At 38.4% G+C, this 121979-nt stretch overlaps 2 long non-coding RNA genes across 4 annotated transcripts in view; one reads left to right on the top strand and one right to left on the bottom strand.

Moving 5' to 3' along the window:
* The first annotated feature begins 16612 nt into the window (after nucleotides 1–16612).
* Nucleotides 16613–77776, top strand: LOC311604535. Of its 3 annotated transcripts, none has more exons than XR_014781548.1 (5): nucleotides 16613–16710; nucleotides 64779–64879; nucleotides 67451–67670; nucleotides 69182–69299; nucleotides 77666–77776. It is a non-coding gene; the product is annotated as an uncharacterized lncRNA (long non-coding RNA). The 3 variants fall into 3 exon arrangements; XR_014781549.1 differs by having other exon boundaries at nucleotides 77663–77776; XR_014781547.1 differs by lacking the exon at nucleotides 67451–67670.
* A 43580-nt stretch (nucleotides 77777–121356) lies between these two features.
* The window catches only part of LOC311604651, a 3944-nt gene continuing 3321 nt past the window's right edge, over nucleotides 121357–121979 (bottom strand). The window contains exon 3 of the long non-coding RNA XR_014781603.1: nucleotides 121357–121495. This is a non-coding gene — a long non-coding RNA (uncharacterized lncRNA). The remainder of the gene's footprint in view (nucleotides 121496–121979) is intronic.

Genomic DNA, 121979 nt, shown 5'->3' with positions numbered 1-121979 from the left:
ATCTCAACCCCACCCATACCCCAGGATCTTCTAATCTGTACTCACCCATAGCCAATCCTCTCAGGGAGAACCATGCATCCCCCTAAACCCTTCTTTTTACTTAATCATTCTGGGTTTTAGGACTGTAGTTTGGTTATCATTTAGTTAACGGGCAGTATCCACTTATAAGTGAATATATACCATACTTATCTTTATGGATCGAGTTACTTCACTCTGGTTGATAATTTTCTATTTCCATCAATTTGCTTGCAAAATCCATATCATTTTTTAAGCAGCTGAGTAATATGCCACTGTATAAATGCACCACAATTTATTAAGATTTGTTTTTTGGTTGAGGGACATCTAAGTTATTTGCAGTAGCTGGCTGTAATGAATAAAGACTCAGTGAACATGGTTGAAAGTGTCCTTGTGGTAGAATGAAGCATCCTTTGGGAATATATATGCCCATGAGTGGAATGTAGGTGCTACTTTTTAAACTATTTTATTTGGGGTTCCTTAAACTTCTATCTCCTTTCTAATGCCCCAACTCTAGGTAGAAGAGAAAAAAATGTTAGAAAGGAAAGGGATCTTAGGTCTCTTTAGACTTAGTTCTGGCTGTTGAGGGTCATCGGGGTCTTTGGGGGAAATACCAATCTCAGTCAATAGGATATCCAGAACCAACAACCTCCTCCTTTCTCAATCCGTCTCCTTGAAGCCTCTCTCTGGCCTCTAATATTGATACCTTCTCATAGTCCTCAGAATTAAACTAACTGCAGGAGCTGCAGGAGGCTATTATCACCTGTGAATAAACTAAAGGTGTCCCATAGCCGATACTTGGGATTAAAACAAAACATTTACATAACATTAACAATTTTTAAAGAAACCAAAACTTCCACTACAGTGGTATGACTGGGTCTTGAGGTAGATCAATCCCCACTTTTCTGAAGAATCATCATATTAATTTTCACATACTCACCAGCATGAGCTGTCACTTGTGTTATTGATCTTAGCCATTCTGACAGGTATAAGATGGGATCTCAAAGTGCTTTTGATTTGCATTTTCCTTATTGTTAAGGATTTTGAATATATCTTTAAGTGTTTCTACGCTATTTGAGTTTTCTCTATTGAGAATTCTCTGTTTAGCTCTCTATACCATTTTAATTGGATTATTTGGCTTTTTGGTATCTATATATTTTATATAGATTTTATAAAATGTATATCTTTATGCATTTTACATATTAGTCCTTTATTGGATGTGGAGTTGGGAAAAATAATATCCTATTATGTAGGCTGCCACTTATTCTACATTCTATTGACAGTGTCCTTTGCATTACAGAAGCTTTCAGTTTCATGAGGTTCCATTTATTAACCCTTGATCTTAATGCCTGTACTAGGGGTGTTCTGTCTAGTAAAATATCTCCTATGCCAACATATTCAAAGATATTCCCCGCTTCTATCAGGTTCTGTGCATCTGGCTTTATGGTTATTTCTTTAATCTACTTGGACTTGAGTTTTGTGAAAAGTGATAAATACAGATCTACTTACATTCTTCCACATGCAAACATCCAGTTTGACCAGCACTGCCTATTGATAAAACCCCAGGGTTTTTGTTTGTTTGTTTGTTTGCTTGTTTGGTTTTTGTTTTTGGTTTTTGGTTTAATTTTATTTTTTGTTTTTTTGTTTTTTCTACATAGGGTTCCTTTGTGTAGCCCTGGCTATCCTGGACTCACTTTGTAGACCAAGCAGGCCTTGAACTCACAGCGACCCACCTGCCTTTGCCTCCCAAGTGCTGGGATTAAAGATACGTGCTTTTCTGGATTCTTTAAAAATAAAATATCAGGTGTTCATAAGTATGTGGATTTAGCCTGGGTCTTCAGTTTTATTCCATTGACCAATGCATCTGTTTTTCTGCCAATACCATGATATTTTTATTACTGTCGCTATGCACGTAATACAACTTGAAATCGAAAATAGGGAGACCTCCAGTAGTTTTTAATTTCTCAGGATTGTTTTAGCTATCCTGGAAATTTTCTTTTTCCAATATCTGTAAAAGACACTGTAGAAATTTTGATAGCATTGCATTGAATCTGTAGATTTATTTTGGGAGGATGGGCATTTTTATATGTTAACCCTATGTTAATCCTATGTTAATTCTGTGAGAAAGGGAGATCTTTCCATCTTCTGATACCATCAATTTCTGCTGTCAATGTCTCAATGATTTTATCATACAGATCTTATACTTCCTTGGTTATATTTACCCCCATGACATTTTACATTATTTGAGCTTATTGTGAAAAGTGTGTTTTTCCTGATTTCTTTCTGAGGCTACTTGTCATTCATAGATAGGAAGCTACTGATTTTTTTTTTTTTTTTTTAGTTAATCTTGCATCTAGCTGCTTTGCTGAAAGTGTTTCTCCATTGTAGGAGTTCCCTAGTAGAAGTATTAGAATCACTTATGTATACTACCATATCATCAGCTCGTAATGATATTTTTGCTTCTTCCTTTTTCATTTGTTTCCCCTTGGTCTCCTTCAGTTGTCTTATTGCTCTAGCTAATACTTCAAGCATTATATTAAATAGACATAGAGAGAATGGATAACCATAGCTTGTCATGTCCCTTTGGTGAAACTGATTACTGTTTCTCTCTATTCAATTTGATATTGGCTACAGGCTGTACATTGCCCTTAATATGTTTAGGTATGCCCTATGTATGCCCACTTTTTCTGGGTCTTTTATCATGAATGAGGTATTGAATTTTGTCAAAAGACTTTTCTGCATTTAGTGAGATAATCACTAGGTTGTTTTCTTTCATTTTGTTTATATGGTAGATTACATTTATTGATTTTCTTATATTGAACCATCCCTGCATCTGTGGGATGAAGCCTACTTGATCATGGCAAATGATCCTTTGATGAGCTCTGGGATTATGTTCACAAGTATTTTGTTGAATATTTTTGCATCAATGTTCATAAGGGAAAATGGTCTGTAATTCTCTTTCATTGTTGAATTGTTTGTGATTTGGGTGTCAGGTTAACTGTGATCTTATAAAATGAATTGATCATCATTTTTCTTTTCTTATTTTGTGGAACAATGTGAGGAATATGGGTGTTCACTCTTCTTGGTAAGTCTTCTGTGTTAATACCATCTACGTTTGTTTGTTTGTTTGTTTTGGGTTGCGAGACTTTTAATGACTGCTTTTGTTTTTACTAGGGTTTATAAATCTATTTAAGTAAGTAGTACCTATTGATAAAATTATCTATTTCATATGGATTTTCTAAATTGCTAGAGTAGAGGTTTATAAAGTATGACCTAATGATTCTTGGTGTCTGTTGTTATGACCCCCCCCCTTTTTTCTGTTTTTTGTTTGTTTGTTTGTTTTTTCTCAATTTGGATCTTCTCTTTCCTCCTTTTAGTTAGTTTGGATAAGGGTTTGCCTATTTTATTGATTTTTCTCAAAGAATCAACTCTTTGAATCATTGACTCTTTGTATTTTTTTTCTTTTATTGATTTCTGCCCTCAGTTTGATTATTTATTGCCATCTACTCTTCCTGAGTGTGATTACTTCTTTTTGTTCTAGAGTTTTCCGGTCTGCTGTTAAATTGCTAATATGAGAGCTTTCTGTTTTTGTTTTTGTTTTTTTTTTTTTGATGCTTAGTGCTACGAATTTTCCTCTTAGCACTGCTTTTATTGTGTCCTCTAAGTTTGATTATATTCTGTATTCATTTTCATTGAATTCTAGAAAGTCTTTAATTTCTTTATTTCTTTATTGAGTCATTTTTCATTCAGTCCAGATCTGTTCAGTTTCCATGAACCTGTAGGCTTTCTGTTGTTGTTAACATCTACCTTTAATCTGTGGAAGTCTGGTAGGATTCAGGGAATTTCAGTTTTCTTCTTGTTGAGACCTGCTTTGTTTCCAAGTATGTGGTTAATTTGGAAGAAAGTTCCATGAAGCCTTGAGAAGTTATATTCTTTTGTGTTTGGAGGAGATGTTCTGTAAATATCAGTTAGCTCCAATAGCTCTCAGTTTAGTTTCTGTTCTGGATGACCTGTTCATTGGTGAAAATTGGGTACTGAAGTCTCCTACTATCAGTGTATGAGGGTCAATATGCTGTAGTAGTGTTTCTTTTACAAACTTTGGTGCCCTTGTACTTGAGGCATAGGTGAACTGAAATGTCATCTTGGTGGAATTTTTCCTTTGAATATATAGTATCCTTCCTGCTCTCTATTGATTAAAATTGGTTTAAAGTCTATTTTGTTAGCTGTTAAAATGCCTATGTGACCCTGCTTCTTAGATCTATTTTCTTGGAATATCATTTTATAACCATTTACCCTGGGGTAATATCTGTCTTTGAGATTGAGGTGTGTTTCTTTGATGCAGCAAATGGATGGATCCTGTTTTTACATCCTTTCTGTTAATCTGTCTTTTTATTGGGGAATTGAGACCATTGATACTGAGACATATTATTGACCAGTGATTGTTGATTCCTGTATTTTATTGTTATTCTTTTCATTGTTGTTGTTGTTAGTGGTGGTGGTGGGGTGTGTGTGTGTGTGTGTGTGTGTGTGTGTGTGTGTGTGTGTGTGTGTGTGTGTGTGTGCACGTGCGGTTTTCTTGATTTTCCTGGTGTGAGATTATTTCTTGTATTTTCATGCATGATTTCCATCTTTAGGTTGGAGCTTTCCATCTAGCACTTTTGTAGGGCTGAATTTGTAGATAGATATTGCCTTAAAGTTGACTTCATCATGGTATATTTTATTTTCTCCATCTATGGTAATTGAAAGTTTTGCTGGGTATAATCATATGGGTTGACTTCTGTGGTCTCTTGGGGTCTAAAACGCACCTATCCAGGTCCTTCTGGCATTTTGAGTCTCCATTGAGAAATCAGGTGTAATTCTAATGGTCTGCCTTTCTATGTTACTTGCTCTCCCCCCCACCCCCCCATAGCTCTTAATATTCTTTCGTTGTTCAGCATGCAAGTTCAGTGTGTTGATTATTATGCGGTGAGGGGACTTTAATTTCTGGTTCATTCTATTTAGTGCTCCATATGCTTCTTGTATTTATAGTCATCTCCTTCTTTAAGTTAGGAAATTTTCTTCTCTGTGTTGAAAATGTTTTCTGGGCTTTGGATTCTGAGTTTGGATTCTTCTCTTTCTATTCCTAGTGTTTTAGGTTTGGTCTTCTCATAGTTTCCAAGATTTTCTGAATGTTTTGGGTCAGGGTTTTTTTTAAAGTAACATTTTCTTTGATTGATGCATCCATTTCTTCCACTATATCTTCATTGCCTGAGATTCTTTCTTCCCTTTTTTGTGTTCTGTTAGTGAAGGTTGTCTCTGTAAGTCCTGTTCAAATTCCTAAATTTTTATTTCCAGGATTCCCTTGGGCTTTTTTGTTGTTTGTTTGTGTTTTCCTAGCTTTATTTAAGGGATCTCCCCCCCATTCCTCTTTGAGAACCCTGCCTCCTATCATCTTTATACAGTTGGTTTCAAGGTCTTTGTCTTATTCTTCAGCTATGTTAAAATATCCAGGGCCCACTGTGATAGGCGAGCTGGGTTCTAGTGGGTACACGTTGCCTTGCCTGTTGTTCATTGTGTTTTTATACTAGTGTCTATACATCTGGGTTATAGAGGATTGTAGTTCTAGGTGCTGATTTCTTGGTTTGTATTTGTTGGTTGGGTGTTTTCTTCGTTGGTTTCTTTTCCTTGTCTGGATTTTTAGATATTGTAATGGCTGGCTGCTGCCTGTTTCCCTGGTCTGCTCAGGTGGTGTATTCTCAGTAAATGCTTGCTGGTTGGAGGCTGGGATACTGGGATGAGTTGGAGGAAGGAAGATTGGGGGGCGGGGCATCTTTGTGATCTGCTGGGAGTGGGATTAGAGAGGAAAGGAGACTGTAGCAAGTTTCCTGCTACAGAGCTGGGGACGAGACTGGGAGGACTTGAATCTCAAGAGCAGTAGCAGAGGCGTGGGTCCACCTTCACCGTACCTGTTGCCTAAACGAAATACTTTAACATCCAACAATACGCACCTGTTGTTCGCCCGGTCAAACTGTCCAAAGCTGTAAATTTTTCAGATAACTGATATAGACACTGTCAGAGATGCAGCTTTGAGCCAAATAATTTTTCTACTATATTATCTTTCTTTTGAGCTAACAACCCCTGTTCCTTTGTTGTTGTTGTTGTTGTTTTGAGAAGGCCTCCCTTCTTAGCTCAGACAGTTAGCCATAGCTGGATTTTAACGCACCATACTCTTCCTGATTCAGTCTTCGGGAATGCTTGCTTTATAAATAGGATCCGCCATATCGAGGTCTTCTGTCCATTTATTTGATAGTTTGGATAGTTTGGATTCTAATTTTAGTCTTCAGCATCATCCTAAAGGAGAATGTTGATCATGAGACCCAAGTTCCAACTCCATAAAATCTTGGATTGATTTTTTTTTGATTGATTTTTTTTCTTACCCCCTCCTGCCCTTTTGTAGTAGGGTCTCTGGTTGTTTAGGCTGGTCTAGAACTAGCCTAGAGGAGAGGATGATCTTGAACCTTGAACTTCTGATCTTCTGGTCTCTACTGCCTGAATGCCGGGGTTACATATTTGTGTCACCACATTTGGGGCTTAGTGGATGCTAGGCTGTCACTCTAATGAATGGGCTATATTCCCAATCACTTTTCCTCTGTTTTTGTTTTTATTTATTTATTTTATTTTAGGATTTTTCTAGATATTATTCACTAGTCTTCACTTTTGAGAATCTTTGTTCTCTAGGTAGTTACAGTAAGTCCCTGTAAACACTTGTCCTGCCACATGTCCTTCAAATGCTATAGTGGTTTAGACAAACTCACTGAATCTATAAATTGTTTTATTATTTTTCTCCTAAAATGTAAATTCCACATTACTTGAGATCTGCACAATGACACATATTTGCATTTGGGTTTAAGCATTATCTCTGTGAATGCAAGTGTTTTCTCAGATGAGTAACTGGTACCACCCACAATGTTTATCTTCCTTGGACACCACATCTACTGTTTTCCATAGTAAATTGATTTACATGTTTATCAGGATGCTCTCTCCTTCCTCTTCACATTTAGTTTCAATTTCTCTTGATTAGTTTAGCTAGCCTCCAGGCAAATGCACTCTCCAAAGGGAAAATAGTACTTGAATTTGACAGAGCTTAGAAAATAAGATGAAAATAGGGAAGGCATTCCAGCAAAATGAAAGCTGCAGAGAAAGAATCATCACTATGGGGGTAGGGAATATTATACAAACAATTATGAGATTTAAAAAGAAAAAAAAAAACAAAGTTAGGTAGAAATGGTAGGTGTGGACCACAAATATAGCCTTGAATTTTAAGCTGAAAAATTGGGTGATTATAGATGCAGAGACACACAGTTTCACATAAAGAGGAATCCCACAAAGCTGGATGCTGTAGTGTATATGTAAAAGGTCAAAAGGAAAAAAAAGTGCCCTGACTAAACAACACAAGACAAAGAACCGATGCTACTGACTTTCTTTTGTGTTGACCCTCTGCAGCTAGGCAGGGCTCTACCCTTTTGAATGGTTTATTTCCCTAGTGGGACTCCCTTGAAGAAGAAAAAAAAATTTCCTATTGGTTTTCATTTAGAGATAGCTTCTGGGCTAGGGATGAGGACTTGTGTTCTTCTTTCAGTACTTGGACCCCATCTGGTTCAGACCCACGTAGGGACCTGTGCATGTTGCCATAGTCTCTGAAGTCCATATGTGTCTTATAGATGCTGCTGTGCTTAAAGGGCCTTATTTCCTTGGTCTCTTCCATCCCCTCAGGCTCTTACATGTTTTCCACTTCCTCTTGTGCAGAGTTTCCTGATGCCTGAAGGAAGGGATTTGATGGAGATATCCCATTTAGGACTGAATGTTCCAAGGTCTCTCATTTTCTGAAAAATTTCCAGCTAGATCTCTGTATTTGTTGCCATCTATGGCAGGAGGATGCTTCTCTGATGATGGCTGAGCAAGGCATTGATCTATGAGCATAGCAGAATGTCACCAGGAGTCAATGTATTGCTATTTAAAACAAAACAAAACAAAACAAAACAAAACACCTCATCTGAAGTTGTTCAGGATGGCATTTTAAGTAGAATGTTGTAAAAGTGGGATTTTGGAGACAGTGAGTGACAGAAAAGTCCTTGAATAAAAAACTACGTTGCATAAAAGTCTGAATTGAAATTTAGGAGAAAGAAGTGAACATTTTAAGGGGTAACAAGGAGAAAAGATGAAAGAGAAATACTATGAGGAGATCCTGTGCCTCTTAGTTCTGAGGTTATAGTATCCCTCACACTGAGGGTGAGAGTGCTGGGAGGACAAGGATGGACCTGTGTTGCCTGGTGTAAAGCGAGGGAGCTCTGCTGTTAACCTTGCCTGAGAACTCAGTTAATAAAATGAAACCCATTAGGAAAGGACCATCAGGATCAGGAAGCCCACTGCTTCCGAGACTAAGGATGCTCTGTTGTTACTTTTTAGTTGACAAGTGATGGGAAACTAACTTGAACTAGTGTAAACTGTCAAGGAGGCTTTTGTCTTGCTTTGTCTTTTCCTTTTAAGAATACTGGTGTAGCTCAGGTTTTGTCAGTTCTTGGAGCTTAAGGATGAACTGTGATTTGGTTGAAACCAGAACTTTCTCTCCACCCTCTTCCTCCCTCTTCCCATCTCTGATTGGCTCTGTTCATTGGCATGGCAGACAGCATCCTCATTCTAGAAATGGTGGTTTCTGAATACTTTGGAATCACATCACTTGGAATTTTCTAAAGAGGAGCTGAGAGCCTTCAGTTAAATGTAATCTGGCGAAGAACTCTTAAGAGCTCTGGTTTGTATCACAAATATTCCCCTGTGGCCATGGAAAGAGACCAGGATAGTTAGAGATCCCTGTGAATGGGAAGGTAGGCACATTATTAAAAGTAAAGGGAAAGAACGGTAGCCTGGATACAAAGGAAAGACATCACGGTTCTGATAGTTCAGCTTACACTTCCCAGCTTAAAACAAATTACTTTTGTTTTTATTTATGTACAAGTCTCTGTCTCTCTGTCTGTCTCCTGATCTCTCTATCTCTGTCTCTTTGTCTTTCTGTGTGTGCATGTGTGTGACTTCTGAAATAGTCTTCTGACTTCGATATATCTGCTTTGTCATATACCCTTCCAAACTAAGGAACTAAAATCCAATAGAAATGTCTCATGTATTTACAACCAGGTAGATATTTTGTGTGTTAACACCAATAACTGCTATACCAAGCAGCAGGCCATATCATTACTAATCATTAAAAAAAAAAATAAAACACACAATGAACTAAAACACCAGCAGTATTTTACAATGGTGGGTACCAACTGTGTCTTACACAGCTGTGTTTCTAAACCAAGTAAAGGTATCACCAAAGATTATGTTGATATTTCAAAGTAGAAGCTTCAGCATGAGTGAAGGAATAGCTTCATGAAGTGAACCCGTTAGTAGCATACCACAGAGGAGCAGGATAGGATCCAAGTCACAGAAACAAGACACTGAGCCTGCAGCCATACTCTGCTCAAGTAAAAAAAAAGGGGGGGAGGGGTAATGATATTGTAAGTCAGGCTCATCTATAACAAAGTTATATATATATAAAAAAAGCATGAACTGAATAGACAAAGCAAGAGTCATGGAGAAGAGGTGAAGCAGCCAGGAATAGACCAGTAAGAGAAGAGACAGAGAAGTGCCCGTGGCATTGTTGCATTCCTGTGCTGCCTGCTGTATCGCAAGAAAAGTACTGCCAAAATGGCAATAGGTAAAATGGTAACTCTACAGATTGTTTAGAGCCAGAGAGACTGTTCACGTTATTGGAGGGCTCGGATCCAAACCTCATGGAGAAGCAAGGTGTTATTCATTGTATGAGAACAACTCTAAAGGAATGTGGTGCTCAGGAACTATTAGCTAGGAACTGACTAGTATGTGAGCTAGTATTTCCTTGAGTTAACTTAGTGTTAACTTAGTTAACTAGGATATAAAAGAGATTATCTTTTGCAAATATCAATGTCTTGTCATACAAAAACATGAACATGGAACATAATAGGCTACTCTATACTACCCACATAGGAAAAAAATGTATTTTCTATATCTCTCAATTTTTTCAAAAATAGTATTGATTTATGGATTATCCAGTCTCTTAATAGGTGAAATAAATTAAATATAATTTATTCAGACATGGTTGAATCTAGAGAACACAGATCATCAGAGTTCTGAACAAGTGAAACCAAAGTCAAATGTATAAAATATGTAGAAGAGAATAAAACAGTCACCTTTATCAGTAATTGTGCTGCTATAGGTGGTAGCTTATACCTATGGGAAGATGCTAGCTCATATCTAGGGAGAGGTGGTATGTTTAGCATGGGGCCAGAGAATTCAATAGACCCCTCTATGCACAGCCTGGCTTTGAGCTTGGCCTTTGTGCTTTCACTCATAGTACACATGAGCAAAGCTGAATATAATGTTTTTATTTATTATTTGTGGATGTGTGTTCACTGAATGTGTGTTCATATATATACACACACATATATATGTATGTGTGTATAGTATATATATGTATGCATATATATGTTCTATAGTGTATATATGTATTTATGTATATATGTATGTATGTATAGTGTATGTATGTGTGTGTGTGTGTATCTGTGCATTTAGATAGTGTAGGTTGACTCTTTAAGATGTATTTATTATTTATACAGTAGTCTGCCTGCATGTGTGCCTGCAGGCAGAAGAGGGCACCAGATCTCATTGTAGATGATTATGAGCTACCGTGTGGTTGCTGAGAATTCAACTCAGGCCCTTTGAAAGAGCACCCAGTGCTCTTAACCTCTGAGCTATCTCTCCAGCCCTGTAGGTTGACTTTTAATGTCATAATAAATTATTTTTCACCTTTTGTGTGTGTTTGACATAGCCTTAGACGGAACCTGAAACCCATGGATTCTCTTGCCCACCTAGACAATAAGCTTCAGAGATCTAGTACCTGCCTTCCTCATTTTTATGTGGGTTTGGGGGATGTTAAACCTAGATCTCATGCTGTGTCACAAGTTCTTTACCTACCGAGCTATTACTCCAATCCCTGAAAATGCATCTTTATTGTAATGACTCAATCCCAAGGCAACAGAAAACACGTGGCCAGATGTCCCGGTTGTAGTCATTATTTGCTGATTAGGGTAAGTAAAATGTCAACAGACTTGCTTGTTGCCACACTTTAGTCTCTATCATATGAAAAGCAAATGAACAAAACAAAACAACAGAACAACAGCTCCCCCAACCTCCTTTCAAATGAATTTCCTTTATTTACTTGTTTTTAGTCCTACATTGATAAATAGTTTGGTCTGTCTTGTATCTAGACATGCACAGTTGATGGACTATTTCATACCATTGTCATCCTAAGGTTCCTTCAAGCCAATCTGAAGGACAAAGCTCAACAACAACAACAACAACAACAACAGCAACAAAAGAGGAGCAATTTCCCCAGCTTCTCAGATACACATACTTCCCTGTAGGCAGTGAGCAGTCAAGTAGATTATGGGTCTACAAAAAGGACAAACGTGGAGAGACTAATGGAGATGGTTGAGTGAAGTGATGGCAGCGAGGCTTTAGAAAGATGTCCAACGCATCATGTTTGGGACTGAAATGCCTCAGTGCTGAGGGAGGTATTAGTATTAGATTCTACTAAGTTCCTGCATGAAGGAATTGGTGTATAATGCCTAACCAAGATCACCTTGAACATAGACTATGCAGATGTTTTGAAGATAAGGTTTCAGTCCTCGAATTCTGCTTTGGCAAATCTCATTTACATAACAGATCACATTTTCAGCCAGCTTTTTTTTTTTCCTTCTCAGAAACATCCAACCCTCAGACACCAGGACTCCTGACTCTGAATGCAACTGGGGATTAACCTGCACCCAAGCAGAGATAATATTTCAGGACAATCTGCTGTTCATGCAGTCGTACATGGCTAGCAACTAGATTGTCTCTCCTCTAAGACAATTTTAAATTCAGAAAGCCTTAGTGATTCTTCCATATAACAGGCCTTGTCCTTTTTATAACTTGTGAAAATGTGATTAGATAGTGAGAACACAGCAGAAGGAGATCCGACATTGAGGGAATAATCCGTAAAGTGGCGGGTTCCCTTGCAGACATTGTTGGGGGTCGCTAATAAGCGAACCTGTCTACTGGCGTCGCTCTGGCCCCTACAGCTTCAGTTTTAGTTCCCCTCCAGTGAATGCAAATATAAATGTCAAGTTCACGGAATGGAAAAAATGGAAATGTTCTAAGTTGTAGCATACGTGAATTAAAATCTAAATTAAAACTCTGCACAAATAAGAGTTGCGTGTAGAGAAAAAAATTCTCAGTAATGATTAAACTGTGTAAGTAATTACTACATTCCAGAAGAAGAATGTAGGTATAATCTTCTTCCCAGATTGTCTGCTATTTATTATAGAGGGAAACTACAACATGAATTTAAACTTTTAAAAAGAACCAGTGAGGAAGGATTGAAAGTCGTTTTATAAAAGACAATATGATTCTCACTTGCATTTTGTTTTGCTGATGAATTCTGGCTCCTAGTCCTTTGGTATGACTCACTGTCTTTACTTTAGAAACATGCCTTTTTGGTTTTAGAATACAAAATTTTTTCCTGAGCTAGTTCTCATTGATAGCTGCCTTGAAACTGAGAATGAACATGTTTGCAGAGAACCTCCTTCTTCAGTGTTTCTATGCTTTCAGATGTGTACAACCCAAGGCAAGGGAATGCTTGTGGCTAGGCATGCAGCCAGACACAAAATCATAATAGTTTCTAAAACATTATGAGGGCTTTCCTTCCTTCCTTCCTTCATTCCTTGCTTCTTTCCTTCCTTTGTAACTTGATGGCACAGTTCTGAGTTTGCTCTCTGTAGATGACTTTGTGTTACAATGGCAGATGGTGAAGATGGTTAACACTCAGATTTCAGTCTTTCAGGATTTAGTTTCAGAAAAAAAATAAAATAGAAATTTGCCACATTTATGAAGTTTTTAAATTGCCAGGTGAGGCAATAGAATGAAAGAATACTGATTGCTTTTCATTCTTGTATCATTTTATTTTAATTAATTTAATTGTCTAATGGTAGAGGCTCTTAGTAAGGTGTAAGATAGAAGCCTGAAGTAATCAAGTGAGTTATAAGCCCTTCTTTGAGGTTTATTCATCCATCAAACATTTAACAATGGATTTTTAATTATTTTTCTTTTTAAAAATTAATATGATAGTTTTATTCTTTGTGAATCTCATACCTATAAGATGGATTTTAGTCATATCCAATGCTCCTACCAGTTCCTCCAGTTCTTTTCATGCATTCTTCTATATCTCTTCTCAACTTCACCTCCCTCCCCCTTTAATGCATCACAGAGTTCTATTAATGCTGTTCAATGAACATGGATATAAGACTATCCGCTGGAGCATGAACAGCCTACCACGGGTCACACTCCTCATGGGAAACTCTCCCTCATTCCGAAGCCATCAGTACTCAATAGCTTTTCCTTGGGACCTAGAGAGCCCCTCCGATTCCTGGTGGACTGTTTTATTGTCTTGATCTCGTGCAGGTTTTATATAGGTAATCATTGCTGCTGTGAGGTCATGAACATACTGGTTTTGTCAGACCAGAAGGCACTTTTTAGAAGCAGTCTTCTGCAGTCTTAGAATCTTTCCACACTGTGTTCTGTGGAGATAAAGTGTTATTTGGGTGGGGGGTGTCCTGCTCTGTGTCCCAAATAACAACACAGAGACCTATTAGATTTATCCAACAAACTTTAAAGCATTAGGACCCTCTGTGTTAGTCTGGTTACTTGCTATAGCTATATTGATTCTGCCTGAGCTGCTTCTGCTCCAGCAGGCCAGTCCTCATGGCTAGTCCCTCATGGCTACATCCTTTCCCTCCCTTTCTTCCTGGTTCCTGCCTAAGACCCCCAAGTCTGGGAACGGAAGTCCCACCTTCCTATCTCCTCTGCCCAGTCATAGGCTGATCAGCCTCTTTATTAACCTATCAGAGACAGTTGGAAAGCAGTGTTTACACAACCTTGATAGAGGAGATTCTTCATAGATAAGACAATGCTGGTGCCCAGATTGTACCCAGATCTGAGGTCAGAGAAATCAGCATTTGAATACACAGTGCACCAGACCAACTCCAGACTCTCCTCTGTTATATTCTCCTCACCTTGACAAAGGGGGTTATTTAGAACTGAGCGTGCCACAGTCTCTTACTCTACTTGACCAGTTTTGAATGTTTGTGTTATCTAGCACCCAGCACTCAAAGGTGTTTCTCTGAGAAGTGCTGGGAGCTGTAATAATCCCTTGTCTAGAGAATGTTCTTAGCATGATAATAGTAGTAGATTATTTGTGAGGGCCGCACGATGTCAGTGCCAGACATGAATTCTTTTCTGTGGAATGAGGCTTACGTCCAATTATAAAGTGGTTGCTTACACTATAACAACCATGCCTCCGTTGCGCCTTTAGTCATATCTTACCAAGCTAATTATTATAAATTTTTAAAAGACAGAAAAAAAGAGTTGCAGAACTAAAGGTAATAAACAATAAACAAGTATCAACACACTGGATTAGAAATATATTTCAGATATATAGCTATAGTTGAGGTTTTCTGAGAATTTTCAGAATAAAATTCTGAGAATCAAAAATGCACACATTTCTATTTATCAAATATTGCCATTAATCTCTATATCATCTACCTATCTTTCTGAAAGAACATCTTGCTTGTAGCCCCAGGCAGTCTTTAAGTTCTTTATACATGAAGATGGCTTCAAACCCCTGGTCATCCTGTCTGAGGCTATGATGCAATGCTTGCGTCAGAGGCATATGATACAACATACTATACAAAGCCTGTTTTCAGAATCAGAGTTCTTATCATTACACTATTAAGATGCACACACAGCTTGCTTTCATAGTCAGAAGCAGTATATTTCTTGAGACATAGATATTTGAAAGAGATTCAGGGTGGTGTTTTCAGACTAACACCATTTCCATTAATTCATAACTCCTATTTGCTATTCCTTGCTTTCCTTTCCTAGGATTGTACATATTTCGTACCTCAATATGAAGCATATGGCATAAAGAACATATTTTCCCTTCCCCTATTCTTGCTTTCCCTTCTACCAGATAAGCACAGGTCCAAAACTAAAAAGCTCTGCTCGAAAAGCAATGCTAAAAACAATGGAATTAATACAATGCTTAGTGCCTGGAGACAAAATATGTCTTTCCTTCCATCCATAACTGAGGAATAACACAGAGAAAAGGCTTGAGTTTTTAAAGCTAAATAGGATTTTGTTAGGACGATACATGGGAAGGCATTAGCACAGGAAAGAAAATGATCAATAGAAAAAAGTCAGAAAATAATGATAGTTGAAATAAAGAAAAAAAGATAGAATAGAGACTTTGGGAGACAGATAGCAACAAAAGTACATAATAAGTAGATGATAAAAATAGATAATACAGGGGGAGGAGGTCCCCCTCAGTCACAGTCATAGGGGAAGGGATTAAGGGGAAAATAGGAGGGAGGGAGGAATGGGAAGATACAAGGGATGGGATAACAATTGAGATGTAATATGAATAAATTAATAAAATATATTTTTAAAAAATTAAATAATACAACGAAAGTATAGAAAAATAAAACGTTTTGAACATAAGCCTGAATTTAAATACTAAAGAATTCCTTCCAAAATTTTATGACAAATTTTACGATGGAGTTAACCTTATAAATTTATTTTTGGGGTTCTACACATGCTTATCCATATGGAACTCCTAGGATATAGTCACTGTTTGAGCATTGGTTCAGGCCACTTAAAAAATGAAGTGTAAGATTTACTCCCAAAATAACAGTTGATATGAAAGTAAGGATATTCAAAACCTTGGTATGTATTAGTTTTAAAATACTAAAAAAAAAAAAAAATCTTAGACATGGTGATAAATGTCTATTCCTAGCGCTTTGACAGTAAAGGAAAGAGGGTCAAGAGTCAAGGCCAGTCTATAGATATATACAGATATATTTATATAGATATATATCTGTAGATACATAATGGTTTCTAGGCCATTCTGAGCCACACAGCAAGAAACTGTCTCTAGTAAACAACAACAAGAAACCCGAAATGAACAAAACAAAACAGGTTGACACAACAACAATAAAATACAACTATCCTTAAATAAGGAAGATAGTGTCTTAAAAGCTCCAGGAACATTAAACTCTTTATAAATTTTAAATTATGGCTGGTGAAAATGAAAGGAAAAGGAGGAAAGACACTCTCTTAATTTCCTTCAGTGTCTTATTAACCATTTCAGTTTGGTTTCCATTGCCCTAACCTACTGCATCGTGATCCCTGACTTTAGCATTTGCCCTATATGCTACTCCCTACACTTTGGGCCATAAATCAAATAACCTATTGTTTTTGAAGATCTCTTCTATGTACCTTAAATAAAATAATTTGTCTTCCTTGTTATATATGGAATAACGCTCCGCACTGAGACTGATGAAACTGTTCTCTTGATTTGCCCATATATGTATGTTTTGGTTCTTACTCTGGAGAGTTGCTCTTTAGTGCTAGGCGTCACTACTGTCTTACACTGTTTTACTTTTAGCATGCAAGAGAATGCCTACATATCAATACATAATCAACAGGCAAGTGATGCTGCGGTTACTGAATGAATATACAAATTGACAACTCTATTTGAAGAAATCACAGGTATATAATACTTTGGGCCTCCTGGTTCATTCATATTCATATTCCCTCTCTCCCTCTCCCCCTCCCTCCCTCCCTCCCTCTCTCTCTCTCTCTCTCTCTCTCTCTCTCTCTCTCTCTCTGTCTCTCTCTCCCTCTCTCCCTCTCCCCTGACTCTCTGTCTCTCTCTGATGAAGGCACCACTGCCACTCTCTGTATTTTCAAAGGAGATCCTCTTTTTTTTTTTTTAAATCAAGATAGTGGTTAAAAAGTAGATAAAAATAAAGGAAAATAACAATGCCACAGGAAAAAAAGAACCCCTGAGCTTTCAAAGACTTGATCCTCGTATCCCATTTCTCAAAATAACTGCGGGAATAACCTAATACCTCTTTGATGCATTTAAGCTCGTGTTATGTGCCTTAAAGCCCTCTACTTTCATGGTGTTAATGCCGTGACCATGAGAAGAACACACAGATTTGAAAACACTGACTCACCCGGCATTTTCAGCTCTGTTTTTGCCAATCTGGATTGTACAACAGGCATTTGTTTGGGAAAGCCCAAATACCCAGAATGTCTCTAAGTGGGTCAAGCAGCGTTACTGCCAGCCTCATGGTGCTGTTACCACAAAAATGAGAGATTGAAGTCACTCATGGTGGGTGTATGACTGTGGGACAAAAGCTCAGATGTTATCAGGAAATATTTATTCATGGTCCAAGCTTGCAAGGATTAATCTGGATTAACACCTTCTGCTTTTAGGAAATATGTATTGTACTAACTGTAAAACAATATTACTCAGTCCTTGTAGAGTACAGAACTTTATTTATAGCTCTTGGGATAACTATTTGTTTTAAGACCTTTGACTGAAGATCTTTGAACAGTTAATGCTTATCCCAAATTCCCATAAATTATATCCAAACGGTGGACTGTTGTGATGTTGCATGCTATAAATCCACATGTCCCAGAAAACATTATTGTATGTCTGTGTGTGATGGGTGCTGAAGGAGGGATAAATTACAAAGGAGGAAAAAGACATGTTGACATTAGGATAGGAATCAAATTTTGAATGTGAAAACATTTGTTCTTGAAACATAAATTAGGATAAGGCATGTGACCTGAAATGTTTCAAAAGTCATCAAAGGCAATACAAAAGAAAAGATGTAAGATATGTTGCTGGATTTTGTGACATTGTGATGTACTTATAGAAAGCCTAAGAGTTTATAATTGGACAGTTAAGTGTAATTTCATTTTTTGGTAATTTTTTAGCTCGAAAGGGAGAATATGGAAAGCATCTGTTCAAAAGGAAAGGAACTTCTGACTCACCGAAGAACTAAGCTACAATTTTTGTGCAACTTCAGCTTACTGAAAACTAGGGTCCGCTTTCAGTTTTTCGTATTTGATATCCGTGATAATCTTTAGAAGCATTTGGCATTGTAAATTTGTAAGCAATGAGGGTTTTCTGAAAATGTAATTTAAAGGAAAAGTGTAGAAATCAATATGCTAGCATTAAACTAGGTCTCATCACTCTCACTCAGATTTTCTACTTTTCCTGGACTTTTTAGCTTCCAAATCCATTTATGGTCTTGCTTTCCTCTTCTGTGTTTGCATAAAAGAACAATTGTGTTATTATAAAATGCATCTCTTTGCATATAGAGTGTTCCTGGTTCACTTATACAGGCTGTAGGATGTCAGCTTGATCTCAGTTCTCAAATGGTACACATCCATGGGATCGTTTCTATTCTACAAGGCTCTTGGTGCTAAAATATAGCTCTAATATGCAGGGTCTGGTAGAGCTTTTCATGAATCATAATGTTTGCAATAATCCAAAAGGAATTGATGAAAATTGTCTCAGAACTTTGTAATAATACAGAAAAAAAAAAGATTATGATGGGATCAAAATGTATAATAATATTCCCTCTTAATTATCAGTAAACAATTCCAAGAACACAGGGAGCTTGGCAGAATAATTGTTATTCAGCTTTGTATGCCCTCACAGTCACAGTGGGATCCTATGGCTTTTAAAGTTGCCCTAGACTTCCTCCCCTCTCTCTTACTCCTCTCTGAACTCAGTCTGCCATAAAGAAATATGATTTGTCTTGCAGACTGCTTACTGCTGCCAACCTGCCGGCAAACACAGGGCAGAATTCTGTGGTAATACGATCCACGTAACAGTTGAACATTTCTTAGCAAAACAATTTTTAGAACCTTTTCTCTTTCTTAAAAAACCTTATGAGAAACACATGGTTTCTTTTAGATGGAAATTATTCTAAATACCAGGAAATTGTCGCGAATGGAATGCCTTTCACATAATAACAGGTATTTTCAGATATTTGACAATCTTATTTGAAGGCTTGGCTGATGGTTTCTTACATCTCTTAGTGGGCGGCTCTCTTGTTATTTTCTGTCTTTGAAGAGAGGGTCTTAGGTGTCCCCTGTATTGACTATGTATCCAAAAATGACCTTAGCTTCTGATCTTCCTACCTCCATTTCCCCAGGGCTGAGATCACAGGAGTGTCACACTCTCAGTATTGTGCAATGCTGGTGATGGCACTCAGGGTTCTGGGCATGCCCAGCAGGCACTCCATCCACTGGTTAAATCCCCAGCCCCTTCCTTCCAATTATTTCTGTTGTCTTTATATAAAACCAGAAGAACATACTGATAGGGAATTTAGGGCTAGACACATTTGGAATTTTCTTGATTTAGAATTTCTTTTTATGGTGTCTGCTGTGATACTTCCTTATGAATTCCACAATTAAATGCCATGCTATACAAAATGAATTATGTAACATGTATTGGCATAGAATATTCTAAAAGAATTAAATATAGTAAAAGATGTTTTCAGATTCAGTTATAAAATTTGAAAGCATCCATTTGCTTGTGAATAATTAACTTCCTAATTATAAGATCCTTCTCGGCTCTTGTAAGTACTTCTCATCGCTTATAATAGCTTATAATAGAGAAAATTGCCCTTTTCTGTTCTTCACTATGCCTGAAAGATAGATTTTTGATATATGCTAAAACTTTAATATTTTCTTTCTCTAGATTAATCTTCGTCAATGGATATTTCATCAGAACGTGCATTTAAAACCATGTTGAATAGTTGTTTTGAAGTTTTGTCAGGACAGGAAGCTTCAGATGAAAGCACCAAACTAAAGCTGTCAGTGGAGGCTTCTCCTGGTTTCCCCTCAGGGAGCTCCTCTCTCTGTAGCTGTGATGGCTATGTTGTCTACTCTTTGCTCTCTCACATTCTCATTAGGCAATAACTCTGCTCATCCAGGGAGTCTGTGCCATGAATCAGAACTTCCGGTTTCTGGAGCTATGCTCCTGTGCGAGTCCACAAGGAAGGAGGGAGCTGACAAAAGGGAACTACCGGCTTCAAAATTCCACACTTCCCAGGTAGAGTGAGGATGCTAAGGATGCAGGAGAGGCATGAGTGGGTTTCCTGGTAGGGAAGCATTATTTAATCCCCAGGTCACCTTGGAACGACTGAGGGTAAAGCTGGGCTGTAACAGCAAATTGCTTCCTGATAAAAATCTCTTTTACTGGAATACTTGACTACAAGAGTTTTGGCTTTTTTTTTTCCCCTCAGAGCCACCCTTTGTCTCTCCTCCAGTTTCCATGACAACTATTCAAATTGTTATCTGAAATCCTGGATGAAACTTATGTAACTCACTAGTGAGAGTGCTAGTACCTTTCAGATTCTGCCCAGAGCAACAGGAAACTCAGCAGATAAATTATGAGTGAATAAAGGAAGATTTACTGAACATGTAAAAGTCTTCACCACTGCTTTCTTTAAACATTTTTACCTCTCTAATGCAATTGAAATTATTCAATTAACTTACAAAAGACTTTCAGAAAAATATCCCTATTTAGTTTTAATTAATTCTTGTCATGTAGTTATTAGCACAGTGGTAATGTTTTGAAATGCTGTTAAAATTGAACGAGACCTATCCAAGTTCTTTCAATGTTTATTATCTTTTCAGAGTGAGAAATTCTAAGGAAATGCTCCAAAATGAACATTCTACAAAGTGAAAGAATTGACAATGAGAGAAATATACTAAAATTGTTAGTATCTGTGTAGCATTTCACAATTAAATGGCATCTTTAGATGCAATGATTTTGCTTGTTGCTATAGAGAGAGACACCAAGGCCAATGTTCAGAGTAACTAGAAGGCAAATAATATTGAACATAAAAAGATATCTCTAGAAATTAGAAAGATGAACATAGTTAACAGTCACTCACTTTTATATGACATTAAAAACAAGCCCATGAAAATGCAACCAAAGGTAAGCAAATATAGAAAAAAAAAAGTATTCATCTTAGGCCAAGTCCTAGTTCGGGGAGATGACGATTCCATTGGAAGAGTGTGTGCCGCACAAGTGTGAGGACATAATGCCAACCCTAGAGCCAGAGGAAGCACAGCAAAGCATGCCTCTAATCCCAGAGCTGCGGTTGTGGTGGTGAGTGCTTGTGGGTAGAGATAGGCAGACCCCTTGCTCTCTCTGACCGAGTCATCTAGCTAAATCAGTAAGCTCCGGTTCAGTGAGACACTCTGTCTTAAATAAGCCAGCAAGGAATTGAGAAAGAAGCTTGATGCCAGCTTCTGACCTCCCCTTGCATACTCACATGCATGTGCACTCCTATAACCCTAAACACATCTTTTCACATATCACACACTTAGACCTCTGTTTCCTAACACACACACACACACATACACACACACACACATACACACACACACACATACACACACACACACACACACACACACACACACACACACAGAGACAGACAGACAGACAAACAGACAGACAGACAGAGACAGAAAGAGAGAGGGAGAGAGGGAGAGGGGGGCTACAGGTGAGATTTTACATTTATTTAGAAGCTATAAATTAGAACTAGGTATGTAACCTAGTTGGAAGAGTGCTTGCCTAGTGTGAGGCTCTGATTGGATATGCTTGCACTTCATAAAACACGGCATTCGGACGTGTGCCTGTAATCCTAGAACCCAGGAGGAGAAGCTAGAAGAATAAGTTCAGAAGAAGAGCTAGAAGAAGTGCATGGTCCTCCTCTGCTGTGTAACAAGAAAGAAAAGGAAAAAATGACTGTTGATCTTTGGAAAGTACTTAGATTAAATTACCGACCATGTCATTCCAACAGGTTGAGAAGACTATAAAGAAAAAAAAATCTGACTATTAGGGTTGGAGAGATGGTTCAGAAGTTAATAGCACTTTTTTTTTTCAGTACCCAGTTCCAGGGGATCCTATAAATCGTATGTTTAAGTTTGTTTTTATTAGATACGGGAGTCTTTGCTGTGGAAGACAGGAGATTGGAGAGACTTGATCATGGATGTTGAATAGGCAAATGGATTATGTGGCAAGCTTGTAAGCAGCTAGTTGGGGTTAAGGAAAAGCTGGCCTAACTACTTTCATACATTGTTATGTTATGAAAATCCTTTCGTTATTGGAAAGACGCTTGACCCAGATGATGTGAAGGCTCATACAACACTCCGAGGCAGCTTTCAGACAGAATTTGTATCCCATTTTAATCATTTGAGAAGATAATTTAGAGACAAAGAAACTCAAATTGGACTTTAATCATCTAGATTCTTCATAATTGAATGAATGTGATAAATACTTAATCAGGAACATAGTTAGGATTCATAGTTCATTGTCATGCTGTGTGTGGGTTCTAGGTTTAGCTAGAAAATCTTTCCCAAGTTTCAGTGTATTTAAAAAATATTTATTTATTTACTTTACATTAGTCTCAGCCCCCTCCCTCCTCTCTTCCTAGTCCTACCCTCCCACCCTCTCCCCCCTTTCCCCTCTCCCCTTCTCCTCAGAAACGGGGAGTCCTACTGTCCAGCAACTCACCCCAGCAGATCAAGTCACATCAGAACTAAGCACATCCTCTTCCCCTGAGGCTAGCCAGGGCAGCCCAGCTAGGGGAAAGGGATCCAATGCAGGCAACAGAGTCCATGTCAGAGACAGCCCCTGCTCCACTTGTTAGTGGACCCATATGAAGACCAAGCTGCCCATCAGTTACATATGTGCAGGAAGTCTAAGTCCAGTCCATTTGTGCTCTTTGGTTGGTGATTCAGCCTCTGTAAGCCCCCATGGGCCTAAGTTAGTTGACTCTGTTGGTCTACTTGTGGAATTCTTGTCCCCTCTGTGCCCTTCTATCTTTAATGCCACTCTTCCACATGTCTCCCTGCACTTGGTCCCCTGCTGAGTGGAGCTTATCCTGTCTGCAAGGATAGCAGAGCATCATTACTACTGTCAGGGGTTGGCTCCCTGCTATGGGTGGGTCTCTGCTTGGGCCCGTCATTAGTTGGCATTACCTCAGTCTATGCTCCATCTTTATACCTGCACAACTTGTAGGCAGGGTACATTTGGGGTCGAAGGTCTTCTGGGTGGTTCAGTGTCCCCTTCCCTCCTCTGGAAGTCTTGCCTGGCTAGGAGGTGGTCACTTCAGTCTCTATGTCCCCGCTGCTAGAAGTCTCAGCTCAAGTCACCCCTCACAGGAGCCTACCCTGTCACAAGTCTCCAGCGTGTCGCAGGAGACAGACAAGCCCTATTGCTTGCCCTTTTCCCTCCCTGCCCTCTCATTTCTCACCCCCACTTTGCCCACATTTGATCCCCACCCTCATTCCCCTCCTCACACCCCATTCCCTCTCTTCATCCACTTCCGGTGTCTTCTCAAGAGAGGAATCTCAAATGGCTGAGAAACACTTGAAGAAATGTCCAATGTCCTTAGTCAGCAAGGAAACGGAAAATCAAAATGACTCTGAGATCTCATCTTACACTCGTCAGAATGGCTAAGATGAAAAACTCAGATGACAGACAGCACAGGCCGGTGAGGATGTGGAGAAAGTGGAAATCTCCTCCATAGCTGGTGGGAGTGAGAACATGTACAACCACTTTGGAAATCAATCTGGAGCTTTCTCAGAAAGTTGGGAATAGGTCTACCTTAAGACCCAGCTGTACCACACCTGGGCATATGCCCAAAAGATGTCCCCCAAGCTTCCACTGTGATAAGGAGAAACACCAAGTCAAGTGCTGCTTGCTGGTTGATGCATCCTTCAGTTTGAAAAAAAAAAAACTTATTATTGTTTTCATGTTAGTTTAGCACAACCTTGGTATTAACACAAAAATTAATATGTAATTTTCTCTTGATTCAAGGAGGCCATAAAAAACTACCGCAAGTTCAACCAACGTAATTTAAGTCATCTAAAATTGTTCTTATATCTAGCAGTATTTGGATGAGAAAGAAGTCCCTTAGTGATTTTGGAAAAAAAGCAATCCAACTTTTTGGATAATCTAAGTGGTGCCAATACTGTCTTGAGACAGAAAATACAGGTGATATGAATAAATAAATAAACACATAAATAATGGCGTGCAAGAACAGAATAGAAAAGGTTAAGTGGCTATGTTGAAAAATCCAAAACTAAATCTTGTCCCATACTCTTCATGCCTCAGACTCTTTCATCACGTTGGCTTTTAGCTCCACAAAGTTGCTTCGTTGAGTACATAGAGAAAGTTCCTCATCATAATTTGAACACAAAAATCTTGACATAGATAAATACATGTAATCATGTCAGGGAAAGGGAGAAAGAAAGTTATCTTGATAGTTTTTGTGTATCCTGTGCAGTTTAGATTTTATTCCTAGGAAGGTTTTCCTACTTACTTTAAAATCCATTTTTGGTTTACCGCCTGTATTGTCCTTGGCTGGTGCCTTAGTTTGAGTGGGACCCCTGAGCCCAAATCTGCCTATCATAATGTTCTACTTGTAGATTTCTAGGACCCTCTGGATCCTTCTACTTTGCCATTCTCCCATGCTTCTCTCATCTAGAGTCCCACTAGAATGTCCTCCCCTCTGTCTCAGTTTCCCTACCCAGATCTAGCCAATGGACAGAACACTCTCCACAGTAGAGTGGAGAGTGGGATATGACTTTCTCACATACTCTGGTGCCTCACCTTTGACCATGTCCCCTGGAGGGGGAGACCTGGTGGCACTCAGAGGAAGGACAGCAGGTTACCAAGAAGAGACTTGATACCCTATGATCATATAGAGGGGGAGGTAATCCCCCTTAGGAACAGTCATAGGGGAGGGGAGTAAGGGGAAAATGGGAGGGAGGGAAGAATGGGAGGATACAAGGGATGGGATAACGATTGAGATGTAACAAGAATAAATTAATAAAGGAAAAAATCCATTTTTGCTGTTTTCTGATCTCAAGCTGAAAATACTTTTAAGTTGACATGCTACTTCTATGAAAAACTTGTGTACAAAAAAATTAAAGGTTTGTGAGAAACTTTTGCTGTGACATAACCTTAGTGGAAAATTAGTTTCATTGATTCACAATCAGACATGTTTCTTTTTGTAGAAACACACTTTAAAATTTATTGGTCTTTGTGTTTAAAAAGTTAAAATATGGGAGAAGAGAGATGGGATGGGATCAGGCTATAAAATGAATAAATTAAAAAAATGAAAAGAAAAGAAGAAAAATACAGCCTGGTATAGTAAATAATTTATCAAATTTCACTGTATTGAATTGGCCAATATCAGTAAGCTAAAAAAAAAAAAAAAAAAAAAAACATGATTCTATTATAATTTATCCTTTTAAAAAATGTGTACAGTCTGGTATCATCTGATAAAATTTTGAAAATCTTACAGAATATTGCATTTATTGAAACTTTCAATAGTTGAATGATATGTAAGGACTTGTTTCACTTTTATAGTATAGAGAATGACCATATATTTTACTATAAGAGGTAATTTCCTGTAGTGTTGACTGCGCCAAGACGGGCAAATTATCACTAATTTCTATGAACTATTTTGATAGTCTGTTTCCCAAATGATTATCTTGTTCTATATTTAGTGTATAATCTTTTAGTTTAATAGATCAACAGTTTATATTGAGTAGATAACTCAAAATGTATTATTTAACCTTATTTTTTGATATTTCTCAGGACAGATCAATTCAAACAGAACTGCCTGGCACATGCTATATATTCTATCAGGGAAAGGAAAGCAGCAGGCCAGTCGAGGTTCAGGATACACTGACCAGATTGGGTTCTATAGCTATGTATCCAACAAGGATAAACATGTTTATAAATCAAATGTAAATGTTTGTCACAGAAGGCATGAGATGACATCTAAAAACAATCTAGGGGACAAATGCACCTGAGGTAAAAGGCCTTTTGCTTTTGTTGTTGTTGTTGTTTTGTTTTGTTTTGCTTTTTCTGGAGTCTCTTCACCATGCATCACTCTTACCATCCTTTTGACCTTGTTCAGACACACCTCTTGACGCTACAAGCTTGCCAAGTACCACCTACCACGAGAAACACTGTTGCCATCATATTCCCCACAGAGTGTGGTCGTCATCCCACAGATTTCAGTCCCAGGATTCTAGACTGCCCTGTCTCCCTTCTGTTACATCATCTGTAGCCCTACCGGTTGTTGTAAAAACGAACATTTCTATCTAGACATTTTCTGCTAAAATATTTACAGCCTGAGTTGTTGGGAGAATTTATTGTAAGGAGGAGAAACCTACTCTGGCAGACTTAAGCAGAATTGTAATTTACTGGGAGAGCGGATTCAGTCCACACTAAGAAAATAAGCAGAGCGAAAGGAAGACGCTGCGCGGCTAAGTCTGCCTGACTTAGTCCTGCCGCTTGTAAGAGCCTAGCTTCAGCATTCGGAGAGGGGCCATTTTGCTACTTGTCATAAAAGACATTGTCAAAATGGGAAATTAATATCTGCAGGAGGTCTCAATTTTCCCCATCTAAATTGCTCAGATTGCTGACTTTTAGAATAGACTTTGAAATGCCCGTGATTTTCTTTCTGTTACAACGTTTTTCTATCTAAATCTCACTCACATCCCAATTTTCAGCTTAGAGCTCACTTATCTTGGAGACTTCCTCTCTATCTCATATCCAGATTAGATATTCTTCTATGTCCTAGTACAAAAAAGGGCACGTAAATTGTTAGTATTTTACTTGTAACTACAAAATTTCTTTGATTGGACAAATCCTCCCATATCTCTACATTAGTTTATTCTTTGCATTTAAATGATACATGCCACAAAGTAGATGCTCAATAAACATGTACTGATGAAGAAAATAATTAGTGAATATTTACTGATATTTCTTTAAAAAATAAACTTGCAGTTAATTGCCATCTTTTCTTTTTACCTCCTTTGCTAAAGGAGGTTTGTTTTTGTTGTTGTTGTTGTTGTTGTTTTTGCAATTAGTTGGCAAGGAATTATTTGTGAAGTACAGAAAATGGATGTAGGGCAAGGACCCTGAGCTGTATTCTTTGATATAGACCACACTTTTTCTACAATAACTGTTTCCTTTCTGTAATGACTCAGCTTTTCATTTCCCTTGCAGTAACAGTGATGTGGGCCTCAGGGTTCTACTTGTATTTCTGGTGCTGTAATGAAATCCCTGGATAAAAGGCAACGTAGGGCAGATACAGACCATCCTAGTGAAGAAGTGTAAGTCGTGTCAGGAGCTTGGAGCAGCTGGTTACATTGTATCCATAGTTAAGAGCAGAGGGCATTGAATGTATACAGGCCTGCTTGCTTTCTCTTTCTTATAAAATTCAGGACCTCCTGCCTAGGAAATGGTGCCACCCATGGTGAGCATAGTCTTTCTGTATCAATTAACAACAACAACAACATCAAAAATCCCCATAGACACACTTACAGAACAAGTCAGTTTATTAAGGCTCTCTTCTCAGGTGTTTCAAGATCTTATACAGCTGACAGAAACTAACCATGACATCTGGGGTACTTGATATATTTCTATTGTATAATCCTCATTCTTGGGGATCAGTGTTTTTTGCCTGCATACTACTTAAGGGGGTACTATATTAATTGTGTACCATTTCCCTTTAATTGGCTATTTTGACATTCAAATGTCCTCTCTAATAAATGTATGAATAAGGAATTCTTTTTTATTGTTTGAAATTCAAGTTGTAAATTCTCTAGAAAATGGATTGAGAGAGGCTTTTAACTTTAAAAAGTTATTTATTATAATTTATTCACATTACATCCTGATTGCTATCACCTCACTCGCATCTTCCAGCGGATCAAGAGATTTTAAAACTAAACATCTGCTATCGTTAAATATAATTTTGAATGAAAGGCTCTAAGCCACTGGTTCTCAACCTTTCGAATGCTTTGACGCTTTAAATCCAGTGTCTCATGTTGTATAAAATTATCCATTGCATCTCCATAAGTGAAATTTTGTTACTGTTTAAACAATTATAATGTAAATACCTGATAATGCAGAATATTTGTTGGGCTATCCTAAAGACGTCATGACCCACAGATTGAGAACCACTGTTCTAAGCAAAAATTCCTGTCATCATTCATCATATTCTCATTATTTCAGGTAGGATAATTATATTAGGTTTTTAGAATCTAGAGTGACAACAGAAACAACAAAATCCAATCCCTGCTTTGAAAGTAACTCGTTACTGTCTTAGTTAGTGTTCTTACTGCTGTGAAGAGACATGGCGATCACAACAACTCTTATCAAAGGAAATCATTTAATTGGGGCTGGCTTATAGTTCTAGAGGCTTAGTACTTTATTGTCATGGTGGCAAGCAGTCAGACATGGTGCTGGAGAAGGAGCTGAGAGTTCTACATCTTGATCTGCAGGCTGCAAAAGTGACTATAAGCCACAATGGGGGTAGTTTGGGGACATGAGACCTCTCAGCCTCCCTCCAGATGGACAGACTTCCTCCAACGAGGCCATATCTACTCCCAAACGGCTACGCCTTCTAATAGTGCCACTCCCTTTGGGCCAAGTAATCAATCACTGGTGTCTATGATGGCCATTCCTATTCAAAACCCCACACATGCATACGTCATTCACTCTAAACAAAACTACAAATTAAATAGAAACATGAACGGAGAGTTTCCCAAGAAGAGGAAGAACGTCTGGAAAGATGGGACAATTCAAACACACACACACAGATTCCCACGTGATAAAATTCCCATGTGATAGAATTCCCTAGTGATAGAAATATCTTATGAAGCATTGGTGAAAAATGATGACCATTTTTCTCTTCCTGCAGAAATCAGACCACCACTGTAAAGGTATTTACTCATGGGTACCTATAATATGCCCTATAACACTATCCTAAAATAATTCAATAATTACAGATACAGCTTTCAAACCATCATCAGGCATCTCATTGAAATTTATGAGTCTCCTAAAAAACTCAGCGATCTTTCTCCCAGGATTCGGGAGCTTTCCGGGTCTTTGGAAGGAAAATTACCTCGGTTCAGGTCGCAGTATAGTATGTGTTTCTCTGTCCTTTGTTGACCAAAGAGCCTCCGTATTTTCTTGCCATGTGGTTCTTTCCATAGGGATTTTCTGGATGTAGGGACGGCTTCCTTCTGTATAAATGAGACTCCAGGGCAGAGATTGAAGGTCTTTTCAAAGTCTGATATCAGAAACATTCTCTCTAATTTTTGCTGCTCTACTTGTTAGGAGTGATTCTCCAAGTCTTTCCCACACTCAAGGAAAGGAACATAAGAATGTGCATACCAGGAAGCAGGAAGTTGGCAGCTATCTTGCAGGCTGCCTCCCACAGGTTAGAAATAACTTTAACGAAGAGGTTATCTTAAGATGCTAGCAGTGAATAGAGGAAGTAGGCAAGAGGCTTTTCTGACTTACATAACAACTGTGTGACGGGCATGTGGCATCAGGGCCCTAGCCTGGATAGGTAATTGTATTTAAACAGTTCTTTTAAAAGCACCCAAATCAGTGCTTTTCAATAGCAAGTACATAAAACAATATGCGATATTAAAATCTTTTGGAGTTCCTAGCTTTTAGAAAGATGAGGATATCACAACTGAGAAATTGGATCATGTAATACTAAAAAATAGGGGGGGGGGGAAGCTCATGGATAAAATTTAATCATTTATAGTATTTCAAATAATTGAATTAAAATGTTTAGACATTGAATGGATGGAAATACATCTTGCTCATTTGTCTTTTAGATGTGTATGCATATATTATGTAGGAATTTTATGTTTGACATTGGTTATCTGAGGGAAGGATACTCTTTGAAAAAAGAACCAATTCAGTTTAATACATGATTTTATATGCTTTATTAAATATTCCATTGACTGGGCTTTCTTATGATTGATTACCTCTGTATTTTAAAAATATTTTTGGGCTCAATAGATAATTTTCTATTTGTATTCCTGTAAATTGTTTTCAAGTTTATCATGACATTCTGGTAGCATTTGAATGACATGAAAATTCTCTATGAATTGCAGATGAATACGTTTATGTCTAGGTATCCAGGCCTCAATGCATAGAAATAGTTATATTTTTCAAATGATGACATTGTGAAGTTAGATTTTCCTTGGAAGTATAAAATCAATTTTTAAACTAGAATAATCTATGGTTATAATGAGTTGAGGGGATCTTTTCTGGCTTCACACTGAGATTCCATTAGCTGCATTTTAGGATTGTTGCACACACAGATGTGCAGACCCCATGGAATGCTGTTTTTAGCTGCCCTGGACCATTCAAGTGACATAAAGTTTGAATGGGTGGCCTAAAGCCAAAGCCTTTGGAGAGCCTTAAAAGTCTGAGAATAAATGTTATGGTGTCAATTAATGGTGATGTCTTCAAATCCGTGAGCTTATTTCTCCAGAGTAAATGTTTTGCTGGGGGAACTTCCAGAAACAATGGGCTTTTCAGAGCCAGTGAGCTCTCCAAGTGAAAAAGCCTCTGTGCTGTCTGTGCTGAGAATGAGCAAGCCAGAGCTGTGCTTTTAGAAATCCTCACCATCCTTGAATCAAAACACAGCTAGCCCATTTCACAAGGTAAAAGAAATCAGTATCACATTTTTATTCATTTAATTGTATCTGCAGGAGTAATTTGAATCACTTTACAGTGTTCCTTAGTATGAAGTGGCTTATTTTATAATTTCTGAACCTCAGTCAGTAAGGGATGTTGTAGTAGAAGAAAAAAGTCTTTGTCATTCTTAGGAATGAAAATCCAGAGTTAAAAAAAAATATCTCCAATCTCCAATCATTTGAATAATATCCATTTACTCTTTTATTGTCACTTGATATTTAAACATATTAAGATTAAAAAAAATAACACGGTTGGTCAGCTAATCCATCTGTTAATTTATTAGTAATTCCACTGGTATTTTTAAAAATATGGTCTTATAATCACCTGTAGTGTGCATCCCATGTTTAGACAGGGAGTGGTTACAAAACTGCAGTGAAGGTGACAAAAAGGGAAGTCAATATAGTACCTCCTAGGAAAAAAATAAATCCAGTGCAAAGCATGCAAGATGAAGGGAAACTTGTGAAGAAATGATGTTAAAATATCCAGAGGTGAAAACAGAGAGGGAATTGTAAGAGACCTTGCATTATCCATCCAGCTGTAGCTGAACCACATAAAATACCGCTGAGATTTCCCACTGGCTACAGCTCTACCATTTTGCCTATTACGGAGGTGACAGACTCTCTACTTACATCGCCCTTGTGAGAAGACCTCTAGAGTATTAAATCCAGTCCTGTACGAGTCAATGGCAAAGAATGAGAAAGTCTGAAGGGGGTTTCATGAAAAAAAAACAAACAAAAACAAAACACAGCACTCTGTAGGAAATAATATAGGATCACAGGGCAGAAAGTGATCTGGAAAGGTCATTTAATCTCCCAACCTGCCTCTGGATGTGATTGCTTTAAACCACTGAATCTGAGGAAAGGAATTGTACAGCATTTCTTGACTGTGTTACTGGTTGTGTGTGTGTGTGTGTGTGTGTGTGTGTGTGTGTGTGTGTGTGTGTGTGTGTGCAGAGTCTCTTTTGCCCAGGCTTTCCTTGAACTAGCCACGTAGCTGGGGGTAGCATCTTTCTCCAGAATGCTGTGAGATCCAGCATGTACCACCATGCCCAGTTTCAGGCCATGCTGGGGACTGAACCCAGGCCTCAGTGTTTGCTAGGCAATAATTTACCAATCGAGCTACAATGCTTATAAGAAGACACACATTTGGATGTTTAACCCAAAGCTCAAAATGCTCATGAAACTATGGTGCTTTTTGTAAACACAAACAAATTGTTGTATTTTAATTATAATGTGAATGAAAGTATATGCCGTTCCCAGCATTCTGGGAAGCTTTCCTCACTTCTCCGTAAGTAACAGTCTTACTCTGCACTGCCCCATGGGGCAACACTAAAGATGTTCTTTTTCTACACTTGTTTGCTTTCTGTGCTTTTGAGAAATACATTAATGGAATCATTTTGTGGTCTTTCAGGAAGGTTCTTTTTTCAATATTGTATAATTTGACCAGTTACTGTTCATTGTGACTCTACCATGGAATTTGTGGTACATTCATCTTACTCCATGGAGACTTGTTTTCACTTTATTTATTAACGATAAAGTTTTTTTTTTTTATTCCTGCCCAAGCACCCGGAAACAAGAAGATGGTTCTTGTTTGGGGAAATATCGCCAGGGAAGTTGCTAAGCCATAGACAATGTACATGATTATTTCTACAGAATCAACTCTCTCATACCATCAGCTCTCTCAAGTCACAGTTAGTGTCCGAGTATAAGAATTTTTGTTGATTCTCAGTCTTACAATACTTAGCAGTGTGATTTCAAAGCTGCATTCCTTCTCAAGGCACTGAATGGTCTTTCATTAAAGTCTTATCTTGCATTCTCTTGAGTAATGAAGCTGAATATCTGTTCACATATTCTTGTTGGATGTTTTGACATCCTTTTTCTTCTGAAATGCTCATTCTGACTTTGATTATTTAAAAATGCCCATTAAGAAAATTGTAGCCATTTGTGTGTAACTATTTGAAATGAGTTCATCTTTGATATGAAGCACTGGAGATGGCTTGAGGTCACTTCTTTATATGTCTTCTCCCAGGTAAAGAAATAAAACGGAGAATTTCTTGAGGATGAGTTTATGGGGAAGGTCTGAAATTGATGTATATGACTTCTAATCACAGTCTGCTGGTTAAAAGTTAATTTAGCTGTAGGAGTGTCTGTCATTAGCTATAGGAAAATGCTATGATGCTGATTAATGAGGGAGTTCAGAAGGGAGCTCTTTCACACCTAATCACATCATAAAATTCCTCTTTAGAGAGGGGTTTTAGAAAACAAATCATCTTGGTGCCCTAATCAAATCTGCCTACCATGGTATGTAGACCTTGTCTCTAGTAAAATCTACAATTGTAACATTCCTTTTAAAAGTTTGAATATATATATATATATTTCAGTAAATATCTTCCACCTAGCTTTTTGTTAAACTAAATGCATTTCATATAAGTTCTTGTTGTATTGATTTTTCAGTGTTTCATACAATTTCAGAGTTCAGAAAGATCACAGAGGTCATCTGTTCCAATACTTATCCAATGCATAAATCCCCTCCAGCTGGTTAAACTCATTTTTAATTCCAAAGCTATTCTCCAAGCTTCTAGTCATTTCATCAGCAAACTTAATTAACAGAAACTCTATTCAATCTATTGACTCATGAGGCCAGCTTAACAAAATTAATAAATACATAATTTGGCTGACTGCACATGAGGTGAAAGACGTAGGGGTAATGTACATTACCTCTATGTCAGTAATTTCTACCATAATATTAACAAGCTATATTAGATAATCCTAAATTCACTTTTCTGTGGACAGAAAAAACCAAAGAGGTTTTACAACCACATCTCTTGAGGGATGAAAACTAAAATATTGTACTTGTAAGTTAAAATGTGCTAGGTGAATGAATTAACACCTCAGGTGAACTACAGGAAAAGAGACAGTTAATTCAATAACTGAGGCTTTTCTGAAATGTGTATGAGCTCTCCAAAAGGCTGGGGTAACTGCAGTCAGCACATCTTCTGTGGTATGGTTCATATGAACTGCACACGAAAAGCAGTCTCTCTGCTCGAGCAGTCTGAGCACTCCGATTCTTACATCCTTGCCTCATGTTCAAGTCTCAGTGAGGAGAAAAAGACAAAGCTACGTGTTATGCAAAATCTGGAATTTAAATATAATAAGAAAGATACAGTTGAAAATCTCTGGTCTACATTCATTAGTAAAATGGGCAAATTCCTCTTGTTGAGTGTGTTCTTTTATCTTTACCATTATGACAGTTCAAAAGGTTGTGCCATATCTACTGAAGATTAGCTGGTGATCAATTGTACATGAAAACTTATTTCTCAAGAGAGGAAACAGTAAGAAGCTCATCATAATTAATTACTTTTGTTGCAAGCCTATCGCCCTGTAGTGTGAATTGTAATTATGATTAAAACCTCATCAGCTTCTAAATTTTATATTATTTAAGTGGGTTTTCTTCGACCTCTAGACTGGCATTTGCAGAAGCACAAGAACATTTAACTTTAATAAGCCAAGTAAAAATTTGGCAAGGTCAACTTTCATTTCTAAAACTAATAGTTGATCTAAAAATATTAGTTTGACTCTCAATATTGTAAGCTTAGCTTATAAATATTATCTGATTATATATTAACAAAAACATTCATTTGGATGCAAATTTTGTTTAGCGTTTGATCCCTGTCACAGACCTGATGAATTAAATGCCTTTAAGTATATTAAACTAAAGTCAAGTTCCTTCTTTGTGTATTTAACTTATCTAAGTGACAAACCAAATACATTTTAGTGAGTTCTGAAGACTCTGCATAGAAACAGTATTCCATTTACAAAGACATGGTTCATTTTGATGTTTACTTTTTCCTTTTTTTGTTTCTTGTTTTTGGGTTTTGTTGGTGTGAATCAATCTCTTGACCAGGCTGGTTTGTAGCTCATTTGATGGCCAGAGACGACCTTGGATTCCTAATTTTCCTGCTGGGGTTGTAGGCAGGGCCTGCCATGTCTGGTTTATGCAGTGCTGGAGGTTAATCCAAGGACTTCGCCAGGGTTTTGTGCCTCAGGGTTTAAGAGGCAGAAGCTGATGAATCTGTGTCAGTAGGAGGCCACTCTGGTCTATCGGAGAGTGAGTTCCAAGCCATCAAAGGCTATGTAGAGGAGAGACCCTGACTCAAAAAACCAAACCCAATAAACAAACACATAAATAAATCAAAACTAAGTGTTGTACAAATGGATACTTTCAGGCATAGAGAGATAGCTCAGCAATGAGGAGCACTAACATATCTTCTTGAGGATCCAAGATTCCCAGCACCTAGCTGGCACCATCCCCCTCACCAGAGCCCCTGATTCACCCCACCACTTTGTATTTTCCTGGTTTCTGTAATCACTGTATAGTATACGGTCATGTCTATAGAATCATGGCTAAGAAACACGAGAGGGAGAGGGAGAGGGAGGGGGGGAGATGTTTGTCTTTCTGGGTCTGTATTACCTCACTCAGCATGGAGTACGTCCTACTTCCGTCCTTTACCTCCAGTCTCCTCATTTCATTTTCACGTCACATGAGTAGAATTACACTATGTATATGTACCACATTTTCATTATCCACTCATCAGTTGAATGCCATTCAAGTTGTTTCCATATTCTAGCTATCGAGACTTCAGCAGCAATGAGCGAGCATCCCTGTTGATTTTTCTAAGTTCTATAACATAAGTATATGGATAATGATGTCACTAATAAGGTTTTACTGATGAGTTCTGGAGGATAACCAAGAGAACCTGTCTTTTGGGCAGGTGCTAGTCTATGGGTCATAAGATAGATTTAGTTTTAGTTTTTTTTTTTTTTTCATAATCCCCCACACTGATATCCAGAGTGGCTTCCCCAGTGAATGAGGAGGGCTCACCTTTCCCTGCATCCTCCCCAGGGAGTTGTCATCAACTGTTCTCTTGACCTTAGGCGTTCTGACCGGGATGAGATGAAGTCTCGAAGCTGTTTTGGTTTTCATTTTCCTCCTTGCTAAGGTTGTTGAAAACTGTCTCAGATGTTCATTAGTCATTTTTATTTCTTCTTTTGAGAACAGGCTGTTAACATCCATAGTCCATTTTTTTAAATTGGCTATTACTTTTTGTGGAACTATTTTTCTTTAGAGTTATATATATATTCTGGATACTAATCGTCTAGCAGATATATAACTGTCAAAGATTTTCTTCCACTCTGTTGGATTCCTGATAAAAGTTGAGAGTTGAATTAATCTATGTTTATAAAATAAGTCATTTGGGTCATTTCCAAGTACTATGTCCATTGAACAAAATAATAAGTTTTTACCTAGGGCCTGTGACCGATCTAGCCAGAGCTTCTTGGCTCTTTAGTGGTACCAATATAGCTTCCATCTTAGGCCTTAGATCCAATCAGAAAATAGTTGATTACTCCAATTATAATTGTTCCATTATTGTAGAAGTGGGCATATCTTGTTAGGCCAGTCAATGCTCTATCGCTCAGAGTTCACATCTAGATAAGATTGATGATTACTTTTCTCCTCTGGTAGCATGCATAGCACCTACCATTACTAAGAAAGCTAGCCAGTGGGCATGAAGCCTCCATGTAAGTTCCAGGTTGATTTTTTCCAAGTTCTATAACATAAGTGTATGGATAATGATGTCACTAATAAGGTTTTGCTGATGAATTCTGGAGGATAACCAAGAGCACTGACAATAGCCTTTCATATTTGAGGTCTATGGAATAATATTTGTCCAACAGCTAACATTCTGGTCCTGAGTTTTTTTATTTGCTAGCATGTAATTCCAAGTTGATGTATTGCCCCCCCCCCATTATAAGGAAACTCCATTTTAACTATTTTCATATATACATAAGGAAATTTCTATAGCAGTAAGTTTCTCTATGCTTTTTCTTAAAAGACTTTTAATGCCAGTCTTCATTATGTTCCCTCTTTTTCCCCTGAGCTTCTCTACTCCAACCAATTTAATTCTTCCTGCTTGTTTTTTTCCCCCTTCCAGTGTGTCAAGTAATTTTTGAATGAATGCTAAATACTCCCAGGTTATTAGATATGCAATTTGAGTCTATTGAAGATGCTATCATTGTGCAGTGGGGGTTTTATCTTGCCCCTTAGAAGAGTTAGAACCAATGATTTTTACCTACAATAAGTTGACTCTTTTTGTTTATGTGTTAGCTGTATGACTTCTTGGTCTGCTTGTAGGCCTGCACATCAGAAGAGGACGGCAAATTCATTATAGATGATTTTACCCACCATGTAGTTGCTGAGAATTGAACTCGGAACCTCTAGAGAATCAGAGTAGCCAGTGCTCTTGAGTGCCGAGCCATCTCTGCAGTATCCATAGGTTGACATTTTGAGGTTGAGTTTCTGTTACAGTAAATACTGTTTTTAGTTCCCATAGATTTTTTTTTTGGTATGGCCTTTCAAGCATCTCAGTTGAAAGTTTGGAGCTCTTGCCGTGCTCCCTTTCCTTGCATAGGCTCTAGCAATATTTATCGCTCACTGATGCTCCTCGAAACTGCTAAAATGTATTCATTGGTTCATCTATCGTTAATGAGCTAGCAAATACTGCAAGGACAAAAAGTGTGCCAATTTTCACACTGCCCTTCTATGTCATACTTCCTGTGTATGTCTTAGAGATCTTAGCTATAAGTTTGCCTGTCAACAAAGTGACTGTGTGTGTGTGTGTGTGTGTGTGTGTGTGTGTGTGTGTGTGCGCGTATGTGTGTGTGTATGTGTGTACAAACTATCTTGTTAAGTTGTTATTTGGTGTTAAAATTGGTTCCATACCAACTAGCTCATTATAGCCAGAATTAAAAGGAACACTTTTATTCTTGGAAGTTTTTAAGGAATATTTCTATAAAGTAGTCAACACGAGTAACCGATAGATATTAGACATTTTTAGCAGTTTTATGTCTTGAGAAAACACTTTTAAAAATTGAAACTGTTTATATGCCTTACAGCAATTTCTCTGACAGAATTCTGGGCATATCTCCTCTGTCGGTATTTTAACCTGCTCATCAAATGGTAAAAAGGGCTTGCATTCTCAATATAATATAATCATGTAAAAGATAATACTGAGTTTAAGACACAGAATGTTATGTAATTCCATATAAAATGTTCTCAGTTACAATTTAAGATAAATTCTTATTTTAAAAGTGACAATATTTATGGGCATAAGTATAGCTCACTATTAGAATGTTTATGTAGCATGAGTAAGGCCCTTAACAACATACACACAAAATGCCAATATTATTATAAAGTACATGAAATATGAAACTATGTAGAGTAAAATTTCATATTGTTTTTATCAATTAAATTAAAAATCTCAAGTCTTTTGTACATACTTCTGGAATAAACATGGCTATTGATCTTTTGAGGTAAAACAGTCCTGTGTGATCACCCCCCTAAAGCCCTCAGGAGATGGGGTGGTAGGGATCATGAGCAGTCCTCTGGCGTGAGGGGGAAGAATCTGAAGATGTCATAAGGCTACTTGTGGGAGTCTCATGAACCCCTTTTCTCTGAACATCCAGTTGCCAGTAGAAAATACATTAATGTCCATTTGGAACAAGCCTTGTGGTGTGGCCAGGAAGTGGGCTCTTTTTCACTGTGTGGCTGCTTGGGAGACACCAGAGAATTCCTAAGTGTTGCGATAACCTGTGAGATGTCCATGCTCTTGCACTTAACCCAAAATAAGCCCATATGTTTACCAACTGGCCTGGGACAGAATATTTTATTTGGTTTCTTGGTACCCTCCCTATCAAGAGCACGTAGATGTTTCTTTATGCATCCCCAGGAAAAGTCCTGTACATCAAAATATTAGAGAAGAAAATATTTGATCATCTGATAAATGAGCCTTTCTCAATTACTCATATTTATGTAGCTATTAGACATACTGACATACATACCAGCTCAGAAGCTAAAGTTGTAAGGTAATAGGAAACCTTTGTGTTTTGAAGCACAGTCAGACATGCAAATTGTATAGTGAAACACACAAGGAAGAAGACACACCAAAAGTTCCTTTTTAACATGCTTATGAATAACTAATTATAAGCAATGGCTAAATATGACATGTTACATAAATTCTTCAGAGTAGTGGCCATTCAGTGTACACTGTGTGCTGACCAGTTCAATGTTATTTTTACAACAAGGGGAAATTTATGTGAATAATGAGAGGGCAAGATTTCAAGTTTCATCAATTCAACGAGTGTTTGATGTCACCATGCCAGTCACCATAGTGAACACTGATGGTAAATAAAGTCATGAGTCTTGCCTTTTGGAGACTTCCACATGCTAATGAGGGAAGCACGAGAGCAAATGTGCTGCTGGAAAGCAGATGACGATGTAAAAAGCATGGCAAGAAGAGTATTATGGTGAAGGTATAGCGACTTCTCTCTTGGAGATAAATGCTTCTTGATGGAACTTAGCCTATTTCTTAGAAGTTTTACATAATCAGATGTAATTGTGCAAATAATTTCCAACCATCTCCAACTCCACCAAGATGCTAGGTGGTTTCCAGTGTTTTATGTGTATTTAACTAACTCTTGTGTTCTCTGTCACAATGCCCTAAATCACCTCCCTCCTCCTTATACTGCTTAACAGATAAGGAAATAGGGTTTGAGATCTTTAAGAATTGGTCTACATTCATATAACTAGGAAATGGGGCAGATGGGGTTAAATGGGTAGGTCCAGAGACACGGTTGCAGGTGCCAAGACACTGAGTGAGCACTTGTTACGTGAGAGAAGGCCACAAACTAGAGGCATCAACATCATCTGCAAGCCTGGGAAATTTCAGGATCTTTTATCCAACCAGACCTGAATTTTAACACACTCTGGTGACGGGTAGGCACAGGTAAATTTAAGAATTCTTGCACACAGCTGGTGCATCCAAAGTTTGGGAGGAGACTCATTCTGAGTTAAAAGTCCAGACAGACTGTTTTCGGTTCTCTCAACTTGGTGGTGGCGTTTCAGTGGTGGGCAGATTATATATATATATTTACCCTGATGAAAATGAGACAATTTACTTTGTTGGAGTTTTGTTTTGTCTTGTTTTTGTTTTGTCTTGTTTTTATTTTTGTCTGCATGGCACAGTGATTATTATGCATTATCCTTTCAAGTAGACGCATGGAAACCGGAAGCTAACCGTGCCCCATGGAGGCACAATACAGGTGTATTTTCTTATGGGTATGTCGCTGGCTATAATACATTCTGATGACTGCTACCCTCTCCTTTCATTTCCCACCTTTCCTACAAGCATGTCTTCTTGTTTTGTTTTCCAACTTACTGAGTTTAGCAGGACTGTCTGTTTACGCATGGGTTAGGAGCTCTCCATTACAGCCTGGTGGGCTCACTAGTGGCTACATAACTAGACACAGCGATTGACAACCCTTTAGAGTATAATGTATCGTCTGTAGCTAATAGTTTGGAGTGGAGCAGTAAGATGCCCCCCGCACCTCCCCTGTGCATGTTTCACAGTCCACAGACTTAGTCTTGTGGCGACAGTGTCACCACCTTCGCTGCTGTGAGATTGTGATTGCTGTACCTGTGCTGTGCCCAGAGGTAGACTTTTTACAGTCCTTTCCCACATTCGGACACTCACCGTTCTTTCTGTTTCCTCTTCTGTGATTGTCTTCCGGCCTTAGTGGGGGCGGTGTAACTATATCTAGTTCAGGTCTGAGTACTTCACTGTCACCTTCTTACCACCGTATAATTTAAATTAAGGAATGCGTTGTAATAGAGGAACCAAGAAAATAATAGCATAAGCCATGCACAGGCATTGAAAACTCTGCGGCGGCTATATGCTGATGCTGAGGCGTGACGCCTCTGAGTCACCAAATAATTAGTTTAAAAAATATAGAAAGCCGAGTGCATAAAGTTCACTACAGAATTGTGCAAAGATTTAAACATGTTTAAGAAACGTTTTACAATTCACAGTGTCCTTCGGTCTACTGTTTACAAGAAGCTGTTAGCCGAGCTGAATGCCCTTCCAGGAGTGCACAAGGTCTGGGTCATCCTGTGACTCACCGTTCTTCCCCTCCCTCCCCCCAGCCACCAAGACACCTGGCAGGAAGGGGAGCGCGTTGCAGTATCTAGAGATGTCGACATATATTTTCTTCTGACAGGAGCAGGACTTTTTTTTTCCCCTCTCTGGGATATCAAAAGACAGCCGCTTCTGCCTGCTCAGGATCACCTCCAACAGCTCTGTGACCTTGCTCCTGTTTTTCAAGAGAGGCCTAAGACATGGCAGATGGATACAGAACTCTAGGGCAGGGTAGCTGAGGAGCTTCAGAATAGAAAAGGCGTGGTGGTGCAATTACACGCAACATAAACTGACATCAACATTTTAGACAAAACATACTATGTCTATGTAAGTATCAAGTAAAGTAAAGGAGGGGGCTCATTTATAATTCTTTTATTTATTCTTTAATGCAAAGCACATTTAAGCAACCAGGAAATCCTTCTTAGTGCCAAGGAGATCTATAAATCACTATAGTTTTTAAATATCGAAGAAAAGAAAAGATTGCCTCTAAGTGCTTCAAATCCCAGCAGGGTTTTTAATGAACCAAGTTTGGTTTTGATCAATACTGAAGCTACTGAGGTTTTTATTTATTTATTTATTTTTTAACACTGCTGCCTTTAAATTTCTGAGCTTTCAAGGAAATAATAGCACATGCCATGCTTGAGAAAATGAACCGGCCTTGATGCCACAAATCAATAGGAAGTATTGTTCAGCTAAGTATGCCAGATAAAAGTGAAAACACACGCCATCTTTCCATCTTACAAAAATCGCCACTCTGACGCACCCTCTACAGGTGGACACTAGACACTTAGCCTCCAAGCCTGCAGCCTGTAGTTGTCCGCAGAAATCTTTTCAAGTTAATGCGAGTTGTAGAGAATGTATTTCAGAACATTAAACCTGCCTACCTGCCTTTAATGTTGACCCTTTTTATTTGTAGACCATCTTACTATGCACAAAGAGCCTTGGCCTCCTATTATTTAAATCCACAGTCCTAACAGGTGCACAAAGTATTTTTTTAAAAAATATTACTCAGCCTACAGATAAATCCTTGGTGACTCAAAAACCCTGACCAGTGAGCCCACGGTCCAGCAGAATGTTGGCCAGTAGAGCTGGGGCTACAAGTGACTTGACCGCCTGGCATAGGTGCTGGGGACTTAGTTTTCGTCCTCTGCAAGAGCAGTTCATGTTTTTAACTGCTGTGCTACCCCTTTAGCCCTGAAGTTGATTTTAAATATGCAATTAATTACATGCAAATTAAGTCCTTTAAGTTCTTTGTAACCAATATTAATTTCTTCAACTAATATTTATAGTGTGCTGACTGCACAGCAGTTGTAGCTGTGCGTTTGAGAATACGGAAGAAATGACGAGAGCGGGAGTCTCTGAGTTTGAGAAATTTGCAACCTAATGGGTTGACTTGGAACATTTGTAGCCTGGCTTCCAGTCATTGATTTGGTATAGGATGTCCGTAGTTAAAATATATACATTTGATATATGAATTCTACCTTTAACAATGTATTATGAAGTCATCAGCCATATAAAGCAGGGCATACACTGAATATTTTGAAAATTGTATACTAACAAACATAGGAAATACCATATGTTTGTAAGTATAAAATTAAGTACGTTGTATATAATTACACAAGAGAAAATGATTGACCTATAAATATTATTAATGTTCATTATTGATGTGTAAAAATGCTGGCATGGATGAGGTGAAGGTCAGAGATCACTGTGGAACATTTTCCTTAGCTGCCCTCCACCTTGCTTTGTGAGACTCGGTCTTAGTAAATCTGTAGCTCTGATTGGCTAGAATAGATGGCCAGAGACTTCAGGTGTTTTTCTCCTCTTGCTCCCACAGCATTGAGATAATAGGGGACTGGTTTTTATGTGCATAGCGGGGATTCCAGCTCAGACCCTCATGCTCTTCTGGGTAACTGAGACATTTCTCAAGTTCCAAGAAGTTGCATTTTGTTACCCTTTAGTGTGTCTCTGTGTGCGGTGGGTGTACACATGTGCATGTAGGTGTGCACACCCATGTGCACACAGGTAGAGGGCAGAGGAAGGCATCTGGAGTCTTCTTCTCTCATTTCTACCTCTATATTTTTATTCCTCTATCATTTTTTCTCTGTTGTTTCTTCTTCTTTGGGACAAGTTTTCTCACTGAATCTAAAAGCTTTTTGTTTTGGCTGAACTGGTTCCTCTGGTGTCCAGCCTCCGGTACTGGTGTTAGGCGCATCCAATGTGTATGTAATTTGTGTATATACTTACAGTGTGGATGCAGGCCCTTCCTTCTGCTTTCACAGTAAATGCTCAGACCCGATAAGCCATCCCCTGGCCCAGGAACCTGTCTTATGATCAGGTGCACCTCATATCACATTAGTGTGTAAGTAATATTGATAGTTATTTAGAAACAAAAGAGTAAATATTGGCTATCTTGTCTGAAGACTAGATTTTTGCCTTTTGCTTTTCTACATTTTTTTTGAACAACTTTGTGGTGATCATTTTGTATTTTGTGCCTAAAGAGACCAGTCTGCATCAGCTTTGCTCATTAGAAATCAGTTGTTTACATGCATTCACAATGGTGATGTGTTAGGGAAAGTCGGGGATCGATCACTGTGGCTTGAACACGCAGGGCCTCTAATTTCTTTTCTTGAATTTGGTTATCTCATGGACCAAATTCTATTTTCTTCTGACATTTGGCTTATGATGACTACAATTTTATAGAGGAGAAAAGAAGGCAGCGCCCCCTTTCCTCTGATAGACACACACTAAGGCTCCTGTGAAATCTTTTGATTTTTGGGTTGAAGGTAGGTAGTTTGTATGTATGTATGTATGTATGTATGTATGTATGTATGTATGTATGTATTTATTTATTTATTTATTTTTGTACCTAGAACCTTTCAGAAGTCAGGAAACTATTTTTTTTTTTAATTTCTGTGAGCTGCAGCTCTTTTTTCTAATTTCTGAGACCCTATCTTAACTTAGACAACAGCAGCAGGTTATAGCTTTTGCCTTGTCCAAGGAACCTGTAAAGGAGAAGAATGTGTGTTTATGCAGTGCCTTGGCTTATGGCCCCCATATCGCCATGAAATCTTATTCTCTTCTTGAGAATCTAGTTCAGGAAAGAAACACTAGACTGTTTTGTGGAAACCTCAACAGATTCTCAGGTGCAGTCTTTTGGTTGTCAAAGGTGAAGGCTGCCCCATTCTCACTGTAAGTGAGAAAACGCTTTTACCGGCCCACTGAAATATATCACCACAGACTGACTATTACGTCTATACCAAGGGCTGGAAGTGGAGGGCATAAATAAAATTGAGGAAAATTGTACCGTTGACCTTCCAGCCTCAGAACTCTGGGGTTGCAGAGAGGCATAATAACAGTGACGGGAAAATAAATGCTGGGGTCACCAACTGTCAACACAGGCGGCTGTGTCCATAGCATGCTTAGTCTGAAATGTCTCTGTGTGACTTGTTTGTTCAATTATGTGTTTTATTAATTGATTGATTTTTCTTTAAAAGTTAGGTGTCATGTAGGCTAGGAAGGCCTTTAACTTGTGAGTTAACTGAGGCTGACCCTAAATTCTTAATCCTCCTGCCTCTGCCTCCCCAGTGAGTTTTCAGGCCATATACAGCCATGCCCTATGTGTAGAGTTCTGGGCATTGAACCAAGGGCTTCAGACACATTGGCTAGTACTCCAAGAGCTGTATGTCCAGGCCTGAAAGATCTCTCTTTTGATAATGACTCCTTCACTCATATGTGCTTCATATGGGATTTAGCTGCCAGGCCTTGCCCTCATCAGGATAGGTTAGTCTGACATACACATATGTTCATTTGGTTTAGAATAATATTGCCAAATGCATGTACAAAGAGATGGTGGCATTGGCATGGTGACAGGAGCTGCTGGAAACGTGATAAGGAAGCTTCCAAGGGTCTTGGGGAGGCATTGGCAGAGTGCTGAACCCTATCAGTGACGGCTGCCGTGTGTACCACAGGGGGTGTAGAAAAAACTCCCCCCACGCCCCTCTGCTTGTCCTTTTCTATAAATACTGCTAACTCAAAGGTCTACCTTCAGGAAAGGGAAATAAACCAGCTCCCTTCAGCTGCTTCATAAGATACAACCTTCATAAATAAACTAGAGATGAAACTTTCATTCTCGTGGTAGCGAGAATGTTTCTTGATTGGTAAAATGTGATGGTACATGCCTGTCCTAAGAAGATGACTGTGAGGCTATTTGATAAAACCTTTGGCTCTGAGACAGGCACTTGGCTACACGTTAGATTTCGTTATCAGTAGAAAACACCAGAATAGTAAGAGAGGCAGATTTTTTTTCCCTCAAAGCCCACATTTATAAATCCTTGTTATCTTTGATAAATATATATTGCTATTGCCATAGTAACAACAAAGAACACAAATAGTGTGAAGATCTTGGTTGTTAAAGCTCTTTGAATGAATGACAAGTTTTAGAACTTGATCAGAAACTACTGAGAATAAGCCTGGAGTATGTTGTGATTTCAGAAAGTACACACACACACACACACACACACACACACACACACACAGAGTGCATTAGAGGCATGTCACAGAGCCACATGCGCCAACTGTAAGAGCTCCCAAATGCCATTAGTGGACCCATTTGATCAAATATGATGTGATTTCTTTTTACCCAAAAGATAGAATTTCTATCTGTAAGTCCATATTGATATAAATGAATAGATGAGTAAATGGAATGGGGTAGGTAAATCCTCCAGGTAGAAAATATTAAATAATTTATATGGATGCTGTATCTTCAAAGATGGGAAACAAGTGTCTCAGGCCTGTGAATGTCAATCATGACATCCTTTCAAACTAAACTAGAAAGGGTGAGGAGGGAGTGATTTCAGAGGAAGGACAAATAGCATCTCAGCCTATCAGGCTCAGCCGAGGACACGTAGCCTGAGATAAAAGGATAGGATGGCCATGATCTTTAAAAACCAAGGACTCTGCCTTGCCTCTTCTTCAGTCTTCTCTCCCAACACTGTAGCTGCAGTCACACGAGAACAGACATTGGAGCAGGCACATTGAAAACACACTTGTCCAAACTCTTCAAAACCACCAAGATCCTTAAAGACAAAGCCTAAGGGCTGGCAGAGCAAAAAAAGGGGTGTGAGGAGCCGTGGTGTTTACATGGACTGTTGTATGCTGCATGCTTCCTGGAGCAGAAGGGGATCCTTAAGAAAAAACTGAAGAAACATGGGACTACTTTGGCCTTTAGCTGATAATAAGTGTACCACTACTGTTCGCTAATTAAAAACTCTATCCTTAATGCAAGGTATTAATAGGAAAAGGAGATTTTATGCTCACTCTCCCTGAAACTTTCCTGCAACTTGGAACTGATAAAATACACAAACTTGTTTGAAGTGATATTAGTAGTGAGAACACTTGTGTCATTAGTATTTTAAAGGTTTCTTCATTACACATTATTTCTCAGGTGGTAAGCTAGGTGTCATTTATGAATCCTTAGAACAGTTTCCCAATATTTACATTATGATGCAAAACAGTAGCAACATTAGAGTTGTGAAGTAGCAGTGAAAATCATTTTATGGCTAGGGTCACTCCCATATGAAGAACTGTATTTAAGGGCTCACAGCATTAGGAAGGTTGAGAACCACTGCATCAGAAGAATACCAGGCCGACCCAACTATAAATGGTCTCCATCCTTACTAGATAGGAAATTACTTCCTTTGATTACAGATTAGGGGAAGACTGGAAAGAGCGCACCTATTTGCACCCTGGTGTCCTCAATTGGCCCTGCAGCACACACAGGAAGGGGAAGCAGGCTATCTGGATGAGACCTGATAGACTGTGGTCATATGGTGGGGGAGGAGGTCCCCGTCTATCAAAGGTCTAGGGGAGGGGAATAGGATGAAAGCCAGAGAGAGGATGGGAAGAGGAAGATTGAAGTGAGGGGATAATAATCAGGATGCAATCTGAATAAATTATAATAAAACTTTTTTTTTTAAAAAAAAGAAAGAGAACACCTACTTTCATCATTAGGACAGGCAGAAATTAGTAGTAAAATTAATCAAATATTTAAAATTGAAAAAAAATTGAAATAAATTAAGGCAAAAATAACTGGGACCAGCCTTTTTCTTTTCTTTTCTTTTGATGGAATGGCTGCAGTAGAAACAGGAGAGAAACAGTAATGAGACCTTTGGTAAGTAAGGAACAGAGCAGAGTAAGAAAACATACTACACATAAATTATACTACAGGATACACATCTAATGAAGTCTACTGCTTGGTCCGCAGTTTCTGAAATTGTTTGGGAAGGATTAGGAGGTATGGCCTTGTTGGAGGATCTGTGTCACTGATGATAAGTGTCCAGGTTTTAAAAGACTACCCATTCCTTCCCATTTAGTGTTCTCTCTCCTCTCTCTCTCTCTCTCTCTCTCTCTCTCTCTCTCTCTCTCTCTCTCTCTCTCTGTCTCTGTCTCTCCTTCCTCGCTCTTTCTTCTCTCTTTCTTCTCTCTCTCTCTCTCTCTCTCTCTCTCTCTCTCTCTCTCTCTCTCTCTCTCCCTCCCTCCCTCTCCCTCTCCCTCTCCCTCTCCCTCTCTCTCTCTCTCCTCTCTTTCTTCTCTCTTGTCCTATTGCCCACCTTAATCCTGCCATGTTCCCTGTCATGATCACCAAGGACCCGCCCCCATGAAGCTGTAAGCCAACGAGATCTTCTACAGTTGTCTTAGTCATGGCTTATTAGCACAGCAACAGTAAAGTAAGGCACCACCTAAGTCCTTAAGGGAAGAGCTGCAGCAACTTCATCGTGGCCCAGAAAGGATAAGAATAACGATGCCTTTGAAATAGCAGCCCTGCTCACTTAAAGCACTTCATGTGATGGGAATCAGTCTTGTGGTTGGCATTGCTAGACTTGGGGGTACAGCTACTAAGACAAGGCAATTAAAACACATTGCAAGTTTTACTGTCAGTCCCCTATTGAAAATCAGTGACATCTTAAGGGTTAGACAAACAACAGTTTCTCTCAGAGGCACCTTGCTGCCTTTTATTAATACCCTAGGCAGATCTGTGCTCATCGAAACCTCAGCATGTCTTCACCGCTATGACAGTAAAAGTGAGCTGCTTGCGGAAAAAAAAAAACACAGACCCAAAGCCCACTGGGCATGCTCAAGGACAACAAACCCTTGGAACTGTGGCAGCCAGCCACCAGGACAGCAGGGTGTTCAGTCAGTGACCTAGCCCAGCAGTGGTACAGGAGACCTTGGCACAGAGGGTAGCGTGCAGACAAAGCAATATGGATGTTCAGCTTTTTAATAGGTTGTTGAGACTCCTTCACATATAGACCTCACTGGCCTTTTTGTGTTTTATTCTTTTAGGCTGCAGGGAAAAGAAGATATAATGGAGGCTTATTATAGCCATTGGGCAGTAGAAAGGGGCAGCTGGGGATAGGAGGACCAGGAAATGCCTTCTAGCCAGGACTTCTGCTCACTGGAACATCACCTGCAAGGTGAAGTGATGCTCTTGGATACTCAATGCTGCCTCAAGACCTGGGATTTTAGCTGTAGCACTCTATACTTTGGGTTTCTTTTGTTTTCTTTCTCACCCTCTACGGCGCCTGCAAACAGCAAATTCTTGTTTACTGCTCAGAACTAGCTTGTAACATTCCCCCCAGCTTTCTCTTTCTCATCTTTTTGCCACTATTATCAGAAACTTTTCTGCCTGACTCGGTTAAGTTGTAATTAAGTTTCATGCCTGTGGGGCCACAGTGCACAGTTCACCAACCTCTTCTCTTGCCATGCCATTGGACACAGCCTACAGCTGTGGGAAACTGAACTGAGCGGTGAAGCCTCCTCGTAACGCAAAATACTGCAATGGCGGAATTTCAGGTTGATTGCAGTCCCCATAAAAAATAACTGGAGATAGTTGTAGATGAGAAATTGAAGGAGTCTTCTGATATAGTCATCACCAGTTAAGAGGGAAAACACAGAAATCTGAACTCAAGGGTACCATTTGCCCAGGCTACTGTTCTCTGTAGAATGCAGTGTTAGATTAGTCTTTTTTCACTGAAATTGCTTGTGTTGTGGAAGAAATTTGGGCTATTTATTGTTGTCGTATCCTCAATTATCCTTTTGAAATGTAGAGCTAACTCAGCAGTGCAGTAATGAAATGCTCAGAGCACTTATCTCAGCGTATAAAAGGGTTTTGTGATAATATACAATGAAGCTGGGCAGCCACGTGTCCTTGGAAGATAGTGGTGGTGACAGGGCAGGAAGGTTGTCAGACTCACAGCAGATGCTGCCAGAGAGAAACACAGGACCTTTTCCTACACAGGACTTGTCCCTACTCGTTCATTACATCTTTGTTTCTGTCCTCTCCGTTCTCGTCCTTGTTTATCAGTGTCATTTATTACTCATCTCCATCAACTCCTGCCTGTGTCTTCAACAAATGCTTTAGCTTTCTAAAGGCAAAAACTTTATTTTTATCATTCATATTTCGTAATGATTATACCACCATTTTTGTAATGGCAACTTTTTCCTCCAAGCCCTTCTTTCTATCCAAGTTTGATTGCTTCTGGCTGAATGTGTGACTAATGCTATTTGATTTGCACTATTGGGTTTCTTGATGTTTTAATTAAAACTACAGGAATAACAAAAACAATTTCTACTCCATTGCATAGTTCCATATATTGAGATTGTGCTAAACTCTATGACGCACATTTATTTTCTAAAGAAGTTCCTTCAGATATAGGCTGCTTTCTCTTACAATTTATAGTAAAGAAAACAAAAGTAAAACCTTAAATTCGAACAGAACTCATAAAAAAAAATAGACACAATTTGTAATTCTCCACAGATTCTAGTACATGCTCTATAAAATAAAGTATCAAATGGAATAGCAAATGAGATTGTTGTAAAATTTTATAGATTTTTCAAGGTTTGAGGGGGTAGCAGATTTTCTAAAAATGTGTGTGTGTGTGTGTGTGTGTGTGTGTGTGTGTGTGTGTGCGCGCGCGCATGTGTGTTGGTATGTGGCTTGAGTATATTTTCCCATGAATGCAAAAAGAAGGCATCAGATTTTATTCAGCTTGAGCTACAGGGGAGTGTATGCTGTTCGGGTTAGGTGTTGGTATCCAAACTCGGGTCCTCTCTATGAGGAGTTGGCTCTTAATCATCCAGCTGTTTCTGTAGCCCCAGTTGTTGGTTTTTATAGTTAAAATTGTAATGCCAAGAACACGTTAGTATACATTTTCATTTACTATGTACAATGTAAATGTTTCATGCCACAAAATTATATATAGTTTACTTTTCACTATGATCTGTTTATGGAGACACAAATCTATTTATTTTTCCTCTAAGACTGACTCTATTACAGTCAAGCTCAGAGATAATAACGACCTCAAGCACTGTAAGACTTACTAACCTATTTCTGTAAGTGTGGAATTGGCAACATTTTAAATTACAGATGAGAGAGAAGGAGGGAGAGAGAGAGAGAGGGTGAGAGAGAGGGTGAGAGAGAAGGAGGGAAAGAGAGAGATTTCAGTTGTATATAAAACCTTCTTACAGGACAGGCTGCAGCACATGTATTTGTTCAGGTGACATTCATTGTAATAGATCATTGGTTGCAGTAAGTATAATTTTGAAGATGGGTATTTGCAGCCGTCCTAGCAGTGTGGTTCTGAACCTAAAAAGGGTATCTGGAAAATCTTAATGGATGTGTTTTGTGCTGTGACTAGACAGAGTACTTAAGAGTGGTTGATTTAAATGGATGAGCTGCTTGAATGCTAAGCTTCCAGGGATGCTGCTCTAACTAGTCCCTTATTATCGATGACAGCTAATCTTTCTGTCATATCCCTAAGCATTTGGCTAGGGATAAGAATTATTCCAGCCTCAAGTCCATAGACTTCTGCTTCCAAAGTAGGGAAGTTTCCCTATTGTTTCCATTTGCACTTGGTGATCTCATCCATGACATCCTCTTTGTTCCCAGGGTCACCAAGCTAGTTTAAAACAGCACATTTTTCCCCCTTTGGGGTTTAAATGTCCTTCCCACTGTGCTACCCAAGATACTGTCAATGGAGTTTTTAAAGTAATGTCTTTCAGAGCGTACTTACTGACCATGTTACCTTCTTATATATGTACATGAATCAACTACTGTGTGTGTGTGTGTGTGTGTGTGTGTGTGTGTGTGTGTGTGTACAGGTGTGTCTTTCTGTGTTGGCAATTGTAGAAACTAAAGGAAAATATTAGGAGTTCTTTATTGTATTGTCTTAGTCCCCTGATTCAAGGTCTTTCACTGAACATGATGCACACTGATTTTCTGCTAGCCTGGCAGGAAATAACCCTCAGGGATCTACTTCATGCCCTCTGTGTGTGTACACAGCCATGCCTGAGTTTCTATCTGGCTTCTGAGGATCTGAACTCAGATTCTAATGCTCTGTGTTATACACAGAACCATCTCCCCTCTCCAACTACAGAGTCTTTTGCAACATAAATATTCACTAACTTCTAGACACATTTTTGCTTCTTAATATAAAAATGAACAAAACAGCCCTTGAACTATTTGTAGTTTCCTAGAGAAGGAATTCTGTTGTATCCACACACGGAGTTAACTAGAAATGAAATACATGATTTAATGACCATGCTGATATAAGTCATCTATATGTGACACACATATTATGCAGTCATAGAAACAGAGTTTGGATGTGTAGCTGTAAACCTAGGTTGTTAATTGGTATGGAAAATAAAATTTTGTTTTGTATAAAAATGTGATTTTTCAATCTGCACTTTCCTTATAGTCACAGAACACAGCAGTAAGCTAATAATTTGGACCTTATCCCCTTTTATTCATGTTGTGGCCAAATTCTGGCAGCTCACACACATCCCTGTGGAGGGAGTGCAGATGGCTCATGTGTCGCCTTAGGTGTACAGGCCTTCACTAAATGACTGTCATTTTGTGCGGTCAACACGGGTCCCTGGCAAAAGGAATCTTTCATTTTCATCTACCAGGAAGCTTTCTGGGTTTCTGTTTGTTATTCATAATTCTAGGGTATACTTATCCTGTTCAACCTACATTTCTCCAACATTTTATTTATCCTTCAATTTCCCTCCCCTGTCCCTTTCTAAGATGGCTAGTAGGCTTTTATAAATTCAAGGTTACTGGCCTGTGTGTGCCTCTCTTCCCACTGAATAGCATCCACAGGAGGTAGTGTGTGAAGAAAGAACAGAGCTGAACAGGTAGCTAAAAGGAAATTTAAAAGGGGGAATGTTGCTCATTATTCTCACTGTGTTATTTTATCCTTTGTATGCGTGTGATGGCTACTAGACATATATGTATACCTAAAATATGTAATCTAAAATATGTATATATTTTGCTTATACCCCATAAGCTGTGTCATGTGCATGATAGCAGAAGCCATGGTACTTTTCTGGTACTTTCTTTTCAATGGATGGGCAGGAATAGCATATGCTACAATGTAGAGAGTTATGTCAAATATTTACCGTATTATGTCTGTTTGTCTAATTACCTGAAACACAGTTCACTTTGTACAAGGATTATATTGTAAATGCTTCTAAAGTGGGTTTTACGAAATCCGTCCTCATATATAAAATGCTGCTTAAGCCAATATTGATCTTGGTGGATTCGAAAATAATTTCCAGTTCTAGTGGAATTCTTTCATTTGTAATGTTTAATATTGCTACCTAATCAGCCATGTAAAATGGATGTTGGTGGTAAATAATTTTTAATTTATTCATTGAATATTTATATTATTCCATCAGTCAATACGATTATTTTAAAGAGAAATTTTTAGATTTTTTTTTTGTAGTGCTGGGGGGCTACCCACAGCCTCACATATACAAGGCAAGCATTGTACCATGGAGTCACATTCATGTTACTGAACTTTTCCAGTGACATCATGGCTTACTCCACTTTGTTGTATCCATACTAGAGGTAAGGAGTTATGACGTGGAGAGTAAAAGAACTTATCCAAAGGTGCCCAGAAAACTGTATCTTACTTTTGGACTTTGGCAGTATAATCAAGATGCTTAAAGGTCAGAAGAAAGGCAAATGGCAGTGAGGATAGAGAAAGAGGACTGAGCAGGGAGTATGTATTCAGTCCTGTTTGCTACCAGATTATAGATGGGATACGATTACCTGTGTGGGCCCCTAGCACCTTGCCTCTGCTACCACGATGGAGTCAGGAGCCAGAAAGAACCTTTTATACCTTACGTTGCATATGGCTGAACATTTTATCAGAGTTTCAGGAGGAGTAGGACTATATTCACCCTACAATGACCTATGGAACCTCATTTAATCAGCATGTTAGATACCTTTTCTGGATGCCTATAATGTGATGTTGCCATATATATGTCTGCAGACACTAAAAGCTCCAGCCACAGTTGGAGGATCCTACCAATCCTTACGAATATCCTAGGGAGAAAGCCTCTGGGATTTGTTTGTTTCTTTTGTTTGCATGTTTTCGGGCATGCTTTAGCTGGCCTGCTTGAAAAACTGATTAATAAGCTTAGGGACTCCATAATTATTATCTGAGAATTCTGTTTATATTTTTGGGTATAGCAAAGAGGCTTTAAAAATGTGACTTTCATAAAGAAGGACTCTGAATAGCAGATGATTAATATTTCACAAAACAAAGAATAAACTGAGAAGCAAAGGAATTCATTATCCCTACAAAAATAAATAATGTGTGAATATGCGAAAGGTCATTGTATTTGATACTTGTATTATGCATAGAGAAATGAGGCTGTTTTTGAAGTGTTTATTGTAATGATTTGCCAGGAGACTGAGTTATGAAATCACTCTTTATAATTAAAATTCAAAGTCTCTGAGCCCCATAGTAACACATTGGGCTGAAACACACCTTGTTTATTTGTGAACATGATCATGTTCAGAGAAGAAAAAAGGAAATTGGCTGTGTATACATATAAGAATTTTCAACATATCATTGTGGTGAAGCGATGAATGCCTCATTATGGTGCACTGTGTGTGTGTGTGTGTGTGTGTGTGTGTGTGTGTAGCATGGGTATGTATGTGTGTAACATGTGTCTTTATGTAGCATGTATGTAGCATGTGTGTATATGCATTTGTATATAAATATTAAATATAATGAAATGTTTTGTTTGTTAGTTCAGAGTGGTCTTGAACTCAGGATCTTCTTGCCACCCAAGTGTTGAGATGACTAAACCTTACCACTGCACGGGGCTGTTTTGATTCATCTATCTAACCAAAGCATATGTCATAAAACTTCATCATGGGAGTGTTACTGTAAAACATCATGAAATGAGGTGTCAAAGTGGTCTGTGAGCTCATAAACAGAATTTAGAGGAAGGAAACATAAATTTACCCCTGATTTTCTGCCTTCTCCTTTAAAAAAACAGGTGAACATTAAATCTCTCTGAGTTCCTATTTCTTTGTCTTTACATGTTAGAAGCAGCAATGGATCCAATACACAAAGGCATTTTAGAATAACATGAAACATTAAGACGCATGAAGAATATTAACTGCAATGTTTTTGCTAATACAGAGGACTTTGTTGGAACTGACTTTGGTTTTCTGTTGATGCCCACATTTGTTTGCATCTTCCCGAGTTTCAATCATTAATCTGATATTTCCAGTGTCTTTTTACACTGTCTTCTTATAACTTTTATTCTTCTTGCTCAATTGTTGTTTGGGGGACTAACTGCCTTCTTCTGCTAACCTAAGCCTAGTCCTGGAAATGTCTGGCCTCTGTACAATCTAACCTAGGCCTAGAATGTTTTCAGCCTTTGAGACTTACTGCTTAACAAGCTCACCCTTTCTTGTTCTTTCTGAGCTCTGGGCTGGCTGGTTCAACTCAGCTGTTCTGGCTCAAACTCTTCTTCCAGCTGATTTACTCAATCTGGCTTCTCTCTCGGCCTGGAATTGTTCTGCTTGGCCTCAGACTAACTCAGCAATCTGCTCTAATCTTCTGGCTCCTTCTCATTCTCTGGCTTTATTCCTTCTTCCCCTGAGTTTTCTCTCTGCAACCCATCTCTATAACTGTCCTGGTAAAAAAAAAAAAACTACCTTCTCTCTCTCTCTCTCTCTCTCTCTCTCTCTCTCTCTCTCTCTCTCTCTCTCTCTCTTCTGCATTGCTCCCTTAAGTAGCTTCCCTTCCCTCTCTCTTTTCCTAAGAGTTGAGCGTATCCTATTCTGTCAAATCTTTGATTTGTCACCTTTTCTGCCACTCAATTAAACATCATTTTCAAACATGGGTGCTTGCTTCTATAAATTAATTTTATCTTCATTTGGGATTAAAGGCATGTACCACCACGCCTGGATCTAAGCTTTTCTTGACCTGATACTTCCTCTATACTAGGCTGGTCTTGAACTCAGATCTGTTTGCCTCTGTCTCCTGTATTAAAGGCGTGTTTTTATTCCAGCCACATCAAGAGGACCTAAAAGATCTCTGGATGTGATCTATTGCCAGAACAAACATTTTCTGAATTAACATTTCTCTACACCTTTCCAAGTTCACACAGGTTTCTTAAGCATTCTACATTCACCCTTATACATCTATGCAAAGATTTATGTGTTTTATCTTAATATCTTAAAGGAAATCTTTAGAATTGTTTTGCCTTCACAATTGATCGTTTTATTTGCTGAGCTATATAGAAAAAATTACAACATTATTTATTAAACTTAAAATTGATTGCCCAGACTGTACGTTTGCAACAAACATTAGATAAAAATTATCATAGTAAAGCTAAGAGTAGTCAAGTTAAACAAAATTACTTCGGCTCTCTGATATAAGTTAGAATGTTTTCTACATGAAGTCAGGTTGAGATTTTGCTTATGCTTTGTTTTTTGTTGTTGTTGTTGTTTTCCTTTATATCTTTCATATTTTAGTTTCACAAATTAATGATGAAAAGAATTTTATAATCATTTATAGGACACTTGTCCCTCTGTATGACTTATTTAGATACTTATGCTCAAGACAATGTAGAACGTTCTTAAGTGTTCAAATAATTTTCTAAGTTTTAATAAATCTAAAACTATGATTCAGGCATAATTTGGATATATGATAAAATGAGAGTGGGAGTAACCATCTCACAACCCCAAGCATTTAGCTCTGAGCCTCGGTGCTCTCTTATACAAGAATGACAACAGTGTCTCAGATAGTGCAGGCATGTTGTGAAGATCGCATGGTGCTGTTCACTGTGCAAGGGACAGCCGTAGCTGCCCAATATTACATGTAAAGTCTCCATAGTATTGAAGGCATTCATCACCGTAGAACCATTATTTTAGTACATTTCACCACGGCAGACTTTACTGTTCTTGAAATGCCTTAGTCAAAAGAAATGCTTCCAAATTCCTATAATTTTTTTTCTCTATCTCTGTTTGATGCCTTCTCAATGCACCTGCTACCATCTTTTGGTCTTTAATATAGTCTCTGTCTAGTCCTTATGATCTTAGGATTGGTACTTTCCAATAAAATACACTAATTAACCTTCTCCCCATGTCTGTCTCACAAATAATTTTCCTGATTGTGGAAAATTCTGAGAGCATTCTGTTTTATCAGCAGCATTCTCTCTTTCATTGGCACACTCAACTTACACCATGAACAGCCTCCCATCTGCCCCGCCCCAAGTCTCCCTGCTGATGACTTCATACCATTTCTCTTATTTGCACTATTTTATTAACTTTGTAACTTCTTCACTGTCAATTCACTCCATTGCCTCCTTCATTTTTATTGTGAAAGCAATCCTTCTGAAACAAGCCCTGGCTTCCTAGGGCTTGGGATTTTTGATGGCTTCCTATACTTTATAGAAGAAAGTACAAACTCCACATTACAGCAGACGGTTTTCACGCTGTTTTCCCAGATGTACCTCAAACCACATGGAGGCTTGGTGGGATTTCCCAAAATAGAACCTGAAATCCAAAACCCAGTGACTTTGTCCACATCCTTCCCTTGATGTATGTGCCTCTTCTTTTCACTTTGCATTGCCTAGAAGATGCTCTCCACAGTCGTGACTTCCCTGGAGTTGTGCTGTGCCTGGACCTGGTAGAGGTCCAACTTGTCTGTGATTTATAGAATATTTTATGTTCTGAGACTGTAGATATAGATGTGGTCCCATGGTGGTAACTTTGCTCATCTTTGCTTTCAGGACTAGGCTGAGTTTGTACTTCTGGGCTTCTCCTCCTTCTAAAACAAACATCTTGTGAAATATTACTGAGAGGATAAATTAATGGTGACCCGGGTTAGCTTTTCCAACTCATAAGGAGAGGAATAGATAGGGACTCTCTGCAAATGGAAAGAAAAGAAGGTCAGACTGATGATGAGAAACTGCCCCACCCCCACACATACCCTTGCCTGAGAGAAACCTCTTACCCTCCTTGGTTTGTGCTTTCAAATAGTTTCTTTTCAACTCATGTTCTCTGTGACAAGTCAAGGCTAGTCCTCTGCTTTTTTTTTTTTTTCAATTTTATTTTCAGAGAATATTTGTGGACATTGCAGTGTGATGAATAAAAAGTACATCTGATGAAAATTTCAGATTAGTAAATGGTTTTCTTGTCTTTGGGATTATTAAAACCTAGTGGTCTGACAAGCAGTGTGTTTCTAAGTTTTGAACAAAAGGACTGTTGTTTCTCTACCCTAAAGATTCTGTTGGTGAGTTCACAGTTACTGTCAATATTATATAAAAACCTATTTGGAAAAAAAACATGTATTTAAAACTCTATTATACTGTTTGCCTAATAGTTAACCAAATTAATGGCAAAAATAAAAGGTCTAAGTAATGAGATTTAAAAGCAGCATGCAGTTATCACAGAACCTTATGTACAGGGGGTGTGATATTCTTCCTGAAGCCCATGACTCATCCCGATAGGGGAACTGGTGGATCATATTGTCATGGCAACAGGATGGCTTCTTAGGTTTAATTTTGTTTGTGTTGCAGATCCATAACTTTAAAAGCTTATCCAGTGCTTTTAGAGAACAAGTTGCGTTGCTTCTGAGACACAAGCTGTATGCTAAAAATTCATGGCAATTTTGCAAATGGTAATTTGAGTGTTCGTTGCTTTTGTTCTCTTTTGTCTACAAAGTGAACAGTTATAAGACTAAAATTGTTGTGCCTGAGTGTTTTGTTTGTCACTTGTTTGGCTTCAATATAGGACTGCAGAGGTAAAAATTGCTTCCTCCATCTTCACTGTATGGAAACTGTGGATGTATGTTTTGGGGTATGAATATATACATCTTTTCAACTGAGGCAGTAAGAATGAAATACACTGAGTCATTTTTAGCTGGCTAAATATTCAGAACTTAATAAGCTTAATATGTCTTTCTGCGAAGGCAGAACCTTGCAGCACTCCCAATTCTTTGTGCGTGACAAAGGCACTTCCTTCTGCCTAAAAGTTCGCTGTATACAGTGCAGAAAAACAATGATCAATGGTCCCTGTTCCTTGTGCAGCAGTATGTCCTTGACACTTCTCCCACTGCGGCACAGGCACAGTGCTGACAGCTGGATTCTCATTTGGAAGCAGAGAAGAGAGCCAGGGGAATGGGAAACCACAGAGGGTGCAGAGAGAGGAGGCTAGAAGGAGGGAGGGAGGGAGGGTGGGAGGGAGGGAGGAAGAGAGAGAGAGAGAGAGAGAGAGAGAGAGAGAGAGAGAGAGAGAGAGAGAAGAGAGAGACAAGAGAGGAAAGAGGAGGAACAAAGAATCATTTGTTGTTGACTTTGCAGCTTTTAACCCCTTCGTATTAAAATGGACAGAAATTTCTCACATTAATATCTTAATCCCTCTAGTGGAGCAAAAAAAATTTGTGGGAGTTAGCTGTGTCTTTAAAAAGGCCAGGAGAAGAAGTTTACGGGGTGATTATGAAATGGAGAAGGCATTTTGGTGGTGCTAGCCCTGAATTAAGGGGAAGGAACCTTGGAAATTAAAAAAATTTTAAAAAATCTAACTAATTCCCTCAGATGGAGCTATTATACTCTGTTACCCACCATCTTCCTCCCTGGCCAATTATTTGTTGTGGTGCAAACAGGCTCAAGTGATTAAAAAACACAGACAAGGTGGAGGCCATTTGGTGGGGTTTTAAGAAGGGTAAGTGCCATTATTATGTGAGTGTTTGTGTTGCTTGCTTCTGTTTTTCTGCTTCTAGGGGGTGTGCCGAGAACTCCCGGAGAGAAGCTGTGTTTGCAGAGATTGACTGAGTGATTAGAAGTGCCTGCCTGCTGTGGAGAGACTGGAATGTTCCAGGTCCAGGGGCTAATTGCCTAATTTTAGGCAAGCTTTAGGCCTGGGAACAAGCATTCCTTGCCCACTTCTGTGACAGAACTAACATAGAAAACCATTTTGAAATCTATGAACTTAGAAGACCACTAGCTTCCATGAACCCAAAAGATAATGTCATCAGATAGCATCATATGCCTACAGAAGTTTGCCTCCATCTTGCTATAAGCCTTGCCTATTTGATGTATCCCCCAATATATACTAAACTTGCCCGGATTCATGGCTTTCTATGTTATGTATAATTATAAAACTTCATACAACTGCCTCCACATTGGATTATTGAATTGTGAGTTAGCTAAATCCATGTGGCCTGAGATATGATAAGGGAAAACGGCTCCAGAATAAATGGTGTCTTATTGCCTCTGTGATGAGAGGTGTGTGCGTGTGTGTGTGTGTATGCATGCATGCATGTGCACATGTGTGCCGCGTTTGTGCATGCTGACATGGTATGATGTAGATTGCAAGAGTTAATACTGGGGTTTCCTTGCTCATTTATCTGTCTTCAGTTTTCTAGAAGCGTTGGTTTCCACAGTGGGCCTCATTATTTGTAATTTGATTTTGGAAAACTCGACTTTGTGGGTCTAACTAGAATTGGTTTTCAAAAACTGCTTCTGAAGTTCCCAGTTGTATAAATTTAAGAAAGCCAATGAGTTGTTCTGTCAAAGGAACACAAGGGCTGCAACTTCATGTTGAATCTGCAAAAATTAGTTTTTCTCTTCTATGAAAGGGAAATGAAGCAACCCCTTATCCTCTCTGATGACACAGTGTGCCTGTTTGTTAGTGCACAGTAAAGAAACCAGCAAAATGGGTGCTCCATGATTAGTGGGGAGGTTTTTATTGTGGGTTAAAAGACAGAATATCAAGAGGCATCTGGAAGAGTCCAGAGCAGAGAGAACAAGCAGCGGGCTGGAAATAGCCAGGGCTAGCGAAGTATCAGATGGGAACATCATGGGTTGTAAGAGGGATGAGCAGATGAGAGGAAGGCGACCACCGAACAGAAGTAGCCTAGGAGTTTAGGGTGGAGGAGGTGAGAAGGGCCAGGATGCTAGATTTGTGGGCTTTGAGATGTGTAACAAATACAGGTGAACAGGGACCAAAGGAGGCATTGGCTTTGGTTAGCAATACAGGTACACACCCATAGGGATCCAGAAAGGGAAGTAGCTCCTCTTGGCAGACAGAAACCCCGATCACAGGTTCCTGAGGAATGCTGAAAAGTATTCACTATTAATCCTATAGTCCATCATATGCTGAGCCAAGACTGTCACTTAGGACTAAAGTCGGTAGATCTGCCTTTTTAGAGGAGGCAGGTACCTTTTGGACCTGACATTGCCCACCACAGAAAGATAGACAAAGATGTTTTAAGTGTCATTTCAAGCCAGATGTTCCATCATCCAATTTGCTTAGTTTCTGGGAACATACTAAGCAGGTTTTTTTTTTCAGTTTACTCAAGCATGAACTCATTTGTGAGTATTACAAACATTCACTGTATCCCCAGTGATATGAGAAAGCGAACATTTTCTCTGAACAACCAATTTATCCTTAGGAAATCTTTCATCGTAATAGAAATTTTATGTATATGTTTGTATTGGTAGTAAATAGGATGCTATTGAGAATACATCATTATAATATCATTCACTGAGGCAGAGTTATATTGGAGACAAGCTAGTGTAATGGAGAGGCCACTAGAGATAACCGCTTAGACCCCATTTATATCCAATTGAAAGGCCTTATTGCAGCGGGCTGGAACTATACTGAGGTATTCAGAGATGCAAGTGTAGTCCCAAATGTTTTAGACCAAGGTTATTTAAAAAGCAAAATAACTACTTCCTGTTATCTTGCTCAGCACCTTCATGTGATGGTGTGCCCAAGTAAGCAGCCTCACAGAAGCTAAGGTAAGCTGTTCGCTAGAGGGAGAGGTTTTCACAAGCAGGCAGTTTAACAGAAGGTATAGCTGGACATCTTGACCTTGGGTTCTTAGAGTAGAGTTGAGTAAATTTCCATAAGATTCTCCAACAAAGAGATGAAATTCTAGCTAAACCTGAAATGGCCTCTACAAGGACACAAGATGGAGGAAACTTTACACCGTCTTGCTCTGTCACGCTAGGGAAAAGGTCTGTATAGTGACCAGCTAAACTCCTCTCTTACCTTTCCTCTTGAGTCCTGCTTCTGATACTGCAGAAATACCAGCTCAAACTCATTTGAATGAGCAAAAAATTACAACATGAAAAGAGATTGTTTCACTGAGTCAAAGAAAGTCTTGTGAGAAACAGCAAGTTGTGTCTTAGGAAATTGAATTGCAGGCCTTGAAAAGATATGTCTATGCATAGAGAGTAGGTTAGCAATCTGAGACTGTGTTTATTTTGGACTATATGCATGTGTTTCTTATAGGAATAAACCTAGCAACCTTCTGGTGTCCAAGAACACCACTTATGACCCACACTTGTATCAGGCCATTGGACAACTTTTGAACCTGAATGCAAATAAGTGACTCCACTACCATCCTATTGAGGATACCACATTTTTATTAAATATTTTCCAGAGAATACACCAAAACTGAGGAAGGTGGAGTGATAATGGGCTGAAGTAGTTTTGGGTGGATGTGCCACAGGGCAAACTGAGACTTCTCAGTGAGGATTTAGGAAGAAAAACAAAACCTCTTTTAGCCACGTTATGCCAATGCATAATTGGGCATTCCTATGACTAAACCCAAACTCATTATGGAACGAGACATATACAGTGAGCAAAGGCTTAAATATTCAAAGCCTGTCAATCAAAGGCAAGAACCACTCCATCTACACCCCTTAACATTCAAACTCTTTCTCTTGAATCTCATAAAAGAAAGCCCAGAGTGATGACTGGGGCCCTTGAGTATGCTCTGACTCATAAGGCAGCTGTTAGAAGTGACACCATATTTTAGAACTTTACTATTGCTTTACTTTTGAAAGAAGTTTCCTTGCTGATTAGCAACTTCCACGTCCACTTGTTTCATTCTTCAGTGAAACAACCAGAACTTGGAAATACCAGGCCCAGACATTAATTACCAGTATGATTTTCAGAACTTATTATTGTTACCATATTTGGTTAACAAAATAGAATCATTTGTAAATGTTATAAGGGAAGGATCCAAAGGTGCGATCATCCTGGATTATCCAGGTGAACTCTAAACCTAATAACTGCCTATGAGAAAGAGGGGAAGACCTGAGACAAAGAAATGATGACGCACAAGTGTGGAAGTGTCAGCTGCTACCTGAAGCTGGAAGAAACATGGAAGAGAGTGTTTTTTTTTTTTTTGAGTCTTTGGAGGGAGCATACCCAGCCTGTATTCTTAATCTCAGATATGTGAGCCTTCATCGCTGTCAGATGATAAATTATTCCTTATTGGCAGAAATTTGCTACAGCAGCCACTAGGAACTAATACACAAAAGAACAGAATCTAATGTACATGAATCTCTCTGGTTCTTTTTCATCACAGCCTACCCAGAGGCACAGATGAGAAAATAGTTGGGCATTTAAGAAGTCATCATGGTAGCTTTACGTTTTTTTGTTTGTTTGTTTGTTTTTAGTTTTCTATTTATATACTCCTCCTTGGATTTTATCCACCATCTTGCCCCATATACATAAACTAGAGCATCAGTGACCGCTGTTTCATGTTTACATCTTCCCTTCTTCATGTCCATTGTTTGTTTGTTTGTCTTATGCAGTGCTTGCAATCAAACTCGGGTCCTTGGCCTAGTCTGGCGAGAAGTTTTTTCTATATCCTGTATCCCTGTCTTCCCACATTATGTCTTTTTATCACATAATTAATCCTCTGTTTTTCATAAGTATAAAATTTCCTTTATTTCCTATAAAGTGTTATTTTGTATATTGTAATATCTCTAGAACTTTATGTTTTTTTAAAATAATGTTTTGTAATGCTTGGACTCTTTTCAAATTTCATGTTTTATAGGGAACAAATCATAGAGGAATTTTAGTCAAAGAGGGTTTTTAGTTTAAGTGCTAGCTATTCAAAATGCTCTCTTTTATTGCTTATGTCTCTAGTGAACTGTGTATCTCAAAATAATTGGCAATATCCTTCTGGGTAGAATTGCTATCCTCTAAAACATTGAAGCAGCTTGGTTGAACTGTAACAAAAGGACTTGCTTCTTTTTAAAAAGTTATCAAGTCAAAGGTTATTACAAGGGATTTTCATCATAGAAAATAGAAGCTTGTGGCTTGTTTTAATAGCAAATATAACTAACAAATTATCCTATGAAATAATTGACTTAGATTAAATGAATTGCTACCTTATTTTTGTTTCTAGCCAGAGATAGGACAGCACTGTAATCTCAGTGTTGGAAGGTGAGGCAAATCTGTAAACAACCACAGCTTCATACTTTGCTATGATAGGATACAGTGACAGACGTCAGACCTTAGTAGATGCCAAATGACTCTATGTTCTTTTATTGTGCATATAGCACATGGAACCTTTTCCTAAGGATGGAAAAAAAACTTGAGAAAATAAAGATGGTTAAATACTAGATAATAATGAAAATATTTTATTACTACTGCTTCTTTGGTGACACCAGGCTCAAACCCCACTTAGGACTGGCACCATTCTCATAAAACTGCTGTCATACATAGTCATTTGAAATTGTGTCAGTAATCCAAAGCTAGCCTAAGTTTAAAAATGAATCTGCATGCTAATTGTGTTCATGATCCTTGAGATCAAATAAGCAGTATTAAAATTGTGTTTATAAACATATGTTTATGTATATCTAAATATGACATACACATGACTGATTTTCTATAATATGGTAATATTGCCTACCTGAAACAATTATGAAAAAGTTAAGGAGGTGCAATGCATAACAAACAGGACCATGACTGTCCTGTAGTAATTACTCACCAGGTGTGCATTATTACTATCCTCAGTTATATATATTTTGAGTAAACTCCAAGAGGATGAATTAGACCATGCCCCTTGGTATATGCTAAACAAAATGCAGCCTGAATCACTAAGAATGTGATAAGTGTGACAAGCCACTTGTTCAGTACCAGGGGTTAGGACATGAAGGAGAAACATTTTCTTGGGGCGATGCCTTACTGAAATTGGAATAAATAGAGGTCTCCGTGTGTCGACGTTAAAGTCAACCAGTGGTATGAAGGAGTGCGGGATGAAGGGATGCCTTGAGTATAAAAGACTTAGGCTCGAAGTAGGATAAATAAAGGGAACGAGAAAGTAGACACCTGGAAATCTTGGTGCAGGAGTCAGCTTTCCCATGCAAGCAGTGAAAATAAACTAGAAGAGTGTCACGTTTACAGGACGCATTTAGAAGGCGACTTAGAAACAAAATTAGAGCTCCACACGTAGGCACTTGTCTCCTCTCAGAAAACTCAGAGAAACATGCTCATAAGAGAATGGAAATTAAAGCACAAAGGGAAAGGAGTGCCTGTATTTCCATTGTAATGCAATCAGTAAAAGACATCCTGGGAGCTTCAGAGTCTGATGCTGAGCCTGGCTCTCAGCCTAAAGGTCAGGGTTACCGGCCTGTAATGTATCTGGGCCTGCCCTTCAGGCCTGGCATGGATTTGGAGCAGTGTCACTATTACTTGGCCCTGATTGTCCTTGACTGTTCCTCTGTTAGTTTGCCGAGTGTGGATATATGCACCTGAGCCTCCTTTTCAGTCGCTCTGAGAAAATGTTGTTTGAAGCATTCTTATTTCGATCTTTCAGCGCCCATCAGGGGATGGGGTGCTGTGAAATCAATGCTGACTCATTGCAGCATCTGAGAGGAATAATTTTAGTGCCGTTGCTGGGATGCACGATGTCACAGGAATAACGATATAGGGTTGACTAGAACTGGCCTAAGGGGCTGGAGGTCTGATTTGAGCCCCCGCTTTCCAGATGAGAAAATGTAACCATTCTCAATAGGAATAAAAATCTTTTATTTCTGGCTTTCTGTACTCAGAAAATACTGCCAGCCATCTGTGTCATCAAGTTCACTCCCAGTAAAGGCTGTAGATGCCGCCCCCCTCCGCCAGCTGGAATCTGCCTGAAGTCACATGAGAGGTGAGCTGCTGTGCCCAGGTAGCATCAATGGACTGAGGAATGTATAACTAGTCATTTTACCCACCTCAAGTTTTGGGATTGTCTGTCATTTAACAGCAGATAACCAGAGACATCATTTTGTTCGTGAAAACAATGAGAAGAAAAGATATTTAATAACTTGTCAGAAGTCACAGTTATTCCTAATGCTCAGGTTTTAAAATTTGGGTTTTATTTTTACAATTTGTGTTTCTAGTTACAGTATACAGTCTCGAAAAAAAAAAGTATATCATACCGTTCTCATTCAATCACTATATTTTTCTTTCTTTCCAGTGCCAACACATCAGGCACTTGCTATATGCCTATGACCAAGTCTCATCTTTGAGATTCAAATAAGCATACTAAGCATATATTTTATATGTATTCATATATAAGACATGTCTGCTCATATAAAGGTAAATGATTTTCCCTACATTATACAACTGGCAAATGGAACAGCCAGATATTCAGCACACATTTCCCCTGTAAATTTGACTTCCTAAACTCTGCACATTATTACTCCCTAAAACCTATGAGATGCTGTTTTGTGTCTGCCACAGATGTGCATCTTAGGCTTTCTTGATTTATGACTCTCTTTGTTCCGTAAAACTGTAAAACCCATGAAACTGCTTTCACATTGGAACATGGGGTTGGGGGAAAAAACAGATGTTTGTGTTCCTAGACCATGGTCACTTAAAATGCACGCGAATAAAGTGCCTCTTATCACAGCCCACTGAAACAAAACCAGAAATCCAGCCCAACCAAGTTTCCTATCTCTATCTTAAGGATATTTTCACAAACTTCAACGTTTACCAGTGTGATCGTAAAGATAAGTCAGAGATTCACAGAGTGCTGCGGGAAATGATTAAGGCATCTGCTCTACAAAGAGAAGGCCAACATAAAGATTCCCCCTCCCTCTCCTTTTTTGTAACAGCTTTATTGAAATACTGGGAAATTCACCCATAGAAAGTATATAATTCAATGCAATTTCGAGAGAAAATTGTTTTGAAAAAGGTACAGCCATCGTGACTATATTATTCCAGAGAAGCTGTGCATATATTAGTCATCGCTCCCAATTTAATCTATCACCTCCAGTCCTGATTTTACACTGAAGGAAAAAAAAAAAGCAAAGAAAGTGTTATTTTCTCATGTTCCCCTAAAATAGCAAAATTATTTAAGCTCTGTTAAGTGTATTACGTGGCTTCAGTACACATTCTAAATAGCATTAAGTTATATCTGTGCCTGCTATAGGTAGCCTGTGTTGTAGTGAGTTTATAATTTTCTAGAGTGAGAGTATCTGTTGAGTTCCTAGTTGAAAGAGGGCTTCTCTCCTGTGATGCATACTGGGACAATTTAAACCAGTACTGCGCTCCCCAAACCACAGGCATTGATACTTACCTCATAGATACAAATTTCCTCTTCCTTTACCAGGAAGACTATGTTGAGATGTTGGGATTGTAAACTACAAAGCGGATGAATTCTAGAGCATTACATGCATTGGTTTTGTTGTGGATGTAATGACAATCACTTGCCTCACTCCCAGAAGGAAAAAAAAAATTTGTGTGTTGAACAGCTAAACACCAAAGCAACCTTTTGAATCTAGGACCCAGAAAGAACCAATGACAATTGCTATGTCCTGATCCGACATGAATGTTCTCTTAGGCAATAAAGAGGAGACAGCAGGGGATGTGGGTACGCAGAGTGCCACGGTGGGACAGCCTCGATTGAAAGCCATCTGGAAGTCAGGGAAATAAGTCTTTAGAGGCACAAGCCTGCCAATACCTAGACCCCAAAACTCCCTTTAGGACTTTGAAAAACATAAGCATAGGTTGATCTAGTACCTTCTACAGTGTTCTGTGATGGTGGCCAGAGGAAAACCATAAACATAGACCTGATGGTTAATCAGGGAAGTGTAACACTATGTCCAAAGGGACAGTGAAGATCTGGATCTCCCAATGTCTTTGGAACTATTCAGGATGCAATTCTATCCTTTAGTTCTTGTGTTTTACACTGGGGGTAGGGGCGGGTGAATCAGGCTCTGTTATTTCATGTGACTTAAAAGGACATCATTACAAGGACTGTCAGCCATTTAAAATGTGGTTCCTTATATATAGTTAGATAACTTGCATCTTAGAGTAAGTTTATCCCCCAAGTATATTTAACGCATAAACCTTAGAAATTGAATATATCCCCCAACATACTGAGACACTATTTCAGTTTTAACTTTAATTTATACAACGAAAAATTTTGATGGCAAAAAAGTGATAATGAATGTAAAATTTCCAAAAAGTCACAGCAGTATGTGACGACGTATATCTTCCTTCTACTAGAAATTTTAGAGCATTTTGAGGCACGTTCTCTCAGTACCCTTTATAATCATATGCCCAGGCTTATATAACATGAGTGTGGGCTATAAAAACACGTTATGCAAAGCAGCAAAGCAAGAGACAGAAGCTCGTGGTTACAGCAGAGACTAGAGCAGAGTTATGATGAGTCGGTACCAAGCTTAGATCTTTGTAGCTGTCAGAGTTTCAACATTTAATGCATTATTTTTAGGAAAACACTCAACGCAAGCTTCAAAAAAAAAGTCTACAAAAGCCACAGTTTGCCTACAGATCTGTAATTCTAGAGACTGGCAGGATGGAAAAATACCAGCGTTTGTGTACTTGTTCTAATGCTTGTCAGCTTTCAGAAGTGTGATGCGTGCTAAAGATGTCACACCCTGCAGTAAAGTTTCACAAAAGTTGGAGATTATTGCTATGAATTCCTAGCTCTGGTAAGCAATTCTTAGTGAGAAGTGTGGGGTTGGAGATAACAAGTGATATTATCATGACCCTTGTCTTGCCAGGAGATATCCTAAATCCAATTTTCAGATAAGACAGGGAGTCTTAGAGTATAAGTGGCCTTGATAAGACTCATCTAATAATAAGAGATAAAGACCACAGCCCTAGTTATCCTAAAGTGAGAGCTGTTTCCTGTAAGACCTGTGGGACTGTTTGTAATTTCCCCCATGCACATTATAGTCACAAGAATCAAAATTCAAGTATCATATTTATAAACAATAGTAGCTCCATACGCACTATGGCGTTGCCAGGATGTCTGTGTATTTATTGGGTGTTATCAAACCATCAGAGAACTCCTACATAGAAAATACACAGAAAATAGTGAGCTTGCTAGATATTAATATTCTAGATGTTGGAAAGAATTAAGCAGAAACACCCAAGGAAAGTATAATATGCTTTTTTGAATGGTGATGGTATAATGAATATAAACTAACTAGAAAACAAAAAACAAAAACAAAAAACCAAAACGCCCAATGTGCTGAAAGTGCATACAGATAAAAATGGAAGTTATGGCACATTTAAAAAGATAAAAGTAATTGGTGACTTAGATCTTAGATCTATGTATGTATGTATGTATATATGTATTTATCTATCTAACTATCTATCTATCTATCTATCTATCTTCTTAAAAGAATAACTGGAACTGGAATGGTGGTGTATGCCTGTAATCTCAGCACTCAGGGAGGCAGCAGCAGGTGGATCTTTATGAGTTCAAGGCCGGCTTGATCTACAAAGTGAGTCCAGAAAAGTCAAGGCTACACAGAGAGTCCCCATATTGAAAACAAAACAAACAACAAAACAAGGAGAGAGAGAAAGAGAGAGAGAGAGAGAGAGAGAGAGAGAGAGAGAGAGAGAGGGAGGGAGGGAGGGAGAGAGGGAGAATGAATAATGGGACTGTAATTTATATTCATCAAGGGCGGTATGTTCTCTTAACCAATGATCCATTTCCGTCAATGGCCTTCTTTTGTAATGTGTGAAGCAATTTGATGAGCATTTGGCCATTAAGTGGTAAGAAGTTGTCTATTAAGTAGGATTTATGAGAAATAAACTGGTTTTCCTGATTACAAGGAAAACATATGCAATATTTACCCTTTTTTACTGTACAGCAACTACTAGCCATTAGGATGATAGATATACACACTATGGACAAGAAAACAAAAATCTGGCATTCAGTTGTGACTGTGCTAACTTAGATTTGTACCTTACTTCCTTTCCTAAGATGCTATGGTAGACTATGCTGTGTCCCAACTGACTTGGTTTCTCAGTTCATTGGCTTTGGATAGTGGGGGCTGTTGGTCTAGATGGAGGTCTGGGGGCATAGGAGCTCACTCCTAGTGAAAAGCTTGATGCTCTGTCATATAGGAAGTAAGTAAGAGTTTGATCTTGGATTGAATTAGTTACTGCTATAATTAAGTTTATGCCTCATATTTTGTGTCTTCTGCAGGCTTCTGATCACTGCTCTGACAAATACTCCTACCACGTGGTGACATCTGTCATTTTATGACACAGCAGGAGACTCGTGTCAGATGTGACCCTCTACTCTTCAACTCTGCCTCAAATGTGTAAGTTGAACATAAACTTCTTTGTTTACAGACCATCCGGTTTCAAGTGGTTCATTAGCAAAAGAAAGTAGGCCAGAGAAACTAGACTAAGGCAAAGCCTTATTACCAGGAGAGAAAAAAGAAGCTCATTTGATGAAAGCAGATTTTTATCATGTGGACTTGAAGGTGACTCTTTACAGTGTAGATGCTCAAGATCAGATGTTGATATGGTTCTAAATTAAACAGGACAACATCTCAGATGGTTGTTCAATGAATGTTGTTAATGATAAGCTGGTCTCTAGTTCAATGAATCAAGATCTAAGTGCGTGTGTGTGTGTGTGTATTATATAATAGATACATGTATAACATATACATGTATAATAGTTATATTTACTAGTTACAAAATAATATGCTCACATTAATATAATAAAATTCAAAAAAAGAGAATACCAGTGAGCAACATACAAAAAGTAAAGTTGATTGCATACAGCAGCCCAAAATAATTAGACAAAGCAAAAAGTGCTTTTGTAGATGATGAGGGACATGTTCTTATTGTGACTCTGAGGGTTACAACTAGCCATCTTTACCAATTGTTACCAAGATTAAAAATGTTAGAGCGCCTTGTTTAGAGATTGGACAGTTTCTGTGTGCTGTTAATGCTCATACGTGATCATTATATTCTAAAGAAATGCTGAGAAACTCCACAACACCGGGACAAAAGTGACAGTGACATAATGATTAAAGGGCTGAAAAGTCCATCTGTCTAGGAAAGGTTAAAAGAATTGGCATTTAGCCTGTGGCTGAGCAATGCAACTGTTTTCTTCAAATACATGAAGTTCTTTTGAAGGTGTGAAACTATGAAAGATTGAAAAAAAATCTTCAAGTTTTTGCAGAAGAAAAATATCAATCATCTACACAGAATATATATTTATCTTTTAGTGTCAATAGAAGCCATGCCCTGGACTAGACTATCATTAGTTTGAGAATTTTAGATGTAGTGTGGAATAAAGATGATAGGATAAATATTATAGTGTTAAATATATTTTCCATGTTAGTGTTAGTATATATAGTAAAACAGATTATTTATTACAATTTTAATTAATAGTCAAGCCTATCATAGCCAATGTGGGTAAATCTGCTCCAAGCAGTGTTAGGGACTGATTCCTTCCATCAGAATCCTCTGCCTTCAAGTGTAGTGTGCTTGCTTGTGTCACCTCTCACCCATGGGAAATGGTAAGGAGGCATACTTACTGAAAATTCAGCCCTATTTTAAGTAGAGGAGGAGGAAGTTGACAATGGGCTCATCTTCTGTTGTTGTGAATTCAGCCATGTAACCACAGTGTGGTGTGGGGAAGGCTTAAAAAAGTATTACCTCTTTCTGGGCAGAAGGATTCTCAGTTCTAATCGATTTACTTCTAAAAAAAAAAAACAAGATGTTAGAATAAGGAGAGCAGTTTCTCATCTCAGTGGACCACATTAGCATAAGTATTAGCACATCAGCATTTCCATTCTTAAAAGTTATTGGCAGAGCCTCTGACAACACTGTTGGAGCTAGGGCTTTGTCTTCACTGTGGTTAAGGGTGTGGGGATTGATTTATCCACTTTTAACACCTAGTCTTAGAATCAGTTTTTCTTCTGAGTAATTTTATCCCTATAAATGCAGAGAATTCACAAAATTTCTTAAGTTCTGTAGAGGAATTTAAGAGCACAATTGATCTTGGGTGTCCCTCTGTCTTCTTCTTCTCTTTATACCAAGTCTTTTTGCCTCCCAGGAAAACTTCCTTCTATTATAGAAGGATCCAAGAAATGACTCTGTTAACCCTCTCACTCACTACATTGTTATGGCATTGAATGAAACTTAGGGAAAGAAGTTTACTGAATTCGGCTGAAATCTCCCTCCAGTGGATCTTCATGTACTATTTTATATTTGGTTTAAATGAGTATTTCCTGAAGCAGTCTATCTGATCCTAACATCATATGCAATCCATTGGCAAGATCTCATCTAATTAAATCATGTTGTCAGGCTCAGAGTGAATTTAGTTCAATCTTACAGTTCAAATTCCATAAGCATTGTAACAAACAACTTTATAATACATGACAAGACTATTAAAATAATCAATCTAAAAACCAGACTCTCAAAAGCCCTTCTAATGAAATTGTTTGTAATTTATTCATGAGTAAATATAATTTCAAATGGAACAAATCACATGCTGTATCATTCTGAGAGGTTTAATTTTTTTGCGAGTTGATATATGTGTCCTTCAAGTTAACTGCTTCATAGAGTAATGATTTGAGACAGGGAAGGATTCTTGTGAAAACTACCACAAATACTCATTGTTACATTAAATAAATAAATATTACTAGATCATTTAGATTCCATTACTAAATCTAACTTTGTCCATCTCTAAGATATAGAGATTTTTAGAAAGCAATTATAGTCACCTAATGAACTCTTGCACGAAACAATTAATGTAGCCGAGCAAGGGTTGTTTTTTTAAAATGCAAATTTCTCATATGTTCAGGTAAAAATCACTTCGGCTGAATTTTTAACATTTAATTTTCTGAGTATTCATTTAGTCAAGGTGTTCACACTGACAATATGGTTGTTAAAGCCTGTGTCTCTTGGTGTTGTAGGTCTACTCATTCTTGAAAGTCAGAATTTGTGTAGTCTTGTTTTGAGGATCAAATGACATAGTACAAATTAGTACAGTCAATCAGATTTCTATGGCTAAAATATGGCCTCTTTCAGCTTTATATGATCATTGGTTATAGACTCAGCACTTGCAAAACTATTTGGAAGAATAACAGAGGAGAGAGTTTAATGTTCTTGATATGGCTGGAGCTATGCATATGGAAAAAATGCATAATTGAAATAATTCTTGGCTTGTTCAGTTATTTTTAATGCATCTATTACAAGTTTCTAAACAACTTCCTCAGATCTGTCATTACAGTACCCAGACTATCGGATTGCAGCTCAGTTTTCCCTCATTGTTTTGATCTCCTGATAATTGCTTAGATTAATGGTAGTAAAATTGGAGTAGTCAACCATCATTCCCGTGCTCGTTCTCACTGTGAACTTTGTAAGTAGCTGCTTTCCTGCATTTCTCATACTGTATGTAACTTATATTTGGAGAGCTAACACGTCTGAGCTGGAGTAACGCGTGTAGGAAGCTGTTCATCCTAAAACTTGATGGCCAGCTTAGCATCAGCCCAAGTAAGAGCTAACATGACTCAAATTAATTATAACCAATGCTAATTAAAAAAGGAATGTCTGGTCTTGGGCTTATATAAGGATATCCACAAAACTCAAAGTAACAGGAAGACAATTTAAAAAAAACACACAAAGATTTTAACAGCAAGATACCAAAATGGCTTGGAAGCTATGGGGCTGAATCCACCATAATCCAAGAATAAGCTTGACCATGGCTAGTCAAATGTAGCAGTTTGGGGGGATGGGTTGTTGCCTAAAATGACAATCGAGCAAAGTGATACATGTTTGTCCTTTCCGACTCTCTAACATATATCCTGTATATTCTACGTTAATTTTCTGCGTATTGGCTCAGATACTACAATACTGAAAAATGTTGAGGGACTTAACGCTTTGGCGGGTGGTGATTATTTTAGGTGTGACATTGAGTTGGGCCTATCCATCGGAGCCTGATGGGGTCACTAATGGATGCACAACTGAAAGTAGTGACTACCCCTTTCCTGAATCTATCTGTAAGAATTAGCTTACCACTGAGTGGTAGAGCCCCTGAGAACTTCCTCTGCTCATGTACAAATATTTAAGGGCATGTTTTTCTATAGACTCAGTGCTGTTATGCTCAGCTCTGGACAGTTCATGATAGAACTGACTATGCATCGTTCACATGATGTCTTTTGTTTGTTTGTTTGTTTGGTAACACTTCTCCTCATCTGCTAGTTCTCCCCTTATGCAATGGTCCCTAAGCCTGGTGTAGTTGTGTGTGTGTGTGTGTGTGTGTGTGTGTGTGTGTGTGTGTGTGTGTGTGTCTTTTATCTTAGTTAAAAAATTGTAGATTTCCCTATGGGATTTTGAATACTCCATTTTTCATAGATAACTTCTCCCTTGCCTACCACTTCCACTATGCTTCAACCCTTCCATCTCAATTCTTCTCCTTTCATATTATGTACATTCCATTTCCTCCTCCCCTCAAGGCAGCCTCCTAATGATCACTTTCCATATGTCTGGCTACTACAGGAACTCTAAGTTGACCATTCAAAATTAGAGATTCAAGGCTAGGATCCATATAAGATAGAAAATGTGTCGTGTTTGTTTTATGATGTCTAGGTTACTTCATCAAATAATTTCCATCAACTTTATCCATTTATCTGAAATTTTTATAATTTCAGTTTTTCTAAATAAATCATTCATATATATATATTCATATATACCACATTTTCATTACCCATTCATCAGGTGGTGTGTATCTAGGTGAGCTATGTCATAGCTATTCCACTCCTGGGTATACACTCAAAGAAACTTGAATTCCTTTATCAAGATGATTACTCATACATGTTTGTTGTCACTCTATGTACAATTCTGAAGCTAATAAATTAGCCAGATTGTATAGAAACAATGTAATATCAAGCTAAATTTTAGGAAAAATACATAAAATTTGAGTTTAATATCTCTGTACTTTGTGTGGTAACTTACCTAGCTTTGTACTGGAATAAATCCTGAGAGTATTGTTTATGTATTCTATACTTCACAAATTTGCTGTATTATTTTAATGAGATGTGATTAAATGAAAATAATGTATAAAATCAAAAGTACTTATACTGAATACAAGCAATATTCCTATATTATATAGAGTGCTTATAGAATACCATAAGACATAATTTTGAATCCTTAGAAATAAACAGATAAAAATTTAATTCTATAGATACAAATAAAAATAATTGTATGGATACAATTGCTTTCTAGAACTTGAATACATTCCTTTTAAACCAATTGTTAGAATATCTTTGTGCCTAGTAAATTAAAATATTATAAAAATGAGCATGCTTAGGCGCATGTGAATTTACCGAGAAAATTACATATAGATACTATTTGAAGGGGCTGTAAAATCCATTAAAAACATGGGTATGAATTTTTAGCAATACTTTGATTATTGGTTTTCTCTGGTGATTATTTTTCTTTAAGCTTCTTTCTTCTATATGCATCTTTAATAAGCAAAGCACTGATAGCTTTTAGTCTAGGTAAATCCTTCCACGAATATTTTATACCAAATGGTCTTGACCCATGGAGTACAATATAATCTAATGTGCCTTTTCTAGTCAGAAGAATTACATTCTTATTGCCTGTTAGAATGCATGGCTTCCAAATACCAGGACTCCCATCCCATAATGCTGCCCACTCTCTATGTGGGGATGCTCACCCTTATCACCTGTGTAATTTGAATGTAAGAGATAAAGATGGTTCTATGGCTATTGTGGTTTCCTGCGCAATAACATGCTCTTTGACTGGTACATAGGTCTTCCCTATGTCACTATCTATGAGATAGCAGCAGACATAGCTAGATTCTGCAGAAAGGTAAAGGTAACTGTTGGCATTTGTACCCCAAAAAGGATAGAAATTTTATAACCAGATCCTTTGCTCAAACTTGATCTCCTCCTCTCTGTGGTTCCAGCGAGGCAAGTGTTGAAGGTGCCCTGAGGTCACTTCCTCAGCTTCATGATGGAAGAAAATAATGCCTAAATCGGAATGTTCATGAGGCCAATTAGGGAAAATGTCTGTAATGTGCAGACACTTTGCAGGCCGAGTGCGATGCAAGAGATGCTCACCTTTGACCTTCTCTCTCTCCTTTTCTTTTTCCCACGAGAAATGCATCTCATGGGAACTCAGTCTTAGAATCAATAAGTTGAGGACAAAATTATAATTTGTGAAGCATTTATGGAGTATTTTGTTCTTTCTCAACTTGACATGTTTGTCAGCCTGTGTCTGTGCTGAACTTCTAGCCACTGGGAGTTTTGCCTCTTCATTTGATCTGCATACTGACTAACAACCAAGTTCTGACATGTTCCTGTTCAGCTCTGATACGGATGGATGACAGGTGCCTGGAGGAGAGAGAGTCCAGCCTGTCAATTCTACAAGCAGCCATTGTAATACATTTACCTTGAGAAGGTTAAACGCGTAGGGAGGACACAGTGGCAGCCTTGCTCTTCTCATCAGCTTCTGCCAAAACTTTTTCTGACCTCCACAGATCTCTGACACTTCTCCCAAAAAATCACCTGAAGAGAATTTCTCAGGAGAACGCCGACTCTGTGAGGGGAATCATCTCTTGTGGCTTCTCTTTCACTACTTCTGAAAGACCTGGATATGAGGCAACTGTTCCTTCCATCTGTTCCTTTTCCGAATCCATGACCTCGATCCTCTTCCTTAGAGTTCTGTCGCCTCGAACACTAATTATTGCTCAGGATCTGAGTCACTCACTTCCCTCCCTCTGACTCGATGCCTTTGCTGTGCCAAATCCTTTGCAGAGCAGGGAGGTCATATGAGATCTCTGCTGATGGTTTGATGTGACCTAAGGTGTCCCCTTCTGTGCCTCACTTCAAGAAGCGTAAATGTGAGGACAAAGTGAAAATAAGAAAGGCGTTCATTCACAGCGAAGTAGTAAAGTCAATTGTGAAATGTGCACCTCTTGAGAAATAGGGAGTTATTTTCGCATGTATGTTCTCAGCCTCTTGCTGTTACCATGTAGTGATGGGTAGCTTTCTACACATGCTACCTTGTCCTCATATATGCATGCCTTCAGAACAAATGAATAGGGATTAATCTTATGGAGAGTTGATGTGTTTTCATTTGAAGATCCACTGTGAGGTTATCTCTGCAGAGTTGTACAGTTCTCTCCCATTGAGCTATGTCTGTAGGATTAATTTCTCCCAAACATGCCAGCAAATTTTGTTGTATTTTTGAGATCTTTAACATATGTATAAGAGGTTAAATATTCATATCATTTGGTAGAGATTAATAATTAACATAATATCCTTTAATTCTGATTTTGCTTTCATGCCTATTGAGGGACTATTTTTCTTTTAATCTATAAAGACAATATCCTTTGATCAGCCCAATAGAGGTGTTGAGGGAGAGTGATGCTCTGAAGCTCACCTAGCTGCCTTCATGGCCCTACTTGCTTCCCTTTTAACTTCTGTGTGTTTGTGTGTGCCTAAGCATGCGTGTGTTTATGGAGGTCAGAATTCCATGTCAGGAGTCTTCTTCTATTACTTTCTACCTTGTTACACTAAAACAGAGTACCGCTGAATTTGGAGCTCGCTGATTGGCTAGACTGGCTGCCTTTATTCTCTGCCTCTAGTGATGCAGTTTCTGGTCCTTACCATCCTACTTGGCATCTACCTGGGTACTGTGGGTTCAAACTAGGGTGGTTGTACTGCATATCCTTTGCCAGCTGAGTCATCTTAGCCCCGTGATTTTAAACTAATTATTAACCTTCGGCAAGGAAGGCTCCATCATGTTATAAATGACATAAATTATTTCTGGCTATCAAATTTTGGATTAATTAAGATGAAGTTTGGGATATTTTAGAAACAAATATCTAATTTCTCTGTTATCTTGAGAATAGGTATTTTCTATGGGAGTTGCAGGGGTGTATTTTCAGATAAGAGAGGCCAGAATGTTTTTAGCCGTGTCTACATATGCTTCTCTCAACACAGAGAATGGCTGAATCATTGTGTTTCTGCAAGACACCCCTTTCTACCTCCTTGGTTATTTGGGGGACATATTTACCTCTCAACCTTAGTTTGTGTCTTCACTGTAAATTATAAAAATAATGTCTCTTTTACAGTAGAGACTGCTAACTGAAATAAAGTTTAAATCCCAGAGGCTGTCATATAGCTGAATTCAGTAAAATACTCATTTTAGTTACTGCAGTTTGATTTTATTCATGTGATTTCCTAGGTTTTAAATGATTAAAATATCAGAATATATACATTTATTTTATAAAATATAAAGACAACATTGAAACTGGATAAAATGAATCTTCCAGTATATGGCTCCATTTCAATGATGAAAAAAAAAAAAGAAGAAGAAAGAGAAAAAAAAAACCAACTTCGATCAAGGAAACCAGGCTTTGGGGATGCTCATTTCCAAAATACTTGGAGAACAGCCTGGTAAAATTTATTGGGCAACAACAGTAAAGTGTTTATTAACGAAATATGAAGAAAAATATGAAAAAAATTAACTGACTTGAGAAAGGTCCTAGTGTGGCTGCACTGTGCATTTCAAAGTACGTGATATTATTTTGGAGAAAAGTTGAGATTGACATTCAGTGCAAGGTGCCACAGTTTTGGACACTGTCCTCCCTTCTCATTTTGTCTCTTTGTTTTTTTTTTTTTTTATACTTCAGCAGCTTGGGATGGCTTTACTGCTTCCAAGTGTTCTGATGTATCTTAACAGTGAATTTAAACCGCAAATGCCATTGTCGCACTGTTGATGCATTCGGGAGAAACCTACAAGTCAGCAAGCAAGTTCCTCTGGAAGTGAGTTTCGGTTAAATTACCCTTGCTTAATGACTAGTTACGAAGTCAAAAGGCATGGGTGATATCATTATCTGGCTTCTCTCCTCATCACCTTAGAAAAACTACAGGACATGATAGAAACCAATCAATTGTTCCTGTCTCTGAATAGTAATGCATTTTAGTGTGGCTTCCAGAGTCTAGCTTTGTTCAAGTAACCATTGGAGAGCGAAAGCTATAGAATATAAGTGGGTACAATAAAGAAGTAAAAACATGTTCTTTAACAACCCGTGCAGTCATTTCACTCTTGGTTGAGCCTTTATTTCAATGAGAGAATTTTATAAAATACTGAATATCAATTAAGATGTATTCTAAATACTTCAATACAAAGAGAACGAGGTAGTCAATGGTTGCTACTAGTAATGACAGGATGTGGCATTCAGCTTTAAAATATATAAAATGGGTAAAATAGAAGAAATAGAACGTCACATCTTTAGCTGCCTGGTATGTGCCAACTGCAGATGTCAGCATGGCTCTTAAAGGCTGAGTATGAGGGTAAATTGAGAAAGAGTGTATAAAGCCATTAATGCAATGTTTGGTCCACGAAAAGAGTACGGTTCTAGGTAGGATTGTAAAAAATAGGATATCTCACACAGGTTTTCACTACGTGTGTGTTTCCACATGAATTAGACATGAAACTTATGGGTATATTTTCAGTATATAGGTTAGTGATGATTTAATCAATATCATCTGTTTAAGACATATAAACTCATGTTTATGATGTTTGTTCTAAAAGCATGCACGATTTCCAGATCTACAAATTATAATTGAAGTGTAAGATTTAACTCTTTCTGTAAACACAAGGACATGTGTCTAGGTATTTTTGAGACTTTAAGGAAGTCATTTACTTTCGGTCTTGAATATATTCTGCTGAAGCTGGTGTGCACAGCTAAAATAAGCAATGTCCTCCTTTGAGCTTGAAAATATGTAGATCAGGTATTGCTCTGATTTCTTTTTCTGGCATTAGTTTGCAACTGCATTACCCAAGAAGATTAGCATTTATGGTTTTAAAAATGTAAATACAAAGTAATTAAAAGTTATTATCATAGAAATTTAAACTAACATTGTGCATTGTAGAATGTTACTAGAAATGACTTTCTCAGCTGCGCTCGCTACACATGAGATGCACCAGAGTCACACAGGGAGAGTGGGTCTGATATTGAACAGCATAGCTACAGGGCATCTCTATCATCATTGTAAAGTCTCTTGACCAGTGTTCCCTTACAGCAGTAGCTCTCAAGCTTCTTAATGCTTCCATCGCTTTAATATAGTTCCTCATGTTGTGGTGACCCGAACCATAGAGTTAGCTTTGAGGCTGCTTCAGAACTGTAATTTTGCCATTGTTGTGAGTCATAATGTAAAGATCTGATGAGCAGGATATCTGATATGTGGCCCCCACAGGAGTCACAACCCAGAGGTCAGGAACCACTGTGAGCAGGTGTTAGTTGCTTGTAGGGTTTTTGTCTAGGGGGTGAGGCTCCTTAAAAATTCCCTTCCACAATTGCATGTCTATAGTGTTAACCTTCATTTGGGTCTGTCTAGGTAGCCAGGAAGTTGCAGTATTATGGGTATAATTTCCCTGTCGTTTTCAGGAGACACAGTCTGATAAATGACTTCTCCATCCCCTGGATTTAAAATCTTTCCTCTTTGTCTTCTACAATATCTCCCGAGCCTTAGTGCAGGAGCTGCATTGCTGGGGACTTCAGGTGTTCTCTAGAATTTGACCAGTTGTGGTTTTCTCTGCTCTCCATTTTCTGCAAAAAGGAAAGGTTCTTCAGTGACAGGTGAGATCTACATTTATCAGTGAGTCGAAGGATAAGTATTCAGAATGTAATTAGCAATTATGGTAGTCTGAGGTGGTGGAAGGCAGTTCTTGTCTCAGCCTTACTTAGTTGGCTGGGTTTGCAATACCAGGGGTTGTTTCCATTCTGTTGAGCATGCCTTAAGTTCCGACAGCCGTGGTTACAACCGAGCTGTGACTGGCATTATTGCGTCGTTCAGAATATCTAGCCATGCTGGTCACCACAGCTGGGTAGGACTATAAATTCTCTCTCCCCTGTTGCCAGCTAACATAGCACCTTCTGGTATTGTGAAAGCTATTCCTCAAGGAGGAGGCTTTCAGTTAGATCCAGCTTAAACCTCCTGAGTTCTGTGTTTGAGTAACTGATATCTTCAGCAATTAAGGGCTTAGCTTCAATCTACGGAAGGCAATAAGGGCAACAGCACAACCCTGTATTATTTTTGGAGTCTCTCGAACTTCCCTATTAAACAAGTTTCTTATGCCTGGTTCTATGTTTTTTTTTAGATGGTCTATGGATCTTTGGGAAAACATTGTCAGCCTAAGTAACATAACTTCATTAAGATGCAAGTATAAATGTATTTTATGTATTTTATGTAATAATATCATTGAGACTTTCCCCCAATATCCTTCCTTGTCTCCTCTGTTGAATTCCCTCCCTTCCCAATTAAATCCCCTCTCCCTACTTTTTCCATTTCCCCCTTCGTGGCACTTGTATCCTGACCCTCCCTTCTCTAGGGCTTCCTGCACCTTCCATGATCCTTTTTCCTTGTCCAATTTCCGTGGTTACTGCAGGTTATATACTAGCATCTGAGTATTTGGAGCTAGGAACCAAAGATGAGAGAGAATACACAGCATTTGCCTTTCTGGGTCTTGGTTATTTTGCTTAATATATTTTCTAGTTCTATCTTCACCTACAGAGTTAATTTTTCTCTAGGACTGAATAGCATTCCTTAGGATATATATGTGTGTGTGTTTGTGTGTGTGTGTGTGTATGTGTATGTGTATATATATATATATATATATATATATATATATATATATATAATTTTCATGATGCATTTGTCTGTAGAAAGACTGACAAATATTGCTTCTATTTCTTAGTAGTTGTTCTGTACAGGGAATAAATAAACATAAGTGTCAATATTTTTAATTGAAAACAGATTTTTTTCAGAAAAGAAAAAAAGCAGGTCTCTAAGAGACAACAATCAAACATGACAAAACAAGATAAACTGTGGTTGGGCTGTATTGTGTGAGAGAAGTCTATTTTCAATTTTTAAAAATTTTCTCATACAATATATGCTGATTGTGGTTTTTCTATCCTCTACTTCTCCAAGATCTTCCACATCTCCCTGCCCATCAGGATCTGCTCTTTTTCTGTCTTCTCATTAGAAAACAACCAGACCTCCTTTGCCTGCTCTTGAGACCCTTTTCCTCCTATTGGGTTGCTGTGTCCAGTCTCGAGCAGAAGGATTTTGCCTTGACTTATTGTATCTCATTGTGTCCTGTCTGGCTGTCCTGCTCTTTTCTGAAGAGGGAACAGAGGTAAAGTGGATCTGGGGAAGGGGGAGGCAGTGGTGGGACTCTGAGAAGAGTAGGAACTGTGGTGTGGATATTATTGTATGAAAGAATAATCTATATGCAGTAAACTTTGAACCCCTACCCAGATCTAGCCAATGGACAGAACATTCCTCCTGTCCAGTGGAGAGTGGGTTCTGACTTTCACATGAACTCTGGTGCCCCATATTTGACTACATCCCCTGGATGGGGAGACCTGGTGGCACTCAGAGGAAGGATAGCAGACTACCAAGAAGAGACTTGATAGCCTATGAGCATATACACGGAGATGGGGTCCCACTCAGTCACAGTCATAGGGGAGAGAAGGGGAAAAATGGGAAGGAGGGAGGAATGGGAGGATACAAGGGATGTATAACAAGGGAGGATAACAATTGAGATGTAATATGAATAAATTAATAAAATATATTAAAAAAGAATAATCTTTTTTCAATAAAAATGTTAAAAAAAGAAAACAATCAGATTTCCAAGGGATAATAATAAAATATATAATTAATGTAATTGTATATTATTAATTTAAAAATACACTAATTTATTTATATATAACATATATATCCAAGAGAAGGCACGACAGAGACCCACTCAGGAATCCTGTGAAAACACTAATTTTTTTTTCCAGTTTTGCATATGCATGATACATATGCAAAGGATCTGGTGCAGATTCATGCAACCTTGTATGGTGATGCCTCATGTCACATGGTTTGCTCTGTAGGACGACACTCCCTACTGCTATTTTAGTTTCTTTTTGTCCTCTCTCTCTCTCTCTCTCTCTCTCTCTCTCTCTCTCTCTCTCTCTCTCTCTCTCCCTCTCTTTCTCTCTGAAAACGGATTTTTTTTCATGCAATGTATTATGGTTTCCTCTGCTTTAATTCCTCCCATATAGCCCTCCCCTCCCCTCCCAGCAAAATTCATACTCTCCTTTTATCTCTCTCATTAGAAAACAGTCATCTAAAACAAATCCTCCCTGTGTGCCCCTGTAGCATCACTTCCTCAACCACTCACCTCATTTCATTATCTTCATCTCAAATCACCAATCTTCTCATTCTCATCGCTTTCCCATGCTTCCCACTCTTATTGCCTTGCAGTTGTCAGGTGATAGTCAGTATGAGTTTGGAAAATACCCCAAACCAAACAATAAATAGAGAAAACAAAATACTCGCACCCCTCCCAAATCTCAGAAGAAACATGAAATGACAGAAAGGAAAATGCTGGTCTCCTGCTTGTCTCCCACAGTTTTGTGTAGGTGATAAACCTGTACTGCCATGATCAGGGGCTGCTACACATTCCCAAAGCATCTTCCCTTAAAGGTTTATAAAGGTTGGAGCTTCTGTACTGGTTGCTTTCCACCAACCATGATTTTTGAAGAACAAATTTAAAACTGCTTGATTATTTTGGGAAAATCTTGTAGTGTTAAAAAAAAAATAGAGTTATATTAAGAACTTTATGCAAACCCTAACATTTTCTTAAAATAAGAGGTGAGGAAAAGCTATAGGTTTTGGCAATCAAGCAAAGCTATTTGTTAGATAATATTTTAAGCTGAATACTGTCTATTGAAATTATATTTTGCTCCTTGACCAAGATAATCCAGTATGACATAGAGTGCTATCTATCCTTCCTTACATTTTTTGCAAAATAATGTCATGACATGTTTATTTGAACATATTAAGGTATTAAAAGAAGGCAGCCACGGTGGCACATACTCTATTCCAGTATTTTGAAGGCACATGGAGGCAATCTTTATGAGTTGAAAGGCTGCCAAATCTAGGGTTACATAGTGGGAACTTGGATCAAAACAAGCAAACAAACAAAAAAGAAACAAGGCATTATAGGACCAGGTCTTGTATGGGAAGTGGGTGAATACTAAGTCATTATGGAATTGAGTAAGTATTATTAGTTTGTGCATTTCTCAGGTCTGTAGTGAGAGCAAAGGACCAGTGGCTTGATTAGTTAAACATTATTCTACTGCATACAAAAGTCTAAGAATTTGTTCCAAATTAATATAACTCCATAATCATTAAATACATAAGATATTTCTATTTTGTTTCTATTTTGGGTTTTTTATTGTTGCTGTTGTTATTGTTGTTGTTTTGTTTTTGATACAGCGTTTCTCTGTATATAAGCACCTTGGCTGTCCTGGAACTTGATTTGTGGACCAGCCTGGTCACAAACCCGCAAAGATCATTTCTGCCTCCCAAGTGCTGGGATTAAACTTGCTGACCACCACACCTGAATATTTTGTTTCTTTTCAGTTTAACAGCTTCCAGATCTGCCTGGTGGTATAAGGTTTCATGGGCAGTCAAATGAGAGGAAAAGAGAAATAGAAATCAGAAGGAACAATTCTGTCCTTTTAGGCCATTAAATGGAAACTAGACAGGAAAATTGAGATCTCCCATTGGCCAGAATAATGCTGTGGCTACTTTCAAGAGAAGTTAGGTAGTGTAAAGAGTTAAACAACCCTTTGTACAAACAAACAAATTCCCCAAAGCTTTGACTACGTAAACATGAAAGGACAGCCCTGGGGAGGCAAAAATATCTGTCTCTTCAATGAGACACTCAAATATCTGAGTAAATATTCTCCCCACTATCCTGGCATGCCTTAATTGTCTTCAAACAAGATAACTATTTATGGTATCAAGCTCAAAAGCTAGGCTTTGTGGAGAATAGGCAGTCTTCCTCTTCAGAAGTCACATTGATGTTATTAAACTTTAATGTGTTTTGATATAACTTTCATCATGGCCAGTCTCAAGGCTTTGCCAACAACCTATACAGAGTTAATCAGAAGGAAAGAGGCATAGGATCTTGGTTTTTTTTTAATGCATACATATATTTTTTTTCATTTTTTCTCCTTTATTAATTTATTCTTGTTACATCTCAATGGTTATCCCATCCCTCGTATCCTCCCATTCTTCCCTCCCTCCCATTTTCCCCTTATTCCCCTCCCCTATGACTGTTCCTGAGGGGGATTACCTCCCCCTGTATATGTTCATAGGGTATCAAGTCTCTTCTTGGTAACCTGCTGTCCTTCCTCTGAGTGCCACCAGGTCTCCCCCTCCAGGGGACATGGTCAAAGGTGAGGCACCAGAGTATGTGAGAAAGTAATATCCCACCACGAAAGCCTTCACTTACCAGGAAACTGAGACAGAGGGGAGGACATTCTAGTGGGACTCTAGATGAGAGAAGCATGGGAGAATGGCAAAGTAGAAGGATCCAGAGGGTCCTAGAAGTCTACAAGTAGAACATTATGATAGGCAGATTTGGGCCCAGGGGTCCCGCTCAAACTAAGGCACCAGCCAAGGACAATACAGGTGGTAAACCTTAAACCCCTACCCAGATCTAGCCAATGGACAGGATCTTGTTTTTTAGACATTCCAAAATATTATGCATGACTCATCAGTTCTTGTTAGACAGTGAAAGTGTGAAGGAATTGTGATGGCACTGCAACAGGGACGACTTGCCAGGCCCCGTTCGCAAAATCCAGAGAAACTGACCCATTAAACTTTAGCCAGAGGTCAAAGGAAATAGGTAAGGTGTGGGAAAATTGCAAGATGAGTGAAGGGTGTTGAGTTGTGAGCATGTGAAACACTCGGAACACCGGAGATGATAAGAGTTAAGATTCGGTTTAGGAAGTGATAAGGTGAAGGTACACTGAGGAACAGAATATGCTGGTGCAGTGGCATCAAGACACAGAGCCTATGTGTGTAGAGCTATGATGAAGAAAAATTAGATGGTGCATATCTCCCATCTTTCCAGTTGGCCATCTGTCCATCTGCTCAGCCTACAGTGCCTATGGCACTTTCATGGTACACATTAGGACTAATTGGCTCTTTTATGAAGTTCACTGTCTTAAACTCAGTCTTTTTCACAGTGTGTGCTTCCTGGTGAGCACCATTAGTCGCCTCAGTCTTTGTCACAGTGTGAGCTTCCACGCCATTAGTCGCCTTAGTTTTGAGGTGCTTTTGCAAAAGACGTCAGGGCTCTTCATTGCTTTTATCAAACGATGAAACTTCAGAACTGGCCTAGAAGGTGTTTGGTCGCTTAACTCTGACCTTTCTCTACAAGCTGACCTCCAGTCCCTCCACTGTTGTTTTCTTCATTTTCTGTGCCCCTGCTTGATTGGCTGCTTGTTATTTTTCAACCACCAACTTCAAGGTCTTTGAGAGTGCTCCATTCATTTATTTATGTATCACTAGGCATTGTGGCATACTAGCCTGTCTGAAATCTCCCTTAGATGTCTGCTCAAATTTCACCTCTCTCTTTCACTGCATTTACCAGAATTCTAACTATGCATTTGTGAGTTAATATCCAGATCGATTAGAGACAGAGCTATATTTCTTCCTAAAAATCACAAAGCCTGGAAATGTCTAAAAACAAGGGCAAGCCTATCAAAACTGAGGACCATGTGTGGACTGGACCTACGTCCTCTACGCAGATGTAGCTGATGAGCAGCTCAGGCTTCATGTGGGTCCTCTAGTGTTGTTCTGTGTCCAGCTGGCTGGCCTGGGTTCTGTGCCCTGTGGCTCGGTCCAGGAGCTGCTTGCTTCCAGACAAGAACAGATGGACCTTGAGATCAAAGGTCCATTTTCTGGTTTCTTGGCTAGGATCTTCTAAGCATTGGGTGGGATACTTCATGTAATTCCCTATGCTTATTGAAGAAGTTCCTTCTCAGAAAAGGGTTGGGCTTGTAATCTTCCTTGCAAGATCTGTGGTTACCAGATCAAGTGAAGTTACAAACCCCACCCCCCCTGCCATTTTCATAGACCCAGCAGGGAATCCATTTTCATAGACCCAGCAGGGAACAGCTAACTAGCAGAGTCCCACATTCTAGCCAGGGGAGCAGGGGCTATCTCTAACAAGGACTTGCTTACAATCACTTTGCCCTGGCAGGGCTGCCTTGCCAAGCCACAGGGGAAGAGGACACACTCAGTCCTGATGTGACTTCATAAGCTGAGGTGTGTGGGTAGGGGGGCTTCCCTTTTCTGGGGGAATGGGAGAGGGGGATTTGGGGAGAGAATAATTTAATAAAACATGTGATGATAAAAAATGAAACATTAATTTTTTTCCAAGTGACAGAGAATATCTTTGAAGAATAAATAAATTCTAAATGGCGGATTCTCCTTGGGGCCACACCTCCCCTCATTCAGGACAGGGACCCATAATGTACCCAGGGATGGTTGTGTATTTGTGCCTGTACTCTCATATCTTGCTGGTCCAAGGTGAAATTCTCCTGTTCTTCCCTAATACTAACCCTTCAGCCTGTTCACTTGAGCTTACCCTTTCTTACTTGAAGACATTTTTTTCCATTAATTTTCCTGTCTGTCCAGTGTCCTTATTGTTTTCCGCTTTGTTGGTTCAACTGGACACAAAACCTCACTGTTAATGTCAGACTGTTAAAAACACTTTCCCTGAATTGTTTATTTTATAGAGATGTTCCCAGTTCTCTACTCACCTGTACAAAAAAAAATTGAAAAGGTTGATTATATTCTGTCTCAGATCCATGCTATTTTCTCTTCAGTCATCTCTAGTTAGACAATCATTGTGTCACCAAGAGTAAATTTGAAATACAGTGGCCTGCTAATGCACATAGAATCACTTGCCCCACCCACTTCTTTTCTGTTTGATGTCTTATACCTTATTCTTGTAGACTTTGTCTGTCTCTACTTACTATCCATTAATGACTAGAGCAGGTGAAGGAGAGAAGCTATTTGTCTTTCTCCCATGATCTAATTTTCCAAGCAAATAGAATCATGTCGCAAATTCTCCAGTGAATCCTGAGTCCGTATCCCTACCACCTCCTTATCTACTTCTCCCTCACCAAGTCCATCCCCCTTTTGCCCTGTATCAACCAAGGGCCAAATAGAAGGCACCTATGAAGGCCTCGAAGCTCTATAGAACTTTGCAAACTTGCGTGTACCCAGGTGCTCATGTGACCTGCCTTGTCTTAAGCATGAGAACTGCAAGAAGATAGTGACCTCCCTGCTTATCCCTACACGGTCCTCTGCTGCCTGAAGAAGCCTGATGCTTGCATGTGTGGCCCTGCTTGATGAACCATACTCTCCATTCTTGGCATCTGGAAAGAACACATTACTCCATTGGCTTCCGTGCCTTCACTTTGTTTCATGACAGATGAAAATCACAGCACAAATGACACCAGCCCCTTCATTCACTCCCTTCCAGCCTTAGCCCAGAATCTCTTCACGTGAACAGAGCACTGAAGCCCTCAGCTCAGGGTTCCCGGCTTGCCAGTTTCTGTGTCTGGAACTCTCTTCTCATAGTTGAGTGCCTGGATCAGTCCTTCCACATTTGCTCAAATGCAGTCTTCTCTGTGTGCTCCTCTACTGTGCTTTAGTAGAACCTACTTTCCATCATGTTCCCCCCCCACCCCCCCGATCTTGATGGAGTGCTCTCTTACTCTCAATATGCATTCCTTACATTATCCACACCAAAATAGGAAAATATCATTTGCTTTTTTCCTTCCCCTTTTCTTTCTTCTTCCCTTAAACAACAACAACAACAACAACAACAACAACAACAACAACAACGGTTAGGATCCTGTGTCCCAGGCTGGCCTCCAACTCATAACATAGCTAAGGATAACGTTAACATTTTGATCCTCCTCCTGCTATTTTATATGCCTTCTGAATATTAGGAGTTTCAGGTATGTACTACCATGCCTGTGGTACCAGCGATTGATTTAGCCTAGGACTTCATGCGTGCTATAAAACCACACGTTCATCTCCATAATTTGCTTTTCTAGAAACATACCTACACTATAAGTTCCAAGAAGGAAAACATTCCGTGTAGTACCAGGGTCTAGGGTATTACTTGTAACAAATAGTTACTCAGTAACTATTTGTTGGATGGATGGGTGTGTGAGTGAGTGAATTAATGGATGTGGCTGCTCTAATCTCGATGCTGAGGCTGTGCGCAAAGTGATCAATCAGTCAGTGTTAACTTTTATGTTTTTATGTTTCCTCTGTAAGATTCCTACCAAGCCAGGCATGGTAGCACACGCCTTTAATCCCAGTGCTTGGGAGGCAGAGGAAAGAGGCTCCCTGTGAGTTTGAGGCTCTCCTGATCTACATAGTAAGTTCCAGTATAGCCAAGACTATTAGAAAGAGAGACCCAGTGTCAAAAACAGGAAACAAAACAAAACACAAAGAGTCCTATCTGGATGCTGTACCTTATCACAGACAGACAGACATTTCCATCTGATTTGAAAATGTGTTGAGTGCATCTAAATATGAAAGAGAAATAAAAGCTATCAAACCTAAAATATAGGAATAGTTAAAGAGGATAAACAATAGCAGAAAATGGAGAAAGGTGCCTTGGTGCTACTCTGGGTTGCATCCCACAGTGGCCCATGGGACCAAGGGACTGGTAGTCCATCAGTGTTCTGTTTGATCTAGTGTCACTCATAGGCTGAGGAATCAATTTTTTTTTCTGAAATAGCATATATAGTAGAAACAATGGCCTGGCTAAAATCCCAGAACTGCATAATATAATTTCTCTCAGCAATTGTGCCTGCTCCATGGTAATATGAAGAAAACCAAAGTACTATATTCTTTCAAATATTTATGTGTTGATTTATATTATGACTTATAAAAGGAATTAATTATTCTATAGATATTAATTAAATATAGAAAATTATTACAGCAGCAGTTATTTGTAAAGCAGCTGTTTTCCAAATTAAAAGACACAGAAACTTGTTAGATTTATAATATGCCTTAAAACACTATGGCTGGGCAAATATCAAGTCTCTAAGCTATCTTGTCTGCTTCCAGGGCAAATTCCAATAAATACTTGCACTTGTTCTATTTGAGCTGCTTCTGCTCCATCAGGCCAGTTCTTAGAACAATCTGCTCTTGGCCACATGCTGCTGGTCCATGTTACCTCATGGTGACCTCCTGTTCTCCTTTTTCTCTGTGCTCCCTCCACCCCCACTGCTGCATCTTCTCTCTCTCCATCATGGTACTTCCTGGACCAAAGCCTTGGAACCTTAGCTCCACCTACATTTCTTCTGCCTAAGCTGTCAGCAACTTTATTAACCAACCAAGGATAATTTGGGAGCATTCCTTATATCGCATGGATACTGGAGAGGGTTCAACATGCACAACAATGCCTGTGGCAGGGTAGTAACCACATCTCAGGGCACTAAAATCAGCATCTGAAAACACAGTGAGCAAGACTCTCTTTCAATAATGGCTCTATTTTTTAGATGCTAGCAAATTGGTATATGATTCTTTCCCAAATCTTGTCAAGTTTAGGTTCAAAAGATACTCATTTTAGGGTCCTAGTTTTCACCTCTCTTAGTATCCTTAGTATCCTTTAGGCTTTACTCAAATTGGCACAATTTACAGCTATACATGCATTATAAACTATTATCTGTCTATCAGAGAGAAGATGTGCCATCTCCATTTTCCCGTTTGTGTCTCGTCTCTGAACACTGTACCTTCAATATGTATCCATTCTTTTGCAAATTTAAATTTTCCTTACGGGTAAATAAAAGTCCATGGTGCATATCTACTACATTATCACTAGCCATTCATCTGCTGACGGACATTTAGTCTGGTTCTAGTTTTTGGTATTGTGATTAATGTAGTGGCGATCATTGATGTGCAAGTGTCTCTGGGGTAAGATATGGAGCCCTTTTGGGTATATGCCCAGGAGTGATGTAGCTGGATCATGTGGTAGTTCTAATTTTATATTTTGAGAAACCTCCATGCTGATTTCTGTAATAGCTATTCAAGATTTCACTCCTACAAGCAGTGGGAAAGGTTTCCTTTTTTTGCTCACATCTTTGCCAGTATTTACTGTCAGGCTTATTGGTAATAGCTCTTTTGACTTGGTGGAGATCCATCTCTAAGTAAATTGAATTTTCATTTTTCTTACAACGAGGCGTGCTGAACACTTTTTAAAAATACTTACTGGCCATATGTGTTTCTTCTTTTGAGAGCTGTCTGTTTATTTGCTTAAAACTCCTTTGTTAATAGACAGTTTAGTTTTGGTGTTTACTCTTTGCAGTTCCTTGTATATTCTGGGTATTGACCTCCTGTTGGAAATAATAGGTGCTAAAGATTTTATGCTGCACTGTGAGATGTCTGTGTGCTCTGCTTGGAGTTTCTTTCACTGTGTGGCAGCTTCTTACTTTTGTATAGTTTCCTCCATTGGGCATGTGGATTATTTCCTGTGCTGTGCGTATTCTCTTCAGAAAGCTGTGGCCAGGGCTGGTGAGATGGTCCAGCAGGCTAAAGTGCTTGTCACTAAGACAGGTGACCTGAATTTAGTCTCCAGGGCCCACATGGTGGAAAGAGATGATCAACTCCAGACACACACACACACACACACACACACACACACACACACACACACTTGTTTATTTTGCCATGTTTTGCTTTCTAAACTACTTTGCCTACTTGCTTACACCTTGAAGCACATTCCTTTAGCAGTTTTAACATCTCAGGTTTTGTTTCTCCTTGGGCTGACTTTTGTGCAAGGTGAAAGACGTGGATTTAATTTCCTTGTTTTGTAGGTGCCTATTTAGCTTCACCAGACAGGCTCCTTTGTTGAACAGGCTACTCCTTTTCCACTGCGTATGTTTAACATCTTGTCAAAAACCAGTCGGCCACAGTTCTGTCAGTTTATTCTTGAGTCCTGTATTGTGCCACATTGATCTACCTATACAAGGCTGACTTTGTCACTGTAGCTCTACAGTATAACCTGAGGTTAGGTGTTGTTATGTTGCAGATCTGTCCTTTCTGCTTGGGATTGCTTTGGGTTGCTTTGTGTGTTTTGTGTGTTTCCAAATGAGTTCTTCGTTTGGTTTTGCTAGACCTGTGAAGAATACATCATTTTCATGGGGATTGCTGTGATACTGCATATTGCTTTTGGTAAAATATTCATCCTTATAACATTAATTCTGCCAATGCAGATGTGTGTAATGTCTCCCTATTATCTAATGTCTTCTTTACTTTCCCCTTTAATTGTCTCTAAGTTTTCATTGTAGACATCTTTCACTTTCTTGGTTGGGTTTATTTCTATATACTCTAAATACTTTGGAGCTATAATCAATGAGATACTTTTCCTAATTTATCTGCCAAGTTAGTTTTTTATAGACATGAAGAATACTAAGTTTTGAATATTGATTTTATAGCCTGCATCTCTATTACAAGTATCTATTAAACTATTATTCTTAAAGATGCTGTAGGGTCATTAAATATAGAATTATGTTTTCTCTAAATAAGGATAATTTGACTTCTTCCATTCCTACTCTTACTCCCTTAATTTTTTCTCTTGTCTTATTGGTCCAAAAACTATATTGAACAAGAAATGTGAGAGTAAGCATTTTTATCTCATTTTTCACTTTAGAGAAAATGTTCTCATTCTTTCTCTTTAATATAATGCTGGCTATATCTTTGTTGAATGTATACTTTATTATTTTGAAGCATGTTTAATTTATTCAAATGTGTTCAGGACTTCTGTCATGAAGACATATTATACTTTTTCAAATCATTTTAAGCACTGAGATGATGCTGTGGTTTCTGTCTTTAAATCTGTTTATAAGTGTATTACATTTATCTATTTACATATGTTGCACTTTTTGGATTAAGCCCACTTAGTGATGATATATGAGCTTCTTAGTGTGTTCCTAAATTCAATTTGCTAACATTTTGCTTGGAATTTTTGCTTAAATCTTCATCGTGAAAATTGGTCTTTCTTTTTCTTTTTCTTGTGTCTTTACCCATGTTCTGATACGAGGATACCACCGGCTTCAGAGACTCAATGAATTTAGTAGTTTTCTTTCCATTTTTGTTTTATGGAAAAATTTGGTAAATGTTGGGGTTAGATAGTCCTTGAAAGTGTGATAAGAAGATCTAGAGAGATTGTTCACAGTTAAGAGCACTTATGTTTTTGTAGATCAGAGTTCTGTTCCCGGCACTCACTGCAGGTGACTCACAGCTGCCTCTAAATCTAGCGCCAGAACAGTGGTTCTCAACCTGTGGGTCATGACTTCTGAGGGGTGAAGTACCCTTTCACAAGGGTCCTATATCACATATATTGTAGATATATTTACATTATGACTCATAACAGTAACAAAATTACAGTTATGAAGTAGCAAAGAAAATAATTCTGTGGTTGGGTGCCATCATAACATGAGGGTCACAGCATTAGGAGAGTTGAGAACCACAGATCTAGTGGAGCCTATGGCCTCTTTTTCCCTCCTTGGTAACTCATACCCATAGTTAAAAATAAAATTAATCTTCCACACCTCTTTTTCCCTCCTTGGTAACTCATACTCATAGTTAAAAATAAAATTAATCTTCAAAAATGTATGTTAAAAATTAGCATTGCGCTCTATATTGTGTTGAAAGTTTTGCTTCCATTTTTCTGTTTGCCTGTTATGGATCTAAGCTGTATATGTTCTACCTTTAGCACTGGCGGGTCTTCTCATTCATTTCTTTTAGGTTTCCCAGATTTTGGAGTATACATTTTTAAAGCAGTCTCAAATAATGCCTGAATTCCTCTTTGAAATCTGTTAATTCATGTCTATGTTTGTTAGTTCGAATCTTCTTTCTTATTTTGTCAGTTTGGCTTAAGGGTATGGCCAAACTTACTTTTGCGAAGGATCAACTCTTTGTTTTACTAATTATGTAGATGGTTTTGTTACAATCTATTTTATTAATTTCTTCCCGAATCAATATTATTTTCTTGGCATCTGCTGGTTTTCGTATTGGTTTCTTGTTTTACTAGACACTTAAATGGGGCGTCAATAGGTTTCTTATTTGATATCTCTTACTTTTTCATGTGCATGCTTAGAGATACAAACTACTTAGTGATACAAACCAACCTCTGTGGCCCATTGGTTCCAGTAGAATGTAGTCTTATTTTTATTTGGATTCTGGGGAATTTTTTATTTACCCTCTAATTTCTTTAACAACTCATTAATCTTTCAAAAATGTATTGTTCAACCTCCACGTATTTTACAGTTTCTGTGGTTGTTGATACCAAGTTTTTATTTCTACAGAAGTCTGATGAAGAATGATGAATCATGTAGTTCTTTTTTATTTTTATATTTTGTCTGTTAAGGTTCCTTTGTGGCCTATGATATGATCAATTTTGGAGAAGTTTTCATGTGCTACTCAGAGAAACATGTATTCCCTGTCTGTTGGATAGAACAGTCTACCTATATCAGTCCTGTTGATCTGTGGTGTATTTCAGTTCTCAACTTTTATTTACTTGTTTTTCAGTTGGATGAACTATCTAAATATAAGAGGGAGTATTGAAATCTCTCACTGTTATTGTACCAAGGAGTATGTAGGATTTTATTAGTTATAATGTTTATTTTTTATATAAAATTGGGACTGCATTAACTGGTTCACAAATGTTTACAACCGTTCTATCTTCTTGACGTGTTATTTCTCTCACTCACATATGATAGCCTCCTTTATTCTGCTTACTAATTTGACCTTAAAGTCTTATTTTATCAGATACTAGACTAACTCTGTTTACTTGTTTATAGCCTCTGTTTGCTTAGTGATTGATTTCTATCTTTTAATATTCAACTTTTGAATATCTTTTTATATAAGTATTTCCTTGGAAATAACATATTTTTGGTTTTTAACCTAATATATATAATATATATATATATATTATATATATATTGTGTGTGTGTATTTTATTGGTGAGTTGAAGCTATTTGTGTTCAGGTTACTATAGAAAGGGGTTTTCTACTTTCTAAGGATTTGTTTATCATTTGCATTTACTTTCCTTCTTCCCTAGTTGTTCTGAGGGCTTTCCGGTTTGTTGTATCAGACACGGTTGACTCTTTCCCAGCTCTTCTTTGCTGATATGTTCCTTTTGTGGAGTACATCCTTTCATGTGCTCTTATAGAAGAGGAAGCTAACTTTCTTCTTCTGCACTATATATTATTCCTTTAAGAATTTTTCTGAAGCAATGGCTCAGTTGTTATGAATTGCCTTGGTTTGTTCTTCATTTTTAATCTTTAGCATCCATATTTATCCATTAAATTTGAAAGATAACTTTGCTGGCCCTAGGTTTCTTGATTAGTAGTTAATTGCATTCAGAGCTTGAAATATATCATTCTATGGTTTTCTTCTTTGGGCAGTTGTTAATTCCTTGACTTACGAGTTGGCTTTCTTTCTTATTCTGCTTTTATTATGGTTTAATTACTTCACGTTTTTTGACATACCGACCATGTGTGATTTAGAGACGTTCTTCTCTCATTATGTCTATTTGGGGTGCCTTTAGTATTTGGATGTCTGTGTTTGGAAAGCTCTTTGCTATAATTTCACTAAATAACTTGTATTCTTTTTGATGTTAGCTCTATACCTCCTTCTACCCGACGGATTCTCAGGTTTGGCTTCTTGAATGTACCCAAGGCTTCTTGGAAATAACAATTTGCTGTTGCACTTACTTTAAAGACTGTCTTGTTAAAGTCTTATATCAATTGTCTTAGTGTACGTGACTGCATTTTCTGTATACTCAATCTTTTTAAAAAAGTAGGGCTCAAGATGATCTCTCAGACATTTCAGCCATCTCCATAGTTTTGGCTCCCATTATAGGAGAGTTGGAAGTTGAGGATGGCTCACGGTCAGTGGTTGTCCTGTTTTCTTTGTTTCTTTCTCATATTTTTCTCATGTGTTCAAATAGATTTGTTGTTTACTTTTAACTTCCTTGTTCTTACATGTCTCTTTGGCTCTTTTGATTTTGTTTTCATTTTCCCATAGGGATGTTGTTATTTGAGATTTTTGTTTCCTATTGCTGTTTATGGGATATACAATGGTGTTTTCCTACTTCTTTAGCAGTGTGTTATTTTCTTTTCTTGGAGACACTAAATCCTGTTTAGTTTTTTTTTATGTTGAGAGATATTTTTTTTAATTTTAAAAATATATTTTATTAATTTATTCATATTACATCTCAATTGTTATACCTTCTCTTGTATCCTCCCATTCCTTCCTCCCTCCCATTTCCCCCTACTCCCCTCCCCTATGACTGTGACTGAGGGGGACTTCCTCCCCCTTTATATGCTCATAGGGTATCAAGTCTCTTCTTGGTAACCTGCTGTCCTTCCTCTGAGTGCCACCAGACATGGTCAAACATGGGGCACCAGAGTTTATGTGAAAGTCAGTCTCCACTCTCCACTGAACTGTGGAGAATGTCAGTTTTGTTTTTTTAAGTTGCTAACTGCTCTATGAAGTCTTTCTAACATACCTGTTGGAATTAATTTTCCATAATGTTTTTACCAATTACACTGTACTAGCACCTACACTACTTTTATTTCGATTGTTTATTTTAGTTGTGTCATAGAAAAATTAAGGCATGTTAATATTTCAAACACTGATTTAAGTGGACATTGATTCATCATGCAACAGGCAACTCCAGATCTCAGGCAATTTAGATCTCCGAGGAGAACTTGGTGGGGGCAATCTGTCTGGTGTTCACTGAAGCAAAATGAAGAAAATTTTCGATTGGTTAAGGTTCAGCAGTAGTTTTATTTCAACTAACACAGAGGAAAGTCCCTGGTTACAAACTAGTCAGCAGTTTCTGATTGGTTAAGCCTCAGTTTTGCCCTCTGTACTAACTTGGGTTTGCTCACTAGAACCCAGAAGCTGCCTCAATCCACTGGGCTCTCAACCTTTTAGTTCTTTCTCATCACACTTGCCAATTATCAGCCTTCTTTATAAATGACTGCTTTCGATCTGTAGCTATGCCTTCCATAGCATCAGTTTGGACCCTTGACTGTACAAAATTCTTAAATATTTGTCAAAGCAAGATTAATAAAGTTGTATTTGATATAACAAAGTTAATTAATGTTTCCTCTCTTTGTAGCATCCATATGTTTCATTTATTTTTTTACTCATTTCCTGTCTTTGGAACAAGCTGGCTAGAAATTAATGCAGGCATTCATTGACAGGCCGGCTGTCAACATTTTCTCCCAGAGATCTAATTTTGAGTTTTGAATGTCTTAGCTCAATGTAGTAAGTATTAAGTCATGATAAAATTTTAATTCACACATATTAAGACCTTTATAATGTGGATCCACAAGTGAGAGAAAATGTGGAGTTTTTCTGTTTGACTTATTTCATTTAATACGATGATCTCCAGTCATACACATTTTCCCAAAAAATTATAATTATGTTCTTAGTTATGACTGAATAAAACTCATTGTATTATTAAAGTTGAGTAGAAGTTTCCAATAGAAGTAATGCATTGTTTATGGAAATAGATTCTTTTCTGTCAACCCTTTTAACTAGAAGATAAAAGAAGGCCTCCCTCTGGGAGCATGCCTCTGTATTCTGTAGAATGCTAGAGATACATTCACTATTGGTTAATCTTTTTAGGCACATACTGTACCTATGTGCACTGGCTGACTCTCTAGCATCGCCTCTCATCTGTCTTGAGAACTGAGGAAAATTATAGATGTAAATGGCTCCATGAAGTTTCAGGTACTTCTTACATCCAAAGCATCATTGTTATTAGTTTTGTCACCAGCTCATTGTGCCATTATAAAACAATGGCAGGTTCGTTTTAAATAAATGTTCTAACGATTAGAAGCCTAAATGAATTTTTTGCCTGTTCAAAAAATGACTTTGAGAAGTCATCTACCTGTCCAGCAATGCTTCTGTGTCCTCAACATGAATTAGAGACTTTCCCAAAGATCAAGGACCATTAACAAGTCCCTATTTTAAAGAAAACTAATTGGCATCCTTGAATACATTAAATCTATGTAGTGCCAAACATATTTTTAGATTCATACAGTACCACTTATGAGAAAGTGTGAAACTGAGGCTGAAAAGCATCTAAATTAAAATCTCAAACGATATACAGAGGACAGAGCAGTACCCCATGGTGAAATTGTTTAGAAAAATGTATACAAGTAACATTTTTGTTTTATACAGCTAGGATGTTAGAAAAAAAGGTATCTGTGGGGTGGGAGGATTTTTATAGATTGGAACTGATTTAAATGGCTCATAAACAAAATATCTAACTTGTATGAATTCTAACTTAAAAGTCAGTCTTTCAATAGAAAGACGTTTGTGAAAAAAATCAGTTGAACAGTAATGTGATACCAAATAATTTAATAAATTATTTTCTATTGAGTATATTTATTTAATTTATATACTACATATTATATATATTAAATACATGTGACAGTGATTTTATGGCTACGTTTCATAGATTTCTTTGTATAATTTATCAGTATATTCTGAACATTTACTAGTGAATGTTGTAATGTATAGGACTTCCTTCTCTAATCTCATTATTTGAAGCACAGTAAAATAAGGAGGGATAAAAAGGGGAAGCAAAATGACAGAATAGTGCTGTTAATGAGGCTTAGTTATAGGTGTATCGGTGTTAATTATGTATTCCTTTTAATTTTGTCCATGGTTGACTCCTTTTTTTTTTTTTTTTTTTTGCAAGGACAATTTTAAATCAACATAGGGTTGGAATTGACACAGAAATGTTTCTGAGCCTCACAATACCGCCCAGAGTATTAACAACCCAGTGTGCTATCTTTCTTTTGGGTCACACAAGATAGCCTCGAACTCGGCTTCCTGTAAATTAAATTTGCACTGAGACTGTTTGCAACCAAGACCTCTAATGCAAAGAGTCAGTCAACAGCATGCTAATGAGCTTCCGCAGGGCTTACACTAGGAACTAAAAGTGTCTAAAGCTACTTTGCATAAATATCCTGTAATGTTTTATATAGATATCATGGCTTCTATTCAAATGCCAATCATTGTCTCTGACTAAATGTTATGGACTCCACGTAGGTCCTAATCATCATCTAAAATAAACGTTATGTCAGAGCGAAACAACTGAGGAACCAGGGACAAACAGAGGAAAGAAGGAAGGAAGACAAATTTAAGAAAATTTGAGTTTAAATCAATGTTTCAACACAATTTAATTAATGCTGAATTTAAAGAAATGATTCTCCGCCAGTGTTAATTTCCTTCCATGTCCTCTAAAAGTATCTGTAGATATTTTCATAGGGTTAGGCTAGCTTAGAAAAGGGTTGCTCTTAAGATACATGGGCCTTCTTTGCTAAGATTTTTTTTTAAAAATACAGCAATGAGGCAGGGCTGGCTCAGTGGGTAAGGCACTTGCTGCATGTGTGTTTTGAAAATACGGTTTTAGATTCCCAGAGTTCACATAAAGCCAGATATCTTATTTACTTTTCCATTACTGTGATAAAATTCTATAATCTAAGCATCTTATTGAGAAATAATTTGGTTACTTTGTTCATACAGTTCCAGGGGACTAGAGTCTATGACATCAGAGTAGAGTTAGCAGGTGACAGGCAGCTGAGAGCTCGCATCTCAAATCACAAGCAGGAAGCAGAGAGGGCTAACTCACAAAGCCACAAAGCCAGCCCCCCAGTGACATATTTCCTCCACCCAGAAAACACCTCAGAATCCTCATCAAACACCTGTCATCTGGGAACCAAGTAGTCAAACACTCAACTTAGTGGACATCTCCTTCACACTAGCAAAGAGGAGATCGATCCCCAGCACTCCTGTGGCAAGATGAGAGGCAGAGACCCTGAAAGGCATGGGCCATACAGTCTGATGTACATTGCCGTGAACAAAGAGATTCTGGCTTAATAAGATGAAAAGGAAAACTTGCCGACTAAAATGGTCCTCTGATCTCGCATATGCCAAGGTATACATTCACCTACACTCAAACACACACACACACACACACACACACACACACACACACACACACACACACACATACACATACACACACAAATGTACCTCCATGATGCCAAGGTGGAGAAGTTCTACACTTTAACCACAAGAAAGCTAACATGCAGCCTGTGTTTGGAGACTGTTCATGCTTAAACTCTACTAGCTTACAATGAGTCTAATATGAATTTATGACTTAATATAAATCAGTTCTGTCATAAATTTGTTATGGCATTTAAACTTTATTTTTTACATGATGCATTTTCTATATAAAAATATAGAAAATATATATTTTGCATTAAATTTGGAAAATAAGTACAGTATATACCTTAAAAGATTAATGAATAGAATACTTTCCTAGCTTTCTTCTGGTATTAAAATTGCATGTTTTCACTCACTTGGACCAGCTAATGCTTTGTTAGTGACATGAGTTAAATAATTCTTTATCAAAGTTTTCACCAACAATTATTGCATTACTTTCAGCTGAGCTATAACATGACTTATCCAAACAGTATGAAAATGTGTATATTAGATGTTTCTAATTGAAATTAAACCACATTTTCCCTTCCCAGACAAGTGTATAAGTATGATTTCATATAACAGATAAGGGCCATGGAGGGTGACTTCTTGCTATGATTACAGTGATATATTTATTCACATTTAGTATAGAAATTCTACTCTTTAGAAACGATAGGATTTTAAATTTTATTTTATGGGCCCTTGGTATTTTAATTTAGAAAAGCAAACTTACTTACATCCCAAGATACTCTACATTTGTCTTTTGTGAATGCCTGATAGATTTTGTACTCCTTAGTATCTTTTTGACTGCCGTGCTCAGCATATTTAGAAAGTGATACGTAGTGATAAAATGAAGTCAAGGAAACAAGAGGCTCAAGCAACAGTAGTGCTATATTAGAATAGCATGTCGTGTGAAGGCTCAGCTAGTGGCTTAAAAGAAAGTCTGTAATAGCCGCTGGATAAGATGACCACTAAATGCTTCATTATAATGACATCTCATTTTCAGTCTTGAAAAATTGCCTGTTTTGCTGAGGTAAACACATCCCTAAATGCCTGAGACCTCCCAGATCTCTACCGGAAGCAATGCTACTTCTGGGCCATTGCTGCTTTTTTGAAAGGATCCTGGCCATTTTGCATGAAGTTAGATTCCAACGCACTCACTTCTATCTTAATTAGTTCTGTTAACAATTCTTTCTCCGACTGAAGCAACAGAGGGCTAGGGCTAGGATGCTGGAGGGGATATTTCAGCTCTCATCATTGTGCAAAGAAGGTATTATTTTGACAGATACTACTGTTTGTTGTCAACATTTGTTTAATTTATACATGTTCACCGTCTTTGTTCCAAAAAGGAAATGTTAGAGTCTAAGACTTTTCTATTTGCCTGGAGATGTGGCTCAGTTGGTAGAGAGCTTGTCTAGGATGCTAGGAGTTTCAAGTTTGGTCTGCAGCACTGCATCCACCAGGTATGGTAACAAGGGTCTATAATCTCAGCATGGGGAGGTGGGGGTAAAATAATCAGAAGTTCAAGGTCATCTTTAACCACATAATGAGTCAAGACCAGCCTGGCACACTTGAGACTCTTTATTTATTTTATTTTTTTCTTTCTGGATTTGATGACTTTTCAAAATAAGTTATTTAATGGAGGGTCTAGGCTCAATACACTATCTGTCTTTATGTAAATGCCTTAGTTTTGAGCTTTTTCACAGCAAGCTGTGTTTGAACTGTTTAGCTTTGGTCTTTCTGAGGAACCTGAACCTGAAGAAACATCTCTAGTGTCTTGGAAGAAGGTCTAGCATTTCAAGCATTTTCCTTCAAAGCAGTTTGAGTCTATACACTTCCTTATTCTTCTCATTGGTTTGAAAGGCATTACTAATTACACTCCTGTGTGTTTTAATCTTCTTATGTATTCCATCTGTCTTGTATTTTTCTTCTGACTTTGAAAATATTCCTCACCTTCTTGTGAACTCTGCTCTGCATCTTCAAAGTATGTGTGGAATCTTATCTGACTTTTTAAATTTAATTTGTTACTTTTCCTATAAAATACAATTTTCCCTAAAGTTCTTTTGTCTGACCATTGTAAGGCTCAGAACTGGTTGCAAGTAAAGCTCTGAGCATCTTATGTCTACATATTCAAACATTGTGCTTTGTGATGTCTTGCTGTCTCCTGCTTAGGCTTTCACAGAGGTGTGGAAAATCAGGTTCAAATGTAAAAATCTTACAATTTTTATTTATGCGTATTTGAATAAAGGGAAACAATCAAAGATTCCCCCTTTCTCAGTCCCAGGGTCCCAGTTTGCTTACTGTTCCTACACACCATGTTGCCATCCCATAATATAAGGGATTCTTTCACTTGTGCATGGGTATCACCACCATTCATCCAAATGCCATCTTTGCTATACAAAGCTGTTCCCTAGGCAGCGGGTGTGTGAAGGTGGGACCAGGAGGAGAGGAGGGAGAGGGGCCTGTGATCAAGATGTAAAGATTATTTTAAAAAAAAAGTGTATCAGACCGCCTTCAGACAACCAACTAGGGAAAAGCTACACGCTAGCCTTGGAACAGGCCGAGGACACGTGTGCAAGAAATGGAGGCTCTTGTAGACCACAGGCGTGCTATGAAAGAGGTTGCAACTCCAATTCAGAGCTCTTCATGGAGGCGACTTCAAGCCCCCCCCAAATGCAGGATTGGGCCTGGACATTTCACATCTATCAGTTCCATTATTAATGCTGATTCTTGAAGAAGAAGGACTCCCTGTTTCTCATACGTGCAGTGGCTTTACCTGAGCTCATAAACATATGAACATATATGTATGTGCTCGTGTGTGTGTGTGTGTGTGTGTGTGTGTGTGTGTGTGTAGTAATGTCTGGGTTTTACCCATTATTGTCCGTTCTTACCATTCCTGACTCAATTAGCCCATTTGTTTATTCTAGACAACTGGACTACTGCAGAAGTTTCCTAATCTGTCTTGCTCTCTAGCCAATTAAAAACTATCTCCTTGTATTCCACTGTTACCAAAATGAGATTCAAAGGTCTTAGTGTGGTAAGTAAAGGCATCTGTGATATATTACGTGCCATCTTTCTTACCTTGTCTGCCACGCCTATACCAGTCTTTTTCTCCTGGTTACTCTTTCTCTTTTCATACCATAGCTGTATTTTTCTGTGCATGACTTGTTCTATGAAGTCCTCTCTGTCAAGCTGGTCCACTTTTTTGTGCTCTTCAGTGTACACGGAGGCTCTGAGAACTTCCAAACCACCCCATTATTTATCATGTGTTACGTGACTGGCTCCCCCTGCTGGCCCACAAAGCACCTGCTGTTATTGAAGCCTTTGGCTCTGGCAGTACATTCATTGAGAGCTACATGCAAGCTCTCAATAACTCATTTCTGAGCAAGTAAGTGGCCATATCCTCTCTTTTCTGAGCAATCCTACAGTAGTACATCACTCTCTATTATTATATTTCTTATAGTATAGTGTAGGATAATGCAAGGCATGAGGCAAAGAAACTAGTTCCTAGGACAGTTGAGTTCCGTAGGACTACTATGAAGAATTGGGGAGAGTGTTTATAACGAGGCCAGTCCCTACAGACTTCCTTTGAGGAATAATTTTAAAGCATGTGTTCTTTGTTTGGTAACTGTTTTTGTTTTTTTCGAAATAAATCCCTTTTTGATACTAAAATATTAAAGTGAACACCACCAATGTTTGGACAGATGAGAATGCTACCAGGGGTATAGTGACACCCTCAACAGTCTGGCTCACAGAATGTCCCAGGCAAAACTACCCAAGAAGGAAACAAAGACACAGGAAGCAAAATATCACTTTTACGTTGTACACCCTTTTTAATTTTGTAGGACAACAAATGTGTATCTATTTGAAGTTAGTTTTCCTGTGACCCATGCAATTTATGATGCAGATGTCTTCTTTGTGAATTCACATTTTTCTACAAAAAAACCAAATATATGTGATACTTGTCTTGGTCAGTTGTTCTATTGCTGTGAAAAGATACCGATACCATAACCATAGCAACTCTTGTAAAAGAAAGCATCCAATTGGGGCTTGCTTACTGTTTCAGAGGTTTAGTCCTGTTTCATTATGGTGGGGAGCATGGTGGCAAGCAGACAGATGGGGTGCTGGAGAAGTAACTAAGAGTTCTATATTTGACCCAAAGACATCAGGAAGAGACAGCCACTGTACATGGGTTGGGCTTTGAAACATCAAAGTCGACCCCCAGTGAAACACTTCCTCCAACTCCTAATCCTTCTCAAGCAGTGCCACTCCCTGATGACCACGCCTTCACTGTATTAGCCCATGGGGCACGTTCTTATTCAAACCACCATGATGCCCTTTGGAAATAGTCAATAAAATAAAAATACCATAAAAGTTTAAATATCCATAGAAAGATTTGTTATGTTTTACTTGGTTTTCTGAAAGTAGCACCCTGAATTTCAAAATAACATAGTTTGTTCAATCACATGTAAAATCAGGGCCTTTCTTTGAAAAACACAAATAGGGAATAAGAATTGGATAATTTATTTTTCTTTTTTCTTTTTTGCTTCTTTTCTTTCTTTCTTTTCTTTTCTTTCTTTTTTTTTTTTTTTGAGTACAACTGGTATTTATTTTCCCTTGAGAGAGATAGTAGGAAGATTAAAATTTCAATAGAAAGTATAAATTATATAGCTTCCTCTTATGAAAAATTTTGTGGTCTTTTTTCTTTGTTATTATTTTTCTTTTTTACATACATTTTTGCACATACATTTATATTGTTACATATATATACAATAAACTACCTACAGCAAGAAGAACCATGAATAAGCAGGAATTATATAAATGTTACATTCATAGTGTTTTGGCTATTTGTATTTGGCAACCTTAAAAGGTAATTTCTTAATGCATCTTTCAATGCATAAATTAAAATTATGTATACATGTAGAGAAGTCCTAATTCAAATATGAAGTTTGTTTATTAATAATAAAACAGATTTCCCATTATCTCCTCAATTCATATAAATATATTATTATATGGCACCAAAAATACTTCCCCCATTATGTATTATATATCCATTACTTCCTCCATTTTATGTTATATATTTCAATACAATAAACAAACTATTTATTTATTTATTTATTTATTTACTTATTTGCAAATGTGTGTGTGTATGTACATGTGTGATATATTTACAAATATATACTTGTGGTTGCTTACACCATTATACATACATGTGGAGTAAGGCTTGAGTAGGAAATTTGGTATCTTTTTCTATTACTCTGTGTCATATTGTCTTTCATGTATACAAATATATTCATTTATTATATATGAATATATATTCATTTGTTATATATGTGACAGTATAGTTTATATATTAAATTATTTCTGTTGTATTTTCAAAGTGGTTGGGATATTTATTTATTAAATAACAACATGGTAATAGGATATTTTCAAATTATTTTTAACAACTTGATACTAGCTTGACACCATGACAGAAAGATTAACAAGGCAATATTTTTTTATTGAAAACGGTTTGTGTGCAGTATATTTTTATATTGTCTCCCTTTCCTAGCCTCCTCCCAGATCCTCCTCACCTTCCTATCTAACTCTGTATCTTCTTCTCTTTTTACTGACCAATTGACAAACACACAGAGCAAACAGACAATTTCGAAAGGGGGGAGCTCTAGAAACACATACACATGCAGAGACACATACACACATGAAAAGCCCATGGAAACACAAAATCAGAAACCATAAGAGATTTTTTTGATGCCCAAACAAAGCATTATGAGAAAGAAAATATCACTGAGTTCATTTTTGTTGGCCATCTACTGCTGAGCATGGGGTTCCTCTGAAGTGTAGTTTGTATACCCAGTGAGACTTCCATTGGGGAAAACTACTTTTTTCTTTTGCAAGTAGCTGTCAATTAGTAATAGCCTCTGGCCTCTGGATGGGAGTTCATGTCCCCACCCCCGACGACACATACACACACACACACACACACACACACACACACACACACACACACATTCAGTCATTCAGTGCTGGGACCATATCTGGGTTTTACCTGTGCATGCCCTGTACATGATGTGACAGTTTCAGTGAGTTCATGTGTACTTCAGTCCTGTTGTGTCTAGAAGCCCTTGTTTTCTTGGTGTCTTCCCTTTCCACTGGCTTTTACAACCATTCTGCCTCTTCTTCCTCAGAGTTTCCTGAACCAGTATAGAAGAGGTTTGCTGAAAACATCCTGATTAGGACTGTACATTCCACCACCTCTCATTGGATGCAGATTGTCCAGTTGTCAGTTTCTATGTTAGTTTCCACATACTGTTACAGGAAGATTGTCTGGAGATGTCTGAGTGAGTCATTGATATATGGGTATAGCAGAAGGCCATTAAGAGTCATTTTATTGCTGTGCCCTTTTAGCAGAACAATAGTATTTGGTCCCTGGCATATCCAGTCTCAGGTTTTTTGGATACCTGAGCAATGTCCTGCATAAGTTTCATCTCATATAGTCAGCCTTAAATCCAGTCGGATATTGGTTGGTTACTCCCATAACTTTTGTGCCACTGTTGCCCTGGTACATTGTGCAGTCAGGTCACCATTGTAGATCAAAGAGTTTGTCGCTGGGTTAATGTTTAGCTCTTTCTTCTGGTAGTGTAAAGAGCATCTTTCAGTACCACAAACGCTACTCAGTAGAGATGAATACTCTAGCTCTCAATGTCTTTTTGTTCATTTATGTAGATGTCCTCAGAAATAGGGCCTTAGCATCAGATTGTGGAGAAAACTAATAGATTTGGCAGTAGTCTGAGTTGTTGGGGGGCGGGGTGTTCCAGTGGGTCCTTTGGTCAAGTATTCAATTAAACATAGCTCATTTTTTTTTTTGTCACTGGAAGTTTCACTTTGGTATTGAAAGAGGCCTAAATGGTGTTTTGTATCCCCTGTTATTTGGCGATTCTGTTTATATTTCTTTCATCATATAGGTGTATATTTTAATAAGATTCTCCTTAGTAGGTTTTCATATTGTGTCTCATTCTCTTGAAACAAAGCCTTTACCTAAAACCAAAACTAGGCTGTCCACTAGCAAGCCAAAAAACATCCTCCTGTCTTTGTCTTCCACGTTGCTCGTGACATAGGCACATGGTCACCTCCAGCTGTTTACATGGGCGCTGGAAATTTGAACGTACGTCTTCACTCTTGCATTCTATGCATTTTTACATGCTGAGCCATCTCCCGAGCCCTAGCTTTTTACATTCTTGTCAGAACAGAAAGAACTATGATTTTTTTCTATACTGCTTTTAGAGGATCAATTTTGGTTTGTCCTGGAAGATTTTTTTTTTGGTGGTTTGGAAGGCAGACAATCAGTCACCACCTGAACCTTCAGGGTCAACTATTACAGATGCTCCAATATTTAGACCTCAGAAGTCATATTCTATAATTTGGCTAAGGCTGTGAATCTGATACTAGAAATGTCTTTTACTTAGCTTAGGCAAGACCACAGACTTTTTTTTAACTGAAGGAATGAATATGTTTACCCAGATCATGACTTCTATATCTTATAAATATTGTTGCACTTGCATCCAAATCACTTGAAGTTTGGAAAATGTCCATGAGACAGAATTACAAGATGTGAATGTTTATGAGGGGCTCTCCTAGGACACCCAGATGGTTAAGTATTCTTTTACCCCAGGCCACTGAACTCCGTATTCTTGCTGATCTCACTCTCTAGCTCTGCATTCTGCCTCTCCTAAGCACTTTGCTGTGTGCATCTTTATGCAGCCATCTAAAAAGACTTCGTGAAGGAGTGATTTTGGATGGCATTGTTCTAGATGCTGCAGTAAACAAGATGAGCCAGGATGTTCTTGAGGTACACATGGTCTAAAGGGAGAGGCACATAGAAAAACAGGCAATCATAGTACATATGTTAAGCATACACATGGCATTTTAAGTAAGTACAAAGGAGGGAGATTGCAGTGTGATGACTAACCCAAGGAGACCAACTCCAGATAAAGCAGATGATGTGAATAAAAGCTTGAATTAGCGCCACATAATATTTAGGTTGACTGAGCATTGCTCAGGTTATTGGGATCAGATAAGGAGGGATGGGCTTTGTAGCTAACAGCCCTGTATAATGATGGGACTAATCTGGGTCACTACACAGACTGTGTGAACCAAACGGCACAGCCGGGTCAGCTTGACTCCTCTCAGTGGTGGCTAAAGGGAAGCCTGGGCAGAGAAGAGGAGGGAAACATAACACTGGAAGATGATCACCCGAATGCCATCTGTTTGCAAGTGCCCCTTTGTCATTTTAGTAGAAAATTCTGTATTTTATGTAAAAGCAACTTCTAAAGATCAGTGGGAAAATGGGTTTCTGGGTATTATATAATCTTATGTGAACATACCGGAGATGTTGGGCGAGTCGGTCATCAGCTTCAGCATGGCTGAGCTGATGTGGAATGAAAAGTGACAAATATGTTAGGCGACGTCCCTGTTGCAGAGGTGGCTGCTGGAGATGGAGGGGGAGGCTTTGTTAACTTGTCACAATAAGCAAAAGATGAGCTTATTACTCTGAAGTGGATTTTCTGCTTCATACCTGCTGAGGAAATACCTGTGAGATGCTCTGCAATTCCTACAACTAAAATATTTTATGGCAGAAGCTGCTATATAGGACATTTTTATTTAAAGCATCAGCGGTCAGTCCCAACACCTTCCCCAAAGACTTAACATGCTGCTTCAGGCCACACTTCGAAAATAAACCTCTGAGTCCTGTTTTTGAGCAAACACTTATAAGACCTTATTGCCTGTTGAAATTTTTATCCACTGAGAATATCAGGTTATTTCCTCTCTGCTTCCCACACCCACCCCGCCACCACCCGCCCCAGTTCCAAGTCATTCCAATACCAAAATTAAGAGGGAAAGAATTTGTTCTTTGAAATCGTCTCTGGTATTGTGCTCTCCATGTCTTCCCACTTTCTCCATCTCTCTCTCCCTGCCCTGTCTCTCTCATTTTCTCTTTTTCCTTTTCTAAAACCATATGTAGCACACCCTCAGACCTGTGCTAAGAAAAGACACCTATTTCCAGATCCTAGTCATGTGCTGCTGGCTGTAAGTGCAGGCCAAAAAGGCTGTGGCTGTGAGCGCAGCAGATATGAAGATTATGAGGTCTAGTAATAGAGGAATTGTGATTTTAGTATCAAGCATGGTAAAACCGAACTCACCCTGCAGGGAGTGACCACTCCCAAGAACCACAGGAAATCACAGGGAAACCGCCCCCGCCCCCCCCCCCACAGCTGCGCACCTTTAAGCCTTTTATCTCTAATTAGAAGTCAAAGACTTCTTCTCCAGAAGAAGACTTTCAGGAGAGGTTTAGTTTTTCCTACCTTTTCTTTTTCTTGTGGTTTGTCTCAGAGTAGGTTTGCTTTTCATCCCTAAAGTCATTCTGTGCCCTAGTATTTACCTGACTACAAGACTTCTTTAATAAATTAGAAGATAGAACTAAACTGACGGGTAAACTGTTTAACCCTGACCACCTCTTTCTCCGCATAGAAGTTTTAGACCCATGGAGGATTTTAAACCCAAAATTTTCGTGGATCCATTAGGGAAGAATTGATTTTTGTGACTTTTGTTCACTGCTTTATTAGCATAGACTTGAATAGAAAATGTCAGAAAGTAATGTGAACAGTAAGGATATGTTTCACAGTCTTATATTTTTCCTTAAGTCACCCATAAAGTACATGAGAAGAATGCTTGAGTCTCCCCCATCTATTCTCTCCTTAAATGCTAAGTAGAGCATCTTTTTGGCTACATTTCTCAGCCACTCCCTAGCCTTGTAGTGATAATAGCATCATTCTGGAGAGGGATGTGGACAGAGGGACAGATGCTACATTGGGGCTAAAAGAAATTGGTCTTCCCACCTCTCTTAACGTCTGCTCCCGCTAAAGTTCAGACATACTGCAGGAAACTGGAGTAGCCGTTTGAACCACTGTGTGGCAAATTGCCACATTTTGACCTTAAGTATATTGTGGTACAGCCCTGGACTGAATTGCCTTGCAGAAAGGATGCATGAGCCCATTTTCCAACCAAAATAATGCTCTCATATTCTTGTTGCCTATTGGATGATTTCTTTCTTTTTTTTATTGCTTTTCCCCCATGAAGTATATATAATCTTACTAAAGAAATGCAGTCAACTCTGAACAGGCCTCAGGAGACCAAAATAGGGAGAGAATGTGGTCCTGGCAAGGCAGGCTTTTGTTCCTTCTGCCTGTGAGCCAAATTGACTGAGAGTCTTATAATTCAAGGCCACAGTAAATCAGTGCTGACAGAAACCAAAGACTCCGTGCCCCAACCAAGGCAGTGATAAAATGAGTCTCTACATCAAGGCACAGTCTTAGGAGGAGATAAGACTGGACAAAGCCATTAAGACTACCAGACGAGGGGAGCCAGCCGACTGGGAGACATTAGATTAAAGATGCTGCCTTCCGACTGAAGCCAATTGCTTTATTTTTTCCTTAAGGGAGTCACCATTAAATCGAGTAAGAGTGTGATTGAAAGAGCACAAAAGAAAGTAAACAAGAGATCAGAGTTCTCAGGCCAAAAGGGGACATAGAGTCGAAAACTTCACTGTTATTTGCCTACAGCCAGAACTGATGCAACTAGAGCCCATGCGCCTCCTGAAATGTTTGCTGTCGCACAGTATTGCTAAACATACTGTGTGCCAGGCTTCTGAAAGTCGGCCACATTTACTCTTTGTGAACTTGCACCAGGCCCCAGGATGCCTCCTGCCAACACTCTGAAGCTTCCAGTTCAGTATTCCAAAATCTCTCTCTTCTGGGGCCATGGAGTTAATGGACCATGCAGAAGCATTCCTTGAAGGCCAAGGCAGACCTTCATAGGATTGTGACCAAGGCGGTACACACCAGATAATATATGTGAGAGCCTCCATGGTGCTTGACATAATGAGTTGTGGGCAGTGGCCATGATTTTGGTTAACTACTCTCTTTGTCACTCTTCTTTTTACACCGTTGCATTGCCTACTGTTTCCATGATTTTCCTCTTCCCACTCTGTATTAGGTTGGGAAGTCAGAGACAAAAGCTGGATCTTGATTTATAAGATTTCCAGTCCCAGGTGATCCATTTCCTATTGACGGAAAAATGTACGCCACTGAGAGATGACAGATTTGGAGAACAGAATGAGGGACCTGAGTGACACTTGAAAATGCCCCTCTTGGAGAGAAGGGGAGCAAGTTCATGTCTTGACTGTGAGGGAGAAAGAACGGTGTGACTTAAATGGACAGTGAATCCAAAGGCTGAAGAAGACAGCCACAACTTTCCAGGTGTGGCTCACACTAACTTCCTACAAAATTTACTGCAGCATTCAGAGCTCAGAGTGGTCCTGAGTAGTGGATGCTCATGTGGGGACTATAGTTTCTGTCCCCTCCCTCTCTCTAGTTTGGATCAGATAGCTTCTCTCAACTGATGTACATGAGATTAACGCATGAAACCTGTCAGGCTTTAACCAGTATTTTAAGAAACACAGATGGCCTTCCCAATCTCTTTTCCTCATTTTTTCACCATTAGAATAGAGGATATGTCTGTCCCTATATAGCAATAGGAGGCGTAGAGTGAAGATAAAAAAGCAAACATAAATCTTAAGAATCTTAATGAATACCACACTTTTCAGATATAACCATTTATTATATCTACCTTATTTTTTTTTAACTTAAGAGATCTTGCTAAAATTATTAGCGCTATTGTTACTCTAACTGCCACATTCTATTTAGAATAGGAGTTCAGTCCATCACATAACCATCCAGCTACATTTCCCAGTGTCTGCTTCATCTGGGTTGTTGCTTCATGTTAGGGGTTGCTACTGGGTCCTGAGCTAAGTGAGGTGTGTAATGATTTCTGTTGAGCGTGCTTCTAGAGTAGCTTGACTTCCTCTTCCTTTTCTTCTGTTACTTGAATGTGGGCAACATATTGGAGGTTATAGAACCATTTTGCACACACACAAAAAAAGTGGCTTGAAAAGGAAATCAAGGTGCCAAGAAAGAAGAAACTTATTCAGTACTCCAGGCCATTTACTCTGAATCTAGGAAGAGAGACGAGACATAGACTTACTTGTTTTAAATTATCATAACTTGCAGTCTCATTGTTTATTAAAACAGGTGTGTGTGTATGTGTCCATTTATTATCATTTTTTTGCTATGATGAAATTCTTAAAATTTTAAATAGTGTTTCACTACATTAACTCTAATAATTTGATTTAAATCAAATGTCTATTATTTCTCTTGACTATTTTACTCTTCCTGGTGTCATGATTACTTTCCATGATGCCCAAGTGGGTGCAAAGGTCAAGATCTCAATGTCTCTATATGATGATTGTGCTGTCATTTATGGACACTTTGGAAATGTTGTCTGTAGCTAGTTAATCCGAACTGAGAACAGTTCAGGCCTTCTGTCTCGCAGATCCCCAAAGGTGTAGCTACCGAGTAAAATATCCTGAGCCCAAAGGATCAGATGGATATCAAGACGTGTCAGATCTTGTCTCTGTGTCAGAAGAAGACGCTTGGGGGTTCTGTCAGTTCAAGGGTTATTTAAGACTTCTAAATTTTAGCATGTATAATGATGACTTCATTCTAGTAAGTTGTTCAGTCCTTTTAGAATAGACATGGTATCCCAGTAATAGATAGCTTCATAAATGAATGGTGCTGGGCACAGTGGCACTCCTTTTAGAAGATGGATTCAGAGAAACATGGTAAACATGAGTTTATGTCTCACCTGTGCTACATAGCAAGCTCAAGACCAGTTTAGCCTATATTAGACCCCATTTGTCTTCAGCAACCAAGGGCTGGGATGTAGCTCAGTGGTAGAGCACACAAGCACAAAACTACGGGTTTTGTTCCTAGCACCAAACATAACTTGTGAAATTTGTCATCTGTATATAGCAATTACATTTAAATAAGCAGAAAAGAAGCCTTGAAAATATTTGTCTACATAATAAAGTTTATCTTGGCAAATTATGAGTTATTTTTAATCTCTCAAATAACACAGTGGCTGGTTATTTTACTAAGCAGAGGTCAAGTTGATATAAATTAGGTTTCATGTCTTACAGTGATATTTACTTATTGACTATTTTTTCCAACTTATTTCTGGATTTTATGAGAGAAATAGTAAAAAGATTTTTTAAAAAATACACTGAATTCTAAAGTAAGAGAAAAAATCAATTGGATCCACTTATTTCCCCATCTTAATATCTTATTTATTTGCTGCCTACCAAAGGAATGTGTGTAATAGAATCTGAAAAGCTGTGGTGTTGTTGACTCACTTGTATGCGTGTTTTTCTTTTGCCCGACTAGGTGAATTGTTGTTATAAGGTTGAGATGCACTTTTGTTGTATTGATGGGACCTGGATTTTGTAGAAAAAAAAATAAATTGTTCAAAATGAGAGACTTGTGACTCTTGTGGTACAGCTAACAGCTTCTGTACCAGTGAAGGCTGTAGAGATATCGGGTCTTTCATTTTGCCATCTCACAATGAGTCCCAGTGGATGGTAAATGTACTCTAGAATTTCTTCAGGCTCAGATCACAACTTAAAGGAAATAAACAGTCAACAATAAAAGAAAGTAATCTGTCATCATGACAGAACCCTATTTGGAAAGAAAGTGAATGTGTGCATGTGAGTGTGTGAGTGTGTGTGTGTGTGTGTGTGTGTGTGTGTGTGTGTGTGTGTGTGTGTGTGTGTGTGTTTCTGTAAATCATCCAACGTCTTGTACTGGATTTCATACTGTATTTTATAAACAGTTCCCATTGCTTTCAGTTTCTTCTGACTCCAGGAATCCTGCCCTCCATTTCAGCTAACAGAAAATGGATTGTTAAAATTTTATCCCCCAGATGGCAGTGCAGCATTCCAAGTTTAGCATGTTCTGGTCCTGTGCTCTTGAGAAAGGCGATGCAGGCTTGTCTCTGGCACATGCTAGTGTCATGGTTCTTCCTTTTGGAGGAAATATGCTTCAATTCTAATGTAACAAGACTTGTGTAATCAGAGACAAATAGTCCATACTAAAGTGAACACAGCAGCGGTCTGCTGCTGCTTGCTCGTGCAGCAAGGCGTCTAATTAATAGCAATTAATGCAGCCATTTACAGTGAGCTAATGTAATTCCAGGCGTTCTTTTAAAAGATTGGGGAGAAAAAAATCACTTCTGTTTTTCAATTTTAGTTTAGATGTAACTTTGGTTGTAGTTTGAAAATACTTACTAGTAAAAGAATATTAAATAACTAGTGATATTTTATTTTTTATAAAATACAAATGAAATGGACAGCATCAACCATAAATGTCATTTAAAGGACCGCAGGCTACTGATACCGATAGAGGTGCTGAGGGTCGCTTATGAGATACATAAAAACGAACAAACAGCATAGTTTCCTGCTGTGATCTTGAAAAGAAGCCAGTGATGAGATCTAGGCTATGAATCTAGTGGAACCCTCTAGACTAAAACAGCACCTACTTGGCTGGATGATGGACAAAGAAATTGAAGTAAAACTTTTAATCTTCCACTACATGCTAATTATAGATTTAATATACTAAAGCACAAATGTATACTTATTATACTGATATGGTCGTTGTTTTTAATTAATGTAGCAGAAGTAAAATAGGAAAGGAAAAAATTTAAAGGCTATGTAAAACCATGTTGAAAATCTGAGAGCTTTTATTCTGATAGGTTTTAAAATGTGAATAATTTCATGTTCTGAATGTCTTTATATTCATGTGTAATGAAATATTTTCTTTCATTCCCCCCAGTTTCACATCTAGGAAGAAAACTGATTCATATCAGATATATTAAAAATGTATTTTTTTCAATTAGATTGGATTATTTTGTTTGATCTGATGTTTACAAATAAATGGCTATTTATATCATCGGTAACTAGATGAATACTCCATTGTAGTATAAAGTCTATAACCTCTTATTGTTATTGTTTTATAACTATGCCTCCATTCCTTAACCAGTTCAGTTAAAATGAATGTATGTACTATAACCCATACTACTGTAATATATATATATGTATATATATATTTATGTATGTATGTACGCTTTATGAAAAATATGGTATGAAGAGATTTGTTTTCTAGAGGCAGAGGGATGGAGGAAGGGAAGGAGAGAGAGAGAGAGAGAGAGAGAGAGAGAGAGAGAGAGAGAGAGAGAAAGAGAGAGAGAGAGAACCTAAGTAGAGGGAGAGAAAGACAGAAGGACAGAGAGATAGAGAGACAGAAGGAGAGAGCGAAGTAACAGAGAGAGGGAAGGAGGTAAGAGAGCCTGCTCTTTTCTCCTGAGCCCTTGGTTGGCAGGTGATGATGTTAAGCAACCTGGAAGCAGGCTAGCGGGGCTGCCTGTGTGCTAAGAAGAACTACCACTTGGGAGACAAAGACAGCGACAATGGACTCGCTTTCAGTGAGTGAATATTATGGTAATCAAGATCAACTGAATTGACCATGGGCACCAGAAATTGCTAAAGGCAGCATGGGAAGGACAGTGGGCATTGAAGTCAAGGGGATCGGATGAAAGTCATGGTATTAGTTCCTAATGTTTCTGTGGTTTTGAGCAGATCACATTCTGAGTTTCCTTGTAAAACAGGTGGTGTGATGGTTGGAATGAAACTGGCCCTCATACGCCCATAGGGAGCGGCAGTATTAGGAGGTATAGCCTCCTTGGATAGCTGTGGCTTTGTTGGAGGAAGTGTGCCACTGGGGATGGGCTTTGAGGTTTCAGAAGCTCATGCCAGGCCTAGAGTCACTCTCTCTTCTTGCGGCCTGCCAGTCTGGATGTAGACCTCTCAGCAACCTCTCCAGCATCGTGTATGCCTTCATGCTACCATGACAATAGTGGGCTAAACCCCTGAACTGTAAACCAGCCCAATGAAATGATTTCCTTTATAGTAGTTGCCGTGCTCATGGTGTCTCTTCACAGCAATAGAAACCCTAACTAAGACACATGGTAACAGGAATATACACCTACAGAGTTGGTTTTTTTTTTTTAAAGACACAGTCACCTAATTGAGGAAAGCATATTGTGAACTCACTGACATATAACAAAGACAAAAGTGAAAGTCCAATAAAAGAAAAAAACACTGGAGATAGCCTTTAAAAATCATTTTAAAGATTACCAGCAATCTATAAAGAAACGTAAGTAGAAAGGGCACTTTGGACTCACAAAACAACACGTCAAATTTCAAGGAAAGAGGCATGATCTCACTGCAGTTGCAAACAGGATGAGAATTAAAGAGAATGTAGGTTCAAATATCTATGCAAATGGAATTTCCATTGGGCTGAAAAGGAAATATTACTTAATAGGAGAATATGGGGAGTGACTAAATATATTTCACTCCCAGGATGGATAGTCAGATTTATATTGTAAACATATTATGCTGGCATCTCTGTGAAAGAAAAATCGAGTGAGGGAGGAACAAGAGACAGGGAGATTAAAGATGAGAAGGGAAACACAATTCAGAACAATGGCGGGTAATTGATCATTGCTCAAAAATGATCAGTTGGCTTGCCAACCCACTCTAAAACCGTATCGTGTGCATAAAATGCTTTTCAGAAGTCTACAGATTTTTACCTTTCCTATCTGCATACAGATTCCCACTCCATCTCTATAAATACATAGAATTTCAGACAGCGTAAAACTTCACCACAAAATTAGCTACATTAATCCACAAGTTCTTTCTCAGTTTTTCTCAATACCCAAGATACCAACATAGAAGAAACCTCCCTTTCTCACAACTACATCGTATATTGAGGACCATGGACTCCTGGAGGCTCACCAAGGCAATGGTCCATTTAGTTTTTTATGGCCTCCCTTATATCAGTGCTAACACTGGCCAGTCTCCATCCTTTTTCTCATTTATTTTCTCCTCCTACCTACTTCTTATCCTTTGTCAACTCCTACTTGTTTCTGTCTTCCTCCTCCTGCTGTCTCTGACTATGATGAGTCATAGTATTTGAACTTTGTTCTTCTCCCCTCTGTTTATCAAAGTCAGAGAGGTCTTTGGTTAAGTAAAGGCTATCGGTTCTGAAAATGTGTGATCTGACAGAAAACACGATGAGCAGGTGGGATAGCAGTTCTTCTACCCAGCTGCCGGTTGCGGGAGAGCACCTTGAGTTATTGTACAGACACAGCCGGAAGACTGGGCCTCATCAAGCTTAATCAAAATAAGCTTAATTAGAAGTCCATGGAGGGGAAAAAAAAACAGTAAATGATTTTGATTTTAGATCCATTCTCAGAGCTTTTTCTAAGTCCCAGCAGCAACAGTCAAATGATATATTTCTTTTTACGAAATAATTTTATTACCTGAAACTTTCATACCTGAGTAAAATACATCTTGATCATATCTAAGCCCTACAATCCTTCCAACTCTTCACAGGCACCCCACCCCTGGCTTGTCTTTTTGTATTCATGTCCAGTTACAATGTATTTCTGCTTTTCTTTACTTTTCAGTAGAATAAGTTCAACTAGTGCTGCTTCTATGTGTATGGGCTTGGGGGTCATGCTCTGGGGGAGGGATATCTTAACCAGATCACCTACAAAGAAGAGTAGTTTTCTCTTTCCCAGAGCCATCAGCTACTAACAGATCCCCAGATAGGAGTAGAGCCTGGTGGCCTCTCCCATCCATGGTAGAGTTTTTAAAGGCTTATCTTGCGTGAGTTTTAGGTAGGTAATCAAAGCTACACATGTGTGTAATATCTTGTCATGTCCAGAAGACAGCATTTCACAAAGGTCCTCTCCGTCCTTGAGCCCCTATATTTTCCTAGGATATTGCCTGAGGCTTACCTAATGAGGAGGACAGGATGTCACAGATGTCCCATATATGGCTGAGTACCTACAATTACCTATAATTTCATTTTTGTTTTGGGTAGCTCATAGAGCTCAGTGGAGCTGCTGGGGGAAAAGAAAATGGAAAGTGAAAGGAAAAACCAAAAAGAGGGGAAAGTAGGGAATGGTTAAAAGTTCAAAACAGAAAACTTAATATAGGCCATTTGAATGCATTTTTATGCATCTATTTTTTATGATTTCTTTCTGTGAACAATGGTTGAATGTTTAATTTTTCCTATGGCATTATAGCTCACTCTACTTGCATATGACCAAGCATGCAGCAAACACATAAACTGGCATCCACAGTTGCAGAGGTCAGGGATGATGGGTGCTTTTAGTCAGGCCATTAGCACACAGCCCAGCAAAACTGAATAATTAACTTCATATAATTAATTTGGGACCTACCATCACATAATAGATATAGCTCTAAGAATTATATTGGTCATAGAGTTCCTAGATGTAATATCATTTTTAAAAAGTCTGAGTTTGGAGCTTTGGCTTATTTTATGGTATCAGAATTACTCAGTGGATCTTCTACAATGGTCACTGAGCGGTAAGAGAAGACAAGGAAAAAGAGCCCTTGGAAGTGTCATCAGGGCTAGGTGTGGGAGTCACATCCTGAGTTTCTAGCCTCTAGGTACATTCTGATACTTACTCTCTCGCAGGCCTATCTAACCATAAGGGACGTTGGGAAATTTGTTCGATCTCAAAGCCAAGCAGGAAAATAGAACAATATCTCTCACAGGATCCCATTCTGGCTGGTCAGCAGGAATGCTGTCAGAACAGTGCTGTGTGCTGGCCAGTTAGGGTCATGATGTCTCGTATAGGAAACAAGCTGATCTTGTCTGTTCCAGGCCTTCAGTAGTGCCTGCCTTGCTCTTTCCTGAAGCTTAGTTTGAGTTGCTCGTTTCAACTAAATGGTATTATTTTCTGACAGCATTCAAGAGGTTATTTTAAAAAATGACTTCCGTTCATTGTTTCTCACATAGAGCCTCAGATCATTTCGTGGTAATCTCTACATCTTTTGACTGTCATCTCTTCATGAGAAAAACCCTGGTTCAGCCATGAGTTCTCCCTCAGTAATTATAGCACAGTGGAGCACTTTATAAAGAAGACACTGACTTTGAATTTCTGTCAGCTTCAATTTAAGCAGATGAAGAGCTATAGAATACATACAATAAACAACCATCATTTAAAAGCCGAGCAACCAGGAACATTTGAGCTCTGCGAGTCAGCCAACAAGCTGTGGCTAGTTCGTCATTCCCCTGCCCAAATAGCTGAACAAATAAACACGCTGTCTGCAAAATATGGGATGGATAATGATGTTTCAGACAGGGAGAACAGAGCTGTCTCTCAACAGGAGAATTCATTGTTTCAACATATCATGCTTCTTTCTTTCTCTCTCTTCTCAAATGTTCTGGCAAGGCAGACTGTAATTGCTCTGTGGGCCAAACTTTCAAAAATCTATAATAATAAAACTCAAACCTTTAAATTACATCTTCTGTTTAACAGAAATCTTCCGGGGGACGTGCTGTGGGAGTGGAGGAAGAATCCTTGCTGTTAAAAAAAAAAAAAGTCAGCTCATCACGGAAACGTGATTGCCACTATTAACTAACACACCAATAGTAAAAAAATTTTAGGAAATGAGCCTTTTCATCTCTGGTTAGCCATTTCTGCTGTTGAAGCTGAGAGAAGTCCTTTGGTGTGCAAGCCAGTGAAGGTGTCCTCCGTGTGCTGTGGAGGAAGTACAGAACTGCTTGCCTACGACGATACAGACGCTGAATGTATAAGCTGCTCTGCATACAGAAAACTAATCCCTGGGTTGTTTGTTATTGAAGAACCGAAACAGCCCCTCAAGACAGTATGTCTGAGCTAGTACATTTTCTAAGCTACTTCATACATCCTAGACTAACATAGGATTTCAGAGGCCAGAGACTATAGGGAATACGTTGTTCTGCTTATGAGAAGCTGAAAGTAATTGAGACTTTGGCTTTGTTTTAGTTAGTAACACCATGTGTTTTAAAGATATCATGACCCCCCCCCCCAGTTCTTTTTGTTATGTCAGATACTGGGTGGGGAACATCCTGTCCTCATCTCTGTCACCCAGCCATAGCCATTTTGGTCATTTTGAAGACCTTATGAGTCTGCTTTCTATACTTCATGTAAATGTCTTCTTTTCATTTGCAATCTCCAACTCCCCTATCCCTCAGCCCCCCCCCACACCCCCATCTCTCTCACCCACACTTCCCCCCACCCCCCACCCCTCCCAACCACACATTATAACTTTCATCTCTCAGCTTACAGACTCCCCAGTTGCATTTAAGAATCTTCATTTAATCTGTACTGACGGCGCTTGAGAGCCTGCCAGAAATCTTGACATGAAATCTCTTACTCCACCAAACATACTCATTTGCATCTTGAGAGATCTATAGATGCTTTGTAACTGTGTTACTTCCTAAGTAGCAACGGCACACCTCCCTCACCCTAGCGCTACTCCCTTCTACTTTACTTGGAACACTGGAGCAAAGTGATCATTATACAAGTCAAAACTGATCATGTCACAGTAATGCTTATAAATGTAACAATGTATCCTTGTCTTCTGGCTCCAAAAGGTATAACAACATCAAATTAAGTTACAGGGCTTTGGAAACATGGCTCCTGATGACCTCTCCAGTCCATTTCATAAAAGGTTCCCTTCCTTCATTATGCTATCATTGTTTTTGCTTTACGAGTGACATTCTCTTTATTTGGTGTGAAGCCCGGACCTGTGATTCCCTGATCTATATACTCTTTTTTTTTTTCTTCACCATAGCCAACCTCAGCTTTTTCCATTAATGTGAAGACTAATGTGTTCAGAACCCCACCCTCTGGTTGTCTAGATTTCCTACTGTCATTTCTTGCCTCAGCATAACACATGATGTCATATCAACTTCTTCAATACATGAATTTTTTAGAAAGCTTGAAATGCATGCCAGGAAAAAGACACATCTGTCTCATGCAAAGAAATATCTATGGTGCTTGGGTTAGCAACTAGCACAGGGCAGTCATGACAGAGTGACCAAGTGAAATAACCCCTTAGAGAGATAAATGGACCATTTCTCACATCGTTAAGGATAAATGTCTTCTAAAACTGTGGAGCAGTGTCATGGGGAAGATGAATCAGACTTCTTCTGATAGGCTCCCAATGACAGGATGATAAAGGCAGGCTCACTATGATATCCCAGCATATAGTTAGCACTAACATATCTACCGATCAGATCAACTTCAGGACCAGCAAATGAACTTTTGAGGAAAAGAAAAAAATCATTGAATAAAAAGTTTTTCTTACATTTCTTGGGTACCCACAATGCTTTGGGTTGCTTTGTGAGGAAGTTCAAATTGTGTGACCATTTAAAATTAAGATGTAGAAAGAACAATTTCTCTTTTTTAAAAAAGTGGTAGAATGGTCCAGCTATATTTTAGATTCTTTACAGCTCTGGAGCATCCACAGTTCCACTAGTTCTGTTGTTAGGGGAAATTGTGTTCATCATTGGTGCCAGCCTCAATTGATAGAAAATGTGTGGCACATCTTTATTGCTGACTACTTTGAACACAAACTGGTTATAAGATGTTTGATTATTTGGCGCGTCTACAAAGACACAAACAACAAATTTGTGTCTGTTTGGTTATCACCATTCCTTAACCCCTACCACCAGAAACCAATTTATTTTAAAAAGTTCCTTGTGGACCCATCAATACTAGAAATGCAAGTGTTGCCAAAGAGATAAAATCTTTGATTGGTAATCATGGTCTGCACCTTGGAGGTTTGGGTTGAGGCCCTGTTGTAGTTTAGAGTGAATTACAGAGTAACGGGAATAGAGGAGTAGTGATGTTCCAAAGAGAAGGGAGCTCCAGAGCTCAGTGGGAATCCACAGAGTATCTGGGAGTCCATCAGTCTAAGATAGCCCCGTGTGATTAAACTTTCATTCATTCAAGTTATGTTCACTGTGTTTCTGTGAGTATTGCTCTAAGCAACTGGTACACCAGTGAACCAGAGACGCAACATGATGCCACCGTGAACTTTGAATTTTAATGATTTGGTCCAAGAATATCACCCGGGAGCCAGAGGGAACTGAAGAGTGTAGGTAGCTACATTGGCCTGGTAAATCATACTGTTCCCTTTAGTGTGCTCTTCTGTCTGCCGCAGGTATGTCTAAGCTTGAGAAAGACTCTTTTAGTCTTTTCCTGTGTCTCACTGTACTATAAGCTGCAAAATTTCAGCAATCAATGGGCAAAAATACACAGTATAGGTGAGTGTGAGCAATAAACCTCAGCTGGTATTTACCTCTGCTCAAGCCAAACCACCTTCGGCTCTGTTCAACACCCCACTAGCTGATTTGCCTGCTGTATAAGAAGGGAAAAACCAAAACAAGAAAAAAAAAAAAAGATAACATCCGTGGGTCTCCCAACTTCTGCTTCCGTTTTATCATCTCTTTCATTTAAAATACATCCTATTGGGAATCACCAGCTTAAGAAGAATTTGAAGCAACCAATCGCATTAATTTTAAGAATAAAAATACAAAGCAAAACAAAAAACAAGTAAACAACAGGAACAAAAACTTGTACTTTCTGTTACACGGCAAACCAACTGTAGCTTTGCTTCTGCCTCTGGTCTAATAACCTTGACTTGAGGTTTTCTTTTCTGTTCCAATTTTGTAGAGGAGTCTGGATGTCTTCTGTACGGACGACAGAAAGCGACAGATGATGTAATTGCTTCGTATTTTAATTCAAGAGTAAACGTTTGTATTTTTAATTGTAATTTAATTACATTTATCCCACTCCTTTCCTCCCTGCAAATCCCACACATAACCCTCCTCTGTCTCCTTGAAATTCATGGCCTCTTCTTTAAGCAGTTGTTATTACATGCATATATGTATTGTGTATATTTATATATCCTAATATGCTTTATAGTAATAAAAATGTAATTATTTACATATTAATTATAATTAATCTAATATATTTTATAATAGGATATATAATATATACTATAAAATATATCAGGATATATATGTATATAAATATATATTATATTATATATAAATATGTATTATATTGTATATAATATAATATGATTATATATTGTGTATAATGTAACATGTATATATATATATACTCATGTATATTCCTAAGTATAACCAGTTCCACATAATGTTATTGTAT

Source organism: Acomys minous (genome assembly GCF_964271855.1).
Source record: "Acomys minous genome assembly, chromosome: 9".
Lineage (NCBI taxonomy): Eukaryota > Metazoa > Chordata > Mammalia > Rodentia > Muridae > Acomys > Acomys minous.
This window is presented reverse-complemented; position numbering and strand designations above follow the sequence as displayed.